The 131,932-nt window shown below is 39.9% G+C and overlaps 2 protein-coding genes across 20 annotated transcripts in view; one reads left to right on the forward strand and one right to left on the reverse strand.

Moving 5' to 3' along the window:
* The first annotated feature begins 8,079 nt into the window (after window positions 1-8,079).
* KCNJ15 (potassium inwardly rectifying channel subfamily J member 15) lies at window positions 8,080-45,229 on the forward strand. Of its 11 annotated transcripts, none has more exons than XM_072026984.1 (2): window positions 8,080-8,226; window positions 43,110-45,229. In XM_072026984.1, the coding sequence occupies exon 2, from the start codon at window positions 43,126-43,128 to the stop codon at window positions 44,251-44,253; it is 1,128 nt and encodes a 375-aa protein (XP_071883085.1). In that variant the 5' UTR covers window positions 8,080-8,226; window positions 43,110-43,125; the 3' UTR covers window positions 44,254-45,229. The 11 variants fall into 11 exon arrangements, with proteins under 11 accessions (XP_071883085.1, XP_021124042.1, XP_071883091.1 ...); XM_021268367.4 differs by lacking the exon at window positions 8,080-8,226 and adding an exon at window positions 8,335-8,357; XM_072026990.1 differs by lacking the exon at window positions 8,080-8,226 and adding an exon at window positions 20,984-21,151.
* Window positions 45,230-82,322: 37,093 nt separating this feature from the next.
* The window catches only part of ERG (ETS transcription factor ERG), a 148,761-nt gene continuing 99,151 nt past the window's right edge, over window positions 82,323-131,932 (reverse strand). For 5 of the 9 annotated variants that reach the window (XM_027449113.3, XM_072027007.1, XM_072027006.1 and 2 more), the window contains 9 exons: window positions 117,498-117,715; window positions 103,422-103,573; window positions 99,723-99,926; window positions 98,640-98,720; window positions 96,509-96,580; window positions 89,471-89,539; window positions 89,049-89,105; window positions 87,130-87,177; window positions 82,323-84,291 (listed from right to left, as the gene is read on the reverse strand). In XM_027449113.3, coding sequence (XP_027304914.3) covers window positions 83,771-84,291; window positions 87,130-87,177; window positions 89,049-89,105; window positions 89,471-89,539; window positions 96,509-96,580; window positions 98,640-98,720; window positions 99,723-99,926; window positions 103,422-103,573; window positions 117,498-117,715 — 1,422 coding nt within the window. In that variant the 3' untranslated portion in view covers window positions 82,323-83,770. Of the gene's footprint in view, window positions 84,292-85,653; window positions 85,676-87,129; window positions 87,178-89,048; window positions 89,106-89,470; window positions 89,540-96,508; window positions 96,581-98,639; window positions 98,721-99,722; window positions 99,927-103,421; window positions 103,574-117,497; window positions 117,716-131,932 lie in introns of all 9 variants that reach the window. The other 4 variants (XM_072027017.1, XM_072027027.1, XM_072027039.1 and 1 more) reach the window with 3 other exon arrangements.

The raw sequence follows: 131,932 nt of genomic DNA on the forward strand, positions 1-131,932 counted from the left end.
GTGGAAGAGAAAAAGGACCAAATCTGTGAAAATGGCCAGTCAAACCACCCAGGTGACTTTACCTGGGACCCCTCTGGTGCTGCCTTAGGCAGGAAAATAGAAAAGCCAGGCAACTTTATGCAGCCATCACTAAAATGTCTTGTTTCATTAGTTACCTTGGACCTTGTCAAAGAGCACAAAGTTCCACAGCCTGGGGAAAGCATCTCCTAAGGAAAGAACATTGGGCTTTTAAGGTTTGCTGGCCTGTGCTTTTACTCTGAGGATCAAACAGCTGCTGATGATCCTGAGTAGCATCCACTTCATGAAATGTAACTGAAATTTTTATTTTATTGGGTCTGCACATGGCACCTGAGATTTCTTCATATTGCCTTGGCATAGAATGTGCATAGAGTATCCATATCTTGAGATATGGCAGGTTGGAAGGAGCCCAACTGCAGCTTCTGTCCAATAGTTCTTCTTTGGAGATAGATGACTATTAGTGTGAGCAGAGGGAAAAAACATCTTTACTACCCAGAGCCCTTCCTCCTCCTTTTCACAGTACACATCTTTTCACTGAGCCAGATTCACTTCTTTCTTATTTAGCTTCAAGATGGGGAACTATGCCTCCCTGTGTTTCCTACAGCCACCTTCCCCTCCCTCTGGTATGCTATGGCTTAACACTCTTAGTTTCTAATGTACATAAAAGATAGGAACAAACAGGTAAAATTTGTCAGGAATCATGAGCTGTATTTATCCTTCTCACATGGTGGCTGATACTGGCATTGAGATTACAGCTCTGCATTGATTGTCCAGATAAAGAAGACCTACCGGCCTTGAATTCCTTACAAATTACCTCCTGGAAAATGTTACACAATTTAAAATAATCCTAAGGGTTTTCTGTATCTCAGGTTCTGAAAGCCCACCACTGATCCAGACAGGAGAATCCCTTAGGCATTGCATATGGGAGGTAAAAAAAGCATAAACATTTTTTAACTAAAGATCTCTAAATCCTTTTTACTTTCCATGTGCTAAAAAGGGTAAAAAGAAAAAAAAGTTTCTTCCTGCCTTGTTTTTTTATGCCCGGGTGTGTGAACACATACATCAGTTACTCCAGGCACAAGTTAAAAGAGGGATTGAAAATACAAAACCTTTAATGGATGTCTAGACTCAGAGTCACTCCCAACACCTTAATATTATTGCCCATGTATGGGAACAAGATTGGTATGCCCACATTCATTCAGCAGCACATTCCTCCACATTTTCTCTTATTTGTTTTACTCCACACAAATGAAGCTCTCTAGCCACTTTACAGACATATAATTAGACAATTCCCTACCCTGTAAGGCATTTTATGTGGAGATGTCTCAAAAGGCATAGGACTGAGGCATGATTTTTATAGAAAGAAAAAAAAAAAAACAACAAAAAAAACCCACACAATTGACCACAAAGAACAAATTAAAGTAATAGTTAAAAAATGAACTGCTAATTCAACCACATTTTCAATGGAAAATTCATATTACAATGAAAACACCAGCATATTTCTTTCTCCATTGTGAGTTTAACTTGGAATGTCACCACGGCTTTAAAACTGGATGAAAAGCAAAGAGTTTTGGAGTGAGAATTTCTAGCATCTGTTTTGTTATGGCAGTGCTACAAGTTAAAAAAACAAAACAAAAAAAAAACCACACACACACACACAAAAAACTTGTGTTAAAAGATATTAAAAGATAGCTGAGGATGTTTGGCTCAGTATTCTGACCTTGATCTTCATGTTGATACTACAGAAATACAGAAATCTGATCACTCTACCCTCTACCCTAATACATTTTTTCTTAGCTCAAGCTGTTCTTTCACACTTTCTAATAATTTCTGATATTACTGAGAGACATATCCATGCACCCAGTATGACAGTCAGGTCTTGCTTTTTTACAAAAGGTTACAGGATGTATGGTTTGAAAGCTTTCATATTAAATGAAAATTATGCTACAGTTTAAACTGACAATTGCAATCCCTAACTTCCTTGCCTAGTGCTAATTCATTCTGAGATAAAGGACTCTTTCAGCACCTTCTGCCACAGTGGTGCTTGCTCACCACTGAATTGAATGACATTCCATTCAGTCCCTATGATAATGGGAAGATCCTGATGGCTTGATTCATGGACGCATCCCAGTGAAAGAGCCATTGGAGAGGATTTGTCCCCACAGATTTATAAGAAGCTAGTCAGATCCTCAGTTAACCTCTGGACCTGAAGAAGGATGTCAGAACTGTGAAGGCAATTACTACCTAAGGGTAGGAATTCAGCCTAGCTTAACGACTCCCTCAATGTGCTTTTTCAGGATTTTGCTCATCAAGAACAGTTAAAAAATAGCCAGAATACAGTTCATATGTAATAGGAAACTAACTGATGCGTTAAACATTGTTCTTGAGTCAAAGAATATGATAACACGGTGGCTTCCACTGCATCATGGACAGATTTTGTATTTGCAGACTGTAGGTTATCTGACAAATAAGGATTGCATCTTTGTCCTTGTGATAAGAGAATCGACTGTTCACATGCTTTCACTCAGGTTTTACTATTGGATTAATGTCTTCCAAAAGACTAACAAGAGTAACTAACAAGTTTTACATAAGAAATGGGTAATTTTTGAAGTGACTGGGGAGCAAACTTATCTGGTGGTCCATAATTTCAACTATTCATATAATACTGATCTGTTTGGATCAACTAATTTGATTGACAGCTCTGCTTGTGCACCTGGCTAGTGTATCCTGTGGTAAACAACCAAACTGTGAGTTCCTGCCTAGACTAATCATGCAATAGATAATTTCTGTATCTATGCCACCTCAAGGTTAATATTCATGTCATTGTGTATTGGAGATACTTATTACACACTGACAAAATAAGACTCCCTCACAAGATGAGCTTGTGATGCCTTAATTTATCGGATGGTAATTTTCTTTTCAACAACCAGCTTGTGAAGGAGGGTGGAAGCCCAGGTTTGGTGCTCCCCCAGGCAGACTGCTTTTGCATGGTCTGGGCTTAACCCCAATGGGAGCCTTCCGTGACTGAGGATATCCATTCAGGTGTCCCACCTCTTGGTGGAGAGAAAGTATCCGCTGATAGTTGGTCAAACTATAGGTACCATCTCCAAACAGTGCAAGGCTGGCCTAGTTCCCACAAAGAAAGCATATCTGTCCTCGGAAGAAGTCTGCAAAAAGGTTCTTTTGAGTGCCTGTGTTCCCAAGGGTTAAATTTTGGATACAGGCTCGCTTTCACAGTTTCTATTAGCTAGATCTAAGTGGAACGTGTTTTGGACACCTAAAGCACACTGTACATGAGGCCATAAATTACACTTTTGGATTCCACTTGAGCCAAACACCTAAAATCTGGCAGTCTGGTGCCGTCTGAGTCCCTTACTGGAGTCACACCTGAATAGAATCATAGAATCATTTAGTTTGGAAGAGACCTTTGAGATCATCTGGTCCAACCGTCACTTTACTACCAATATCACCCACTAAACCATGTCCCTAAGCACCAGGTCCAACATTTCCTTGAACAAACACTCCAGGGACTGTGATGCCACCACCTACCCGGGCAACCCGTTCCAATGCCTAACTACTCTTTCTGAGAAGAAATGTCTCCTAATTTCTAACGTAAACCTTCTCTGGTGCAACATGAGGCCATTCCCTCTAGTTCTATCATTAGTTATCTGTGCAAAGAGGCTCCCCACACCTTCTGTTAAGGTAGTTGTAGAGACACTCATGCAATCCTTGAGAATTGGCAACAGAGTTCTTTATCGCTGGGACATCTTGCAGGTGAACCTGTGGGATGTCCATGGTGTTTGGTGGCTCCGAGCTAATGCTTGGGATGAAGGCTGTGCGATGAGTAGGGAGCTCACGAGGCACTCCTGTGATGTTATTGGTGTGCTTGCATGGCAGAGAGTGAAGACATGCTGCAGTAGTCAGAGGTCTGGTCTGGCTGAGGTGCATCCAATTCCATTGGTTCCTCCATATCTTCTGGTGGATCCGGCTCCATGGACTCCACGGCGTTTGGCAGAAGGATAAGCCAACCCTTGCCTGGAACTGCTCAAATGGGATGCCTTCCATCTGGAATGTTCTCAGGCCAGGGTGCCAAACCAGGGACTCTCCCAGTTCCATGCCTAGGTCCCATGCTACTGTCCAGTTCATTTCCATGCCTGGGTTTGACATTGCCATCTGTTTTACAGCCATGGCTGGGTCCCACACTGTGTTCTAGATGACAGGCACTCCTCTGCTCCACGCGGCTGTCCAGCTGATGCTCCTGCCTTCACCCCTTGCCACCATTGTGCCAATGGGAAGGCCCCAGCCCCCTGTCGCTGTATGGCTGAGGGGGTGGCCTGTTCCCCGTGTCGTTGTGGTGCCACTGGTACTGCCTGTAAGTGTCTGTGGGCTGTGTGCCAGAGGTCCCTTGGGCACTGGTGTCTGTTGTGATGCAGGTGCTACCCCTCTGCCCACGACATTTCTCATTCTTGTTAGGTACACTCCTTCTCGGTGCTTCCTTGGACTGCATTGCTGTCCTCTCACACTGAGGAGGCCTGCCACTCACCTTGCTGCCACACAAGTTGGCTGTCAAAGTGCCTAGAAGCTCAGCAAATGTGGGCCAGCTGCAGGGGTCCTGTTTTATAGGGCAAAGGTGGGGCAGTGGAGGCCACTGTGACCTCAACAACCTGGTGTGGCCCATGCGTGGCCAAAGGCAGCTGTGTTGGGAGCAGCATGGAAGATGCCTTCACGTGGAAGAAGGAGGAGGGTTGCAGGGGCTGAGGGCCCCTTTTCTGGGGCTAGCTCCCCTGGGCCATTTGGCTTGCCAGAGAGAAAGGCTGCCCCTCGGCCACAGGGACTGCTGTCCACCTCCCATCCTGTGCCCTGGGTTTATTTTTAACACTGGTTTTGAGGTAATTTCATTCTATCCTTTATGGAAAAGAACAGAAGCAAGATGTATCTTCAGCTCTAATTCCCATGGGCACTTAGTGCATGTGCTTTCTGGTGTAAGCAGGTTGGTGCACACAGAAGTTACCACATACTAGAATTGCTGTTTTGCAATCAAAATAATAATAATAAAGAATAGGATGGTACCTACCTCACAATGCTACTTGTAATAACAGAAAATTACTAAGATACATAAACTCAGTCCTAATATAAGAAATTAGCCATCTGTAATTGCTTACATACTACTATTTTGAATCATCATATAATCATTAAGGTTGGAAGAGACCTTCAAGATGGCCTAGGAATGACAGGTGCATCCCATCAGGGCCCATAGATTTGTAAGTGTCTAGCTTGCCTAAATAATCTCTAACCCAATCCTCTTCAAATAGGGGAAAGTTTTTCACTCTCCAGATTTTTTCTCTTGTTTCTTGTCTTGGCATTGAGTGAGGACTAGCCTTAGCAGTGAAGACTGAAACAAAGAAGACATCCAGTAACTCTGCCCTCTCCGTATTTGCCCTCACCAAGGCACCCACCTCATTTAGCAACACACACATTTTTGCTAGTCTTCCTTTTGGTGCTGATGAATCTGAAGAAGCCTAAATTTATCTCTTAAATTTATCTCTTGCTAAATTTAATTCTAACCAGGTCTTAGGCTTCCTCATTGCATCGCTGCACTCTCTGACAATATTCCTATATTCCACACAAGCGGTCTGTCCCTTCTATCACATCATGTATGCTTTCTTCTTCTGTTTAAGTTTTCCCAAGAGCTCCTTGCCCATACACACAGGTCTCCAGTCCTCCTTGCTCAGCTTCTTTCTGAGCTTGGAGGAAGTGGTACATGAATATTAGCCAGGTCTCCTGTGCCCCCTTTCCCTCTAGGGCCATGTTCCAGGGGATTCCTCCAATAAAGTCCCTGAATAGTTCAAAGTTAGATCTCTTGAAATCCAGGGGTGCAGTCCTACTTTTTGCCCTGCTTCCTCCTTGCAGGATCTTGAACTCCAACATCTCAGAAATCGCTGCAGCTCATCTGGAGATCAGGGCTTCCTGTTCTTGTCTTGTTGCTTTACCCCTGTTTTACTAGACTGTGCAACAGGGTGCTGATTAGGGCTGTTCTGAAGTCTCTGACATTAGCAACAAACACAATAGTGTTTTGGCTGAAATGGAAAAATAGGTGCCTACCTACAAATTAAAGCTAGTCAAATGACTGACTTTTAGTATGGGGCTTTCTTTTCCGAGGAAAACAGTGCAAAGGCAGATGTTCCCCAAATTTTGTTGTGAGATGCAAGTGTGAGAGACCTCATTTTCCCCATCTCTGCACATTTAGACATTTTTTTCCTCACAGAGGCTGGGCAAAACAATAACTGAGTCATCTAAATCCTGTGTGGAAGATATAACAGAAGGATCACAAAGATAGATTATCCTTAAGCAGTATCTGTGGTTGACTTGTGGTGTGATAACCTCCCACCACTCCTTGCCCTCATACCCAGCATTTACTCTAACCTGGATGCCCAGAAGTGATTGCCAGGATGTCTGTGGCATCTTGCTTGCATCTGCCTGGGGAAGATTATCACAAGTGCCAAAGGAGGCAGGAGAAGGAAACCTATATAAACATGTACTGCATGCAATTCTGCAGTTGTCATGCTTTGACTTTGACCTTAGCTCCTATTCATTTCACTCATATCTCCCTAACCATGTCTGAAAGTGGTTTTGCTGCCAAACCCTCTTTTTAAATTTTTATTATTTTTCCTACTGTTGAGATGAAAATCAGCATACATAAATGCAGACACTAATATGCTTTCATATAGATATTCTGCTTAATGTAACTTGAGGCACAAAATCTTGAAACTTAACCAAATTCCAAATTCTGCTGGCTCTGGCAGACCGCAAGCTCCCTGCCTGTCTTTCCTAAAAGTAGACTCAGTTTCAATAGATCGAAGTTGCAAAGATCATAATTTGGTTAAATTTAACACCCGAAAAACACAGATATTTCACATTTGAGTTTTCAAGTGTTATGCACACCATTGCATTTCCATAGAACTGTAAACACTGATTAGGTGTTTCCAACAAAAATATCCATGCTTATTCATTTTTATGATCAGCTTTGACTATTGCAGTGTATTGAAAGAAAGGTGAGTGTTCATCTCAGTTCAGCTAACTAGGTAGTAGGATACATCTCTGTTGGACAGCCAGCAAGCTCTGAGAGAGTGTACTAGAAGGGCTTGAGTCCAGCATCCTTTTGAGGAACCACGTTCCTGTGTATCTGTGTATATGCAGGTCTGTGCACAGGTGTGGGAGTGGGGAGTTTACTCCAATGGATAAAAGTTATGGACATTGTATGGATTTATTTTTTTTTGTTCTCTTTACTATAATTTCTGTGGTAAATTGTTAGTCCATTTAATTTACAGTTAGTCCATTTAATTTACAGAACTCATAAGTAATGCCAATGATATATTTCACTAATCAGATCAAAAACATTTCACAGATCAAAAACAAAGTGATACAATGTTCTTGGAATTTTAATATCAAGGATAAAAACACTAAAACTTTACAAAGAATCAACATTATACACGACTCATTCTTTATGTATTTAATTTATCTGCTTAGTACAGAGGCAGCATCTGTTTTCAGTGAGCTGCAGCTTTTTTTTTTCTTTTTTTTTTTTCTTTTTTTTTTTTTTCCCCAACTCAGCAGCTGCGATAAATGAAATAGTCAAAGACCAATTTAACAGTTTCAGGGCCACAAGTCTGCTGGAATGAGGGAAACAGAGGACAGTTGAGGAGGACAGTGACAGGAGGAATTGTAACCTCCAGATGTCCCCATAATAACTTCCAGGCATACAGTCTCATAATGTGTTATGCATTATGCTCCACAGTAGACTGCTCTATCTCTGACAAGTTTCTCACTGTGCTGCTAATTCTTCTATTATCCCTTCCCTCCCACATGGCTGCAGAGAGGAGATGAGTGAAGGAGAGGTTCCTCTGAACCCACTGCACTTCACCAATGCTGGCAGCTCACAACCAGACATGGGCCACAATATTACGATAGGAATAAACCTGCCTAGCTCTGCTCTGTAACTGGAGAGCAAAGCATTTTGGCCTCAAGTCACGTTCTTAAGCTTCTCCCTGGATTCCAGCTTCCAAAATACCAAAGTATAAATTCTCTTCTTTCTTCTTTGCTCTCTGGCTCACCACCTCAACCTTCTCCAGCAGCTGAGAGCAAAAAAGCTACAGGAGCAGTAGGGAACGAGTCCGGCTAGAAGAAATGACAGAGCTGGGCAGAACAAAGGTGAGATGAGCTTCTCAGCACTCAGCAGCTGACTGCCGATGCAATCAGGAGATGCCTTCAAGAAGAGGAGACCCTGATTGCTGAGTAAGACAAGGAGGAGGGACCAAGAGTAAATGGACTGGTATGGAAAGGTATTTGTGGGTGCATGGCTGAGTGGAGAGAGAGAGGGGCTGGAATGACTGACAAGGAGTAGTGTAATGAGTTTAAATTTACTTTAATCTAATTAAGAAAATTGTGTTTTTAATCAACTCAATTTAAGTATTCAATCTTTTACCACACTTGTCCTGACTAGAATTGGTGCTATTATGACTGGGATAACCAAGTTTCTCTATGCAAGTACCTTTTGTAGTCTTGCATTCTCTATTAGAGTGTCTGAACCTTTCTTACACTTAGATCTCTTCATACTGGTAGAGAGATGTAAAAAGAGATGAATGGAATGGAGAATAACACCCAAGATATTCTTAATTTCCTGCTTTCAATGGCTGTATGACACTATGGAGCACTTGCTACTGGCTTTCACCTTAGAGGGTGTTATTTGCTTTAGTCATGTCACATTAAAGTGGAGTCAAAGTGTCTGTCTGACTTCCTACAACCCAGTTACTCTACCAATCACATACACACTATGAACCAGACCCTGAAGGGTGCAGCTGGTCCCCAGCAAGAGGATCCCTCCGCAAGAAGCGGGAACACTTTGGATGAGATGCCATGCATAAATGCAAGATGATAGTGCTGATAGCATTCACTACCTTGTAGTTACGCATTGCAGGGGTCGGAGATGACTGAATGATCTCTGAAACAGTATTTGCAGTAACAGCTTTGCACAAAGAAGTCGCTTAGAGATAAAGTGGCAGTTAATTCAAAACAGAATTTCAGACTTAACTTTGCCTTTTTCCCTGTCTTTGAAGGAAATGAGAGGTGACACAATTGGATTAGATACACATTTTAGTCTTTTCAGAAAACAGGATATTATTTACCAAAAAGATTGTAATAGTTCCAAGCTGATAAACGCAGTACATTGTTTTTGGCATGCATATCAATTCTTAAAACAAATATTATTTACAAGAAATTTTGTAGAAGCTCCTTTAGACTTTCCACAGTCTATTAGGTAAATATGGGCTTTGTAGCACTATAGGAAAATGTACGTTTTTACAGAAGCTTTTTAAAGTTTGGCAACACCATCCAGCCCAACCCTCTTTATTTTATAACAAAGCTCTTGAGGTTCATTTTTTATGACTCAGTTGCCAAAGTCCACAAAACTTGTCCTACTCTTAACATGATGGTAAAAAAGTGAGGGAGATAGAGATATACTTTGATTGGCAAATGAGTCAGAAGCAGAGATGTAAAAATGAGAGAGTCTGAAGTGAATTAGCTCCAGAAACCTGGGAGGAGCAAAGGACCCCTTCTTTCTCCAGCACCATGGTATCTGGGGTCACAGGAGTTGAAGATGCATCTGGTCTACCACAGCAAGTGTGAACAGATCACTTGTAGAAAGCACCTCTGCTCCCATGTGCACACATACACACAAAATACATATACTATCTAGCATGAGTGTGTACATACAAATTTATGTTTTACACACAGGTGCATATCTCAATGCAGATATAGATATAGGTATATATGGATAGATATATAGATACAGACTACAGTTACTTTATTTGGCTTTCATTTCAGAAACTGCTGGCAGCAAGTACAGTAGTTCTTCTGAAATGGACCACTTCTCTTGGCCCTCTTTTTCTAGCAGCCAGCTAGTTTCATCTTTGCTGGAGCTCTGTGAAATGCTTTATTTACTGTGGAACTACAAATCAGGAAGGATTCACCTGCTTTGGAGTGTGTGCCCAAAACCAGAACTGGCAGGACATCTTGTAATCTGCTGAGTCCAAATGCTGTCTTGCCAATGCTGGAATTAAATTGTCTCACTCCGTTTTGATAGCTCCAGATTCCTGGAGATTCAACTTATTGGAAATCCAGAGTGATTTCCATGGGTTAGGCCTGATGGCCAAGCTCCATAAAAATCAGAGTGGCTCACAGTGTTCTTCTGGACAGAGTGGGTGTCTTTTTGGCCAGCCTGTTTTGTCCAGAAAGATGGAATGCCACGTCAGGACCCACTGAATGGCTAGGACCAGACATTGACTGTTGAGTATTGTCCTTTTGCTGTCCAAAGTGAGCAGGTCTTCAGAAATCAGATGGGAAATCAGAGCTGTCCTCAGAGGCAAACTCAGGTGTGTGGCTCTCTGAGCTACCTGCTTGCAGTCTGTGTCCCTCATCTACACCTGGCTCAGTAGCAACTTGTTCACATTATTTGGTGGAAACCCTATAGATTCACTCAACATAGAGTGCTTTTCTGCTTCTGTTCTCCTGTGCAAAGCACCTCCAACTTCCTGTGTCCAGCAAGTACAGGACTATACTAAAGGATAGCTCTTGAAAGTAGTCCTCTAGGGCATTTTTAGGTGACATTGTAGGTTACTGATTTGCAATGATGAAGAAATCTCACTACAGATCATCTGAGAAATATTCAAGGAAGCAATACAAAAAAAAATAAAGGAAGTTATTGGACAGTACACATAGTTAAAAGCAGTATAGACAAGCAATGAACCAGGGCAATGTTGGGAAAATGTAAACAATCAAATTCTAAAGGAAAAAAAGAAGTGAAAGTATCTTGCAGAAAATTAACAAATCACTGCAAGGCTGGATAGGCAGAGAAAGATCTAAAGGAGGATCCTGAAAATGAGGCACAAGAGCAGTATGTTAAAGGTGAATTTTGGTGGAAATACAGTTGGGCCAATAATAGCAGCAATTAAAAAAAAAAAAAAAAAAAAAAAGTGAACCATATACCACAGAAGTGTGGAGTGAAATAGTATGGAGGGAATATTTTGAAGCTTGCTGTACCGAGGTTTAGAAGCTTGCAGAAGCTTCTTCTGGAATGCAGAAACAGTAGACGTGCTTGAATGGGCATTAACTCAGTTCCTTCATCAGGAAACTCTGTTCCAAGAAAGAGTTAAAAGCAGATGTCCTGCATGAAGAGATAAATAGCACAACTGGCCTTTTAGAATCTGGAAGAACAAATTCTACCAAGGCAGCAAAAAAATCTACAAAGGTACACTGGAGCAAGTGGAGGTATGAGGTAGCTGAATAAAGAAAATTGCTGTGTGAACCCTGAGGAAAAGAGTTACTTTCATTCCAAGCAATCCAGAGGTATAAGTTCATTGTCCTGATGAAATCAATTGTCAACAGGCTGCAGATAGCTACAGAGTAGGTGGAAGATAGAGCATGACTTCAAATCAGGGTATGTTGCAGTGTTCCAGATATCTACACCAGCAGTACTGGGAAAATTATGGAGAGTCGAGACAAAAGAGTGTCATTGTTTCTTCTGGATTTATTATGGCATTCAACTGAGGTATGTTATGAGAAGTAGAAGAGTCACAGAGTTCTACATAAACGCACTGATAAAAGCTGTTCTTGAAATACTGCACAACAGTGCCAAAAGGATTTATGGGGGTTAAGCAATTACTTCAGATAAAAAATTAGTGAATGACAAAACAAAGTGAATTCAACATCCCTCTTTTTGCTTTTAATCAGGTATTACATACAGTGGATATATTAGAGAACAAAGGCACTGTTTGCCTGGCATTAAGGTCCATATGCAGGTGCAATTGCATATCTGACAGACATTCTCATATACCATACAAAACTAGAGGAATTATTTGTCAGTGATTGTCACATAGATAATTTATTTGCAGCTTGGAAAAGAAGGTTATAGAACAAGCAGATTATTTTGCATACCTTGTAAGCTTTGTTTTTTTGCTAGGCATTTTGTTGTGCTTGGGATTTAAAAGTATTGCATTAAAGAGTAATATTTAGTGTCAAATAGCATGTATCCAGACAGCACATGAACAGTATGACTTTATAGACTAACATAGAATATATAGAATAACATAGTCAACAAAAGTAGATAAACAGACACAAAAGGGCTGAAACTGGAATAAGAGCAGATGTAAAGTGAAATCATTTGAAGACAAATAAAGAAACTGGAAGGAGGGCAGAAGGTGAAATTAAAGCATAGGAACAGCTAAACCTGAAAAGATTATGATGGTGGGAATAGCACAGAAATGAAACAGATAACAGAATGTCAGAGATAGTCATGCAAATGCAGCCAAGGTCAGTTCAACAAGAAGCGGACTGAACTGGTTGGTCAGAATAGGTTCAGTGAAGTGGGCTGGTGCCTTGTGCAGGGAAGTAGTTAAACTGGACTCCGTGGAGGAACTAGCAGCAATGCTGTTCAGTTCCTGGTGTCTGCTGAGATCCTGGAAGATGTAGGAAAAGAAGGCATATAAAGAAATCATGACAGATTCCCTGCAACAATGCTGATGCATAAATTAAACCTTCAGTGTAACTTGTCTTTGATCATGTCTATGTTTTACTGAAGCCATCCTATTTGCTTCTAGAAAACTTATTTCATATTTTCATGCAGTTTGTGCCTTGAAATCTGTTGGTGAAATCCCTGTAAGACCAGTCCATAGGAGATGAACTGGGATATGAATATTAATGAACTACTCAGCAGTGTTAAAAGATCATATTGCGACCAAATTTTCTCTGCCTGCCACTTGGCAAAAAATAAAGCTGCAGGCTGTGGAGTGTGCATTCTCATGGACTAGGACTACTGAAACAGGTATATTTGCACTCCCAGAGACCTTAGGACAGCTCTAGTCTTTATTGTGGCCTATAGGGAGACTGGCTTTTCCTGTTGGTACAGTATCTTTCAGACATATTTTCTATGAATGATAAAATCAGGAGAATGCGTGAGGCTATATAAGGCCACCTGGGTGCTGTCTGAATAGTAGACATGGGCTTTTGTTTCAGAATTGTCTTTGGCTTTCAGTGCTGTTAATCATTTCTGTTCTCATGCACAGTCTGTGGTCTTTAAAACCCTGAGAGAGCATTTTCAAGCACTGATGCCTGCAATTCAGTATAAATATCTACATTTTAACACTCCTACAAATAGGCTGCTTTTGAGAAATGCAGAGAATCTAATGCACTTGGTACCACCTTACCTAACCTTTTAAGAAACCAGCTAACTTATGGCAGTGGGTGGAAATACACATCCTTTTACTTCTTAACAAATAGCTTGAGAAAAGCAAGTATGCCGAGCAGGAGATACTCAAAGTGACAAAATAGATTGTTTCCTGTTATGTTGCCATGTTTTGAAAGCCTTACCTAACAGTAGTCAATAGTTGTCTCTGTAACACAGGAGTTCCTGGACTCTAACTTTCAGATATGAATATGATAGTGTCAACAATTCTCATTAAAAGAAGCTTTTGCTCAGTTTGGTATCTCCCCATTCAATCTCTCTTCTCTTTATCTGTTGCCATTTGCAAGCCTTAACAACCAAAACTTGCAAGCATTAAAATCAGGAGAGCTCTGAATTGTTTTCCATGCTTCTAATTTTCTACTTTACATGATGGATGGTAGGATTTATTTTAGCTCAGAGGAACAAAGCAGTTGTTATATAATCTGCCCCAGGCAAGCTGTCGTGACAGCAGCCAAAAAGTAATAGCTGTGGTCCCTGAAAAGATTTTGCTTAGGCTTTATGAAAGAATTCACCTTTGGGGCAGGTAGCAAGAATGGAAAAATGCAGCCCCAAAGGTCAGCATTTTGCAATGCTTATGGTATATGAAAATAGGAGGTTACAATGGAAACTATGGTGAAATCACAGCGACAATGGGTGTGGACAGTACTCCTGTGCCATCTTCTTGTCTTGAAGCAATTATTTTCTTCCAGTGCAATATCATGGAATTATATGTCTTGCTCTCAAAGCTGAGTTCAGTAGATAAATTATGACTACTCTGCTTTCTACAAAATTTCATCTTAAAATTGAGTCTGTTTAGCACTGTCTGGACAAATGTTTGCACTTTGCTCTTGGAAAACGATTTCCCTAATCTTTTTTTGTAGTATAGATGCCAAGATCTATGTTGGAGAGAATAAGCTTGCGGATAGTCTTTGTACATACAACTCTGCACCTCAAACTCTGTACCCTTCCCTTTATTACCCTCTTTTGTGCACTTCCAGTAGTGTTGTAGGTTCTGTCAACCTCAATAGTTGTCTGTAGGCTCAACTCATAATCCCCTTTGATAAAGTCTGGCAAACCACACGTTTCAGTTCTTTTCAGTTAGCCAAAAGTTATTTTCCAGGAAGACTTATTTAAATGCACAAAAAGACTCTTTTAATTTGGCCTGCCTTTTTCATACTGTTTCCTGAGAGGTCATCTAGTCTGGGCATCTGAAGCTGGTAATAGTACTGCCATATTTTTTGTCCCAGATAGTTCCAAGTTTGTACAGCTCAAAGAATTTCAGTAAGAGGAAGTCCAGAATGGGTATTCTCACAGGGCCCTTCTTGCTGCTCATGAAAATAAAATTCCAAGTAAAAAAATAAACAAATAAATAAATAAATAAATAAATTCTGAAGTTGCTGCAAAGGGGAGTTCCATTAAAACATTTCTGAGTTTCAAAGGTGAGGAAAAAACTAACCCAGCTGCTAGATTCTAACCCAGACTAAGAAATGTGTTTGACCATTAGAGATTGTGTCCCCATGGAGGAGAATTCACAGTGGACTTTCTAGATTCAGTGACCCTAAGTAACTGAAACCTGGCTGGGAGAGATTTCTCTTCCCCTTTCTGTTGTCTGAGATGTGATCTTGAAGATATGTGATGGGACATAGCAATGGTATGTCAAACATGTGAGTTTTTCTTTGGATGAGGAGTGTTCTTCATGCCATAGAAAACACATCAATGGAAGGAAGGGATCCAATGGCTGAAAAGCTGTGGCTCTCCAACATTTCCCAGAAGGATTTCTGGTCATCAGAGTGACTCTAACTGTAACTACTAAAATTCATACATCCCAGAATCATGGCTTGAGGAGAAGCCACAGGGACACCAGGGGGATTGACCATCCTGGATGATGTGGAGGAAAATGTTAGATCAGAGGAAGTATCTTCCTTTTCTAGTGGTCAATGGTTCTTGCCACTGACTGCTTTCAGCTCTGCTTCTCCCAGAATTCCCTGGAGAAACCATTCTGGACCATAACCCTTGGTCATTTCTTATGCCAGAAATCCTGCCTGTAGCTGAGGACAATTTCCAGAATTGAGTGCTGCAGAGCATTCTTCTCCACGACTGTGGACTTGTTCCTATTGCAACAAAACCAGTGTTATATTAGAGTGACCTGTAGAGCTGTCTCCTCTCACTCTTATAAGAAGGAGTATGGAAGTGGTACAGAAAGCATCATTGCCTGCTGGGGTACTACCAGCAATTTGAGCAGACTATTCCCACAGAGAGATTTAAGTGTCCTGCTGGCTCACAATGTAGCAAACCAAACATGCGCCCACCACAGAGTATCAGAAAGCAAAGACATATGGCTGGGTTCCAGGAATCTGAGGTGAATTTTGGCTGATCCTGACATCTTGACCAGACTGAGAATTTAAAATAAATAAATAAATAAATAGATCCTTCTTGGATCTGAAGCCCGTTTTCATTTTCACTCTGGTGTGCGGAAAGTCAGTTTGAATTTGAATTCCTGCTTATGAATCTGTCCCGTCTCTGGGCTAGAACCAAAACCGGAGGAGGCTCATTTCCAGAGTCAGGGAGAATGCAGCCAAAAGTGCATGGGAATGAGTGGCTTTTCTCATGGGGTGCTTTTTTCTCCAGAGCTTTTTACCACCTGGTCATTCTTTTGACATCTTGGGCGGTAAAGTAGTATGTCTGTACTTCTGTCATCAAGAAGCAACACCTCTGGTCAGGAGCTTAAATGTTGAAGATCAGGTTCACCATCAAAATTTTCTCTCTACCCTGACAGCAGCATTGCTGAGGCTTTGAAATCCTGAGCCAGTCAGATGAACACCTTCCCTAATGTGAACAGATAAGCCACATCTCAGCAATTGCTCTGTTTACAAAGCCAAGTTATTTGAGCTGAAGTTGAAGCTTTTGAAAGCACTAACTGCTGCGGCAACACAGTTTCCAAGAAGGTCACTGCTTGCTTCATTGAGAACAGAGCTGGGCTCTTCTCAGCCAGATCCTTCCGTGTGAAACTCGTCAAGTGGAATAAAATCCCATTCCAATTATATGCTTTTCATGTGCGTAAATTTCCCTTAGGAACAACACTGTCAGCCGCAGCCTTTCATAATGCAAAGAACATATGGTGGAGGGCTTGTACACAAACCACTGCTTTAAACTGTGGCAGGCTAGGTAATGTGCTGTGAATTCCTTGGTACAGCCACTGTTGCAATGTCAACAAGGGGGTGACAAAAGAAAGAAGAAAGAAAAATATCAATCAAGGGTCCTACCAATGCACACATGCAGTGAGAACATGGGTAATGATATCTGTGGAGTGGGAAGTTTCACGTGCCTGTTTGCATCGACATGTTTGGAGAACTGCATTTCCTAAAACACCTTCAGGTCCAAAATGTTAACTAATTTTGGAGGAATATGTGTAATGAATTCTATTTTATCAAGAACTCTGTGAATAAGCAGATGAAAGGTTTGATTCACAGTTTAGAGTTAGTTACAAGTAAATACTCTAATGCACACCAGAAAAATACCCAAAAAAGGAGACTATTTTAAAACAATTAAAGTAAACATACAGTAAAGAAAGTGCAAAGTTCTCACATGGAGGGTGTCTCTGTGTTTAAAAAGATCTAGTTTTGGATTAAATTTGATTTCATGTATTCAAGTGTTGTGGTTTGGAAAGTATATATTTCTATTTCCATGCAAGAAAGTCAGTAAAATTTTAGCTGTAGGGGATCTTCTAATAAGGCTATAAGAAAATAAATTTTGTGTTACTTTCTTACTTTTTAAATTAAATTCTTTCGTGTGCACAGCGATGTATATATTTTTACCAGTTTTTAGCAGACAAATTTTAATTCTGGAGGTCTGTCATACTGAATGACTAGGTATAATTCAAACAATGTTTGAGAAAATGGTATTTGGGCTTAGTTCTGCATTGTGTGTTACGTTTTGTTAGCATAATATGAATAGTTTCTGCCGCATAAGTTTTATAGTATTTGCTTTCAAATCAAGACAGATTTTGAAGTAATGAGCCCATAGACAATTTAAGCAGCATTCCAACCAGTTTTTTGTTAACACTTCTATTAAATGAAGGCCTTGGTATTTTTGATGTAATTTTTCAAAAGCCTGTAATAAAAATATAAAAAATAACTTGTGTAGATTAAGGTGGAAAGCCAGCTGGTACGTGCAGAAAATGTTAACTTCCAATAGTTTAGTACTGAAACAGAAAATAAGTGTTTGAAATTGCTGCAGAATGAGGAGCGCCATGAATCATGGCAGAATGCTTCTGGCCTTGAGCCATCATAACTGAACACTTTACCAAATTGTTTTGATTTGGAAGGTGCATTAAAAATAAACGCATTATTACAAGAGGTAAATTTTTGTGCTTTTCCTCCCTATCTTTACTTTAATTGTCATGAAATGCCTATAAGGTTTGCCTGTTCCATTATATCAATATTACAGTGGGAGTCTGAGTCCTGAGGGACCACATATGCCATAATGTTAGGCACCAGTGTGATTTCTCTGGGAGCTGTGCTCCTTGATGCTTACGAAGATCTGGACTAGGGAGACAAGTATTAGCTTTACACAGATATTTAGGTGCATAACAGTACAAAGAGGTGTTTAGTTGTTCTTAGGTGATGTGTCTGCTCAGGACATCTTAAATTTATTTTGTGCAAGGTTCATTTCTAGTCTGGTGTCTGGTTTTATATAACAACACGTTTTTCTGTACAGCAACTTTTGCTCAGACAGATAGTGATAGGACAAGGGGGAATGTTTTTAAAGTAAATGAGGGGAGATTTATACTAGATGTTAGGAAGAAATTCTTTACTGTGGGGATGGTGAGGCACTGGAACAGGTTGCACAGAAAAGCTGTGGATGCCCCATCCCTGGAGATGTTCAAAGCCAGTTTGGATGGGGCTTTGGGCAACCTGGTCTAGTGGGTGGCATCCCTGCCCACAGCAGGGGGTTGGAACTAGTTGATCTGTACGGTCTCTTCCAACACAGTGTATTGATTCTGTGATTCTTTGATTATTTATATGATGCGCGTGATTTTTTTTTTATTTTTTTTTTTAATCTCATGAATTTGGAGTTCACAACAACTGCAATTTTTTTTTATTGTCTTGATGCTGAGAAAAATAGGTAATACTTGAAGTGTCACTGTGATTTTTCCTTATGCCTGGTGGGCACATCATTATGCCTTGAGGGCACTGAACACTTGAGAAGTCCAGAGCACTTTTTCAGTAAAAGAGTTGACTTTTGGATTCAAGATAAATGGGAGTAACAGGTCTGATGTGTAGGACTAACTTTGTCTACCAGGGATTCTAGTTTTATTGTCTCTTTTCCTAACTTCACTCTACACAAAGCCAACATAAGAGCTGAAAATGCCCTGAGCAAACCTCTTATGATCTTGGGACATCCTGCTCGGCCTTATTGATCGAATAAGTTTGGATACGTATTTCAACTTATCTAGTCCAAACTTTTGAACACTTACCTCTTATTACTATAAGGCCCAGGCTTATGGACTTTAGTACTGAGGTAAAGCTGAAGAAACAACATGTGAGTTTACACATTTTGGAGGGTGTGAACTAACAAACTAACTTCTCCAGGGATTTAGCTTGCCTAAGCAACAGTGTGGGAACAACCCAGGAGCCTGTGGTCACCCAAGGAGAAATAAAGCTTGTTTAAAATATTTTGCTTGTAACAAAGGGCATGTAAGAGCTGAGCACAGGCAGCTATTGCCAGGCAGATAGGTTATGGGAACCTGTGTTCTGTTTTTCCTCTCCCATTCTGGATGCTTACTGGTAAGGGACAGCACAGTTAAAGCAGAAGGAAAATGGGGAATGAGAAGTTGTAAGACTACTTCTTATGCCCATGAGAAGTGAGATCAACTCAGTCATTTCCTGAAGCTTCACCATAGCTTCCTGGGAGAGAGGTTTTCTATTTGTCATTTCCTGTTAAGATCCCCAGTCTCTCATGAGCTCTCTGTTAAATGAATGGAAAACTATGTTCAAAGAAAGGTATTGCCATTTTCAAGTCAAATGTGCAAAACTGAGAAATGCATACACGACTTAAATTTCATCCCTTTGTCCCACTGCTCTGTCTTCTGGAATGTGATAGGGATCCATGGAGTATTAGCAAAACAGCACAGTAATTAAAACCTGAATTGTGGTGTGTTTGCACAAAGTGTGAAAAGCTTCATTCTGAGCATATCCCAGTATTGCCCTCTCCTAATGATCCCTTACACTACAGCTGATTTCACACACACCGTGTTGCTGTGGATGCTGATTTGGGAGATGTATGGGACTAGCACGTTAGAGTATCCATAATCAGTTATGATTTGTGCAGATTCCCAATCTTTGCCAGAAGAAAAAGAAAGTTGCACTTGGGGAGTTTTAATAATGCAAATTCAGTTACAGTTAAACAAAATTTAATTGGATGGTGAAAAATAATTTCTAGTATAGGTGCTTCATCCATGACATTTTAGAGGGCTCTGCAAATAGAAGAGCCTATCCGAAAGCAGAAAAAGATATTCACAAGCATTTATTTTATAATGAAAACTGATAGGAGCTGTTGCCATCTCCCTCATAGTAAATATAGAGAAAGAGATACCAGTGCAACAGGTTCATGGATTTGGGGAACAATCCAAGTCGTGTGAAATTCTTTAGTCTCTGGCAAAGAAAAAAAAAATCACATCTAACTGTTGTCTTTTTAAATGCAAAACAGCTGCTGCCTACTGGCACTGCCTGAATGCCTACATACTTTACCACATGAAGGCAGGATTCCAGCCTCCAGTTTCCTATGGTTGCATATCATGACATTATTCATGGCTGTTAATGAAATTTAAATGTCTGTTTACTGATTCTGCTGAGGAAAGGAAAGCTTTTGCTTTTGTTAATATCTTCTCTATGAATCTGAGATGGGAAGGATTTTGTTTGTAAACCACTCACCCTATGCTGATCTCCTTACCCCTGAGCAAAAACAAGTGAGGGAAACCCAGCAACAGCTGGGCCATGGGATGTCTTTGTGGGTGATGCAGAACTACAGGTGTGCTGGACCAGCTTGTTGAGATATGTAATTCCTGGAAGCAGTATCTCTGGGAATATGGGCACAGAATGGTATCCAAGGAGAACCATTGAACACTGGCATGGTACCAAATGTAGTGTACAGGCTTTGTGATCGGAAAACCCTCACATCTCCTCCTCTCTGTGGTAAAGGTTTCCAACTTTCCCCCAATCCTATCAGAACTACCTGTGTTTTCTATATCTAGAATGTAAGAGCTTCCCCCCAAATCAATCTGCTCTGTGTTTTTAGCATATGATTTTATATGAGCAGAAAGACACTGAAGCCAACCCAGAATAAGTCATCAAAGAGGAAAAGTGTAGTGGCTAAACAGACTGGAAACTTTGGTGGTCAGGGATTTCAACTGCATCCGTGGCTGCTACAGCTCAGTGTGTTACAGCCATGGTACAAATGTATTTCAGATGAGTTTCAAACTCCCTTTTGCCAGCAGGAAAAGGGTAATCAATAATGTTGACTTTTAGTTCTTACTCTTTTCTTAACGTTATACAACCACTTGTAACCTTATTTATTTAGGCAATAAGGCCTTTAAGGGACTTTGATCAGCTTGGCTAAAGTTTCTTCAAAGATTAACTGACGTTCTGTAAAAGTACATCAGTTTCCTCTTAAGCAGGTATTTGCTTACCACGTAACTGGGTGTTGAGTGCTATGTAGTTATAAGGTTTGCCGGGCTCAGCTGTAGATTTCCTTAAGACATACTGCTGACATCACTGAGTCTCCTCTCAGACTTTTTTTTTCCTCTCTCTCTTTCCCCCTCCCTCCCTCTCCTCCCTCTCTCTCTCCAGTCTCTTTATTCAGGTAATTCCAACTCAGACTTATTCCAACTTGTTTTTGACTGACAGTGAGGGAAGGGAGACTCTCTGAGGTTTTTTTTTTTTTTTTTTTTTTTTTTTTTTTTTAAACCGTGTACATGTGCTTTATTGAAAAGACATCCAACCTTTTACAAAAAAACAGATTGTTTGACTTGTCATGACGATAACATCTAGTAAGGAATCTGAACATTGCTCTTTTACAGGTAAGAGGTATTTGTCAAAAATGCATACATGCTTTACAGTATTTTGGAAACTGCGGAACTGCAAGCTAATGAGTAGGTTATTTTCCTATTTCTATCTTATTTTAGTAATTTAAGGATTTAGAAACTGTCTGTAAAAGAAAAATCTGTTTATAAGCTTATTCCTTCTTGTGAACTTTGAGATACAGCAGTTTAACGATGATACGGCAAAAGCTGTCATGGTTTGGTCTGTCCACTGGTGCAAACTAATGAATGTAAGGTTTGTAATGTGTGTGGCTGATATTTTTGTGTGCTGGGGAGGAGGACAAATCCTGGTTCTATCTTTGTAAATGTATGATTTTACAAAAAAAAAAAAAAAAAAAAAAAAAGTAGAGACTTTTTCTTAAAGGAACATATAGCACTATGTGGGCTCTTAAAGACATGTCTTTCAGTCACTTGCTCATTTTTAAGTGCAGAAATCAGTTTTGCTTGACATACTGGGGAAACTTGCTTAGAACTTTATCCAGTCCCTGTTACCTATCTGTATAAGAAAAGATTATGTAAGTTTTCTGTGGTAGGTATAAGGAATGTAAACATGTCTGAGTTGGAGAACATTATGCATTTTCTTCCAACTTTTGCATGCGTCTTCACATTACTTGTTTACAACAGGTTTGGCTTATCCTCAGTAATCAGAGTCCGAGCTGTGGTGCAAATTCCCTTCTCCTTCAGTGTAGCTTGTTTTTGCCTCCCTTTTTATTTTCTCATAGAGATCATGCTGTAAAAAGATTTACAGATAAGTTCTTTTTTTTTTTCTTTTTTTTTTTCTTTTTTTTCTTTTTCTCTCCATGATGTGTTGACTGCAAAAAGGAACAAAGCTGGCTTTCCTTTGTAAACCAGCAGTGTCTACATTACTTTTCAACTAACCATGTTTCTTCACTTGCCTTTAGTTGTATTGCTGATAGAAGCATTGCTAAGGTCTTTCTGAACACAGTGCCCGAGTACCTATCTTCCAAGTCCTTTGACTCTATTCTCCAGTGATATTGTTAGCTGTGATTTCTTCTTTCAAAACTGGAAGGGAAAGGGGGCAACATGCTATTAAAGAAACGTCTTCTTTATTTCCTTTGCTGTAAAATGTCACTATGCTCTCTGCACTCTCTAATAATCATTTTATGGAAGGGGGGAAACAAGCCTGAAAAGTAACTTAATGCAGCTGGTTGTACAGTACAAACTGGCATTGCTTTTGTAGAGTGGAGCGTAGACGAGACCAAAAACTTCCCCAAGAATTTCACCCTGGTAAATGAGGCATGGCCTAGAGACAAAAACAGCAGCAGATGACTTGGGCTTCAGTCTTCCAGTGTACATACAATACTTCAGTTCTGTTACTTTTTATAGAGTTTCAAATGAAAACAAACAGTTCTTTTTTATCCTGGCTCCTCATGTAATGAAACAAACAAGTCATCAACCCACAGCCCTGATTGGAGCTGAAATTTCTATTTGTCCAGATTTCATTAAAGCAGTCTGGAATATTATTCTCTCCTCCTCTCCTGTTTCTTTCTCCTAAGACACACAGTTCACATGGACAGGCTGTGTTCTTTGGGAACAGGTAGAGACCAAAGCTGTGAAGTACCAGATGGTAGTCTTGTGAGGGGCCAAGAAAAACAGAAACTTAACTGTTTTGCATGCTCAACCTCAGAAAGTTTTGAAATAAATTTTGATTCTCTTTGCTTCCAGGAAAACCAAAACTGATTATAGGATATATATATATATTTTTTTTCAATTTATGAAGGGAAAAACTCTTTACTTTGTTGGCTCTCCTATGTATATAAACATTAGAAGAAAAAAAAATATTGGCTGGAACATCAAACAGTTAAAATCAAACATTTCAGTCCAAACAAATTCATTAAATGTTAAATGTAAAATGTTTGAAAGCTACCTTCCTGCTAAGCTGTCCCTAACTCCTTGGAAATGACTTACCTGAATGAGTTACTACAGGCTTGAGGCTCTCTTTAGCACTCAATATATTTGTTTCATTAACATGGTAAATAGCTTGGCATTAAGCATGTACATGCTCTTGGAATAAACAGGGCACAGTTCAAACAGGCAGCTCTCTTGTATTGGCTGTAAATTAATTGAACTGCCTGCTCATTCTAAATCTATTTGTCCTGAATGGTGTGAAATGTACATGGATAGCAGCCAAAATCAGTGGGTACATTACTAATTGGACTGGAGGAAGGAAGAAAAATGGCAAGTAGTAACCACAACATCTTGCTCACCTCCTAAGAGTATGAAATCGTCTTTGTATGACTAGCAAAGCAACCCCTGAGGTTCATGGGAAGTTAGGGGTCATGATTAGGCAGAAAGGGAACAAGAAACAACATGAGTGCTTCAAGTATTATCACCCTTTTGGAAAAATATATCTGCAGTCATTTTTACCTGAGGGGAGAAAAGTTTTTGGCAAATCCCATCTTCCAACAGAGTCCCTTGCAGTCCCTGGGCTGTCTATGGTGAAAAGCTGAAACCAGACTTCTGGGACATAGGTTGGACCCATCATGTATCTCAGGGAAGTATCATGGTGATATGCAGAATTTGTCTGTCTGCTGGACACCCTTGGTGATACTGAAGAGCCTTGCAAGTTTTTAGTCACCAAGGCTTGAGAAGTCCCTTGGCCTCCACACTCAGGAGATCTGTCCCACTTTGCAGGTGTCAGTGGCCAGTGACACCATCCTTCCATTTTACAGTGATTCATTTTGATCTATACATTTTGATACTCAAAAATCCCCTGCCCTTCCTGTGTTGTGTCTGCCGAGGTATAGGAGAGGGCTGCCTTTCTGTTGCTTCCCAGGAGGGCTTTCTGTTTAAGAGATGTCTTTATTCCACTAGGTTCAAACTAGCCCCTGAAATTTGACCTTCAGGGCATACTGCATTTTAGCTGGCTCTTAAGGTGGAGAAGTCTAAAGCTTGGGAACTGAAGCTTAGTAGCTTTTAAAACCTCATTTGACTCCTTCCTGGTTTGTTTTTCTCATGGAGATTGTCAGCTAGATTTGTCCATGCTTAGAGATACTAGGTATGCCACCTTTCCTTTGTAAATCAAAAGTGATAAAGTAAAATAAGTTTTAACTGAAACAATAGTATGGCCTGATTAGATTAATTTAATCTCTATTTCTTTAACTGAGGTGATTCACTCTTAGTTAGACCATAGCTTACAGGATACCTCTGTAGTTCTACACTTTGAACTTTTCCTTATCTAAAATTAACACTTTTGGATTGAGGCAATATGATAAATATGTTTGTCTGTTGAAAAAATTACTGTAATCAGTAATGAAGCAATATAGGAAATGGTACACATATTTAGATGACTTAACAGGTACATTATTGGCATAAAATGATGAAGAGGTGAAAATTTAGTATGATGAAAATGTCCCCTTTTTCTTACTTGGGTTGCACAGTCTGACAATAAACAAACAAACAAACAGACAAAATTAAATATTTGTTTGAAAAGTTTTGATCATTAAGTAAACTTTCCAAGGAAAATTTCAACCAAAACACGTTTCTGTATATTTCTGATCATCTGTAACATGCTCCCTAAATGCCCCTTTGTTTTGTGCCTAGTGATTATCCTACTCAAAGCTTCCTGCCCTTGTTCCTGCCCTTACTCTTGCTAACTTTCATGCCAGCTGTCCTCTTCTGAACCCCCCTCTTGCCTCTCACCCAAGCAAACAGGCTTCAGTTTCCTGCTGCCTTATCCAGCAATAATGTTTCCTGAAAGTTTCCTTCCTCAAACGTTTAAACACCAAACCTATCAACAGTCCCCTCTCTCCACAATAAACAGCCAAACTACAGCTAGCACAGCAATGGGTAAAAGGTGTGCTTTCTGCAACTTTCACAGCATTTGAGCAAGGCTGGGCTTATTTCAAACACTGAAGGTAATCAGCACATTTGAGGAGGTGTAGGGGTGATACAGAACACTTGCAAATATGATTCATTTTATTAGGCAAATGACAAAACATTATTGAACATGCAAAAGCCTAAGATGAAAAAAAAAGAGTATTTTAAGACTGCATTTTATTTTATTCCTGCATTGGGCCTCATTAACAGGCACACAGTGGCCTCTGTGGTACATGGTGGTTGGTCTCTTGCCTGTTCCTGGTTTTCTGTTTTTAAATTATAACCCCTCTTTAACTAAGACTAGGTAGAAAGGCATCTGTCATAAGGGACTCCATTTATGAGTTATAAATTAGCATAGTGAACATCAGCTCATGGGTGCTGGCCTTCAATATGTGGACTACACGTTGTGGAATATGCTAAGTAAAAGGTGCGAAAATCTCTTGTCAAGGCATAAAAAAGAGTCAAAGACTGAAATATCCTGCAGTGTAAAATGCTTCCAGAAGACTAGAGGTGAATGAACACAACTTAGGCAGGTGTGGGAAAACTAACAATGCAATTTATATCTATGTATAATGGGCAAACAAAAGGTTTCAGGTCTGGTTCTTGTTTGCACTGTGCCTTTTAATACTGCTATGAGAATTGTAGAGGTTCTTCAGCTGGTGGCATCTCACCATGAGCTCCAAGTTAAGATTTGTTTGGTTTCATTTGTGAGACAGATTTCAACAAGCAAAATTCAGAGAATTATGTTGTACTTCAGTTAGATTTTTACAGGTCTAAGGGTCTGTCATACTGCCAGGAATCCTAATAACGTATCTTATTTTTCCTCCTACCTTTGCTCTTCTTGAGTTAATTCTGTCAACAAGCTTAAGGCTACAAACCTCACTCACTTTCCTCAGTACAAGCCACAACATTATGGGTGCTTCACCCCAGGTTTTAAGGAGTGCCTGGTCCAGTTAATTCCTGGTCTGTTGTTCTATTGTTGCAGCTACATATATATACATACACATACGTACATATATATATATACACATACATACGTATATTTGGAAGAAGAATATCTGAAATTTAGTGTTGATTTCTTTTTCTGTCAGAATGAAATGATCAAATCTGGGCCTTGACCATGACTCAGAATAGTATTTATTGGTAGTAAATCTCCCTCCCCTAGGTAAGGTCTCAGGTGATAAGGAACATATAATATTTCAAGACTATTTTATAATGTTTATGTGCCAAGGTCCAAGAAAACAGTCCAGCAGAATGATCCCAGTGACGCATCCTACTACTGCATCTAGGTGCAGGGTTCTGCCTTTGCAGATGCATTTCTGGTTTGCAAATAGTTAAAACGTAAGGAGTGTGTGTGTGTGTGTGTGTGTGTGTGTGTGTGTGTTGGGGGGGGTGTCTTTAAATGCTACATTACTTGTTTAGATCTTGTAAATAATGATTAGGTAATCAAGGAAAAGCTTTTGCTTCTGATTAATCTAAATGATCTTAAGAAGCTTTTGAACCACCCATGCTGCTGAATAAAGACTGAAAGTGTCACAGAAGTCAATAACCTTTGTGTTCTCACTAGAAACTGATTTAGGCATGTAACTAATAATACTATATGAACTTAAACATTAACACTGGAATCCACAAAATTCTTTGGATGAGGATCAGATTCCCATTCCCCAGCTTCAGAAGAAAACAACGGTCAAAATTTCATAATTTATTGTGTTCCCAAAACTGCATGTGCTATTAACAGAAATAAATTAGCCCTATTCTTCAGCTTTGCTCACCTGAAGACATGACATGTCACTGAATGGCTCTGGCTTAGTCTTCTTTTCTTCTTCAGTTGATTACTAGTTCTGTCTTGCTGAATGGGCTTTTAGGCATGGTGAAAAACATGGGCAGACTTGATCAGCACTGTGAGAAGAGGAACCTTTGAAGGAAGCAGTAGTGAAAAAGATGCAGGACATTAGTGGGTGTGAAAAAGCAGAGCTGAAATAAATGTGGGATATAGATTGTTTGCAAGGAGACCCAGACATCATTTTTGGAGGTGTGTATGTAAAAACATTACATACATCTCCTTTGAAGCACAAGCAGAATGATTCTGTACTTTGGTAAGTATAGTGGTGACAGTGTACATGTTGATGACATGGACAAGCAACTTGACATATGATGAGAATGTCATTGGCAAAAACCTGTAAAACAGAGCTGACATATTCCTATGCCCTGTTTTAGTTTGCTTTTGGATAGTTTGCTTTGTACAGAAGAACCTTGTTCGTCTACTTCAGTAAATATTATACATTCTTTTATGATAACTAAACTATATGTATGATGGAAAAGTACACCAAGTTATTTAATTTTACATTGGGTTCCACACCACACATCTGTCATAGGATTTAACCTGAATTTTTTCATCAGTATGAGTCAAATTGACATATATTTCTTTAATATATTCTGTCTTAAGGTATATACATATGTGATACAATTTACATACATAAGCCTGGTGCTACCAGGAAGTGTGTCACGTACACTGGAACAGTTGATTTCCATACAAGTAATAAAAATGCGACCTCTCAGAAACACTGTACTTGATATGCAAGTGCAAGGATAAGGTAAATCTCAGCTGTCTATAAGTTAAGAGATCTGGTCTCAGATCTTCAGGCACTGCATGGAGATGGGCATGTTCAGGAATAGAGAAAGAAGGATAGACTTGCTGGGTGGAGGTGTCAAGCTCTTTCAGTTGATTCTAGTAATTTAGAGGACTAACTAGACAGAAATCTTTTAGATTTCTAAAGTGAACAGAGAGGAATTCAGAACTATCAAATCAAAACTACTGTCTCACATTGAGGTTTCTAGTTATCTCAAATTCCCGGGCAAATTTTAAGAAAAACAAATATCCAAATTTCTTTCAAACTTACTGGTAGATAAATAAGAAACATCCAAGGCCTCACAAGAGTGGTAGTCAGAGCCTTTCTGAAGAAGGGGTGCCTCTAAGAAAACAATTTATTAATACTGATGCAGAACATATCTTACAATCTGACCATGTTATTTATCATCATGCTGTTGGTCAACAATATACTTTGCAGTGAACAAAGAACAGGAAAACTTTAGATCTGCTTAAAATGTTTCCAAATCTAACAGCAAGTGAGGCATGATGCAACACAGATGTGTTACTTGCTAGGTGAACATAATGACTAGCAGATGTTTGTTAAAGTTGAAATGTGTCTCAAAGCAGGTGTATTTTCTGGACTTGTTTGGAAGGTGGTGGTGGTGGAATTTCATATATGTCAAATGGGAAGCTGGTCTGGCATGTAATAAGAAGTGCCTGAAACATGAAGGGAACAAAAAATCCCAATGAACAAGCATTCATAAGACACAGCAGTGAGTTATCAAGAAAGAACAGAAGAAAACAAAGTTATGAATACTAGGGCAGTAGTTGTGGAAAGGTTAGGGCACAAGCTTTATGGGTATGAAGTAAAGAGATGTTTCTGTGAATGAAGTGGGAAATTACAGTAGAAATATTAGAAAGGAAATACTATTTTTACTCTAGAAGTTTGAGTGACTTGTTCCTGAGACAGATGAGAAGGACTATGAACAAGAGATTCATTGGGAAATGGCTAATTAAAGAACTGAAATTCTGCTTGACTGATATGAAGAAAAGGTAGATTTTGGAGATGCTATGGCATCAAGCTGGCTACGGACAAGGTGTCTGAACTGTACCATGAGTGGACTAGAAGAAGCACTCTCAGGCAGAACATTGGGTTTGGGAAAGAATGGGTGTGACAGGGTTTTACCAGGGCAGTGAAAGGAGTTTTCAGTATTGCTATTAAGCTGTCTGCTGCCTAGTGGAATACCAGTCTGAGACTTTCTAGCAATTCCATATCCTAACTTCATTTTTACACATGCTGCTGCAATTTGATATATTCATAATCTGAATTAGCTACTTTTTGCAATCACTTATCTTCAACGATTACCTGCTAAATGTGAATTCTAGTCAGTAGTACTAAAATGACACACAAGTGTCTGCTGGGTCTGGTTACACAGTGTTTTACAAAGAAAATTGCGTCTTTTTAAAATTAAATATTACAGGAAAAGTACAGGAGGTTAGAGATCAAAAAGTTTGATTCTCCACTGAATGAATGATCTCTTATGGGAAATGTAGTTGATTTCCTCATACCCCGGTTGTTCTTTATGCCTGGACTCTTCAGCCAGGCTATATTTCCATTGATGTATCAAGCCTTGTAACAGGGAGACAGAAAGAAACTGGGGAATGGTGGTGTTTTTGTTCCCATAAATCAGGCTGCTTGGAAAACATCAAAGCAATTTCTGAAATTCATAGCATCTGGAAAACCTACAAAAACACAAGGTAGAAGTTGCTGAATATTGTAGACTTTTAAAAATAAGTTTGCGGTATTCTGAATGTCGTAGGAAACTATTCCCAACAGAACATGAACAATGTCCAATTCAGTGTAATTACTTCAGTGATCAAAGTTAGACTTTCCCAGGTTTCCAATTGTAAAAGATTGTTGAGCTTTTGAGATGATATGGGATCATAAAGGAACCGTCATAAAGATAAGGTATGTGTAAATAAACAAGCAAAATAACCTCTTTTGAGCATAAGGAAATATAGTGACTTTGAAAACCAGCATGAGCTTTTTCTCTTGTTTGTGCACATTATCACTGTGTTGTGGTTTTTTTTCAGCATGTTGTAATTTAGCACCACAAAGGTTTCGTGGAGATTCCCAAGAAGCTACAAGACAAAGGAAAATGACTTGTGAATTACACATTTAAATCCTCAGAGCTCAACAGTGCAGGCTGGCATTGCTTCTGCTGTCTTCGGCTAGGATGGACTGTAGTTCATTGCACAAGTTTCACTTGTCACTGAAGCAGCCCAGAACACAGGCTGGCCTTTCCAGTTACGGAAGAGTGGGATTTTTCAGCCAAAAGTCTTATAGACTGAAAATTCACATTTAGGTCAGATGTAAGATTTAGTGCATTCATGTTAACAAGATAAGGCAGCTTAGACTGACGAAGTCTGAAAACAATTTTCAAAAGTATAAAATTTTATTTTGACTTTGTAGAAGATAGATATTATGGTCTTTCATTTCAATCAAGTCCTTGTTTCTCACCTGAGTTAAATTGGACATACACACATATCTATACAAACATAAAATCAAAATAACAGGTTTTGTTTTGGTTTGAACAAATAGTGTCTTCAGTCCAGAACAGCATTTTTATTATTATTGTTATTATTTATTTTTTTATTTGGCTTTTCTTTTGGTTCAATCTCAGTTAATTTTTTGTTTGTTTTGATTTTTTTGGCTTGGCGGGAAAATTGCAAAACACTGATGTGCACCAGTACTTTCATGCTATTTCCTCTCTTTCAGAAGCCACAGTCTCTGCTGCAGACTGAGGGGTCTGTGTCATGGAAATTGGCCGGGACCGAGTAATTTGGGAAAGCAATAAGGAAAACAAATATTCTTTTCCCTCTGATTACTTTTGAGTTTATCTGCAAGACATACAGTCTAGGACTAAGTAACCTCCTAGTCTACCGGCTTAGGAAACATCATTTTCTTTAAAAAATATATATATATAGTTGTTATTTATTTATTTATTTTCAGTATAACAGTGACAATAAGGTTCTGGACAATTATAACATTTTCTTGGCAGAAAGGCTAAATATTTAACCTAGTTTAATTTCAGTTCAGTTCTGTCCCAACTAAGGGATACAGTCCATGTATTTAAATCCACAGGATAATTTCAGCTTAATTTGGTAGGTGAGCAGATGCTTCAAAAATGATGTTCCAACAGGCTTTATGAAACTAGGTGGATTAGTAAGCCAGGGAGGCTTTATTAATGCCTTTAGTGGGAAGAAATCAAGGGGGACCAACCTTAATTGGACATCAGAGAATATACATGGAGGACAGTGCCATACAAAAGGCTTTGCATATAGTGTTTGCATGTTATTACAGCCCTGGGGCTCACCCTGCAGATGCAACAGAGGGAAGGAACAGGGCTTTTCTGGCCCCTTCCCCATGTCCTGGGAGCTCTCACCACCCCATGAGCTACAACTGTGGCCCTTGTAGGAGGGAAAACAGGCAGAAGTAGAAAGGTGGGGGTCATGCAGTCTTCTCTCTACCAGGATATTACCAGTGAGAAGAGGAGCCCTTTGGTCTCAGCATACCACCTTTCACCAAGATACTCACGGCCTGAAATACCCTACTAAATGGAGTGTAGAATGATACAGCTGAAAACTATAATTTCCATATAAAACTCCCTAATGTTTCTCACTATAAAACTTTGATTTTTTTTCATCCCTCTCATAAAATATCAATACATTGAAGAGCGCTACTGGAGCACTTCATATAAACAAAATAGAGACACACACCAGTCAGCAGTTTATACTACTTTTACCTTATCACTGTTAATACTTAAATCTCCTTAGCACTCCAAATTTACAGAGTCCCAAGGAAGCAGTGGGGATCAGACCCCCACGTACCTCCATCCAAGTGTGGAAACAGTATTTCCAAGGATGCTGGGAATCTCAGGTCTTTACTCTGAAATAACAGGTATAACTAAATTCCTCTAGAGGCCTTTCCTCCATCTCCTTTACCCGCCCTCCCCCTTCTCCCCCCAAAATGTGCAGAAGTGGAAAAAAGGGTATTTTTCCATTCAGTGCATGGAGAGTATGAAAGCTTGGCACACAAGTGAGCTATGTACTGGAATTCGGGTGGGTCTAGGAAAAAGCACAGACTTCAGTGGAAAACATATATGGGTGTGTGTATGTGTGTGTGTGTGTATGAGAAAAAGCCTTTAAACCTTAAATTAACCACATCCGTGGATTGGTTGGGGAAAAAAAAAAATAAGAGAGGGAAAGAATTGCCGTGAAATAAAACTCTTAGACATTACTGAAAATAAGCAGCCCTCCACCAATATGAAAGTGCCACTGGTGTTTTTAATTTGGCCCAGACCACTTTGAAGCAGCAGGTGAAAGCCTCTGGTTTATACACCAATGCAGTGTTCTGAGGATGTTTGGGACCCCTGTGACCATTTCTATCAGTCCTGGGCTCTGAGACCACCCTCAACAAGGCTGGTGAGGAGGCAGCGCTTGCTCAGGGGCAGCTGCAGATTCAGGATGGGAATGTGGCCAGGAATGGGGATGGGGTGTGTGAACCCCAGTGGTGTTCCAGGGATGGTGCTGTGCCCATTTGGGCATTGCGTTGGCAAAGCTCAAGGGAAGCTTGACTGAGCAAAGACTTTACTCCAAGACCGTATCCACAGGTTGTGATTACTGGTCTTTGTGGATGTCACGTTGTGATGTGACAGTCTTCTGTGTCACCATCTAGAGATTTTATTAAAGGAAATAGTAACACTAAGACAAACATATGATAATGAAGAGGCATTCAATACTGGCTCTAAATACATCAAAATCTCTCACATCAATATTTCACATTTGCAACTGCTAGTGATTTACAGAATAACCACCACATTTATGAAAATATACATACCATAAAATATTATTTTAAACAGTAGATATGACGCTGTGATTTCTATGTAAGCGCACATATATTTTTTCCTGTGAAATAGTATAAGTCCTAATTTTATTGGACAGAACTGATTTTTCTTTTCAGCATTTAAAAGTTGTAATGTTTATTTTTTTTGTTAAATATCTGTCAAAAAAAATCATTTGAAATCACGTAAAACTTGTTTTCCTTATATCCAATATAAACAACTAGGGGAAATGGGTACTTCATGGAATATAAAACCTTTGTAGTGCAGAAAGAATGGAGTAGAAATGAACAGCTTTGAAGCTGTTGTATACCTCAAAGAGAAAGCTGGACAGACTTACTATGTAATTCACAACAAAGTAATTCATTATCAAAAAATAATCAAGTAGTCTGTATGTATGTCTTCTGTGCCAGCATCATCATTTGTGCTTTGCCTATGAGAGAAAGACATCCAACTTAAAAATCATTAGGTTAGGTTGAGGGAGGTAGATACTTTGTTTCACAGGCTGTATTTTGCTAGCATGAAAGAAGAGTCACTTTTTTTGAAAACTTTTTCTACTGTATGAACTTGTTCACACAGGTAGGGCAATTCTTAACCAAATAGCTTCTTGAGAAAATCAGCTTGTAACAAGTTTTAAGATGAAACCATGACAAACCCATCCCTCTTTCTTGGAAATGTGCTTTGCACTATTACAAAAATCACAAAGCCAAATTCATTTGTATGTCCTGGTCCTTCAGAGACCAGACATAAATCTGGCTTAATTAACAGGTTACTCTGTATTTATTATTACTCTGCATAGATGAAGTAGGACAAAGCAGCTACACAGTACAGGAAGAGAAATGCAGAAATGGTCACAGATAGCTTTGCTATAACTGGGTCCATCCTCCTGCTGGGTCAAGGTGGGCTATTTCTCCAATTATATTTGATTCTGTCCATATCAGGCACAAGATTAGAGAAATTTCTTCAATATAATGACCTGTAGGTGTAATGCTTTTTTTCCCTTGCTGGTTTCTTTGCCTTTTGCAGGCAGCCCTACCAAGATTATCAACAGCATGGATATTTTTATATATTTAAAAGAAGCAGATTTATTATACTTTTTTTTTTTAAATGGAAAATTCTTTGCATAGACTGATATTTAAGTATTGAAATGTAATGGCTGTATAGAGATGGAAAATTACAAGCGTTCATTTCATGAGTGTCTGCAATTGTGTACATACAGTGAGATGTTTATGAGGTACTAAGGTTGTTCCTCCAACAGCGTAATTTCTCACTGTATGGGCTAAAGGACTGCTGTGGTTTACAAGAAATGCAGCTTTCATATGTAGAGGTCACATGAAAAAAATCTGCCATAGCAGAAGCCTGACATGCTGCAGGGAGCCTCACCTCCCTGCCACACCTACGCTAAGCTATGAGAGCTGTGGTGTGCAATGACTAATTGAAAAACAAAACCCAACTTGACTGGGATACAGTGCAATGAACTGGCATCACAGATGGTAATTAAAAAGAGAGCTGCTGAGCTGCTGGATGAATTCGTACTGTACAGTTGACATGGAGGTAGGAGCCTATTCCCCTGCTCGTCAGAGTGGGACAAGGCTGGTGCTGGGACTTGGTGTCCCAAGTTGCATTTGAGACTCTAAGTATCTGTAGTCCAAGAAAGGAACCAGAGGCACAAACCACTCTGAATGATTTGAAATATCCCCCTGCTGCATGACAAATACCTTTAATGCACCAGCTGTGGTAGATGAAAAACAGATAGAAGTGGCTCTGGTGAAAGACGGACTGAAGACATTTTAGCTAGCTTTTGTGAACAATCAGAAGAATGTTGACTTTCCCCCCTGCTTCTTGCATAACCATGACTAGGCACATTGCTACTTGCTTTCAGCCACCTGCTGACAATTAAATTAAAAATCTACAGTAATAGTGTGCTTATGGCTTTGGTTGCTTGTTTGTTTGTAAATGAGACCAGATTTTTATTAGATTAAGAAATGAGAGAAAAACAAACACACACACACACACAAAAACAAACACAAAAAGAACTAGACAAGCTTTCTGTCCCACAAACCCTTCCTCAGGTCTGAAACAAAACCAGCAAATTTCAAACCACCTGCAGGTTGGCAGGTCAGTTGCTGTGAGTTTAACTTTACAAATATTACTATCAATCAATGGCTGAGTAGGCATTTGTCAACGTGTGAAGCAGTGGGTGAGTACTAGTGAGGTTAAAATCAAGGTGTTGCCCTTTACGTGCTGTGAAAGAGGAGAAAACTAGGACATAACCAGCACAGAGTGGGCAGGGAATAACAGTCCTGGCAAACTTAGGTGGTAGCCCAGTCCTGCACTTATGTTCTCTGCATTGGCCTGAAAGGGGACTCCCTTCTTTGTAAGCTTGGTCAGACTTTTCAATGTGAATAGCAGATGGGTTCAGGCTCGTAGTTTTCTATACAGTTCTAAAAGTCACCAGCATGTGACTAAAATACTACAAGGAAACACAGCCACTCTTGATTGTGTACAGAAACATGAAACAGTCTTGGCACATGAGCTTATGCAGTGAGATTACACCTAGGTGACTGATACCAGGTAGTACATAGATACGCATAAAGAAAGGTAAAATACGCCTCAGGGCAAGCAACTAAACCACCTGAAATCTGAGATAGGAGCAGAGCAGTCTCTCTGGGTGCCTTTTCTCTGCTGATTTCCCTGGCTACCAAGCACATAGGAGCATGCTCTAGCCAGGTGGCCTCTCAGAAGGGAAGGGCAGCAGGAGCTGTCAGAGAGCATATACTCATAGGAGCCAAAGCAGTTGTCTTTGGACAAGCCGGTTCCCAAAAAAGGAATTAAGTACTTAAGTAGGACTTAGGTAGGCCTTAGTTGACTAAGTCAAAAAGTATTTTGCAGAAAATCTTTGCCCAGCTTCTGTCTTGAGCTGGAAGTGCTTGAAGTGTGCAGGTGCCTCTGTTTCTGGCCCTCATTTTGAAGGGCGCCCAACAGTTATGAGTTCAGGCATGTCACAAAGTGCACTGTGGGACACCAAATGTCTCAGTGTTTATCTTGTGTCTAAGCAAGATGAGCCAGAAATGAGGCATTCCTTGGCTTGACTTCAACCTCCTCCCAGCATGTCCCCTCCTCTTCTTCTCCCCACTCCCTCGTGCACAGCAAGGCTACCTGCACTGCATGGCTTCTGCCATTTGTGTTCCAAAATGTGACCATTGAAGGAGGTGGAGGTGAGACTCATCCCCATGCCTGGGGTGAATCATTCCCATATTTTCACCCTTGTAGGGGAGTTTGCTAATAAGGACCTAGGGAGATGGGTAGACTACTCTTCCTAATTAAGCTACACCACTGCATGGATGAGGATTTATAAGGACAGAAAGCAAGAAGGCATCAAGACCACTCTGTGGTCAAGCTGTTAGGGTGCTCAGCTGGCAATGGAGAGTGTGAGCTTCAGTGTCTACACCAAAGAATGCTTATATTGCTTCTGGACTCCTGAAGAAAAAGACACACAAACTGTTTTAACATAGCATAATATGCTATGCTATAATTATGCTATAATATGCATAATAGCATAACCCCAAAGCATATAGTCTTGGCATTGACTTTGGAAATGGCTATTTTGTTTTGATTGATACATGAAGTAAACAAATTAATAAGAATGTGTGTTTGCTTGTGACCAGTCTTGACAAAAGCCTCAGCCCAAACAGCTGAGGCCTTGCAAAGTTGAAGTCCTTGAAAATGGAACCGTGTAATAGAGAGGTCAAGAGTAGTTGCTGAGAACCTGAAGTAAGATATCTGTAGAACATAAACCAGGGTACAGTCTTGTGAGAAACAACTCTGCTGACCATCTACACACATCTCTGGTGTTGTGGTAAGTATAACTAGTTTGAATCTTTTGATTCACAGAGAGCAGGAAAGAGGAGAAGAATGGGCTATTTCTCAAAATGGAGGAAAATAAGATAACGAGACATAACTTCATGGAAAAGAGAAATATTTCAGGGAGAAAGTAGGACAGGACCTTGCTACTAAAAGCCCCTGAAAGCACCCTAGAAAACAGGACCGCTATAGTTATTAGGGTTTCTGAAGTTCTAGTCCTGGTCCTAGTATTGACTGTTACTGCTGAGTGGGATAAGACATCACTCCCATCCTCTCTTTAGTTCATCTTCTCCACTGTGGTGTTGCTGATATGCTTATCTGTGTCAGAGGCCTAATGTGAGGAGTAACTAATGTTTTTACAGTTGATCAAAGAGGTCAATGATGTAGCACGGAATTACAGAGTATGAGTGTGATAAATATAATGCAATAATAATGCTCCTGTCAGCCTTTCAGGTAGTTCTGGCACCCAGCTCCTCAGAAATGGAAAGGACAGGCTCCCAGAGTCTGTTTAGACTTGTCCATGTAGAAAGAGCCAGGTAAGATTTGCACAGCAATAACAGGGAAAGGGTTAGTGGGTGGGAAAAACATCACACTGGAGGCAGGTTTTGAATGCTAAACTGTGCTAATGAAGTGTTTGAAAAAGGAGAGTTTGAAGTGGAAGTATACAGCAAGGGAGACATTCTAAAGTATTGAATATTTCACTACTGAAGAAAAGACATTCTTAAAAATGAAATAACAGAAGAGGTTTCTGGTATCTCTCTTTTCCAACAGCAGTGTATTAACCGTATAACCAAAGGAAAAAAAAAAATAAATAAGAGTTTCAGAAACAGATCAGTTTACTTACTTCTTTCTGAAAGAAGACTTTGGTGCACATGAAGGTTTCCAGACAGAAGGCTGTGCACAGCCAAGTCCCCTGTTTATCTGCAGAACCCATGGCAGAGGCTGGAGAGCAGATTTTAGAAAGGACTGACAGACAGCTCACTAGCAGTATGCTAGCTGTTCAGAAGCTAGCGGTATGTGCTTTTTCTCCACTTAGCGGCCTGATCCAGAGACCTGTGAAATCACTGGGAGTTTCTCTATTAACCTCAATAAGCTTTGAGTCATCTCTTGCCTTCTCACTGCCTACTTGGTTGTTTTCCTATTTGCTTGCATCAGTGTAGTTTCCAAGGCTCATCTGCGTAAATCAATAGTTACTGCAAAGCCTTACATCCTGCCCTTGGAAGGAACAAGATTCCTGTACAAATCTCTCTCAGAAACAATGTGCCATGATTCTTCTCCAGCTTTAGTTCATCTTTCATGGCCAGATGTCAGGCAGGCAGCCTAGGAGAGACAAAGATGGATTTGGGTTTTCACTTTCTTAAATACCGGTCTGTCAATGGCTGCCCTGGCCATGCTGTGAGCGGTGAAAAGCATGCTGCTAACTCCCACACAACACCACTCACCCTGACCTCCAGTACAGTCAGGTCTGCAGCCCTCTGGACCCCAGCCAGACTCTGCTGTGCCACCACTGTCACCTGCTCCTGAGTGTCACCATCCACAGGGCTGCCCTACACTGATGGGTGGCTGTGAGGAGAGGTGGGGAGCTAAATATACAGTCTGAGGAGCTGATTTGGACTTGAGGGTGTATTTGCAATTCTCAGGGGTTGGTCCTCTCTTGAAAGAATATGAAATGGTGTTAATTTGTTTTTAAAGGCAGCATTGTTCACAGTGTGACCAAATCCTGGCCTAACACCACTGACTCTCAACTACACAAATAAATGTTGGTCAGTCTAAGAGCTGAAGGACTCTTTGTTGAAGGATCCAGGCTAGTAGTGTCCAGCTGTATGACTGCATGCAGCAACTGGTAGTGGAGATGAAGATTCCTTTTGCAACCATTGCTTCTGTATTCTGTAATTTTGTATTCCATAAATCAGACACAGAGCAGGATTCTGATGGCTTGTAAGCACACAGCACAGCCTGGTGCCTCCAAGAGCCTGGATAGCCCAAAGGAAGGTGTTCATGCTAGGCAGAGCACTGAGAATTCAGGAAGGACTTTTATGACCTACTGAACCACATCAAACTTAAGAAAGATCTAAAGACTGTAAGACTGTGTAATTCTTTTTAATGTTTTCTTTCCTGACCATTGTTTTTTTTTGTTTGTTTGCTTTTTCATTATATATATATATTTAATTTTATTTTATTCCACACCTGTTAATGGCTTATGCTGGTTGAAAAAACAGTTCAAGTTTTGCCCCTGTGTCAAAGTGGTAGTGAAGTGTATAGGGGTGTGAAGGGGTTGTTCAAGTGGAAAAGCATATCTGATTTGAAAACAAGAAAACATCTGAGGCCATTTGAACAAGTCATGCTCTCGTACACTTTTAATCAATTACGTCTGCCAGAAGAGATCTTGCACAAGCAAATCTGGCTTCATGCAACAGGAACATTTTTGTGTGTATTCAAACTGGCTTCAAATTCTTGATAATGTGGTCTCTGGAAGCAGTGTTAATGTACTTGTAATATCCCTGGCTGCTGGAATTACCTTAAGATCAAGGTATTCAGGGTTGTTGGTTTGGTATGTAGCTCTACATTTTATTGATTTTGTCTGTGCTAAACTCCTTTACCAGCATGTGCTACAATGGGGAGTCTCCTTTGACTGTTCCAAAGGGCTCGTGAAGAAAGGAGGTAATTCATAGGATATTAGAGTGCTAGACAAACCTGAGACTACTTTATTTTCTTCCCTCTTGAAGTATCTGTTTCCTTTGCTGTACTTCAGTTCACTTTTATTTGCAGTTACAGTTTGTGGTTTTTGTTTTTATTTATTTATCTATTTATTTAATTATTTATTTTAAGTAACAAAGAATACTTCAGCAGTAGAAAATCAATTAAATATCAGACAAAAGATGTTCTCTTGATGTAAAAATATGTACTACTATTATTTTCCAGGCTTGTTTGTTTATATTAACTTACCACAGGAGATATGTTTTCTGATTTAGAGGGAAAGATAGGGAGGAAAAAAAAAGAAACTAAAATCTTTCTGCTGGGGATTGTTGGGTGGTGATAGAATATGTGAGGTGCCTATGGAAGGTATGGGGTCGTAAATAGTTATGCAGGTGTTATAATATATGTTTTATACATACAAACACCCATGAAAAGTTTATTCTGGTGTACTGCACTGGTCAATTCACTCAAGAAGCAGTGGGGAAGTGGAGGGCAGGGGATAAATCTCCTTGGAAGCCTGGTTTTATTCCAATGGTGGTTGCATCAGAATTTCTTCCCCCAGGTAACTCCTTCTGGCTGCAGTGGTAAGGGCAGGGAGCAGGGGCAGTGCTGCTGTGAGGCAGTGTGACAGATCTTCTTTTCCCGTATCAGCGTGGCAAAGAAGGGAAGTATTTCTGCAGGGAAAGGAAACCAACATGAATTTCCCAGGGGAGGAAAAGAGCACTAGAAGAATTTAGGATCACACAGGAAAAAGTGATGTAAGAGAAAAAATGGGAAGTAAAAACAACAAAAAATACCCTACAACCAAAAAAAGCACCAGAAATTGGCTGGGATCCATTTCAGGAAATCACTGCAAAGCCAAGTAGCTTTGTCACATACAGAAATACAGATCAGGGGAGGATATAGAAGATGACAGAGAAGCTCTTATACAGCCATACTCTAACAGCTCTCATGATGTCCCTACATGTGGAGACTAATTTTACAAATGGAGACACTAGAGATGCAGCGTGAGAAATGTATTTGGTTATGAGCTGAAACAGTCTGGTACATGCCAGACATTGCCTTGGGCTGCAGCAAAGCCACACTTCTTGGGTTAAGCGTGTCCTGGTAAATTCTGCAGCTGTCCTTTTGTTGAGGTAGACCAGGGAAGATGTTGTGCCTTGCAATTACCTTTCTACCTCCCGTCTTGTGGAAGGAACTGTTTTACTACAGCACTTTGGTACATCTGTGATGTTAGGTACCCTTCACCGGGTCTGGAAATGTGGCAGTGTGCAATGTCAGGTTTTTCTCTAGTCAGGGCTTCCAGACAAGGAGCAACTCATTTCAGGGAAAAGAAGAGGAAGAGGCAAGAAATCTTACCAGGCCATCATATGAATTGAAACTATAGGTCTTACTGATGCTGCAGATAAATGGTACAGTGTATCCACACCAAGTCTGGTACACCAAGGAAGTTTCAGTGCCACAACATATGTGGGGCAGACCTGATCTGCTCAGCATACCCAATGCACCTTTCATATGCAAGCCCAGGTTTCCCTGCACCTTACATATGCACCTTATATATGCAAGCCCAGGATGTGATAGAGCCATGGCAAGTGCCAAGTGCCCACGTGCCCTTTGTCTTTAGCTACCCTTGACCCTAGCCAGGGATCTCTTCTTTCTGCAAAGACTGTGAGCACTATTCCTGAGACATCAGCTCAAGCCCACCAGCTGGAGTACTGAGGAGGGAAGGTGGAGCCTTGGCTGCCTCCATCCTAGTGGCCACCAGAGAAGGAGGAGCTGGCAGCCCTGGGGAGTATGCTCCCAAGAGCAGGTGTTCAGGTAGGCTGAGAACTATATTGGAGAGGCCAGCCATCCCCTGCCCTAGCAATCTGTGACATAGAAATTTAGACCAAGAATGTAATGTTTAGGTCTGGAGCTAATGGCTAAGGCAAAGTGTTCTTGGGAGGAAGAGGCAAACTTATTTTAAGACAGATTTTTACATATGTTTGATATCTACGGCTTACCCAGGGTAAGGTTCAGTGTGGGGAATGGGGCCTTCTTCACAAAACAGCATGTGTTTTCCTAAAAAGCTTCCCATCAGAGGTTACATGTATTTACCGCACACTGACAGTAGTGCCTGATTTTGATTTTGCCTAAAGAGCAGTTGCTTGTATGCTCCTTCCCACCCTTACCCCCCCCCTCCCCTCCCACCCCCCCACCATTTCCTCCCGTTGTTCTTTTTCAGATCACTTGAAGGTTTTTTCCTGTTTATTATCCGGACATGCTGTGCACTGCGTGTTGATTTGACTGTCATATAAGGAATCTCCTACTGGGATCATTGATATCATTGATACATTCCTTTCTTATAGATACAGATATATATATACATGGCAATGGCACTTAGAAGAGAAAAGTTGGTGGTTAAACCAAAATTGGAATGAGCTACAGGTGTTAATGGGGGTTAAGTTTTATTACCCTTTCCCAGAAAACCTGCAACACTGTGATGGGTATAGTCATAAGCAAAAATTCTCTTTAATTAACATAACAGGAAAGGTACTTCGGTGAGCAATCACACTGATGTCCTGGGCTGGCACATGTGTGTACCACGAATATATCTCGTATTTCCTGCAAATTTCTTTTAAGTAGTTTTAAGGAAGATGTTCTTTTTTTATTTTTTTATTTTTTGGTGGTTCACAAAAACGAATCACTTACTTAAGGAGCTTTTTGAGGAAAACAATGGAACAAAACAATGCTTTTTGTATGACCTGCCAAAGCACAAAGGATGCATGGGATGTTTTTTTTCTTTGTTGCTTTTTTTTTTCAGCAGGAAGTTTTGTTGTTGGAAACGAGTATAACATGCACTGTCCTTGCTCTATGTAACCACTGTCTAGTCCTGCAAGCCGGGTCTTGTTACTTGCCTCATCAAGCTGGCACAGGCACCGTACTGCTTCACTCTGTGGGCTTTGTTCCGTCCTGAGTGTCCGCACACTTACTCTCCATCCGGACCGATGAACAGTAAACAAACTTCAGAAGTCGGGTGGTCCAATGATTGCTGGGTTCGCGCAGGTCAGGGCCCACAGCTAAGAATGCTGACTTTGTGAATCGCCTCCTTTTTTTTCCTTAGACTGCTTAAAGTCAGAGTGCTATACAGTACAAACAGCTTCGAAGCGCTTTTAGGTGTAAATATTCCTTTCCGAAAATCAACTTTGATGTGTTCAGGTCTGCTTTGTTTCCCTGTAGATCAGTTGTAGGTTCGCAACAAAGAGCCAGATCCGATTGAGTAAATCACTTGTGGAAGTTAATTGTTCACAGTGAAAGCTGGTCTGGCTCATTTTGCCTCTGTCACAGGAAGAGACAGAAGTGGTGTACTGGATCTGCGTTCTAAACCAAGCACTGACGCGACTTTAATTTTGATCAGATGTCTCTCTTCAGGGCACTAAAGAAAACCTTTGCAGTAGTCAAAAAGAGCCTCTTCTCTAGAGAAACGTAAGAAAAAAAATAATGTATTTTACAGAAATAAAGTACTAATATAAAATTTCAGCTTGGTCAAATTTCTTTTGCAGGCTATCATAAAAGAAACCTACTTCTCCATATTTGGCAGTCACCAGAATCAAAGAATTTTTTTTTAATTTTTTTTCTGGGAAAAAAAATATGTATATATATATATCAAATTATTTGTAATGTCAGATATTGTATGATGGTAGCTTTATATTTCAGCTGTTTTTTTCACTACTGCTGTGTTTATATTATGTTTGTACCTTCTATCCATCAACATTTTTAAATGCTTTTCAGAAACAGTTATGTGTTTTGATTTCTTTAAGTAACAGTCTTCTGTTCTTCTCTCCTTAGGACTGAAGCAGTGAGAATGGAAGCCACACAGATTAATATGTCCCGTGTTCCGCTGGTTAACGGAGGCATCGACACCGCACTCAAAGCACACAAACCCCGTGTGATGTCCAAAAGCGGTCACAGCAATGTGCGGATAGACAAAGTTGATGGCATTTACCTACTCTACCTTCAAGATTTGTGGACTACAGTTATAGACATGAAGTGGAGGTACAAACTCACCTTATTTGCTGCTACTTTTGTTATGACCTGGTTCCTTTTTGGAGTTATCTACTATGCCATTGCATTCCTTCATGGCGATTTAGAAATAAACAAGTTCACCCCAAAGAGGGAGCCATGTGTCAAGAACGTAGACTCTCTTACGGGGGCATTCCTCTTCTCTCTGGAGTCACAGACGACCATTGGCTATGGATTTCGTTTCATTACAGAGGAGTGTCCACATGCCATTTTCTTGCTTGTGGCCCAACTGGTCATCACCACCTTGATTGAAATCTTCATTACAGGTACCTTTCTGGCCAAAATTGCAAGACCTAAAAAAAGGGCAGAGACTATTAAGTTCAGCCACTGTGCAGTCATTACTAAACACAATGGAGAACTTTGCCTGGTGATCAGAGTAGCAAATATGAGGAAGAGCCTTCTGATACAGTGTCAGCTGTCTGGGAAGCTTCTTCAGACATATGAAACCAAAGAAGGGGAGAGAATCCTGCTGAATCAAGCCAGTGTCAAGTTCAACGTTGACTCCTCTTCAGAAAGTCCATTTCTCATTCTGCCTTTAACTTTCTACCATATTTTGGATGAAAGCAGCCCTTTAAGAGATCTCACACCTCAAAATCTCAAGGAGAAGGACTTTGAGCTTGTGGTGCTCCTGAATGCCACAGTGGAGTCCACCAGCGCCGTCTGTCAAAGTAGAACTTCCTACATCCCGGAGGAGATCCACTGGGGTTACGAATTCGTGCCTGTGGTTTCCCTCTCTCCAAATGGAAAGTATGTTGCAGATTTCAGTCAGTTTGAGAAGATTAGGAGAAGCACAGATTCTTCTTTTTATAGTATGGACTCTGAAAAACAAAAATTAGAGGAGAAATACAGGCAGGAGGATCAAAGAGAGAGGGAACTGAGAACAATGTTGTTACAGCAGAGTAATGTTTGATTGAGTGGACAAACTATCCTGATTAATCCTTTCTGCAAACTGAGAAAACATTCTTTCTGTGCTGTATGTCTGTTATAAAGCCAGCAATGAAGTCCTTTTCAGAAAATAGCTTTGGTGTAGAGTAAACCTATCCCTTTGTTTGGATGAGTTGTTAATCAAGTATTTTGTAATTAGGTGGGATTTCTTTGTTCATGATCTTGACTTAGCGAAGTTGGATTTGTATTAAGTCTCTGCTTTATACCACCACTAAAAGCAGACACATCACTTTCTGTTTGGAAAGTGAAACTGGATGCACTGTGCTGATTCCTACAAATATTTATTTGACTTGGTTTTACTGTGAATGCATTCACAGTGACGGCACACCGTACGGCTAAAAGAAAATATGCTCTGTTAAAATATGTATATTTAAAATATGTATATTCTCGTACCAGTTATTACCTTTGTGGAAATTTCTGGCATGGAAAATAAGTTGATTGGAGAGACAAACTGTTAACTGTGGGAAAAGCCTGCAGGGAAGTGATAAACTCCTTCTGAAATCTTAAAGGAAGGTGACATAGTAGTTGTGCTGGGTGGTGGGGAAGGGAGCTCTCCCTCTGTTTCTGCTACACACAACCTGTTTTTTGATCGCTCACTTTTTAAAACCTTGTTAACGGCTGATTTATGTATAATAGCAAAAAAAGGGGAGATGAGGGCAAGCTACACAAAATCATAACAGTAATCAACTAAGGTTAAAGCTGACTTTGAGACACCTGTTTTTTATTCAATGTAAATAGTTTATAACAGCAGCATAACAATACATTTCTACAGATTGCTTGCTTTGCTATAGACCATATTTAATTTGGTTAAAAGAAAGCTGTATAATGTCTGTAGACAATATTTACTTTTTTCTGGCAACCATAAAGGACAAGCATTCCTTTCATCCATTTCATTTTTGGTCTATTAAAACCATTCCATTAATAAAGGAATTTAATTTGAACAGCTCCTGATCTCTTTGTGGCACAGGGAGAGGGTGTGGTACTTTGGAGATGTTGAAAGAGCAGAATGCTTGGCATATGCAGCTACATTCAGCACACAAACAAGGAACTCATCATATCACTACAGTGGTCAGATAAAGGGGAGCAAACCAGGTAGCAGCGGTGTCCATATAACATACCAGTTATGTGTAGGTCAGCTTTTTAATGGGAATTAGTTGTTTTTTTCTGATTTGTACAACTTTGTAAACCTCACGAGTTCTAGAGGATTTACTTCTCTAAAGCTCTGGCAAATAAAAGCTGTATTAAGTATGATTTTGGGGTCTGAGGTCCATGTCTTGGCCTGAGAGCCACCAAGGCCTGCAGTGATGAAAGAACTTGTTATCATCATACTTACTGTTACTGGGCCTAGCTTTGCAGCCCTGTACGGCTTGGTGGAATCTGCAATACAGTATGCTAAACTATAAGTGAATTTAGTTTGATTCCGAAAGAAGCACTCGGCAAGTTGAGTGCAGACCTACCCATGGCACCAAAAGTGAATGCCAAGGAGGGAATGTAGACTGTGGGAATACTGGGGGTGTGGGGAGGTGGTGGGAAGAGGTGAGGCTGAATAAGAGGCTTAAAACTCTCCTGTACCTAAATGGTTAGCTGTCTTTTTGTGAGAAGTCAAAGATCCAGGTACTTGCCTGAAAAGAGAGACTTAACCCATAATGAAAAAGGTTCCCTACCTACCATGATTCAAGCAAGTTTTCTCAAATCATTGTAATTGCAGGGCCCGCCTAGCATTTTTGGAATTTCCAGGTGATACAGTGCAGTGCTGTCATACAAGTTTTCATTTGCAACGATCTATAGAAGATGATAACATTTAAATTATTGATTGTTCATTTTCAATTTTCTTTCATTTTGTCTGATTGCTTGTTTTGTTGGCAGGAACTGTGATTATTCAGTGAAGTTTTGTAGTCACTTTGTAGACCTCAGGTTCATGTCCTACAACTCAAATAACACTGCTCTGGAATGTTCTGAGGTGAAAGTGTGCAGGCATCTTCACTCTTCTTCTGCCAAATCTTAGACTCCATAGTTCAACAATCAAATATATAATTCTTTCTTATCTAGGTAAGATCACAGTTACACAGTCACTCCTAAAGTCATTCTCCAAACAGTGACTTTAGAACAGATTTCACCAACAACAAGTGAGCTGGATCCTCTCCAGGAGTACGTGATGAACTGAACTGAGCCCCTCCCCCCCCATCCTATCCCCACCCATGGAAACAGACCTGGAAATTTGTGTCTTCCAGGAGAGCATTCCATCCATTTCAATAACTTTTTTTTTTTTTTTTTTTTTTAAATTGCACTTTCTTGGTTGTATCTTAAAAACAAAACAAAAAAAAACAAACAAACAAAAAAAACCACTAATGTCTTGAAACCTGCAGTGGACACATTTGTCAAGTCCCAAGGAGCCTGCATATTTCTGGATTATATCTAGGAAGTCCTGTGGCTATCCAGCTGCAGCAATGCAGTTGTGTGGGAACTTCTGGGGCAGCCAATTAGAAGACCAGGCTGCTCCAGGCTTAAACAGATACAAAGCAGTAATTTTTTAGGATTTGAACTTGTTGACCTAAGGAAGCAGGTAGGGACGTATGTCCCTGTGTACACCAATCACAGACTACAGTTGTTGGGATCACTAGTCCGATCCAGTCATTAAGTTATACTGAAGGAAATAGTCATCATGAGCAAAAGTGTTGGAAAGAAGTATTACATCACAGAAGTGATTCTCTCTGAACTTCCAGTCCTACTAAACTGTAATTAAAAATGGAAAGGAGAAAGGAAAGGAAAGGAAAGGAAAGGAAAGGAAAGGAAAGGAAAGGAAAGGAAAGGAAAGGAAAGGAAAGGAAAGGAAAGGAAAGGAAAGGGAAGGGAAGGGAAGGGAAGGGAAGGGAAGGGAAGGGAAGGGAAGGGAAGGGAAGGGAAGGGAAGGGAAGGGAAGGGAAGGGAAGGGAAGGGAAGGGAAGGGAAGGGAAGGGAAGGGAAGGGAAGGGAAGGGAAGGGAAGGGAAGGGAAGGGAAGGGAAGGGAAGGGAAGGGAAGGAAAGGAAAGGAAAGGAAAGGAAAGGAAAGGAAAGGAAAGGAAAGGAAAGGAAGAGAGAAGAGAAGAGAAAAGAGAAGAGAAGAGAAGAGAAGAGAAGAGAAGAGAAGAGAAGAGAAGAGAAGAGAAGAGAAGAGAAGAGAAGAGAAGAGAAGAGAAGAGAAGAGAAGAGAAGAGAAGAGAAGAGAAGAGAAGAGAAGAGAAGAGAAGAGAAGAGAAGAGAAACTTTTGATAACGTGAATCCAACAGGTAGTGAGAGACTGCAATAGTATCACATATATAGTATGTGATATACACTGTCATTCACTGCAGCTTCAGAACACTGTCTTACTCTGCAATGAGCTGCACTTCTCTTTCTTGCTTTCATGTAAGCTTAATTTCCATTGCCCTATCTAAAATTAAGGACAGAGCAGAAACTACCTTGGCACAACATGTTTAGCTGCAGAGTACTGAACTGCCATAGAGAAATGTCGTAACATGGATCTGATATAAATCACCAACAAAACCACCACCTCTCACTGCCTGTGGTCAGTTCTTCCAGTTGTGTAAGGACCACTGTGGTGATTTACCTCAGCTGAGGACTAAAAGGATGGAGAACCAAAAAGCAAAACTACCATGGTCATCATAAAACTGCCTTACACATAAGTAAAGGCTTTTCTGCCCACTTGGTGATTGAGGGCGTGAGAGCCTTCATGTCTTCTGGTTGCTTGTTTCTATGGCTTCGTGGGTAGAGCACCCACAGCTCCAGTAGGGCAGATCCCTACAGAGCCAGCAGCATCTTCTCATTGCTCTCCCTGTCTCACAAACTGTAGATATTGCTTTGGGATCTGCTGAGCTGGATGATTATGCTAGCTTCTCAAATGTACTAACTCTATAAACAAGTCCAAATTAAACCTGAACCTAAACTTTTGGGACCTAAAGAAAGTGACCTGAATCTAAACTTTCAGGACCTAAAGAAAGTGGTAGAGACCCATGCTCTGTGTGCCCTAAGAGCATGGGCACACCCTTCATTCCAGACACTGTATCATTTAGAAGAAAATACTCATGGTAAGTTAAATTTATACATATATTAATTTACTGAGGAATACAATATGTTTATATTTCTTTTGCTCATGTGTTATTAGGGAACAGAACATCATTTTTAGAGTCACTTTAATTATTTGAACTTGTACAGACCACATCTGAATAGGAACATATTTCAGCTCATGGGCTGTTTCTGAATTATTTGCTTTGGCTGTGGCTTCAATACTTCAATGTTTCTTTTTTTTTTTTTTTTTTCTTTCTTTCTTTCTGTGGAAGTAGGTGATTGAAGACACATAATTTCACTTCTGCTGCTTCCTTGCAGTGATTTAGAAAGGGAAAAAAATGAACCCTTAGAGACTGCAGGCTGACTATACCAGAGTCAGATCCACCATTCTTCACAAGCATTTCATTTCATCTTCCAAAATGATGCTAGTGTTTGTGGAAAGCCAAAAATATGACAGGGGGAGAAGATGTGGAATAAAGGTCTCTGGAAAAACGTGGTTCTCCTATTTTCTGAATAGAGGTAGCAGGGCAAATAGCTATTAGGTCTTAAAGACAGAAGTAGGAAAATGCAGAATGGAAAAACAGAAAGAAAAGAAACACCAAACACTTATGCACAGTCACACTCACCAGTACAACCAAATATTTGCCACTTCCATAGGATAGCAGGTGAAAAAACAACAAACCAAACCAAACCAACAAAAAACCCACCTCTCCAGTTTGCTGAGGTGACACAAGGGACTGGGAAAAGTGAATGCGGGTTTTGTGTTTGAACAAAAGTTCCTGATGACTTCTGAAGGTGTTTTGTTTGCTCAGTGTTAGTCTGATCTTGCAAGAGAACAGGTAAGACTCTGTGATGATTCTATCAAATCCATAATGTAGGGAAGCTTGAAAAGGCATAGTGTATGCTGTAGCTCTTGCTTACATACACTGGCTGCAAAACGGTCATGTCCCAGTCACCCCTGTGTTGCTGGGATTACATAAATAATGGAATGTTTTCCTAACTTGGCTGCTCAGCCTCCAGCAGATACTCTCTTCAAATATTAGATTACCAGAGCAGAGCCCTTTCAATGCAATAGGTACTGGTTGAACATCCTGTACCTAAATGGCTTGAAAGGGCTTTTGGAGTCCTTCCAGAATGTCATATATTCTCTCAGCAAAGACTGTTCAGAGCTGTCCTGTCCTGTTAGCACATAGTACACACAGCAAAACAATGTAATTCCACAAGTAGCACAGTGCACATATGTGTTTTGCATCTCCTCATAACAGTAAATTGTACACTGATCGCTGTGCACCTTGCTATACCACATAAGTATCAAATTCATTCCTTCTTTACTATCCCCTTTAAATGTTTATCCAGAAAAAATATGACATGATAACTGACATTAATGGTATTGAGGAGAGGAAAACTCTTTAGGACACAGGATTTATGACTCTGACAGCCACATTGTCTTGAATCTTTTGCATGGAACTAAGACTGCTGCTCTACCTGCCTGCTCTGCTTCTTTGCTTAGGATCAGCATCCTCAGGACCAACAGCAGAATGGAGAAGTGAGTGGCACTACTGTGGCTCCAGCTGAGATTCAAATGTGTGGCAGGCTCTGATGACACCAAAACCAGCACGTGGAGATAAGCTGATGTTAAGATCCTGGACTGTGGGGGTACAAGATGTGTGCTCTGTTTTGATGACTTTCATCACACCAAAACTGTCTGATGGGGTCATCATCTCAGAGCTGTCTTCAGCCACCATCACTGTATACCTGGGCTTTCTTGGGAAAACACCAATCTTGAAGTAAAACACAGTCATCTGATTTATTCTTTGTTAAAAAGGGACGAGGTATTTGAGGAAAAGATTTAATGGGGTCAAATGACTCCAGTACTCATTAATTGTTTTTGCATTACAAATTGTTCACCTTCCATAGATCTATTTCAATGTCTTTTCCCTTCTCCTGCTCATATTAAGCATCTAATTATCTGGTGCTGGTTAGGATTACAATTATTTATTTTTCCTTTACAACAAAGACATGTACTTGAATCATAAGCAGAGTAAGATTTCACTTAACAGCTGTGGTTAAACAACAATTCTCAAGTTAGGGAATTGTTATTCATTCCTTACCCAATGAAATTGGTAAAATGGTCTGTGAAATGTACCCTTCACTCTGCTCCAAAATAAGAAATATCTCAAAATAAATACCAAAGTCCAAAATCTGGAATGAATTAGGTGAATCATGCTAAATGGCCAATCTTGCTAGTTATTGGAAAAAAACAGATTGTTATTTTCAGAAGAAAGTTATTGAAAATGCTACCCTGATGGTAGGCAAATTTTAGTAGCCTGTGAAAGATTCTTGTTGCAAGTCAGAGAAGGTTTTTATGTAAAGCTTTAGATATATAGCTGCTTTCCTGTGCAAAACAAAGGTATAGGCAATGTTCATTTCCAAAGTGTGTCTGACTAATATTCATGTGACAGAATTGCTATCTCACTTTAGCCCTGAAACAGGACTGCTAGGCACCCAGGGGAGGTCAGAATGGTTAAGCATAATTTTAAGTGAGGTCCCCACGTTTCTCTCTACACCCCCTTTCCCCCCCCCCCCCCACATTCTGTGAATTCATTTTGAGAGGATCTATCCTGCAAATCTAGTGCCCAGAAACAGCAGTGAATAATAAACTACATCCCTACCAGCTCTGTATGAACACAAAGCATCTATAAAAGTGGAAGAATTGCGTGCATATTGTGACAGCTTATGGCTGGCAAAAAAAATAGGGAAATGTTTACCAAATGACAGGCAAGAAAGAGAGGAACAGATAAACACCATCTCTGAACATTTAATGCTTCAGAACTGAGACTCACTTTTCTCTTCAAATTAGCTGCATCTAAATGTAAAGCACCCTTTCCTTTCCTTTCCTTTCCTTTCCTTTCCTTTCCTTTCCTTTCCTTTCCTTTCCTTTCCTTTCCTTTCCTTTCCTTTCCTTTCCTTTCCTTTCCTTTCCTTTCCTTTCCTTTCCTTTCCTTTCCTTTCCTTTCCTTTCCTTTCCTTTCCTTTCCTTTCCTTTCCTTTCCTTTCCTTTCCTTTCCTTTCCTTTCCTTTCCTTTCCTTTCCTTTCCTTTCCTTTCCTTTCCTTTCCTTTCCTTTCCTTTCCTTTCCTTTCCTTTCCTTCCTTCCTTCTCTCTTTCCTCCTTCTTTCCTTCTCCTTTTCCTTCCTTCCTTCTTTCCCCTAGAAAATTGCCCTAAACCATATTTTGACCTATACCTGGATAAATAAAACAGCTGATCTTTTCTCCTTCAGTCAAATTCCTTAAAAGGTAGAACAGTGGCTCAAAATTTATTTGGGGTAATAAGACATTTACAAGCAGTGATCCAGGCAAAAATGATTGAATCTTTCAGATGATATTTTGAAAATATTTAGCAGGCTGCAAAGCATTTAGTTATGAAGCACTGATTGCTTGATCCTGGCAATTATATTTATACTAAACTTGCACACCCAGGCAGATCTTTAGTTCTATGAGGAAAACCTAGCTGAATTTATTCCTGGATAGACTACTCCCAGTTCTATAGAAAAAGAGGGCCTGTCTACACATGGAGGAGTTATTCCAGCACAGTCATTTAACAGCTCCAAGTAACTCCGTCCAGAACAATAGTACACGTGGATGCTGGGAGACTGAAATGTGAGTGTCTTTCCCTGCATCAACTTAACTGTCTTTCATGACCACTTCCATCAGAAAGCAAAAAGAAATAATCACATTGCCACATGACTTACTCCATTTTACCACACTCCCATTTTAAATTTACAGCTTCTCTTATTCCAGATGCATTTATTCTCATGTGCAGACAAGTCCCAGACTGTGAGGAATGGCTCCAGTTTCACTCATGGAAGTAGTCCTTCCCAGGAATTCTTTCTGGGTGTTAATGTCACTGAAATCCAGAGGCCAAATTCTTGGCTCCATACTTCACCTTTCTGCAGCATTCTGGCGTTGCAAAGAGGCCATAAAGCTGATCCAAGAAGCCAGCTGAACCTTTTCTCTGGCGCAAAGAGGAGCATCATGAAGACCAGGCTATTTCCACTGGAAAAATGAGTCTCATTTTGTTCAAGAAATGAATGTGCTGTAATGAAATTTTACAACCCCCCATAATAAGCCCATTATCGAGATTGTGACAAAACATGAAAAAGCTTTAAACTTCCAGTAGTTTCATGCTAACCCACAAGAACCGTGGCCAGCTCTAATTTTGTTTTGCAATGATAAGTTAGTGTCAGATTCAGGTTTATTTAAACATTATACTTTATAACCATAAATTTAGATTTTTAACTGGAATTTGAACTTAGATTTCATTGCTAATCCATGATCAGTTATAGAACTGGTGTTTCACAAGTTCATCTATGGATTTTCATATTCTGAAAGGGTCTATTTTAAACCTGCAATCTCAGATCAACATCCCATTACCAAGTGTCCATGTCATACTTGAATACGGTTGCTGAATAGTAGTGACTACCTATTTTGCTTTTGCTCTGTTTTAGAGAAGGAGGTTGTTTAGTTCCTTATTAAAACATCCAGCATGATCTACTGTCATTCTTCTCTGTAGCTGGGAAACTGAGGTACAGAATAGCAAAATTGAAAGGATAACCCAGAATGTCAGTGCCAGGTGTGGAAGATGGAGACTTGAGTTTTAGTTAGTTCAGGCTGAAATTCAGTTTCAATTGCAATTAGGTCACATTAGGTATGTAAATCTTTTTAATACATATGATGCTCCCTGAGACATAGCATATGTCAGATTTTCTATCATATCCTCTTATCACCCAGGAGATAGTTGAAGTTCACACTGATATTCATCCATCAAGATAAACACTGCTGTTTCCAGCAAATTTTTTATTCTTTTCAGTTCTTTTGATCAAACTGTGCGGCCACGCGTGCCTGTTAGCATACCCTCTCTTGTCATTTTTCTCTATGTCTACTCAGTCTCTCTCTCTCCTTGGCTTACTTCTCTCACACATATTTGTTGTGCTGAGACGGACAAATAAAAACTACCTCTCTCAGCCTGCCAATAGGGTAGGTGGACTGCAGGTGCTGAGGCTTGTGGCTTGGTCTCCAGGACTAGAATGAGCCACCCAGTGATGTATCCTGAACTTGTCCAGAGATGTGATCTGAGATGCCCCACCAAGTCATTGGGAAGCACTTTGTGCTTCATTGGACTTCTTGGACCTCTGCATTTCTTCAGTTATGTGATGTTTGGAGTCATTGCATGGCTCGCATGTACCTTCCCCACCCAGGTTTGACAGCATTTGACAAGAGCAAGCTCTGCAACTAAACACTACTAACCCATGGTTAAAATGCATGATCATGCTCTCTGTCATTCTTCTCCTGCCTAACTTCTGCCAGAGAGCTTTCTTAGGAAAATTATCTTCACAGCTAGGGTTAGAGAGCAGACAGCTGGTTATGGATATGTAAGACTATAACCACATCTTTTCCAGTGAAGCTTCATCTAAAACAGCCTCAATTTTCAGGCAGCTACTACAGAGCAATGTGCTGAGGTGATGGGATAAAATGCTGGAAGGAATTAAACTGCAAGCAAACAGAGGGGCTGGGCACTACTTGGAAATATTCTGTGAAGAGACCAGCTCCAAATGCAGCCCTAGGATACAGAAATAGAGTACTCACTGCTAGGGATGCATTGCCAGTCCTACTCCTGGGTCAGTACGTGTCATGACACTGAATGTGTATGTACATGGTGCTCTGCAGTATAACTAATCCAGTTGGAAAAACACATGGTACATCAGGCATGATCCAAAGTCCCTTGAAGTCAAGGGCCCTTTCCATTGACTTGAAAGGACTCTCTCTGGATCTGCACTGCAGGGACGGCAAGCCAAGCTCACTGCTGGAACAAATGATGACAACACCATGGAAGCCAATGTAACTCTGTTTGCTTGTGCCAACAGTGAATCTGGCCTATAAACTTTGTTCTGCAAGGATCGGAGGCTGCATAATTCATTCAGTGGTTCAGAGTGTAAATTAAATTTTCATGGCCATGAGCATATCAGCCATGTTATGCACCCAATTACTTTTTGACTATGTAAGATTGTTCTTTTCCACAATCATTTATTTAAATGTTCTCTCTTTGCCGTTGTTGAAGCAGTCATGGTTTGCTTACACGTTCAGCCTCCTTATCTAAAATGCTGTTTAATCTTTGAAGCCTTCCTTTTCACACAGTAGCAATATAATAAAATTGATTGTATGATTACGAGTCTGGTTCTCATTTACTACAGTGCTGATAGAGGAGAAATGAAATCACATGACTTGTAAAAGAGCAGGGCGGAAACAACTTTGGACATTACTGGTTCTAGTAAATGTAGCAGTGATTTTGAGTTGGCTCAATACTGACCATTTTCAGTTCAGATATTTAAAGTCAGAGGAGACCTACAAAACATTATATTTTGTCTTCTATCTTCTAGAAGGTCTTGGTGATAAATCCCTTGCTCAGTTATTCAAGCAAGCAAGACATGTGGGCTGTAACAACAACATTTATGATTGCAAGATCACACAGACAAAAAAAATATATAGGAGAGCATTATATAGAAGGACTTCTCTGTTTTGTTTTGTTTTGTTTTATTTTGATTTGTATTTGAGTCCCTAGAATGACTGATTTTTTTTATTATTACTTTTATTTTTTTTCTGGGTTTGTTCATACTAGCAACCTGACAAATAGCCATCATGTGTGGATTGTGGCAAATGAAATGCTCCACAGATTTCCATCCCTTTTTGGCCAGAGGAATGAAAAGCCTTAATCCAGATAACAGATGTCAAGTGGGTTAGAGCTTTTTATGAGTGCATAAAACATATATGAAAAAAATATACATTACATGTTGGAAAAGGGAGGTAGTGGGTGGATTCAGGGCCCCAAGAGCACTTACAGGCCTTTTGTTAATATCAGTCTGGGCAGGAGGAATTTTGTGATAGTGGAGAAAAATGGCATTTATGGGGAAGCAAATGAATATTTCACTATTTCATTTTTGTTTGTTAATTATAAACACCACCAGTGATCAACAAAGAGGAAAAACCCTATTAAAAATCCCTATTACACCTGCTCCCCAGTCCACTCTGGATATTTCTTCCCCTTTAGGCAGACAGCAGCCCCATAAATAGTTAATCTGGCATTTGGCAAATCTGAGGGATCTGTGGTGGTGGAAGGAACAAGTTAGTGATGGGTGGAAATCTCTAATAATGTTAATAAAAAGGTATCCCAATTACTTTCTGTAAATGTGATCATTAGTATACTGGTAACAATTTAAGAGCTGTATAAGGAGCTATGCTAGAGTGATTATGTTTAATTAACACAGTCATTTATCAGACAGAAATGATTCAGCCTGGTGATTTCTCATTCATGCCTTCATGAGGAGGAATACTTATGCTCCAGTGTGGTTTTGCATCATTTCCTGTACTTCCTATTGTTTGAACAGGAACAAAGCCTTGATTTTTTTCTGCACCTTGTAGTGCTTGGAACAGAGTTAGCTAAAATGTCAGAACTATAAATGCTTACCTTTCAAAAATAGAAATGCTTTTGGACTACAAGAGTCTTCATGATTACATTTGTCATAATATCAGTCTATCCTGAAAAGGATAGACTTACGGGAGAATTATAAATCATGATAAAATCTGGCTCACCTGTGTGGTGAAGAGTTCTGTTAATATCTCTCTGCCCTGTGAGGTGGTCACTGTAGGTTGTGTGATGGTCACTTGTTCAGAAGTGCAAAGGACAAGAACAAATGGGTGGGGATTGTTCAGATATTGTACCAAATGTTAAATGTAATTTTAAAGTGTGCTCTTCAATGTGAATGTAGTCTCCCCAAATATAAGTTGAGGTTGTACTAGTGATTTAATCCTGTCTGCAGTCTTCTGCTGAGTGATGTTCATGGGTGACATAAGCCCTCCAAGCAATTTTGGTCTGTGTGGCTTACTGGCTCAGTGCACGTGTGGGCTGTTGCTGCTGGCCCCCAGTGATTCCATTAAACAGCCAATTCAAGCCTTTACCTCTTCAGCCACAATCAGCTTTCTCCTAGCCTTGTTATTTTGTTCCAAGGGCAAGCATTACATTATATAGGCTTTGACAACGTCAGCAATTAGTTTTCAGGCTCAATGCAGCCCTCACAAGCCTTGCTAACTGTGATTAAATGAGACTGGTGAAGTCTCATTTGTTTAAGAAAAGCCCGCCAAGCATGGAGTGGCACTGGGAAATATCTTTCGTGCCTGTGACCAGTCAGTTGGAATTTCTGATCTGCAGCTTCCTCACAGCTGCAGACACCCCTCCAAAATGGGTCTGTCTTGAGGTATTTATAACGTGTCTGTCACCAGGGTAGCCAAGCACCACATGGAAACATGGCACCCAGGTTTGCAGCTGATGCAGCTCATCATTGCTCTGTTTCTCTTGCAGGTTCCAAACCCTGGCATGCCTCCCATGGCATCCTCTCCAACAGAGCTTGTTAGAAAAGCTTGTTCCTCCAAAAACTTCTTAACAGGATCCATGCATAAGCCTGGCACCTGCCCTGTACTGCAGTATACCCTCCAGAGAGGAGGCTTGTAGACAGGGCTTTAAGTTTTCTGTTGAAGAGTTTCGGCTACACTGAAGAGCCACTTAGTGGTACTTACCCAGCCATTTAGCTGGATAGTATTTACACTAGCTTTCCTGACTCTTTCTGAATTACCTTTCAGTGTTTAGTGTCCCTAAAAATACTGAGCTTGGCAGGTGAATGCAGCAAGGATTCCAAACCAGTGTAGAGCATTGCACTTGGTCTTAGAGTCATGAACTTTTTCCTTCTCTAATCTCCTTTCCAACCAGTTTTGAAGGTACTTCAACCTGAGCTAACAATCTAATAACCTAATCAACCATTTCCTTTCCTTTTCGGTTTTCTTTTGCTTTTCTTCTTTTTCCTTTTCCTTTTTCTTTTTCAGTTTTCATCCTTTCCTTGTGTTCTGCCCAGTATTTACTTGAAGGGGAGTAATCTTATCTGAAAGATGAAGTTTCTGCTTTTCAAAGTAAATATGCAGCTTGGACTGCTAGTAAATTATCTGTAAAGTAGCTGATAAAGGAAAATCTCTCCCCAGCAGTTCTGGTCTGATCCAGATCTGAAGCCAAGGAAAAGACCCAGGACTCCAGAAAGCAGCCAAGGAATTCTAACATTTGTGCTCTCTAAGTGCAATATATATCTGAAGCAGTTGCTAGGCAAACTTGCCTAGTGCTTCACAAACCAGTTCCACTGCTGGTTTTTTTGCATGTCTGAAGTTTGACAATTTTGCAAAATAGGTTCATGAAAAAAAAAAAAAAGTATAAGTGGCATTTGGAATGCAAACAGATGAGGATTCATGGGGTAACAGGCATTCCTGGGCAAGGAGGCAGCCCTGTGCCCATGTAACCAGTCACACAGCCTACCAAGTAGGGATCAAATATAATTGCTGATTTTAGGGTGTTGGCTAAGCCTTTTGTGTGGGCCCTTTGAATAACCCAGAGCTTTTATCCACTTTGAATAGTTCGTTGCACTTTGGCGGACGCTCACAGGGCAAATTCTTCTAGAGGAGTACAATATGAAGGATGGGAATCTCAAACAGAAATTTCTAGTAGTCCCTTTCTTTTTTCTCCCATAAGCTTTGAGGTCTGGAGAAAACAGGTCTTCAATGGCCTAGCAGCAGCCCACCTAGTGCTCTCTGTTAGCTCTGCGTCTTGCACATTTGCTGAACCCTGTAGTTTCAGGAGGTTAGAGACGCGGAGCCAGATTCTGCCATTGATTTCCCATGTTTTCCCTAGAGAGCAGCCTCATTGGCTTCCAAGGTATTACCCACAAAGAAAATAACTATTTCCACTCATCTGGCCCTCAGTAGCCTTGTTTCGTGCTTGTTTTGCCCACACGCAGCTCCACAGAGACTATCACAAACCATGGAAAATTCCAAAATTTGCCTTTAGAATTCCTGAGTGTTTTGAACGGGTGAGGGGGCTGAGTCTGTGTCCAGATTAAGTTTAGATTTGGTTTGTGGCTCAAAGCTGACCCAGAAACAGAGTTCATGTTCATACATGAGAAGTGGAGATGTCTGACGAGGATTCTTGTGCATACAGCTGCTGTCCTGGGATTTGGGGCATATGTGAAGCAGAACACAGATCCTGCAGGACTCAGAGTATCCCCTTTACATCCACTGATTTCTATGGTATGACCAGAAGACCTTGTAGTCAAGCCCTAAATCTAGACTTTGCAACCCTTATGATTTTCTTATTCTGATGCTGAACAGTATCCACTGTAACAGGTTTGCTTGTGAGGATCAAAGCCCTTGATATTCAAAAGATACCATGATTTCTAGCCTCCATGCAATATCTAGACAATGCCCAGTACTGGGATTGGGCTAAGGGACTTGTGCCAGCTGGCAGATTTGTATCATAAATACTCATTGCTGCTTACTCTTAGAGCTTGATTTTGCACTAGCAGGCTACATAGGTGATGCTTATCACCTCTCAGGGTTTTTTATTCAATCCTGGGAGACCTCCTTCTCTAGCATCCTACAACACTACATCTGACAGCACACTCAAAAAGAAGATGGGGTCTTGAAAACTACCTGAGGTGACAACTCTCATATAGGAGAAATACACTTTTTGGCAGAAACAATAAGACCTGCCCACAGACCAGCAGCATCAGATGAAATATGCGTCAGATCCTTCTTGCTGATGTGCTCCAGTATTGCTAGAAATAATTTTGTTTGCTCTTTTATCTGTGCAGCACACTGCACCAGTTTTCCATTCATTCCATTGCTGATCCAAAAGGGAAAGAAGCCAAACCTTTCATTTCTCCAATATTTGTTAAAGCACAGACATTTTATTTGGAGGCTGAGTATATAATTGTTTAAAGTCTTAAATGAGATTCCTGTGTTGCCAAAGATATCCATTCAGAAACCATGAATCAGGCCACTAGAGATCTTAAGAGTGGCATAAACATCATGAGACATAAAAAAAAAAAAAAAAAAAAAAAAAAAGGAAATTATGTATTTTATTTCTTTTATGCATTTCTATTATGTATTTTATTTCTTTTTTTTTCTTTTTTGCTCTTGTGGTTGCTTGCTCTTGTTCTTACTCTCACTCTCACTCTCACTCCCCCACATCTCTCCATTTCTCTTCAGAATTTTTAAGAAGCTTTTTTAATATTTTAAAGATTTTCTTTGGACCACTGGAAGTAGAAAAACTTGTTTTTCAGTGGAAGCTGAGACTTCACTATAATCACTTGACTGTAGGATGTGAGGTTTTCAGAAGAGCTCAGATACTGGGACATTTTTAGTGTTAAAAGAAGTTACCATGTTGACCTACCATGGGAGCTCAGATTACCAAGCAAACTAGCAGTTTCCACAGACACAGGAGTTCAGCTACATGACATTTACTTCGCATCCTTTTAGTTTGTAACCAGAGACATCAATTTCATTTATTACTATTCATTGTCCATATGAGAGTAATGTCTACAGGCGCTGACTAAACCCTGGGTACTCATTCAGATTATGAGAAACAATCATTATCCTCAGAAGCTACAGTCTTAAAGGACAAGATGAACAAAGGGAGGAAGAAATGAGAGATTATCTTTCCCTCCCCCATGCTCAGCCAGACACTGTGCAGCACAGAGAGATGAAGCGACTTTCCCACGCTATCTCAGGAAGTCTGTGGCAGAGCTCAACACTGAACCAAGACACTGATTTCCAGGCAGCTGCTTTAATCGCAAAACCTTCCTTTCAACCAAGAGAGAAAAAATGAGAGCAGCGGCACTCAGAGAGTCACCCAAAGTGACCTGACACCAGGTGAGCTGCCAGGGGGCTCTGATCTGTCTCTCACCTGGGCATGCTTCAGCAGCACAGACCCCAGCAGGTGAATTGTGACCTGAAGGTGACTTTAGGACTTGTCCTGACACACAACACAGGGACGTGCCACCAGTGCTGATGAGCAGAACAACTGCACGGCTTGGTAGCCCTCTGCCTCCAAAGGTCTCTCTGCAATGCCTGGGACATCAGCCAGTTGTGGCTCTTGAGTGACTTGTTTTGGTTCAAGAGGAACAAAAAATGTGAACAGCTTTGCCTACTGCAGCATGACGGGAACAAAGGAACAAAGTACGCTGTTCTTGAAAGTCAACACATTATGGAGAAATATCTCAGAGCTGGCAGGAATATTACTTTGATTAAAAAAAAAAAATGATTTGCCAGTAAGCTTCCTGTATTTTAAGGAATTCTTAGGACCTTATCAGAATCCAGGCTGGGGGTGCTTAATCACTTTCCACATACTTGGTTAAACTATCTAATGTAAATAAATTTTATGACTCCCAACTATGTATTATTAGCTAATAAACTTAATGACTTTATGAAGGTTGTTAAGAAGGCTACATAAACTGTATCAGGGTTCAGGAACAGATATGATATATTTTAATTTAAAGGGATCTGTGGAAAACAGGGAAGCAACCCACTAGTTTTCTGGATGAGACAATTTCAGGTTGCACAAAAAGATAATCAGGAACTAGGTTCAGAGGTCTTGTCTCCAGTGCATTGAAAATTATATTTCAGCTGATTTTAGGATCTAAAGGAGACTACAGAGCCCCAAAGCCTTTCTGGTGGGACATAAGAGGCTGGGTAAAAACATGTAAGCAGCAGGTTTGTTTTTTTAAAGGAACCACGATGGGACATAGACCCTTCCAGGAACAGGGAATGGTTAAGCATTAAGAAGGGTCTAGATTCAAGTTTTTTGTTTCTTATTTTCTTTGCAGTGGAATTAATTTAAATACAAGTCATTGGCTTTGCATCAGCTGTACCTGTTGTTGAAGAGCACCTCATTGCCCCAGTGGAACTGAAATCAGGGTGGCTGACCAGAGCAACATGGGCTATACAGAAAGTACCTCAAACTGCATCCAACAGGACTAGGGGTTCCCCTTCCCTGGCACAGGGAGAGCTGGGGGGTCAGGGCAGGTAAAAGAGATTTGGCGAGTGTGGGTGAAGATGTTGGCTGCAGCTGGTCCTCAGCAGGAGTACAACTTTCCCCACTGCCCTGTGCTCCTCACCACCCACCCCAGCTATGATTATGAGAGCTGCTGCCATCACCCATCTCATGGCTCTGTGTCTCTAAAGAGAGAAGGTTTGCTGTTTACTTTGGAAGGCATTTACACCCCCTTTTGTTATGGCAGATTGCACACAAAGTACAGTCGCTGTCAACTTTTTCTCTGATCCCTACTCAGGTATTTTTCCAGGGCTGATACCAATCTTGATGGCTGCTAAGCTGCTGGCTGCAGACACAGGTACCCTTTCCTTTCCTGCTCTGCTCTCTCCTTTCCCATTGTTACCAAAGTAAAATAAATTATTTACAAGTGGCTCTGCCTTCGTGGCATTGTTTGATTTTGTAAGATGTCTCCTGTTTAAAGGCCAAGCCAGGCTGCTCTATGGACATATTCCCTGGACTTTGATAGGAGCTATGATAATGTGATCTGGTTTTACTACGTAAATAGGCAGATCCTTTAAAAGCATGTTTTGATTGTCCTAGAAAGGTTCTGTACCACTGGGCATATGCCAGCTGATGGAGGGCGACACATCTTTCATGCATGCATGAAGAATAAGGGCTGTGACCCTGGGCATTGATCCTTGTCCAAAGTGCACACAGCTCACTGGTAAGCCACACGCTTACTGCACTGGGCAGTGGTACAGCTACATACAGGGCTGTAAAAACACAGTCTGCTTTCCTTTGTTTTCCTGTGCTGAAGGTGGCATTGCTCAGCTGGCAGGCCTGGCAGGAATGTCTCCTGGAAGACCTGATGAAGAGCACACACAACACTGGGCTCAGCTCTGCGGGCACCATCTCTGCAGTCTCATGGGTTTTGAAGGCTGAGCTGTTCTGGAAAAAAAAAAAAAAAAAAAGGACAGAAAAATGAGTGCAGCAATTCAGTGACGTGCCCTAGGCCCAGTATGCTTTGTCATTCCAACTCCACATTCAAAGGAGGGCAAACACACCACATATGCTCACCCTTTTCCTTTCTGTCCTCACAAGAGCACTGTTATTTCTCAGAGGAACATTAACCCAACACAAAAGATGCCAGATAGCTCTCTGTCTTTTCTTTAACATTTACATTTGACTTAACAAATCTTTGAGGTGTCCCAAAGATGGATAAGCATTGTTGTTCTTCAGACCAGGCAGGCAGGTATAACCAGGGAAGAGCACAATATCTGGCCCAATGCCAAACTGAAGGGCAAAGTTGGCTGGTGGGCCAAGGGCAGAATGTAGAAGAGTTTGCAACTATTTGCCAGCTGCTCGGGACTAAAGCTGAACTGCAGCAGACTCATTTAACTCATAACTTTAGGAAGCTCCTGGGTCCTCTGTGTGTGTAACACACTGTGAGATGGTTCCAATAAATAGAATTTTTGTTCCACTCCAGTTGTCTAGGAGTTTCCATTCTTTTGTGACTTGGTCATTTGTACTCTGCTTGGCCATGCCAGCTGCCATAGACATGTCACAGGCCTGAGCCCAGCATTTCTGAAAGACTGTCTCTAGCTTTGAGATGGAGGACAGCTTCTCTGCTGCCAGTAATGGCCCCCTAGAAATATAATGTTCTTCTGTATGGAAGAAAAGGTCATTTTGGAAGCTGGTCCTAGACCATGAAATGATCTGCCCAAAGTAACGGTGGACTACCTCAATCACTGAGACCTCTAATATAAGCATGTGGGAATAAGGATACCCAGAAAAAAGTTCTTCCTAAAAATGCTGAAAACACTAAATCAAAGCACAAAATTACAGAAGTATTTTTTTTTCTTCTGGGAAAGAAAGAACAAACCACATGCATCATATAATAATCATATGATTTAAAATACTCCTGGAATCATGTGCAACTTCTGGGAGGACAAAAGCTGTATAAACAAAAATAAAAAAATAAAAAATCTCTGGCTAGTAGAACAGCCTGGACAGCACTGTTTGCTAAATCCACAGAACTATTTCCATTAACCTGAAGAAGAGAATAGGTGAGATTCACACAGAGGCATTTCTGGTGTTTTTATTTTTTCTCTAGAGTGGAATCAAACCTCCAGTCAACAGGAAAAGCTAAATAAGACAGCTGCAGAGGGCATGGATGGAGAAGCAATTCTCACACACACACAATGAGAAACGCATGATCTTTGATGCAGTAATGGTGGCTCAGAAAAAAAATAAAAAAATAAAAAAATCCCACTGGGACTGTGACCCTCTAAGCACAGCATGGGCACTGGCAGAACCGAGGGTCGGACCATGTCTGCGGGCCAAGCATGGGCTGTATGATAACTTCCTGCTCCTTAAGGGCAACAGGATGAGAGTCACCGCAGGCCTATCGGTCCCGTGCTTGTCCTGCACTCAGATAATGACACCGCTGCGGCAGCCGAGCTCCTCCCATTTCCTTCGGCGAATAAACACCTCAGCTTCCTCTTGATTCTCCCAACAGATATTTGGCTACTGAGCTTCTCAATTTCCTCATGAGAGATGAAGAAAAGTCTAGGTTTTTCCCAGTTGCGCATATCCCCCCAATTATAACCTTGGCATGCATCAAGAAATGATTTCCTCTTTCATCAGTTAGACCTTTGCTCAAACATCCCCTGGCTCCTGAGCTGGCAGAAAAAAACTCTCTTGGATTTACCTTGGCTCAAGAGAGGGCACAGACTGCTGGGAAGCTGTGCACCTGTGCACCATTGATGACTATGGGTAAAGTTCTGTTTAAAAGCAGCAGGGAGACATTTCTTGGTGCTTACCCCATTCACACCCTTGGCAGCTCAAAAGCAGTTCCTTGTGGCCCACCTTCACTCACCTCTGCTCCCTTCTCCAGAAGGGTAGGACAGCAGAGACATTACCAACATCAGTAAAGCCAAAGGACAGCCATGACATTTTTTCAAATGGTACGAAATATGTTTGTGGCACAAACAATCTACTAGCAGAAGTCACTGTAACTCTTCAGCACCTCTCTTTCCTTCTGCTTTGGAGATCTATCAGTCCTCCTGCAAGGAAATAGCTTCTCGTGTCATTTCCTCCTCTTCCTAGGCAGGGACTGTCCCGTCAGCTCTCTAACCATTGCTCTGTTTTCGAGCATACCCACCTCTGGGTATGCTTGAACGGACTCAGCCTTTGGGGATGTTAGGCTGCTACAACTATGGTACTACTGGTTAGGCACCAGCATTTTTCTATTTGGCCCCTCACCATGACACAGAGTGGGAGAAGGACTTCACTTTATGAATAGCAAGGACAGGATGCTGTGCAGTTTTTAGCCTTTTGTGTATTGAATCCATGCTCTGCACAATGGCATGTTTCAGCGTTAACAGTCCCTCAGGAGGAAAACACATCGGAGGAAGCATTTCCTGCTGCGGGCAGTTGACAGCTGGTGTTGAAACAGGGCTTCTCGAGTGGTGGAGAGGAGGCTATTTTGGGGAAGGTTTGGTAACATTATTTTACTCTTCTTGTCAACAGCATTGATGGTTACCACAACATAAATACAGAGATAGATCAAAGGAAAAAGATGAAGGAAGTTAAGGGTCTCAGGTCAGAATCTGCACCCTACAGTGTAAGCACAGGTATCTTCTCTCCTGTCATCCCCTTGTCATACCCTTGTCATCCTCAGATACAGCCAGCTGCCCCTCACATTGTAATCATGTTTTCTTAGCAAAGATGGAGAAGGAAAGGATGGCCACAGAGATGCCTCAGAAACTCATGTATATAATATCATGTACAGCCTAAGTATCTGTAGAGCTGTGATAGCTGATTGCTATGGCATAACACAGAAGAAAAAACAGGGGTGAAGAAAAACTATTTTGGCGGTACAGTCAGGCTTTAACAAAGCAGAGATTACATGGGGTCTATTTTCTGAAATGAGATAAAGAGAAAAAAGCAAAGGGGTCATGATTAGGATTATTTTTGTAAAGTTTTGAAAAGAAAGGAGAATTTCAGCAGGTAATGGAGGTCTGAGAGGAAGAAACAACCGAAGGGTATCCAAGAAACTTGTCTGCTGAGCTCTGAGGTCAGCTGAATTGCAATAGCCGGGATCACAGGGGCCAGTCAGCTGAGAAATCTGAGAGATGTAACAAGAAATCCTAATTTCTGATTACTGACAGAAAAGCCTTTTTGTTTTTACACTGAGCAAAACAAAAAGGAATACATCTACTGCAATTACATATTTCTAGCTAGCGACTACCTCCAAAACACTAGTGGTGCAACTAGAACTGGCAGTGATGTCGTTTCTTTTTAGAGAAGAAAATTGAAATAAAGATGACATAAATATTAAAAAAAAAAAAAAAAAAAAAAGTCAGCTTGGATAATTAGACAGTTTCCACAACTGGAACTGGAGGAAACCATTTTGACAGAAGTGTTTAAGCCAGAAAAATATCAATTTAAATAGACCAAATATTTTGGTGAATTCCTATTACATTCATTGAACTTCAACAAAAAAAGGGCTAAGATGACAATGGTTAGCCATCAAAATATTCAGCTTCAGGATTTGCAGACAGAAATATTTAATTTTCCACTTTGAAACATAGTATAGTTTTCCAAAATATATCTCTGGATAAACATATTTTTAAGATTAAGGTGGGTGGGTGGGTAAGTATTTGTCTTTGAAGTCATTTATTTGTACATCTTGGGGCAGCTTTGCAGGAGATGCAAAACTTCTGCTCAAGCCACCTGGCATGTTGTGCGCCTCATATAACAGGACAGCTGCACAGTCTTCTTTTGTCTGACCATTCCCTGGCATCGTGACTGTCATCACTTCTCTTAGCTTCAGCTGACACAATGAATTTTACAACACAGATGAGCTTATCCTTTGTGTTGCTGCCTGGTCTTGTCCATGACTATGCCAGCATGTCCATCATATTAGGCTATAGTTCTCCACAAATATGATTTCTCCATAGTGCTATTGCTAAGACAAGGCTGGTTGCCTTTTCTCTTTTTCTTCATAAAAATTCCTTTATCCTGCAGCCTTGGGGAAAAGATTTTTTTTTTTTTTTTAAAAAAAAAGTAATCTGAATGTTTACTTAATTGTTGGTAAAGAGTTGGCTCCAATGAAAATGTTGGCTGAAGTCAGTGCTGCAAAGCATAATTCCTTCTACAAGAGTGCCAGAAAACCAGGGGGCAGGTGGCAGTTCTTGAACAATAGTCAATTACACTTTTTAGGCAAATATTTGCTCATGTGTCCAGACAATAATGTCTTGTGGAAATGTGTTTGCACAATGTCCTTGACAAAGGCTAGTCTATTAACCTGGACACAATTGGGTACAGCTCTGGAACAGTGTTTAACGCATAAACTTCTTAGTTCAAGCAACAACAAAATAACATCACGCATCCAACTCTGAACAAAACAACCATCCCAAATTACCTTCACCTGAGGAGAAAAAAAAAAAAGTTTCTTAAAGAGGATTTACCTCTAACCTATAAAACATCCAACATGAATGCTTGTTCTGGGATCTGTGATACAGCTCCTGTGATTTCAGAGTGCTTCCCACATGGCTTTTGCCAGGTTGCTCAAGAATGGAGTTTCAAAAGCCTCTGTAAGGTATCTGATTTTTGTCCTACCTCCAAAATTGAGATTTGCTTGTACTCAGCACTGCTGGGTGCCCAGCAGTAGACACAACATGATGCTGCCTCCAAGCTCACATGCTCAGGTCCTGGTGAGTAGCCAGATTTGTTAGCCACCACACTAATGCACACAAGGCATCTCACTGCCCTGTGTCCAGTCAGAGGATGAGTCTGCCTGAGAGCTACTGAGGATCTGCCTTGTTCCTTCTCAGCCTTCTTATGAGTGGGCAGTGAAGCAGGAACCCCCATTACAGCTTGGCAGCATCTTATCCTGGAGAGACAGTGCTACTGACACCAGCCCACTGCTGGGGACAGAAAGGGCAGCAGAGCACTTCAAAATTCACTTCAGGGCACAAAGTGAATTTTGGGCGGTGTGTAGCAGTGTACCGCTGTTACTGGCACTTGTAATGCTACAGCAAGTAAAAGGTCAGCCCATTGGTGCCCAAACTTGGAGCACGTTCTGCTGAGAAGTGGTTGTGGACTAAAGCTAGACAAAGATCAGCTGAATTTTCTGTATTTCTAACTGGTTTGGGGGTCACAAAAAATGAGTGGCCTGTAATGAGGGTGCTGACCACAAGCATTTGGGAATTGCTAGTTTAATCCTTTCATTTGTAAATAATAACCCATGAGCTGCTTCTCTTCCCCTCCCATGATTTCCTTAATGTGTACCAGTATTTTCTGAATGTTTTGTCTGAAAGTGTTCCAGCCCTTGCTTTACACGCCACATGTTCACCTCATCCTAATGGTGATTCAGTATCCACAAGGTGCATGAGTCACCGCAGTGATGCGACTGTTTCCCGCTCCCTGACTGAAAGATGGACACTTATAAAGGGGAAAGGATAATATTTGCTACAGGCAAGAAACAAATCAAGGAACTAAAGAAAAACAAACAACAGTGGCAGACAGTCCATCAGAACCTCACACTTGTACTAAAGTTGATGAAAGTGAGAGTATTCTTCTGGTTTGGTCTGCATATTCATGAAAAATGAAGAACCTGTCCCTCCTGGTGTCAAGTTCTTTATAGAAGTAGCTGGAAAGGGCTTCTGCTAATGCAGGAGGCCAAACAAGACGAGCAACTCATCCCTACTTGTCTCAAAACTGTGAATCCAGGAGTCACAGCAAAACAAACGTGTTTTGTTTGTTCATAAAAATATTTCCGAGTCAATTTTTTAGGTTGTGTACCTCTTTGTGGATGATAAAAAAAAATCTCAAATTCCTTCTGCAGCATTCCTGAAGATGAAATCATGCTCATAACCATTTTACTGAGATAATTATCTTATACCTCTTTCCCTCCCCAAGTCTTTTTTTTTTTTTTCCATACATCATTTCAATACCTATATATTCACAAGTTTTTGAAGCTCTAGCTTTTAAAACCTACTTCTTGTGCTAAAAGAAACTTTACTTTTCTGGGAATCTAAGGTATACACTGCAAGGGACACATTTAAGGAAAAAGAGTTATGGTAGAATTGTGCAGAAGGACTTGTTCAGATATTATAATGCTCCCCATTTTCTTTCTTTTAATTTCTTCATTAGTTATAGGCAACACTTCAGCTGGAGCCCCTGCAGGCACATTTTGCTTTCTCCTCATTTCCCAGTTTTGACCACAAATGCACATAGCTGAAGAAGTGCCTAATAAGCAGGTAAGTATCAAACACCAGGACAGGTTTAAATTGCACTCAAAATATTTATTGGAGTAGTGCGAGAGTGATCAAAACTGCTGAAGTGTCTCAATAGCAGGGAGTTCAGTGCAAGTTGGTAGGACTTGGTGTGCCCAGTCCATGGTGCCATGTAGGAAATCCTCCCAAAACTCTTTGTTCTGACCCCCAAATTGGTGCTGCCACATGTGTTGATGTAAAAAAAAAAAAAAAAAAAAAAAAAAAAAGTAAATAAACTAACTAACTAACTAAATACAACACATCTTTTCAGAAGAGGGAAAAATCATGCCTTGAATAATCACAGTAAATGGCTTCAGAAGAAGTAACTAAAATGTATACTCTGTTAATTACTGCTCTCCAGAAGACACTTTTAATGGCACAATTGCAAAAATAAGGGCATATACGAAGGCAAAAAATATTCATTCCCCTGGGCCAAAAGCTGCTTTCAGTTACACCCAAGAAACCACATTAAAGCCCTTTGCCTGCAAGGTGCCAAGCTGTCCCGCACAGCCCTGAATCCTATTTGCTGCTGTTGACATCAGCAAGCACGGCAGGCACCCACAGTGACATCTCAGTGCTTGCCAGAGGAAGCGTCAGTGCTGCAGTATGGTGATGCATGTGCACATGTACTGACTTCTGCACCCATGACCAGCCCCATTGGTCAGTAAGACCTGGACACATGCATACAGTCAACAGGGAGAAAGTCCCTGCAGCAGTACTCAACTCATGTCAGTGCCTATTTTGGCACTATAGGTTAGCTTCTGCTCTCTTTAGGAAGATTAATTTAAATAATTAGCTTTTTCTTTTCTTTTCTTTTCTTTTCTTTTCTTTTCTTTTCTTTTCTTTTCTTTTCTTTTCTTTTCTTTTCTTTTCTTTTCTTTTCTTTTCTTTTCTTTTCTTTTCTTTTCTTTTCTTTTCTTTTTCTTTCCTTTCCTTTCCTTTCCTTTCCTTTCCTTTCCTTTCCTTTCCTTTCCTTTCCTTTCCTTTCCTTTCCTTTCCTTTCCTTTCCTTTCCTTTCCTTTCCTTTCCTTTCCTTTCCTTTCCTTTCCTTTCCTTTCCTTTCCTTTCCTTTCCTTTCCTTTCCTTTCCTTTCCTTTCCTTTCCTTTCCTTTCCTTTCCTTTCCTTTCCTTTTTCCTCTCCTCTCCTCTCCTCTCCTCTCCTCTCCTCTCCTCTCCTCTCCTCTCCTCTCCTCTCCTCTCCTCTCCTCTCCTCTCCTCTCCTCTCCTCTCCTCTCCTCTCCTCTCCTCTCCTCTCCTCTCCTCTCCTCTCCTCTCCTCTCTTTCCCGTAATCACCAGGCAATGCTGCTGTTAATGAAAGCAAGAGAAGAAGAAGTGAAGCTGCAGTCAGAGTTGCACACAGCTGAGCGTGCCTCTGCACAGCACCTCCATCCTGACCCCAAAACCACACAGCTCCTTCAGACCGTGGTGCCTCTTGAGCGGGGGTTGACAAACACGCTCAGTCCTGCCAAACCCCAGGACAGGCCTGAAACCCGCTCAAAACAGGGTCTCCTGCAGAGAGGAGATTATTCTAAACCACCGCACCACCTAGTGTCAGGACATTTAAAAACACTTAAATCCCCCACACCCACGCATTTTGTTCCAAAACATCCTAAATACTTTCTCTTTACACAGCTCTTTTTCACACTCAGGCTCTACTTGCAATGTTATGTTATGTTATGTTATGTTATGCTATGTTATGTTATGTTATGTTATGTTATGTTATGTTATGTTATGTTATGTTATGTTATGTTATGTTATGTTATGTTATGTTATGTTACGCTGCATTGTGTTATGCTATGTTATATATTATGTTGCTATGTTATATTTTGTCTTGGGGTCTCCAGAGTGTACTAAAGGCAGCAAGCTGCTGTCTTTCAGAAGGACAGTGGGAACAGTGGGAGCCAAACCCAGAGCAGTCCTCTCTGAGACTGTGTTCCCACTTCACTGTTTCATAAGCAGCTGTGCTACAACAGTGCCTGGCAGTTTGTAGACCTGTGAACAGGCCAGTTTCCTATGCAAAGATATGAGTAGCAAAAGAATATTGCTACACATAACAAAAAAAGTAGGTGATACAATAAGCAGGACATACAGATTATAGGCTAATGCTCAGGGTTGGTAGCATGCTCAATGGACACCTCCAAGCTTACATATTTAGAATAATAACTGCATTGCGAGGATCTCACCTTTCCCAGGTTGGTCACATGGGGTGTTCAGCAGTGTAACTGTCTTTCACACTTTGCTTTTTAATCATGCTTTAGTGGCAGTATCATGGAGGAAACAAAGGTAACTTTCTCTCTGCTAGCATTAGGAATAAGTGCATGCTAGCCTCTGGTCCAAAAAAAATGGAGGCACAGGGGAATCAGGTGTCTGGCTTTCATGAGACACCAACATTTACAAAAGAAAGCAAAAACCAGACAACATCCTTGCAGGAAGTGTCACTGCTGAACTTGCTACTGCTGATGAAAAATATTTGTTTAGGAAACTGTGGGACCCAGTAGTTCTTGGAGGCTGCTGAGCTGCCAAAGGAGGTAAGCCTTGGTGACGCACTCTCTTCATATTTAGACATACTGAGACAGCATTTTCAGCCTTGGAGTTCTGCCTTCTTCAGAAACCTGTTATCTGCCCACTTTAACTTGTTTTCATTTATACAGCTATGATCTTATCATTTTCTTTAATGAATAGAAAAATCCCAGCTATTAAGGTGATAGCTCTATTAGAGATGTTAATGAATATAAAAAGTCCATTATCTTGGAATGGAGATTGTTTTTGAGGCAAAAAACTATTGCTTCACTGACAGATAAAAACTTTTTTTTTAATATATGATAAGAATTGCAAGGAAAAATAATCTCTCTTCATTAGTTTTATTATTTTAATCATGAAAATATTTCTTTAATTATCATTATGTACAAACATTTGCATTCCAACAAACAAACAAACAAACAAAAAAACTTAAAACTGTGCCTAAATTACCAGACAGGCTCTCTATTTATGGGCTGTGTTACCAGAATGAAAAAATAATTAACTTCTTGGTAAGAATCCAAAAGATGTTAATTTTACTACAGCAGCTAATGTCACTATACAAGAACATTAATTCCAATATTGTATGTTTCCTCATTGCCTTAGAAATAAACTACAGGGTAGAAGTGATGGCATTTTTTTCCTACCAGAAGACATTCTCTCCTGCAAAATACTCTCAGCAGGTGGCAACTCGTTTTTTACCCTGTTGTTGTTGCCAATAACTGTAGGCCCTTTGGGTGCGCCCAGGGAATGTGGTGGTAGCACACTCTGGAGGTGTCCCTCAGTTACGCAGGAGAGAGATGGGCACCACAGTGGAGGGCCTCAGTGGCATTTTTCAGAGATAAAAGTATTTACGGTGCTGAGTTGCTCACTTTTGATGAATCCTAGTGCCATCTTTTGGGGGAAAGAGGAATATGCCTTGACAGAAAATGCCTTGACACACTTGAGCAGAGTTGTTACTTTGCTAGCAGGGCCTCATCCCCAGAAGAAAAGGTTGTCCCTGGGGCTGATGCACATGTAGAACAGAGACAGAAGCACAGTGTTTCCTGGGTGCCTTGCTATTGCAGCAGCTTGAGGAGACAAACCAGGGCTGGCTTTCATGAGCAGGAAGATGTCCCAGGCCACATGGGACAGTGTGGCCTTCACTACCCACTATGCAGGGCCCTGGGGACAAAATGCTGCAGCAGGAGGTAAATGCTGGGCCAGGAGCCACCTGACCTTTGCAGGGCAAGCGCATGGTCACCTTTGCTCCAAGAACCTGCAAAGGGACAGGAAAGCTGCAGGTTCTTCCCAGTAAGAGCAGCAGGATAGCACCCATATTACAATAGGGCAGCAGTATGAAGTCACGCTTGGGCAATTGGCAAAATGCATGCTATGGTGCCTTCCCAGCCCACACTGCCTTCATCTCCTCTCTCACACAGATCTGTTTGTCCTTTGGCTGCCTGTGGGGACCAGACACAACACTGAAGCCCGCTCCCAACATGGGGTGAGGACCACAGACAGATCTTTACACAGAAACTTTAGGGAGCACCTGAAGTACAGAGGGCTTCTAAAAGAGGTCCTGTCTCTTCAGCTCTCCTCTGCAACCCAGGTGTAGCCCAGGAGGAAGGTGGTGAGGGGAGAGTGCAAAGAGGCTGAATGTGACCTGTACTACAAAAGCCAGCCCTCAAGAAACCGGTTACAAACCACTTGGCAAAACCCTTCAGATCTTTCAGTATTACAGTGCAGTACAGGAGAGCACTACCGTGGGAAATACAAGGTTGTGGTGAGAGCTTTTGAGCAGTTTTACCAGAGGGGCATGGAAACTTCACACACAAAGAAATAGCTTGTTGTGGGAAATGATTCTATGATTCTATGAAACATCTTCTGATGAAGAAGAGAAGGGGATGAGGCCCACCACAGGAGGAGCACAATGTCTGCTGGATGTCACGGACCATGTCAGGGTGCCAGGCCTGTCCCACCCATGACAGCCACTGTGGGGATACCAGGAACAAGGTACTGATGGTGTCTGGTGACTATGAGAATGAAATCACTTAGGTTTTGGTTCACAGGATAGAAAACAGAAGTTTTTGACTTAGTGCCCCACCTACTGTGCCCTGCTAGTCCCAAGCTAACCTTGCCAGGATCAGGGTGAACCAGAGAGTGAGGCATCTTCACCCTCTCTCTGTCTTTGCTTCATTTCTCAGGATGCTTTCTTGACTGCACTACAATCAGACACCAAGAAGGAGCCAAAGTCCAGGAGAATGGCCTTTCCCCAGTGCTGCATGTACAGGCACTGTGTGAGCTGGGAGCCAGGCTGTCAAGGGCTCCTCTTCCCTGCACAGCCACCTGAGCTGGCCTCTGGTCAGCACGAGGAGCAGCTGCTGCTGAAGATCCAAACCTGTTGTGATTTTGGGAACAACCCACAGCCCCATCCTCTCCAGACAAAAGGGGCAAGATAAACAGCAACCAAGCTCAGAAAAGAGAAAGATGTAGAGCAATCCAGGTGTTACTATAGGTTTAGGTGAGAGGCTGAGACAGATGTGACAAGTCGACCACTGGCAGCCTATGAAGCTTTCCTTGCCCTTGAATACTACTAACTGACATAAGATACAGAGAATGACATCAATAATGTCTTAAAAACTTGCCTTTGCTGAAGAGAAAAATGTGTGGTTCTTTGTACTCCCACTTTACCTGTAGGGATTGATCAGTCAGGGTTGTCCAGCTGCCACTGGAGCCATGGTTTCTGGATCTCAAAGCATGAGATAAGGAACAGTAGGAGTTGCAGGAGCTGATTCAATTGCTTTGTATCACGGGAGAGGGTCAAAGTGGAGGCATGTAGTTACAAGCTAAACCCAGCATGCACACCTGTACATATTTCAACACATATTTCAATACAGAGTATCACTCCTAGAAAAAGTTCATGTCACCTCTTTCTCTAGGAGGTACAGGACACTAAGCCTGTGAGTCTTCAGGAGCCTCATTATATGTCTGATTGCACAAACCAAACAAGGCCAGGCAGATGTGTGGGAGTATTGCTCCTTCCCTGGAGGCCTGTCAGTTCTCCGTGTGGACCACCAGAAATCACATCCCTACCCACATCACTTGGCAGTAAGACAATGCAGCAAGCACCCAAGCCTTTCTTAGTCTGTCATTACATTATTGTTCAGGAAACTCATTAGCACCTTCACAGTCTGCAAGAGTGTTGTTGCCTGGAAATAAGGGACTGCTCAGGTGCCTGTTGGCTGCTGCTACCTTGAAGACCGTAGGAGGGCCCAGCAGCCTCACAGAATGCATTAGAAGAAGCACGGCATTTTTTGTTGACATCCAAGAGCCATAAGACCTGTCTGTGTAGGTGGATGTACTGGGGAGAGAAGTTTACATTTGCACATTGACAGACAGGTGTCAGACCAATATGGTAGGCTTCATAATCAAGGGCATTCAAACACAGTCCCAAATCTACATCACTGCCCAGCTTGTTTTATTTTCAGCACCACTCCAAGACCCTACCATGGGAACAAAAAATTATCAACAACAGCTTTGAAAGGTGTTCTGGTGAACAATTTTTTCTTATCAGTGATCATTTTGTATGGTGGAATTTTACCCTCTGGTGGTTGCTTTAGCTGGAGGGTACCTTTGTAACAGAAATTATGGGCACCCCCAGGGCTATACACTCAGATCCAAGTCTGCAAGGATGAACATTGCTATGTTAAACAATGAACCAGTAAAGGACTTCTGCAACACCTGAGAGACTGAGGGGCACAATGACATCATAAATCTATCAGATTTGAGACCCTAAGCTACTTCAGGTATTTTGGAAAACCCCAGCATCAGTCACCTAACTAACTACTTTCTGCCAGGTATTCTGACTAAATAGAGCTGTCCTTCCTCTTATCATTTCTCTACTTTTATGTTGTATTGTGCCAAAACTGAAGACAAAAGGAGTGTGAGAGCCCAATGAGTCTCTATACCTTAATTACTACTACTGTTAGGCCCACCAGATATTTTCCAGAAACAGAGGACTGAACCACAAACCAAACATCTCAGCTTTTAGCCAAGGTAGGGAAAGGAATCATATGGCTATAGAAATACAATGCTAGCCAGGATCACCTACCACAGCTAAACTCTGTATAAAGCTATTCCAACAGTTATAATAGAAGAGCATAATGTTAAAGTATTCACTAGCTACACACTTCATAAGCTACTATGCTAAAAGCTTTCACTGTGATCTGCATCTAGTAGGAAAGGAGAGCATATTGGATCTGGCACACAGTGTGAGACACAACACCGAATGCATAAAACTCTACTTTTTTTGGTATACAATTAAAATAACAAGAGTGAACAAAGCAATTTACAGAGTGCTAAGCTAGCATTTTGTACAGCTTATGACAAAACAACAGAGATGTATTGTCTGATGCTTTTATACGGTCTGGAATGATTTATTATATACCATAAATTTAGCATCGCAATACATTTAATTGTTGAGGTAAGTTATTAAAGAAATGAAAAATGCTGGTTAGCTCATTTTGCATAGCACTCGTCAGTGATTGGAACTGGATATTACATTCCCAGTGTAAATTACCAGCATTGGCAAGGCTATTTTACAGCTGTTCAGTGTGCAGTCCACATTGTAATGAATTTGTGACATGAAATGTTTGTGGAAATTATAATGAAATGTTAGCTGAAAATATACTAAAGTGGTAAGAGTAGAAAGAGAACTGAACATTTACAAATTCCATTGACTCTTCAGCTCAGTTGGCTTCAGCTGTTACTTTACCGCAGATGTGCTTACCTGCCTCCTCCTACCTCATCAGACATTGCAGTGCCTCTCCAGCATCTTCTTTGGGCTCAGCACTTGGAATTAAGCCTGACCTTATCTTCTTTTTAAGAGTTTTTTTTTTGTTCTCTTAAGCCACTAAAATCACCAGGATCTGTGGTCTCCTTTCATTTTGATCTCCCTTTCTGTTAACCTCTTGATATCCAATCTCTGTTTCTTTCTCTATATTCCTCACATCCATCCTTCAATTCCCACTTCTATGCAGGAAAATAATTTGCTTGGTCTTCCCCAGGCATTGAAGCTTCCTCGCTTCCCCTGACCATATACAATTCCATCTTCTCCCAGGTGTACATGGTAGAGCCTCCTGGACAGCCTTCATGCTGTCAGCCCAAATTTTGATCACCTGGTTGGCTACTCATTTACTGACAACTCAGTTCTTACCTTATTCCACCATCATCAAATTGGGTCTAACACTTAGCACCAAATAATCCTTGTGAGAATGTCTAAAAGGTCTACGTATACCCACTTCATAAATTGCTAATAGAGACCATAGTGCCATGGCACTTTGCTTTATCCTTAGAGTACTTTAGAAGAAAAAGCCAATCCCTCCCTTCTTCAAGGAAGAACTGAAATGGAAATTGTTCTGCTAGTCTTAGTAAAAAAATGCAGCCTCTCAACATTTATTAGCTTCGTGTATTTAAAGCAAAGAGCACTTCAAAGCATCATCTATTAGTCACAATATATATTTACCATTTCCAGCACAATAGGAATCGACTCATGGCTGGGTCATCTAAATGCCATTCCTATCTTAGAAAACCACAATATGTTGATGTATCACACTAGTATTTCTGAGAACTATACAGCTGGGGGGGAAGGGGGGTAGAGAGGGAGGAGTCTTCCATAAAATTAATGAATAATTTCACTTTCCCCTATTTTTTCTTCCCCTTGTATTGTGGTTACTGTAATGCATTCAAACATATCTCTCTCCCTCCCACAAGGGGACATTATTTCAAAAAGTGAACATTTCAGCAGCTAGTGCTGTTGCAGATATATTGGAGAGCTTCACAAGTTATTAACAGCTCGTCTCCAGAAAGGTGCAGGTCTCTTTGAAGTCCGACATCATTCCTGGTAGTCCTGTGCTGATGTCTCAGTTGGCCAAGAAGTCTACACAGCCAATTTGCTGGTACAAATTGGTAATTAATTGTACAAAACTATACAGAAGAATTGAGTGAAAGACTTGTCTGAAAGTTTAAACCTATCTTTCATATTCTGCTAGGACTGCTTTGAAGTTTAAAAGGACCTTGGCAATCTTTTAGCCTAAGTGTTTGTGCCTGCTTTAAAAACCCTACATTCATTGTTTACAGAGCAGCTTTGAAGTTTCCAACAGAGTAGAATGACACCTTTATTATGAGGAAAATTGCAAATGTATAGGAACTTGTTTTGGAAACCTTACACATGATCATGTAGTCTTAAACAGCAACACACTGCTGGGTGTTCTGTGGATGTGCATTTTCTGCCTGAAACAGCTTACAGCCTCGCCAGGACACAAAAAGAATAGGGCCAAAATAAACACTGCACAGATGGGCAAAATGAGGTGGTGGAATAACTGCAGTCAGTTCACAATAATAGTTTGGAAAAACTTTCCTAGTGATGTGTTGGTGGTTATCTGAAGAAGAGAAGGTTTTGGTTTATGAGAAAAAAATGGCTCCAAACAGGGAAAAGTATGTAAGTCCATTCAGAACTGAATGGTCTTTTAGCTGTTCAAGGAAGATCTTTCAGCACATTAGCTGCATAACTGGGGCAAAAGTCCAGTAGGAGAGAGGTGGCAGTCAGAGAAATCATAGATGGAAATCACTTAGACAGAACATGTCAGGCTTGCTCATGGATATAGTTAGGGAAAAGAAAAAAAAAAAAAAAAAAAAAGAAAAAAAAAAAGAAAAATGGCCCATTAGCAATTATCAGAGAAGAAGAGGGATAGGTTTGTGAAGTGAAATATGCCTAAGCTTGGCTAGCATCCAGTCAAAGGGAGTGTGATAAAAAACTACAAACATTTGCAAAGCTGTAAACATTGAGGCAGGCTAGGATCTCTGGAGTGTGATGCATGGGGAGCATAACCACAAGAAACTGCAAAAGGGAAAAATAGCAGGAAAACATAAAAACTCTTTGACAATGCCCTTGTGTTAAGGGAATGGGTGGAAATACCCTAGAGCTGAGACCTTTTCAAATGAGCAGAGGGTTAAGGAAACATCAATAAATGTACAATAGAAAATAGTTCTGTAATAGTGAAGGAGACAGATAGGGTTACCTGAGTAAACTTTCTCACTATTTCTTCTAAGATTGTTCATTGAAAACTATTCTGCCCATGATTCTTTTATAAAATATATACAGCCCAAGATTCCGGTGCACAAGCCAAGAAATTTTCTGAGTCTGGTTTTGAGAAATCCTCATGCCAGTGATTTAAGAGTACATCTCATAAAACCAACCTGGATGCTATACTTTGTTTTCCTGAAAATATATGTCCTTTTAAACAATGGAGGGCATAACATTTAGACACAATTTCCACATTACAGTTGGCCTAATATCCTCATCAACTAGCTCTCCATTTGGTGGGCCCACACTCATCCCATGGACACCCCTTTATCTGTGTTCCATTGTCAGCAGAGATGCAGAAGAGTAAAGGTATATAGTTCTCAGACACCAGAAGCCTGAAGAGACACCACCTTGGTGAAGTGGTCCTGTTCTTCAAGCAAGGCTGTCACTGGGTCATGTATCTGATGTAGTCTCAGTTGCTAGTGCCTTGAAGGAACGGGCAATGGGCAACAGTGGAACCAAGCAGCTTTGAAGTTTGTAACTGGAGACTGGAAAAAAGAAAAAGCAGGGAGACAGTATAGTGTTTTGAGCAACCTCACATTTCCTGAAGATGATGTGACTTACTCTGATGTCATTTTCCTTTTTTCTCTTGCTGATACCAAGGTGTGACCTCACTGATATGGTCTGCACAGAAGTCAATACATGACCAGAAGATGAGAAGCATGATGAAGTGTGTAGCTGGGAGCAGCATAACCTGACCAGGTGTGTGTATAGGCAGTGCTCAGCAAGGAGGGAGGGGCATAACGTTGATTAAACAAGAAGAAGGTTTCATGGCCTCCTTAGCCCTTCCTTCTCTCACTGCAATGGCAAGTGCTGAAGGATGGCTACCTCATAGCCTTGTGGGCTGTGAGTTCTCAGCTGAGTTCAAGTGAGAGAGGTTCTCCAAACAACCTGATCTGGTGACAATTCCAGTGAGGTGAAAAAGGAAGAAATACCCTCTATGAAAAAAACAAAGGAGAGAAAGGGCAGCTCTGTTACTTTGTGCCCCCCTTCACACACACACACACACACACACCAAGGTGTTGCTGCCAAATAACTGGTTTACCTGTTGCTCATGAAAGGACTCCTCTCGCTGATGCTAGGCAAGGTCCCAGACAAACCCAAAAATAGTTGCAGTCCACTTTGCGCCTCCATGGTGGTGTTTAGTCTTAACATAAGTCCCGACTATAGGCAGGATCAGCTGTAAAAATATGCTAAGGCTCCCTCCACAGACCAGATAGGGAGCTAAGTGCTTGTGTTGCATCAGGATTGCTTCAAGACACAGTTAAAATTCAGGCATGAATTAACCGAGTCCTTTGGACAGACATGGTGTCATTCCAATTTACCAGTAATCATTTCCCTCATGTGACCAAACTTGAGAAGATGCCATGGAAAAAGATAATGGGATCACTACAGATATAATATAATATATTAAATATAACAAATACAAGCTGTATTGCTTTTTTATTTTTTTTTCATCAATGCACAGACAGTTAAAAAAAAAAAAAGTTCTTAGCTAGTCTAAGAAACAGGAGTTTGCAGAAGAAAGTCTAAATCACTGATGATCTCTGTTTTTCTGTGGGCAGTTTAAAAAGCATGTAGCATTTGAGATACCCAGCATGGACTCTTCTGAATGTGGAAAGTGAGGGGAATTAAGGTGCTCAATATGGCTGGTGCTGTGCTGTTGTAAACTTTGAGAAAATCGGTGTTGATCAGAGTCTCAGTACAAGTGTTATACATGTAAAATACGTCCTTCAAATGTATTTTTGGTGTATTTACTAAATCTAATTTAATATCAGGGAAAACATCTTGGTCAAGAACAGCAATATAAGAACTTTTTGGTTTTGCTTTTAAATCTTGTTTCACTATCACTTTCCATGTAACAGTGCAGCTTCTTGGACAGAAGGATATTTCTTCGTGAAAGAGAAGCACACATTAATCACTAAAGTTCAGGAAAAATAAAGTTGCTGCTTTCAGAGCAGTCCACAGAGTGCAGTAATAAGGAATGAGACTTGACTGATAACTAACTTTTAAAGGAGTCCTAATTTAAACAAAGGCATTAGCATGACCAACTTGTACAAATGGGGACTGATCAGGGTCATTTTGTTCATGCATCCAGGTGCTTAAAGGGCAAAGATAAAGCACTTTCAGCTGAGGTTTCAGAGTCTACCTGTGGCTGTTTTTGGCTGTGCTGTTCTTTTTTTTTTTTTTGGGGGGGGGGAGGCCATGAAAGAGAGTCATCATCTAGCAAGACCAGATCAGGTAGCAGGCAGTGAACAGCAGAGAGCAGAGACACTGCCATGGATCCACTGCCTGTTTTGCCTCAGCCAATACCCTTGGACACTGGGCTGGTGCTTGCCCCACAGCAAGTAGACCCTGTGAGGCAGCTGCTGTAGGATTGTAGGGAGACCCCACCAGCAGATGGGCCACCTACCCTAACCAAGTTCCCTAGCAGCAGTAGGGGCTCTCCATCTTCTCCCTGAGAGCTGTAAAATCCAGGTATTCCAAAGCCCCTAAAAAGCTGCAAGCTGTAAGTACAGCACTAAGATCCACATCCTGGACTAATTTGCCAGTGAGTTACCTGAGGCCTGCTGTAGGATCTTGCTCTTCAGTTGTGAGGGGTCTTCATCACACCCACCTCCTGTGACTCCATCCCTGTCCCAGTGAAGACTTGGACCCTACCTCTCCATGTCAGGATGTTACTGCCATTGTACATGACAGCAGCTGAGCAATACCATCTGGAAATCCTGTGGGCAGCTCTGTGAGCTCTGGGGATACTTTGAAGGCCTCCAGGCATATTCTGTCCAATCTAAACAAAAATGGTTGTTTTATCTGGATTTTTAAGTGTTTAATTTAGAGGTGGTTCAACAATGCACTTACCATTTTTTGAGTTCGAAGTACACACGAAGTAGATAGCAAGCATCTGTAGATGTAATTCCATTGAAAGGCAAACTATTATTCTTATAGCCAGCATAGAGGTGTGCCTGTCATAACCTTCTAAAATAGTGAGTGACTAACCTCTTCCAAGAGTTCAGTTTTTCTAACCTTTTAGTAAGTTTTTATTTTTTAAGAGATACAGACTTACAATGCTTGTTTCCCAAACAACCACAAGGCTTATGATGCCACTGCTCAGGTCTCAAATATTAGTAATATAATCCTGTTCTTTTAAACTGCCACCAAGACACCCATAACACAGGAGTCTGGCAAGTAGGCTCCCACTGCAGAGCACCGATTAATGCTCCGTGAAACGGATATGCAGAAAACTTACTATAAAACCTGAAACCACACCCATTTTGTCTTAAAAAGAGACAAAACAACAGCAAAATAAAGGGATATAGTTGGAGGTTTAAGCTGACTGGGGTGTCTGCAGTAAACACTGCCTGATGTGGAAAACCACTCATAAATGTCAGTGTTAATTTTCCAGACCAGTTCTTCAGCTGGTGTTGGGTAAAAACAAAACAAAACAAAACAAAACAAAAAAAAAAAGGAATCATGCCATTAGGCACCAGATGTAGTTTTGGGGCCCAGGGTATGGTGTGGGAAGCCTCTAAATCTAGAACAGAAAGAAAACATCCTGCCCTTTGTAAACAGCCAAGATGGATTGCAATGACAAATTAACAAGCTACTATACACTCCATTCTAAAGTGAGGAATAATGGAAATTATTCATTATTCACTTTATTTACTAATAATGATACAGTATGTATTAATAGGAAGGGGGCATAGTAATTCAACGTATGTGTCAGTATGAAGGTACATCTCAGGCTGAGATAATGCTGCATAATCTGATGCCAATGAAAGATAATTTCTGGGTAACAGGATTCTTCCTTAAAGGACTCCTTTAGACTTCATTTTCAATCTTGGCCATGAAGTTGTCAAAGAACTGGGCATGCAATCTCTGGGCAAAAGAAGTTTAGGACACAACTGGCAAGATGCTGTTACAAAGGTTTGCAAACATTTTTGCACAATTGTCTGGAAAAGAATATACATAGCACCTGTCCACATTTAGTTTATGCTAAGCATTGCTACTTTTTCCTACATTTTCATGATTGCCAGATTTTACAAAAAAATTTTAAAACAAAATCCCTGACATAATTTAATTTGGTGAGAAGTTCTGATAGGTGTGTCAGGCACTGAAAATGCAAATGCAAATACAAACTACTGTGTCAATCTGAATTGCCATGCTAGGCCAAGCTTATTTTATTACATACATTCTGCATTCTAAGTACTAATATGTTCATAATGTAAACATTAAGCATACAGAGTTAAAATTCAAGGCCACAATATTTTGATTGTCCCTTTTTGTGTCTTTGGTTGGCCGAGATCAACTCGTAGTGTATAAATGCATAAGTTATATAATAATTATATAAAAAGGAAAAAATAACATTGACTTGTATACTTCATTCTGACAAACGCACAGCGTTCGCGACTCAATAAAGAAAAACTGGCGCCCGCCTAACAAAAATACTTAGATGATTTCTGATTTTGGCAGTCAAGGGTTGTCTCTTGCTTTAACCAATAGAAAAGAAACCCCCTTAATAATGATGAGGTTCTAACTGGTAACTTTTAAATATAAAACACAATTCCAGTTTTACTTTTTTTTTAAAAAAGAGATGCATATTCTGATTTCTGAATTCTTCTGCTTTTCCCTTTTTCACTTTTTTATTACTCTAAAAACAAGTCTGCTCCTCCTGTAATACTGGGAATGGTATGATACTGAGCAAAATGTTTTGCAAGTCCAAACAAGTATTTCTTCATAGTCCCAACACTACTAAGTTTTCAGTCTCTTCAGTCTCTACTGGTGAAGAAGTTTCTTTTCCCATTCTCACCGCCTTTGTCCTCCTCTTTCTCCTTTCCTCTTCCTCTGTCAGGTGTAGGCCTCTGATCTACTATCATACACTTGCCCTTCAGCACGTTCTCATTTCCAATGTTTGGCTCAGGGTTCTTGTAATACTGTCAAGGAATCCTAAAGTTTGGGTTGTCTTCACAGTTTGAGTAGCTGATAACACGCTGATGAATGGAACGCATGTGATTTTAACCAAAACAATGCCTTTATATTCCAAATCACCTTCCACACTAAACCAGTCCCTTTTGTTGATATGTTTCTATTTTTTAAATACAGGTAGTTTTCTTTTTTCTTTCTTTTCTTTTTTTCCCCTACCGCCCCCCTCTTTTGTAATGATTCATATATTGTGTTAGGTCACTATAGACTTATCCTTATATTGCTGTAGTATAGTCCCAGTTTTGCATTAGCAAGATATCAAACTTTACACATAAGCTTATCAGCTTTTTAAGACCACTAGATTTTGTAGGTTTTCCTTATCATTTCATGCTTTTACCTACAATAGTCTACTGTTTGGTCCACAGAGTCGATGCCCATATACATTACATTTTAGTATCTTAATACTTCATGAGTATCTCCTTTAAATCCCTACTACAAATAGTCTTTTTTGACATCTATTTTTAAATGCGTTTTTCCCAGCCAAACCATCATTTGTCTCTAGGCACTTTTAATTCATGTACTCCATTAGAGTTCATTGCAGCTCATCAGGGACTGTGTCCCAGTGAGCAGTGTCTTTGTTTCCTTTTTCTGGTGTTTCTTTTTTTTCCCCACTTAGTAGTAGGTGCCAAGATGAGAAGGCATATGAGCTGCTGGCAGCCTGGTGTTGGGGTAGATACCTCCAGTTGGTGAATTCCAGTATGGATTAGGGGCAGCGAAAAAGCTGGATGAGGTTACAGGCAAAGCAGGGGGGTGGGGAGCTACAAAGTTCATCTTCTGGGGGTGCGCATGGTAGGAGCTCATGTAGGGGAGGTCTGACGGGTATTTGTACATGGATGACTCCGGGGGGTGAGGCTGGAGGGCCTGAGCGATTCCATGGAAATCAAATTTGTAGGCATAGCGCTTACCATGAACCTTAGTCATAATATTTTTATCATAGTAGTAGCGGAGTGCACGGCTGAGTTTGTCATAGTTCATGTTAGGCTTGCTTTTCCTCTCCCCCCAGCGCCGAGCCACTTCATCAGGGTCGGTCATCTTGAACTCCCCGTTGGTGCCCTCCCAGGTGATACAGTTGGAGTTGGAGCTATCTGAGAGAAGCTCCAGCAGGAACTGCCATAGCTGTATCTGCCCACTCCCTGTTAGGGAAAAAAAAGAATGGAATTGTCAGGACTAGTGAATAATAAAGTTAAGACACCAGTTCTTTCAGGCTCTCACATAGGACCCTATTAGGAAATGTTGCAATGTCAGTTCCTACTTCTTACCCTAACTAGTCCCCTTTCTCCTAGCCCTGTCTCATGAAATCTTAAAGAGCAGAGATAATAGTAATGTGTCATGTTTTCCCTCATCTGGGTGGCAGAATGCCATTACATGGAGATTTAATAGTTACCTAATGTCATTCAGTGTAGACAATTGATGGGGAAATCATACAGTACTCATTTAGGAAACTAATCTCTAAAGTTCAGGACAAACAGCTTTTACTTGCGTAACATTTTGCTTGTTCTCACAGCATTATGTTGCAACTAAATGTTCTCTGCTATGGAATAAGCCTACACAAAATGGAGAAGTTTAGAGAAAGCTGGACTCATGCCAAACCATATCACCCATTTGCAGCATTTGGGGAAATGCAGAACGGAAACTTATTAGCTTGCTGTTGCACTGCATACAACCATAGGGCAAAACATTTGCAAAAACAGTGAAAAGGTCCATAAAATTCATTCTCATCATTGTTCTGTGTCAAACAAGAGTTTAAACGATTACTGAAGTTAAGACATAAAACTGGCTTTTTTTTTTTTTTTTTCTCCCTTCTCTGCCAATTTCATTTTAAAAGGAAAATAATTAGTCTGCTGTCAACTTTGCAGAAGTGTGTTGCCCAGTTATAGGAATAAAATTTGACCATTTTAGGCAATTGAAAGTAGATCGTGAAGGGCCTTGCCACTGATATTCATGTTAAAAGCTTAGCATTTCTTAATAAAGCAGCACTTAAATGATGCAAAATACAGCTGAAGCAGCTTGCAAGGCAATCTGTTTCACAAGCACAATGTCAGCAGAATTTGCCAACCAGCTTGCATATGCTAACTTCTAAGTACATCTCTGACCAGGATTTGGTTGAGTTTCTTTTTTCTTTTTTTTTCCCAAACCAGATATGTGGGTATAATAAACAAGCTTTTCTTTAGAAAGCTTATAGTGGTAAATTATAATATCAAGCTAGAATAGCATCTGAAATCCATTAGCAGTTTATACTTCAGTGCAACTGAAACCCATATTCATTTAAATGATATTTATCCAAACTGTCCTTAATGAATTTCTTCTGTTCCATTAACATGCATTAAATAAACAAACAAACAAAAGAATCCATGGTATGAGCAAGGCATGCAAGTTTTAATACACGAAACATAACAAGGGGATTAGCCTTTGAAAATCAATAAACAGTTCAGCACTGGACAAAACACAAATTTTTGAATAAGCAATCCAACATATGTTCTAACATAAACACTTGCCTTCCAAATGTAATATATGGTCCTATGAAAATAAATGGTTGCTGTCAATTTCCTTTTAATGAGAGATTAATTCCACCAATTTATAAACACACAAAACATGTTAAAGCACAGGAATGATGGTGTGTAGAAATTCCATACCCACATGTTAAAAAAGTATCCCAATCCAGATTACTTTAGTGTCTTCCACAGTAGTGAAGGCTACCAAATGCACACTTGACAAAATTGTAAAAGCCTGAGACTTACAAACAGATTAAAGGGAGGTAGCCTCCCCCCCCCCCCCCCCCGCCCCCTCCTCCAATCCAATTAAGATCTGTGTTACCTGGAAACCCAGTACTTGAGGCCATTGGGAAAGCACCATTCTTAATACTTATTTAACTACTTTCCTATGCAATGCAAAAACTGTCTAAAAAGTTATCTAATCTAGAAGTGCTTGATGTCACTTGGGATAAAGCAAAATGAAATGGAGCAGTATTTTGGCAAATTTGTGCTTGGAGAGGCTGTAAGATTGTTGTTGTAAGATGAAACATTACTGGGGGTTGAGGAGACCCACAATGTGGAAAAAAGCACACTGCGCCCTTCAGCTGTTAAAGAAAGGGAAGTAGGAAGTGGCACAAATAATGTCAATCTATTGTGGCAGATTATGTTCTTGATTACAGTGGTATATGGCCACAGTGTGTCCTGTGGACTCAGAGAAGCAACAGCGAAATCTGCACAGTTCACAATTCACCGTTAGCTCACTAGGAAGGATCTTCATCTTCAGCTAAAATACCCTACAAGGCCCTGTCTATTATGCACCTAGTTACCTTCCTCTTAGAGTGGGCTAACATTTCTGACGTGTCTAATCCAGTTATTCTTTGTAAATAGATTCTGCTTTCCCATTTTACATATATATATATGTTGGTTTGGGTTATTCATCCAAAAAATATTTTATTTGCAAGGTCAGTATGTCATTGAATTGTGGATTAACAGAATCTATGGCATATATGACACACATCAGTAAGAGACACATGCCCTTCTGGAGGAGTACCTGGAGGCCAAAAGAGATATCTTACAGCACCTAAGAAAACTCCCAATGTCTAGGCAACAGAAGTGAACCCCTATTGATATAGTTACTGGAATCTACTGAGACATTTGACTGAATATAAGCACCTATTCTAGGATGAGATAAACATCTATATTAACTACATCTCCAATGATTATCATGGTAAGTAAGACACCTAACTCATATCTAGACACCTACACTAAGACACCTGAGTTTGTGTCTTAAGGGTGGGACTGACATCTGTGAGCTCAATCCCACTCTTAAGTAATTCAGAAACCCAATCCTGCGACATGTTGGCTATCATCAGCTCCCACTGAGCCATACTGAAGAATGGCAAAGTTTGTCACATCACCTTCTGACTCAGGCCTAAAAATGGGAGTGGGGGCACTATCAGAGAAGAAAAAAGCTCCTAAATCAGCAAAGCCCTTTCTCACCTGGATTTGCAAGACGGCTGCTGGTCGGTCCAAGAATCTGATAAGGATCTAAAAAATTGTGAAAGAAAGATTTTAAATCACATAATAATGTCATGTATTTTAAGTGCTATTTTTAACCCTGTAGAGGATTAGCAAGTGCCACCTGATGACACAGCAGGTCCAACACTGGCAAAAGTTGTTCCTTTCCCTGCATCACAATATTTGCATATTTTCCCTTAAAATTTGGTGTGCAAGTGAACAGTTGCAAGGATACGCATTTGCTTTTTTTTTTTTTTTTCCTGTATTAGTGTGAAAAAACAAATGTTCAGACACACTGTAAATTTGGTCTAGAAGTATTCTGCTTCCCATTTAAACAAAGTATACAAATACAAAGATACCCTTTGGAACTATCTACCCTTGCAATGTGCAAGAGCCCACAGGCCAGAGTCCTGTTGCTAACCATGGCATGGATTTGGTGAGGAAAGGACAATGATCTCTCAACTTGAGGGGCTACATTTGCTTTCCCCTTGTCACTGCTGCTTCTTTCTGTGCCAAAACAGACTCCAAAAGAGGGCAGCGAGGGCATGGCTGAACCCAGGCAATGTGACTGGGTTGTTTCTTTAACATCACAGTCCAGTGAGGGATCTCCTGAATCGACTTTGCAATTGGGGTTTTCCAAATCCCATAACATCTCAATTACTTCCTCATGTGGAAATGAGGATCCCCTGTGGAAATGAAAGCTGATTTTGACCTGAACTGAAATACAACAGGAAAAAGGAAAGACTGTGACAGAAGTAGGAAAGACAAAGCAATGGTCAGCAAGTACAGCGTGTAGGTCCCTGTATAACAATCATGTTGCTGGGCTGTCTCGTCTCTGAACAGCTGCTCTCAAATGGCCATCAGTTTTACAGCCAAGAATATAATCAGGTTACATTTCTTATACATTTAAATAATCTGGGCAGCTCACACACAGCCATTTAATGGTCCCAAGGACTTACATAAATCATCAATATATTTCTGGAAAGATTCTCATGGTTGGGAGGCCAGATTAGATAAAATGCTATCTGGGCAAAAAGCAGTTTAATACTTCCCAGGCAGCATGCATGTAAGTTAATGAGACATAGTCATGTGCACAGTCTTATCCAGCTATAACAAAAACCAGAATAATGATTTGAAATCCATGTGATAAAAACAGGCTCAGAGTCTTCTGAGCTAAGAATATCCTCCAAATCTCCTGTATTTCCTACTTCCACCCTTTTGTTGTTAGCAAAATCCATCACTGACTCAGACTGCACTGCTTTCTAACTACCTGTCTAAGACAGTTCTACAGTTTAGTTTCACAGTAAGGGCTTAAGTCCTACCCCAAGGATTAGCTGCTTTGAAACCACAAAATGCACCCATCTTGCAGAAACACTAGCCTACAATTCAATAAACCCCTATTTTCTCCTCACAGTTTCTCGATAGGTAGGAAATCCTTCTCTTTTTCCTGTTTAATTTCAAGATCTTAGGATGTAAAATTCAAATAGGTTTCTATGTGTTATAATCCACTTTCATCTCTTTGTTTATGCATATTTTCCAACTGCTAGCATTTCAATTACTGTGGAATATATCTTCTTTTGACATCTTTATCTTCCAGCTGTGTGTCTAAACTGAACATAGGTACTTTGTTTAACAGCTTTCTCACTCTGAAAGATTGTCATTGCCACTAAACATTACTAAAAGCAAGTTTTAATAGGCATGGGAGACTCTATCTAAGATCCAGATGTACAGTCAGCTCATACACAGGTCTAGGGAATTACTCGTCACCAGCTGGAAATCTCATTCGTGCACTGAATTAGATCTTACAATTGGCTTCTGGTTGGTAGGAGAGAGATGGCCTTCTGATCATGTTCAACAAACCCTGTCACACCCAAACATAATTCAAACAAAATGACACCCACCTAACTGAGGACGCTGGTCTTCTGTTTTGGGCACTGTTGAGGATGATGGCTGAGTAGCTGAAAATGGAGAAATCCATGTAGTTATTTTTCCAATCTGGGAGTTGTTCTCCAATCCTGTGACAGACCACATGCCCGGGACTCCTGCTGTTCACCACTGAATGATGGTCACAGTAGGATTTAGGTTTGTGAGACTATATGGTTACAGACTTGATGAAGCCTGCATTCAAGGAACATGAGGCTGCCCCAGTAACTCCACCCAGCATTGCCTATACACAGCTAACAGTCTTTCCAAACAAGGCACAGGTATAAGTCCTTCTGAGCTGAGAGCTGAGATAGCTGCTATCAGTTCACCTCAGGGTATACCCGGATTACAACAGATGTGCATTGGGACCAGAAGCTGGACATATGCAGATCTTTTTTACCTTTTGACTGAGGAGTGGGGTGGGTGTGACTCGTCCATGCTGATCTCCTGGCTTGCTCATAAGGCAAATCTGCAAAGGAAAAATACAGTCCTTCATGCAGATATGGTATAAAGTGTTACCTGTCCATAAGAGGCACATTTCTGTGTGATTTGTTGGACTAGAAAAATCACTGAAATAGGAAGAATACTCCTGGTTAAACCCTTTATTGTCTGTATGATTTCTAAAAATAAGAGTATCATATTGTCTTCTGTAGTGCTCTTTGGAGGTGCCTATTGTTAGATGCCTGAAATATCTGGCACAAATGCTCTACAGAGTCCAACATTTCCAAATGCTCAGAGTACTCCCTTTGGTCATCTTGTCTGACTGATATGCTCAACTCCTGCACTTGACATAAGCATCGGTCAGGCTTATGAACCACAGTAGGCCTCAATATGACTGTTCCCTGAACTGGACAGCTCATTAATAATAGAACACCAGGTGGGTGATCATGGCCGTGACCATGACCAAAGAGCCCTTGAACAGGTGACTCACTGAAATTCCTCATGGAGAAATGGCAAATTACATCAAGAGGTTGAAAGCAACATGGTAAGATTCTGACTGCAAGCCAATCACTTTATCTTACACAGATACCAAGCAGTCAGAGAAAGCCTAATCTGAGCACTCCTTGCTGAAACAGCAGGCTGCACAGCAGTGATCTCCCTTTGGACTGGGACATCTCTCAAGGTTACTCCTTGTGGTCAGGAGATCCCTACAAACTACATTTGTTGGTGAGTGAAATATTAGTCTTTAAGGATACCTGATTTATGTTAAGATTTAGCAACTTAAATATGCAGTAGATTAGTCATTGTGACTCTTGTCATCATAATCAATTAACTATATCAATCTACTTAGTATAACAAACTAAACTGCTGCTAAAACTGTGTATTGGATAGCTCCTGCAACACCTTCCTCAGCCAAAGACACCAAGGAATGACACACTGTGCAGTGTGGACAATTTATACTAGAGCCTTGTGGGAAAAGTCTCCCAAGAGGTCAGAGCTCAGATTAAGAATAAACTGTGTGACATTCCCTTCCAGACTGTGTATGTAACAGTATTTTATTTTAAGAAGATAGACTTCAGTTGATTTACTTTGCAATTCTTTACTAGTCTGTTCCTGTTATCCCTTGAGATTAATCAAAGTTTATAGGTTGAATTTGAGAGTTCCTTTTTCTGCAGAGACATGGGAGACAATCAAGTCTTGTTTTTGTCTTTTGGAGATTCTCCTAAACTACTGTTATATCTTCTTTGTGTTCTTAGTGGCTCTCACTGGTGTAATGTACTTTATCATGCTCTCTCCTTGATATTATTCCTCAAGCTTGCAAGTCCTCTTTTCCCCAGATGCACCCTCTGGTCTAATTCTCATCATCTAGCATTTTTGGAGTAACTGATTGTTGCACTTTATTATTTTCACTCATTTGTCTTTTACCAGTCATTTCAAATTTAATAATTAATTTTCTTTCACAGTTCCTCCCACATCACAGTATCCTCACAGATCTCTAAAACCTTAGAATGTGAAAATAGTGAACATGCTTAAATGTTAAGAACAGCTATATACACATATTCCACATATTCTCTATTTCTTTCAAAAAGTGATGCTTTTGTTTGTTTGATTTTTTTTTGTTTGTTTCTTTTTGTTTTGTTTTGTTTTGTTTTTCCTGCTTCATCTATTTAAATATACCTTTCCGCTTCTTGGGACAAGCTGCTTAATTTTATGTGTCTAAACTAAATTCTCATTTACCTTTTTCCTTTTTTTTTTTTTTTTCCACATATGCATTACTTTTATTTCAGTTAAATGGTTTAGTACATAAAATGAAGAAACTAAACCATAAAAGCTTTATTCATAAAGAACTAGAACTTAAAAGCTTTCTTGATAAAGTATATGCAGGAAATTCAGTCGTTCTTTTTACCCTTTGAAATCTTTTGCAGTTGCTTGTGCTTTTCTATGGCTGGCTTAAACACATTAGCTGAAATTGTTGCCAAGATCATAGAGTTATGTAGCCTGCCCATGATTTCAGCAAGGTAACAGTACCCTCCTCATAGAACTAAAGTGGTGCAAATAATGATTATTAACAACGCTTGTGCTTTATTTTAGAAATTATTGGAAATGAAAGCAATTGGGAAGTAAAGAAACAGTCACAGAGTGGCTCTGTGCACACCAGATGTATCTCTCTGTCCATTTCCAAGCACTATAAGCAGGAATATCAAATGCAAATAAAGTGTAATATGAAATTCAGAACCAAATTGCTTGTAATTTATTTAGTCTGTTTGGCCTGAGGAACAGACTGGCACTACCCAGCCCTGGAATCTTACACTTCAAAAACTTTGCTTTTGCTGACATACGCATTTTATCTTTGTATTGCATTTAAATAACTAGTGCCTTTTTATCCCTGGTTTCTTGAGAACTATTCCAGAGTCTCATTTTTCAGATACTCGGAGAAAAAAGATTGTACAAGCATTCATCTCTTAGCAGAAAACAGGTGTGGAACTGAATCACATTGATGTCCTGGACAGGTTGAGATCAACACCTGCTATCAATTGATGCAGTTGGAGAAACCTTATCACCTGAAAACTCACAGAAATTCAGAAGCATTCTAGCCACTTTTCCAGGGTTTTCCAAGTTTTGTACAGAACGGAATAACTCAGCCATGGTGCCAGTTGAAGGACAGTGTTTGGAGGTTCAAACAAGTCCAGGATCTTCTAAACAAGACTAGGTACTTACAGAATAATAGAATCAGGGAATGGTTTGGGTTGGAAGGGACCTTAAAGATCATCTAATTCCATCCTCCCTGCCATGAGCAGGTACACTCCCACCAGACCAGGCTGATCAAAGCCCCATCCTACAAGACCTTGAACACTTCCAAGGATGGGGCATCCTGAACTTCTCCAGGGAAATCTGTTCCAGTGCCTCATCACCCCCACAGTGAAGAATTTCTTCCTTATATCTAATTTAAAGCCATTACTCCTTGTCCTATCACTACACCCCTGACAAAGAGTCCAACCCCAGCTTTCCTGTAGGCCCCTTTTAGATACTGGAAAGCCACTATAAGATCTTCCTGGAGCCTTCCCTTTTCCAGGCTGAACAACCCCAGCTCCCTCAGCCTGGCTTCAGAGGAGAAGAGCTCCAACCCCTTGATCATATTTGTGGCCCTCCTCTGGACTCATTCTAATACTTCCATACTTGTGGGTATTCTCCTCTCCTCTCCTCTCCTCTCCTCTCCTCTCCTCTCCTCTCCTCTCCTCTCCTCTCCTCTCCTCTCCTCTCCTCTCCTCTCCTCTCCTCTCCTCTCCTCTCCTCTCCTCTCCTCTCCTCTCCTCTCCTCTCCTCTCCTCTCCTCTCCTCTCCTCTCCTCTCCTCTCCTCTCCTCTCCTCTCCTCTCCTCTCCTCTCCTCTCCTCTCCTCTCCTCTCCTCTCCCCCTTAAAATATTTATATATCTGTACACTGAGAGGGCTGTGTGATGCTGTCTGCTTGTACTCAGTGACACTTACAGCCCTGAAATACATGTGGTACAAATTTAGTACTGTGAGAAAACTTTTGCCTTTTAATACATCATAAGATGGTTTTCTGACCACACCCTCTCCATTAATAGAAAAAATCCACTTATCAGCCTTGCTTGAAACAGCACAAAATTCCAACTTTATTCTTAGTTCAGAATTGCACCTTGATAAACATGTTGCTATCCTAGATAAGCAGATCTGTTCTTGTTCGTGGAATATTAGTACAACATGTTCTTATCTTGGGCAAATCTTTGATGGGAATGCTTCTGTTTGATGAGATGTAGACAAACCCATATTAGGTCTTCCTGAGCTCCTGATAGCTTCACTGTGTTACTTTCAGCTTGCTGAAACCTCGTGTTCTGTTGTAAAGGTGACTGAAGTAATATGCCTTTGTTATTGTAATTCATTATAAACATTGCTCATTTCCTATTCACTATTGTAGTACCTTAACAATGGTAATGCTTAATTATTTTCTCCAAAATTGCATCCCAGGATTTGGCAAATTCAATTTAACCTTGTTTATTCCTCCACCCACCCTCTTTTTGACCTTTTTCATGTCATCAAATAATTGTCCCGAGAGTCTGCTATTGCTCTTCGATGAAATGTGATTTGTTATGGAAAAGCTTCTTTGCAGTCTAGTTGACATGCAATGTTTAACAGAAAGGAAAGCCAAGGAATAATTCAGTAAAATAGTTTCTTGACAGAAAACTGAATTTCTGAAAAAAAATCTTTCTTTCTAAATGAACATTCTGACCTTGAAGATGTTTGCCAGATCTCTATTGTAAAAGATAAATTAAAATAATTCTTTCAAAAATCACATGATATTTTGTTGCAGGAAATGCTTAGTTAGGATACAGCAGCTCTCACAGAAGAATAGAAGTGTGTTATATCCAAAGTACAATTCTCACAAGGAATTGTATCAATACAGAAAGACGCGTTTAATGTTAACATAAAGTGTTTTGTTTTGTAGATGTCAGGATATTTTATTTTGATAAAAATATTGAAAGGAAGGGTTTCACAATATCAAATTTTAAAAAGATTTGAAAAAAAAATATCTTTTGCTTCAGAGAAAAGTAGTATTTTATTTTTCCATCAGAAATTAGGATAAAAATATATATATATATATTAAAAACATAGAATTTCTCCTGGTATAGAAAAGCCGATTTTTGTTGAACACCACTGGAAATATATCCATAAAATTGTATTCTTTCATGACAGATTCATTCTAGCCTTCACCTGAAATCCTCTCAGTTGTCATGGTTATTTGCTATAGGACACCCAGGTATCTCTGTTCTTATGTCGCATGCTCCTTTTCATTGGAAACTACTGACAGCTTTGGGCATCTAGTATAACATTGCATAGTTAGTATTTGATTCTACATCTATGATGTGTCTTCTCATTCATATTCATGTCCAGATTCCTCTAAGCCATTCAAAGCTCTTGGGTACTACAACAACTGGTGATCACGAGAGACGCAATCTGCTTTAAGGTTTCGTGAAAATATCTTTCCTTTTAACTTCTGAAAATTCTTTTTTTCTAATACTGGGAAACAGACAAAGCAGGCACTCTGTGACATTCTATTTGATAATTATATCATGATTCTTCATTCCCAGACCCTGAGTTGAACAATCTCAAACTTTTATATCTTTCAATAGGTTCAAAAGATTTTCCATATTCCCATGGCTTGCTCTAAACACCAATTCTGCAAATAACCTTTTTGATGATTCATATGGTTTTCTATACAAGGCCAGTGTTGGTTTATTTAATGGTACAATCAGATTTCCCATGCAACCCTCCACTATGCTCAAATATAAACAAATATAAACAAATATATGCTATATTTGTTTACTTTTTTCAGTTCAGCCAACAACCAGAGCAGTGGCTTTCATTGTGCCATAAATAAAGTTGCTTATGTTTAGCTCTTCTTCTATGATTGAAGAAGGTTAATTTCAGATCAGTAAGATATACAAATAACTTGTGCTTTATACTGCATTTATCAACTTGTATTTTCAGCTGTTAGCATATTGCCAATTCATTTATCTCAACTAAGACTTCTGGGCTACTTCACATGGATCCTTTGGAGCAATTTTTGGTTCTGAGTAATGTCAAAATCTCATGCTGTCTCCAAGGTCTATACCAAATTTTATTGTGTCTTTTTTCCCATTACTATTAACTATTTGTAATGCGGGCAATGCTAAAGCACCCATGATTTAAGCTGTTTACTTTTTAGACTTGGTAGCAGGTTAATTGGCCAGTTCTTGATCTGTTAAAATATTTTGTTTCTTAAAATATACTAATGTAAGTTTTATTGTAAATAGTTGTGGGGAGCCTTGGTAAATTCCTTGTGAAATTCAAATGCCAAATATACTAATTGGATCTGTGGTTTCCTTTTTATTCACTACAGCATTGCTACAGGTGAATAATTCTAGCAGAAGAATTTCAGAAGAATCTATAAATTGGGCAGGGTGGATTTATTCATGTGTTGGTCTGGTAAATGTTTCCCTATCTATCTTTTTTTGTTTATGCATTAACAGATCTACAGACAGGCATATATACCTGTATATAAATGTACACAAAATAGTTAGTTGCATATACTCTCCTGGATTATGCCCTACAGCATTGATAAGACATAAATAAAATATTTCTTATTAAAAAGAAAAGCAAAGTTTTTAATGACAGAAAGTATCTTTTCAAAAGAGCTCAGTCAATTCAAGTGTATGTCCCTTCAGACCACTTGGATGTATGCCTCTGGCTCAGTTACGGGTTTCCTTTACATTCAGTATTTTGTTCCAACTCCCCTCAACATATTACTACACTTTATGCTTATTACTGAAAAAGCAAATGTCCAGATAAGGCAGTTTTCCAACATAATTAGTTGTGAAGGGTGATGCAAAGAAAGTTTTTTATTTCACAGCAATGTCCTCATCTTTGTAATTATTCCCTTTAGCCTTTCACAAAACAGCACACCCACAATACTTCCATGGACCTCACACTTCTCAACAACAATAACTTCCTTGTGGTTTGTTTTTGTTTATTCAATCTCTTAAATTCATGATCAGATGTATAAAATAATAAAAAAAAATAGAGAGAAAGAGAAATATTTTAGAGTACTTTTTCCCAACATATTTCAACTTACAAAGAAGGATATTCCTGACTCATTTCACAGACAGGGAGCTAAAGCACATTGAAAAGTGACTGCACTGGAATCACACAACAGAACCAGTGAACACAGCTCTAGTCTTCTGATTCTCTGGTGCCTAGAAAACTAGACTTCATTGCTTTAAAGGCAGAGATAAGTGGATGACACAGATTTTAACTTTTCTATTTAATCATCCTACTCTACACAATGTTATATATGCAGACATATATATAAATGTGCACATAGTATGTGTGTACATACATAACATAACCTATCATTTATCAAGAGAAAATAGAAGGAGTAAAAGACAGAGATGCTTCAAGAGATCAAATGAATAGTACAAAAGGTTGTCATTGTTCATACCTGGCCTGGTTGTAATTCTTTGTGTTGCTTCTGGATAAACTGATGTATTTGGAAAAATAAAAGTGGCACCTCCTAAAGAGAAAGAAGAAGACATAACACCTAAAGATTCATTTTCACAGTCCCTAATTCCATTGATACTATCCCTCTTCTAGTGTGTCTAAATGAAGACTCTGAATATTTTGTACCTTAGGAATGTTATATGAATACTGATAGCCTTTTCACCTGTGTAAATCCTCTCGTGACTGGATACATGTCCATGTAAAATCAATGTTAAGGGGGAAGAGAATCAAGTTCAGGAAATCCTTACTGCCCTCCCAACACATCCCCACCACATGGGCAGGTTGTTTCATATCTTCTGAAATAAGACTTCTTTGCCTTCTCTTCATGCTTGGAAGAACATGCACTTCCCAAACAAGTTCATATTTCCCACAGAGACCGCAGAAAAAGCCTATTCATGTCAGTGGCATCTTCTCACAGACCTTGGTGGGGTCTGGGTCAGACCCTCAGAAACCCCACTAAAAATATTTCTTGATAATAGAAAATGATATCTCACATCTCAGGAACTGAAATTGCTCTACATCAACAGACCTCTAATTGCTATTTCTAGGAATGTGAAAAGGGTCATAAGGAATTATCTGTGTAGTTACTCCTGACTTCATGAGGAACTTGTTCCTAATCCTTTTGAGGCCTTTTGAAAACCCCACTCCAAAGCTCTTATGCCAATGGAATAATTCAATTTTTCCTGTGGCAATGATCAATGGCATAAATGCAGACAATCTCATTTTGGTGAACTGTATTTTAAAACAGTGTTGTCAGTGCACACATAGAAAAAGATAACACATGGAACTGTTGAACGACACTTGGATAACTAACCAGTATGATAACCAGTATGTGGATGCTGCTTGGCAAATTAGGATTTGGGAAGCCAAAGATGGAAAAGACTGTAAAGGCCATCTATTTCTAAAAAGGGCTTAAGGCTTATTCCAAACCCCATCAAAGTCAATGGAAAAAAAAAAAATCTGTTGCTTTTGGTAGGATTTCCTGGATGCCTACAGCTCACAGTAGGACTTTATTTCAAATGGCAAACATCTAATCTCAGTGAGAAATCTTCTGATCTAGTTCATTTCTCTGTGAAACTCACTGCTATTTACCACAGTGAAAAACTAAGTGAAATATGAAATAGTGCCTTTTTTTTTTAATTTTATTTTTCATTTTACTTTACCTTTTTTTTTTTTTTTTTTTTTTTCATTATCCTTTGTATTATCTTTTTCATTTCTCATAAATAATTGTTATTTCTGGTCACTGTAGGCAACTAATACACTCAGGCATGATCATGCAATATTCCAAACAACTTTAATTGATATGCATAGTATATTATATGTACAATTCCATGCCATCCTCTGTTGCACAACTGCTAGAGAAAGATAAAATTTATTCTGAATTACATGTATTTTCATAAATATTTTAAGTCAAAGTTTGAAATACACGCTTTTGAGGTTTTTGTTGTGTTGTTCTCCTACCTACATTCTATACTTCCTGTGCTAACTTAACAGAAGGGTGAGTACTAACAAAAATAATTTTACATTCAGAACAGACAGTGGAGATTCTAACATCGAATTTAGTGGAGATCCCAACACAAGACACATATTATAGCTGATAAATGAGATGGGGTAGCTGCTTAAATAACAATTTTATTAAGTCTGCAATATATGCTGCATGGGAGGGGAAATGGTCCCCGTATATCACAGTATTTAGGCAAGCACTGAAGCACTTTTGAGCTCCAGCAACGTTTTTGGGATTCATGGTATAGATCTGACAGTAAAATAAGACAGAATGAGGAAAAAGCTTTCAGAGACAAAGGCCCCAAGCCTGCAGTTTATCATGTGTTAGGGACCCCATTAGCTTGTAGAACACAAGAAATTATCAGTGGGGAAACCATTTTGCACCATCTGGCCCTAAGTGACCCCACCTTTTTTCTATGTGTATGTGCAAGAAACACACACACAACAAGGAGAGGATACACTCATCTCTCTCCTTGTTTACTATTTCCACTTTGAGCAAGCAACCCATAAACAGGAATCCTGTGCTTTTAGAAAATGACCTATAGCAACGGGAGCAGTGCCAGCATTACCTGTGTTTCTAGCATGCATTAACCGTGGAGAGTTTTGTAAGGCCTTATCAACATCATCTGAAGTCAAATGTGGAAGAGGAGCTACAAAACAAAACAAAAAGCAACACCAAAATGAAAAAAAAAAATGAGAATTATCTTTTAAAACCATATTTTCCCATAGAGGATTGTTTGAATGTGAATCTACCAACAGTGAGTTTCAGTCTGCAGTTTGCAGGGAGGTATGTGTGTTATAGCTTAAACAACAGCATTCACTTGTTTAAAATTATGAATGCAGAATATTTCTGGCTGATTATTGATAGTGTGCGTGTGGAGAAGACTGCACCGCACTGGTGTTGCAATGCTTGTTGTTTTTTTTTCTTTTAAAACCATGTTCATTTTAACTTCTTCAAACTGAGGCACATCTGTAAAATTTCCTCAAGCTTACATAAAAGTGCTCAAGTCAGGAATTCACTAGTCCCTTCTTTTCCTTTGAAATGCTAGCCATACACTAGAAGTAATTTGCATTTGGACTTCAGGGACTTTTTTTTATTTTTATTTTTATCTTTTATTTTTTTTTCCCCACAAATCTACAATACTTTTATTCAGTTCAGTGAAATCTTTCTTATCCTATTCAGAGTAGAGCAAACTGCTACTAGTTCTTAAAATCATGCCTGGAATTTGCTTTATAAATCAATGTTTGCACTATTATTTAGTGTTCTCATTGTTAAAATGGAAATAAACAAGTATGTGACCAGAAAAAACATTAGCACTGAGTCCCACCTGATTTTCTTCCTATAGTGTACTGATAAATATGCTGGGGTTCAATTGAATTTTGTCTGAGATGGATATGCAGAAATATTGCCTAACTCTTATCTTCAACAAACATGAGCAAAAGCCAACAGAAAATAATGGGATTTTTTCTTCAAAATCAAGAGTCTTTGGATCGGGCTTCTTGTTATGTTCCTAGGATTAGCAACATTAGCAACAGAGACATCTGAAAACTCATCAGGATGTATTCATACCATTCAAATCAATAAAAATAAAGTCTGATATCAACTACAGATTGGTCATAAGCACTAGCACAATGACAGAAAACAGGCTTACTCTCTCTGAGGTAGTGTAGATGTGACAGGAGGATATCTGCATTATAGCTTGGGGTGAGTCTCTGGAAGTCGTCTTTGGTCATTTTGCACAACTCCTTCCCATCAATGTTCTGGAACAACAAGATGTCCACATCTGGGAGACCATACTCCTTCACTGCCCACTCCAGCCACTGGCGTACGTGGTCTGTACTCCATAACGTAGGATCTAGTGTTATTACAAAGCATAAAATTAGTTGGGAGGAGAGAGCGTTGATGTGCTAGATCAGTGCAAAAAGAATGTAAACCAAATTGGAGAGACCTTAATCCCCTGCATTCTGACTGGTGGAGATACATGAGGAATTACTTTGTTTTACTTGGTGGAGAGGAGGATAACTGTCCATTGAAAAAAAACTAGTGAAGAGCTGTAAACCCTGATTATTAACAGGAAGCCCTGATTATTAACTGTTGGGCTTCTTCTTCCATTTAATATTTTCATCTTGCCATTTTTCTGAATTTCTATCCACAAATTAACACAGACTTCTTTCCTCATGTAAAGAACACTATTCAGAAAATCATTTAAGACAGTCTATTAACAACGCTACAACCTGCATCTGAAAAAAAAAAAAAAAGCTCTCGGTTGAATCTGTACTCTTATTCAAGAGAAATTTCCACTCAAATCAATATCACTATTTCCTAGAATAGGCTAAGCAAGCACTCAGATTCGGCTATTTATTTCATATGCTAGTGTGTTATTTTATAAACTAGAGTGGGTCATATTAAAATAGTCTGCACTTCCTTTCCTAGACTTCTGTGTTGCTTTGCTATATGTTCCCACATTTGCATGGTTTTTTATTTACTACCTGAAGTACTGGCAAAGCCACTGGGGGAACAAAACAAGAACAAGCCCAAATACCTTGAATCTTCAAGAGCCATATTTGAATCTCCAGTTCTAACTTGAAGGTTTTTTTTTGTTTGTTTGTTTGTTTTTTTTTGTTTGTTTGGTTGGTTGGTTGGTTGGTTTTTTTCCTCTAAACTACTCATTTCTGCCTCTTCTGTTCTACTTTTTGCTATTCCTGTGAGTTAGAGCAAGCGAGCAAGCCCACACCAGCCTGAAGGTCCCTAAAGACCTGCAATGCACATCTTCATAACGGAAGACAGAGCTCCTGGCATGAAGACTTTATACTTTTTGCAGAGAAAAGTAAGAGCCAAGGAGACACATATTCCTTAAGAGTTTCTGCCTTTCAGCACACAGAGGTCAAATGGCTGTAATCCATTGCACAAAAGTCTGCAAAAGAGCTGGGACTTGAAAGACAGCCTAAATATATTTTCTATGTATTGACTTCTGTGCCATATTATCTCTTCTGACCATTATTCAGGTTGATCTGAAGGAGGTGGGGACCTCTTTCCATTGACTAGACACTATTCAGTGTCTGTCATGCTGCTCATTCCCAATTCCTTACTCATCAGTACTTCCCCTTTTCTGATGTTTCTCTTGGAATTTTAAGTCAGAAGTGAAAGTCAGAGTACTTGATCCTCTGGAGCTTCAGGGTGTTTCTCTATTCTCAGAAGCACACCAGAAATCACTTAAAATAACCCCTCCATCTGGTGTGAAATATGTAGCAAACCACAGGGATTAAAGTCTGATCCCCTGGGGTCTGGTTGAGATCACCCACACCTACAGCAGAGAATTCTGGCAACTACATTTAATATGGGTTGAAGTAAACAACCAAACATCAGGATGATTACCAAAATATTTTCATTATGCCTATTTTTAAATGTTTCTTATTTATCATAACTAATGAGTTACCACAGTTGGAAATGTGAATTTTGTTTTTTTATTGCTAAGCATTGTCACATGAGTAGCACACTGCCTACATGGTAGCCAAAAAAAAAAAAAAAAACCACTACTGATTTTTACCTATATCTTTCTCAAAATAACAAGGCTGTGACTTTGACTATCTTGTACCTTGAATGTCGTTGTAATTCACCTCAAAACACAGCTCCAGAAATACACTGAGAAAAAAAGAGATCTTGCTGAGCTAACCATGCTGAGGGTTACTAAAAGACTGAAAGAAGTGACAGCCAGCAAGAAGACTAGTGTTTGTTTTAGAACAAAATTCATATGCCATGAGTTTCAGTGTGGTCTGCTTCCAGCTAGGCAGGACACCTCATTATTCAGTGCATCACTCTGCTGTGCTTCAGAAAAGAACTGTCAACACCATTGCAGAGGATACTGCAACATATTTGTCCACACATATCTTGACAAATAACTGAAATAATCACAGCTTGCAAAATTGGCCACAGTTAGGACTCTTGCATATATTAGCAACTGAAAAACTGTAAGAATATTAAGCAACATAGTAGTAGCAGAAATGTTTCTGAGAGGCACATCTATGTTGGAGAGGAACTAGTAGCAAAACATTCCTTTCTGTTTGCAGGTTACAGGTATTTGTCATTTGTGTATCCAGTGGTTTATGAATACATATATATTTCAAGATGGTCTAATGCTTGGACCTCAGAAATAGTCATGGTATTTTGCAAACCTAGGCAACAAACCTTCCAGCAGAGTTTTGTGTGGAAGATGAGGTACACCAGAGTTCAGCTAACTGCTGAATCCCATAACCAAGCTTCCACCAGAAACAAGAATTTCTCAATTATGCTCTTACATTGCAGTAGAGGTGTCAGTTTGCTCATTAAAATGTATTACACTGTCCAAACTGAGGGAGTAACCTAGATAAATGTTTTTCATGCACTGCCTGATTTCACAGATGCTATTCTGCTTTTAGCATGCTGAGGACCACACTGCATTTGGCATTTTCAGGGAAATTATGTGGTACAGTGATCCATTTTCCTTCACAGAATCATAGAATGATTTGGGTTGGAAGGGACCTTAAAGGTCATCTAATGCTAACCCCCTTCCATGGGCAGGGACACCTCCCACTAGACCAGGTTGCTCAGAGCCCCATCCAACCTGGCATTAGACACCTCCAGGGATATGGCATCCACAAACTCTCCAGGCATCCTATTCCTCCCACCAGACCAGGTTACCCAAAGCCCCATCCAGCCTGGCCTTGAACACTTCCAGGGATGGGGCATGCACATCTTCGCTGGACAACCTCTTCCAGTGCCTCATCACCCTCACAGTGAAGAATTTCTTCCTTATATCTAATTTAAATCTACTCTTTTTTAGTTTAAAGCCATTACCCCTTGTCCTATCACTACACCCCTGACAGAGTCCTGCCCCAGCTTTCCCGTAGGCCCCCTTCAGGTGCTGGAAGGCCACTATAAGGTCTTCCTGGAGCCTTCTCATCTCCAGGATGAACAATCCCAACTCTCTCAATCTGTCTTCACAGGAGAGGTGCTCCAGCCCAACTTCTTCCCACACATTCCACACCAGCCAGTCCATGGGGTTAGGAAATGGAAGTTGCCGTTTATTTTACTCACTTCAGGTGAGGGTGAAATACTGCAAAAAGGAGTGAGGTAAGTCAGATAGGATCTGACTGCCTGTCACTAGCCAGTTCTGCCTCTGAAACAGGAAGAACAGGTTGAGGAGGTGGTTTCATTGTGATATTTTTCATCTCATTCTCTTAATAGCTCTGGGAGATTACTGCTCTTCCTGATCACACTGCCACTTGTCTTCAAATCTACTTAAATGAAGTTCATAGATTTTTTGAGGGAAAATGCATTCGTTTGCATGAAATTTTTGTGTAGAGGGTCTAACCTGCTGGCACAATAACTCTTCGTTCATTGGTAGTCATATTTGGGGGTGGAATGTGCTTCTCTTCCATGTAGCTTCCATAGTTCATCCCAACATTGTCTGAGCCGCTAACCATTTTCCCTCCTTTTGCCACGCTGCAGTCATCAGGTGAATTCCTAGACAAAGAAGAGAGGTGTGCTTTGATTATTATTTCAGTTCCTACTAATATCCTCAGCAAAGAATCATGCTGAACGAGATGGAAAAAAATGAGACTGGAGCATCAGGAGTGGCTGTCTTGGTAAACTCTACCCAATGACTACTACCCAATGACTCTGCCGAATCCTTCAGTTGCTTCAGAAAAAATTACTAGCCTCTATGAACAGCATATTTCTTTTTGGGGGTATTGGTCTCCTTGTCTCCAAATCTGTAAATGCTAATGTCTTATTTCTGGAAACAGGGCTAGAATGGAGGCTTTTTCATGAGCTTGCTGAGCCTGATGGCTGCAAGTAGCTGTGCTTCTCTCTCCAAGCATTTCACAGACAATTCAGCAAAACATAGTGATGCGCTTAAGATATTAGAGGAAAAAAATACAACAGTTCTCATCAGGCATGGACAGCTTTCCACCTCCACTACTGTCATTGTTTCATGTGAGCCACACTCAGTTGCACTTTATGTTATGCAATGTAGACATATTTCTGCATATGGCCTACAGAAAAGTAACATTTGCCAAATCCGTGATTCAAAATACCACACGCATGACTGGAAAAACCTTTCAGCTCCTGACTAGTGCAGTCTCCATGGTACTATAGTCAAGAAATGGAAATCTGCAGAGGATCTGCAACCAGACACCTCTTTAATTTTGGCTTTACTTTCTGAATAGAGTCTTTAGGTTTAACATCCCACAGTGGGTTCCCTAATGGCATTTTAATTGCATCACAGTTTTCTTCCTGGCAGACACAGACATATTTGTCCCTTAATTTAATGTCTACAATGTGTTTCATCAGAGAGAGAAAAATTGGCAAAAAAAAATCAAAAGAAAGAACAGAGCCTTAGGGAATACCTTTAAATGCAAAGAGGCTGTTTGGCAAGGGAAGGAGGGTGTTACTTGGGTTTGGGTTTCTTCAGTGATACTACATTGCTAACGACCTTTATTTCAGTTCTGCCATTTAACTGCTGAAATTGCAGTATGGTCTTACTACACCAGCAATAAGTCAGGTTGTTATGCTTCATTTTGGTTCCTTGCAAACTAACTAATTTGCAGTCCAGAGGATTGAGAGACCCTCTGAGGACCTAGACTCTGGGAAGGGTGTTTCAGGATCTGCCGTCATCCCCTGGTTCCAAAAGGGTTTCACCAAGAGCCTCTTGCTCTCCCCAGTTTGGAAACCCCAGCTCTTGATGCAAACATTGCAAACATTAGGCAGCAGTGTCACTGTAAGGCCACCAATGGTCAGACACTCTCCCAGAAGTGTTAAACTACTGTTTGAAGACAAAAGAGGAAAAATAATATACCATTTGGCCAACTGTTTGCTCAACATATAGCAAAAGGATGTGGCAGATATTTTATCCAATGCCTAAGTGACTCAGTTGTGTTGTCTGCTCAGCACATGTGTCAGGAACTAATGTAGCTATTGTTTCGCATGTGTGTTTTAAAAAACAGTTTTTTGAAGGCTGAAAAGATTTAGTATATATCTTACGTACTATAAATACATTTTAAACATATCAGTTTTCTCTGTGCCTTGATACTGTGTATTTATCGCATTATGCTAACATATATACTAAACAAACAAACAAAAAACTGCCGATGGTGTTCAGTTTAAAAAGAAAATATATCACAGAAATCATTCCAGAGCTACTGTCATCTTCTTTAGCAGAAGGAACAGCATCCTGAATGTTGCCTGGGAAATGTTGGCTGCACATACCTTTTTCAGGTATAAAATATCTTGGGTGCTGCTTAACACAGTACATCTGAAATCTGGCTTGTGTAAGGGTCCTATAAGTACATGTCAGCAACAAAACTGAATAATACCCACAAGGGAAGATACAGCCAGCATGTGGTCTTGCCTGTCATTGAGTGGTGGTGAATTTAGCCTTTCCAACAGAATCAGAATACTTGGGCATTATTCTCTCAGGTTTAATTTTTCTATCCCACTACATACCTATAAATATAATTCTGGGAGGCAGCTTATTTCTGTCTGAATGGAGCTAAGCAAAACAAAATAACTTTTATTTCAGACATAAGCATGTTGAAAGTGAGCTTTTGAGATGATTGCTTGTGAATAAAATGTTGGCTTTTTCTGTTTACCTTTAACAAATAGAAATGGCATCTATGTGTAAGCAAGTCTACATAGTAAACATGTATATTTGGATCCATGGCCCTCATTTGTACCTGTGCAGATGCCCACCCTAACTGCCAAGGTCATGTTATGTTACCAAGACAAAAGAAAAGGTAATTTGACTCATGCACTGACTGTTGTTGTTGTTGTTGTTGTTGTTGTTGTTGTTGTTGTTTTGTTTTGTTTTTGGTACGTTTTGAGGAAACAGAGAGCTAGCAGCATCCTTTGGCCTAACTGCCAGTTACTATTTTTTTTTTTTTTCCTGGGAAAAGTAACTCAGGATACAGCAATATCAAAATCCTAATGCTGACATGAAATACAACATCAATATTAGCCTAAACTACTTCCACAGGCAATCATACATTAAAAAACAAAACAAAACAAAACAAACAAACAAAAAAAACACTAATGTAAACATGGAACAGTAAATGATGTGAAAGATCCACTGGTAGCACACAGCTTTTGGCAACCTGACAAGGCTGCTGGGTTGATTTTCTGATTTGAATATAAACAGAGAGAGGGTGGGGAAGAAGATCATAAATAGGTCATAACTTTTCATTAAAATCCAGAAGGAGACAGTCAAGAGTTTTGTCGTGTTAGTGTGCTGGGTGGACAAACAAATCCTCAGTTCAGCAAATCTTCTAAGATCATGTTTAATTCAAGCATGTAAGAAGCTCCATAGGAGCTAACAGGACTACTTGGGTACTTCAAATTGAGCATGTGCTTATGTGTACCACTGAGCCAAAGCTTAACTCAGATGGCTGGAATTGACTTCTATGACACAGAAAGCAAAGCTGAAAATGCAAGCAAACACCAGAAAATGGTATTTTTAGTGCCCAGAACAACAAGAGAATGATTGTATTCAAAAGTGTTTTTTTTTTGTTTGTTTGTTTGTTTGTTTTTAAGACATTCTGTGAGCCTGCCTTATTTCTGAACCACCAGGGGAGCAGGGGCAGTGGAAAAGCAGCTTTCAGAACATGTGCCCTGTGCAAAGGGTGCAGCTCTGCAGTGATTCATCCTCATCTCCACGTCTGAAATGAAACCTGAGATATTTTTCTTCTCAGCTGCATGTTATTTTTACCCTTTGTAAATATACTGAGTTACACCTGGAAATTACCCAAATAAATAAATAAATAAAAAGTGGAAAGACTACAATCATGCTACCCAAAAGCATTTTGTTCAGTCCTGAGCCGATACAGCTCTGATTGATGATAAAAGTCTGTTGAAGAAAGTATTTCTCCATGGGTCCGTGGACCTGGAAGCCTTGTCTTTATGCAGTGTTACTTAGAATCAAGATGTTTAAATTTAGCACCCACTCCCACTGAAGCTGACTGGAGTTTTGCCAGCCATTGACTCTGATGAAAGCAAATGTGAGTTCATAAATAAGTGTATGAAACACTTTTTTTCCTCTTCACTTTGCTACTATTTTCCCCATGTGATATAGAACACCTGTGTTGTGTTAAAATGCAAGGTGTAAGAAAAACAGAGATTAGGAACCAGCAAAATTTTACATGATCATGGTGACATTCCTATAATATAAATCCCTGTAGTTTAGTATTTCTGAATTTCAGAGGAAAATAAAAGAGAATATTTGTGTTCTCTAAATATCTGTACAGTGTCTTTCTAAGTTAATTTAGTAACCACAGTTTGGATAACTTCCTTACAGAATTACTTACAGAAAAGTGGTCTCAGGACAGTAGAGATGTAACAGAATACCTTCAAAGAGATTTCCATATGTGGTCCTCCTACCAGCCTGTGGCTGGTCAGGACAGGGGAGATGATGCTGAGCTACCACGAACTTTTCTTCTGCGAGGCTCTGGCAGACAAACCCTGACACTGTCCTGCAGGATACAGATTCCTCTTCTTGCCTCTCCTCTCCCATTTTGTAATGTCAACAACCTGAGAAAGAGGGGAACGGCCCCAGCAGGGCTGTGGTGTCCCCACCCCATCCTTACGTACAACAGGGAGAGCTTTACAGAGCCAGCTCCCTCACAGAATTAAGGCCTACATATGTAAATTTACACTCAGCCAAAATGGTATTACGTGAATGTCAGCTCGTATTAAACACATTGCAAAAAAAAAAAACTCAGGCTCACTTCCACTCACTGCAACTGCTCAAGTTGTAGTAAAATTGGTTGGTGTTTTCCCCAAAAGTGGGTTATCGCTGAAAAAATGGCCCACAAAAAGAAAAACAAAACTTCCACGAGACTTTTAATTTTGAAATAAATCATTGTTTCTTAAAGCCCACCTGTCACACTTTAGTCCACACTATCAAATCAAAGGGTTACACATCTGCAACCCTAGACTCTCCTCCTTGCCATTCTATGCACCCACTTCCCCTTTGTGTATCAGGGGAATTCACATCTGCTGAGACCTGCCATCACAGCAACATACAAAGGAGACCCCTCTTTGGATTCCTCTTTGGATCCTCCTTTGGCAGCAATCACTAGGGACAATCCAAGAGTGAGGAGAACCCTGCGCTTCTCAGCTGTTGCAGCAGGAGGGTGGCTGCACCAGCAGCTTTGCAGAGCCTCAGGGGCTGCTTCTTTGGCACCAACCCCATGGATGCAAAGTGAGACTGAAAAGTGCTGTTAGCGGTAATATCAGAGGCCCCAGTGCTTGCTTTTGGCTTCCACCATGCTCAATCAACTGCTGCATCTTGATGCAGCTGCCTGGCCATGAACACACTGCCAAACCCTGCAAGCATAGCAGGCATTCTGCAGGCACCTGCCCTTAAACTTGCTACGTGTGCACCACCACAGCCACCATGCTGAAAGGAAAGCATAGTTTTTTATTTTCTCTGCCAAGTCTTCATGTGAAAGCAGCCCAAAATTCCCTGCAGAGGACTATGGCATAACAGAGACATTAAAATGCCAAAAAATGCACGTAGGCCAAAGCATCCCTGGGGTGCACACACAAGCCCTCATGCAACTGTTTAGCAAACCTGGCTGGGGAGCTGCTTCCCCAGCAAATACATAAATAAGTAAATAAATGGGTGGGTAGGAGGGTGGGTGGATAAGTAACTCAGTGCCTAGCTATGTCCTGAGTCACTCCCCCACCCACCTGGGGTGGCTGTCTGATAGGCGATGCTCACCCACAGGAAAGGCCAGGGTGGAAGGGAAGCAAGCCCCTCAGGATCAGCACTGCTGCCTAAAGTTGGCTAAAGCTGAAGCTGAAGCCACAGTGACAGTCTGCTCAACTCTGCTAGAAGGTGAGCGCCCAAAGCAAGCCTGAGAAGGCAAAAGAAATAAATTAAAACTGAAGTCCTCATGGGGCAACACAAACATAGAGGTGAACTGCTCCGTGTGGGGTTGTGCAGTGTCAGCCAAACTGGTCTTCAACAGCCCCAACAAACCTAGGCTTGGGGCAGTCCCACACAAACGCCCCACTGCAGCATCCAAAGGAGGGCTGATAGTATTGGGGGGGAGGGCAGGGGGACTGCCCAGTCTCTGTAGGTGCTTTGCCTTGCATGGGTCAAGGCCAGAGGTTGCTAAAGGATGTCACAGTGTGACACATAGAGTGGCTCGTTACTTCCTTCAACAAAAGGAGAAAGTAAAACGCCACATGCCAACACATGCATTTCGTTGACTTTCTGTAAGCAAAATAAAAAATGCTTGTTTATTGAGCTGTATATGCAACAGCAGTTCATTTTCAATCAAATAATAACTTTTGGTAATTGAAGCAATCTTTTCTATTTATTTATTTTTTTTTTTTTTGCTTAACTTTCCCGGCTATCTTGCAATCCACAGCTGCTTCAAGCCTTTAGGCCATCATGGCAAATTAAGGCAGTCAGCGTCTGGCTCACTAGAGGCCAGTCAAGCTATAAATATTACCAGCCTGGCTCTTTGTGTTCACAGTGTGGGGAAACAGCTGGTTTAAGTTTGACTGCACATTGTCATTTCTCCATTAGTGCAAACACTTCAATATTTCTTATGTGTGAGGTTGGAGTGAAGAAAGGGAAAGAAGGGAATGGGGTCACTAAAAGCCAAAGCTAAGAAATGATGTTCTGTATATACATAATTTACAATTAGATTGCTGCCTGGGAGAATGCTGAAGTCTGATATGGTGATAGCTCGGCCAAAGCCACAATGACTTCCCAGTTGGCCTATAACTTTCAGGACCTATTTTCTCTTGTTTTTCTTTTATTATTTTTATAGAAATTCTATTATAATGGTAATGGATTACATTTCTCAAATTGTATTTCATTTCAAGAGCTTGTAAGACTGTTGTATTTGTGGTTTCATAAAATATGAAATACTGGGAGACAAGGCCCTTCCCAAACCGCATGTGCCTTCTTTTGTGGGCAGGGATCGTATAGAAAGTTAGCGAAGCAAAGCATGCCAGGCATAAACAGAAGTGACATCTTGCACAGAAACCATAATCCCCCATGTCTGTGGAATGTCTGCTGATTTTCGTGATTAGTATTATTGGGCTGTGAGGCTGATGGGTGCGAAATGTAAAGTCAAAGAAGACAAGCCTCTTTTCTTTTTGTTACTCAGATTCTGTTTTGTTTTTAAAATGCTATTCCCAAGCTTCAAATACTGAGCATCCTCACCAAAACTACCCTGATAAAAATAAAACACCTATTAATTAAGGGGTCAAGGAGGAGACTTATTTCCAAATGCACTGGTTTAGAGACATCCTACATACTGTCAGTGCCTGTGCTATGCCAGCATGGGGGAGTACCACAACCACCATTTCTAAATGCTCTAAACACAGCAAATACTGTACTGGAAATAAAGCAGTAATGATAGGAACAGTCAGAAATAATGATGGTGATTTTTAACTCTTGTGGGGTCTGATGTCAATGTTTGAAGACTAATTTTATATTTCACTACCCATATGAGAGCATTTGGTTGCTTAGCACTTTTGAAATTTTGGCTGTCCTCATCTCTGTCTTAAACTCCTAATTTTGAGCACACAATTTAAGCATCAGTGGTTAATCCAAAATATAACCATGCCAATTAAGAATGAGCACATCACCCCAGGGTGGAAAGCTTCTTAACCAGCACCTGCCAGTCCCCCCAAAAAGCCACTAAAAAATAGCTATAGTAGTGGTAAGCTGGAGAGATGGTTTATTTTTCTCCTTGGCATCATGTTTGCCTCCAGAAACAGAGCCAAACCCTGCACATACAAACACACACACACATTAATGTTTAACTGGTGGATTTTCAGAGTAGAGTGGTACTCCTTAGAAGTAATCACACATAAAGCCCTGCATGAAGAAGATCCTAAATTCGTAGTTTTTCCAGTCTGGTAGGCAGCCACTCCACTGACTACCCAATCAGTGGGAAAAAAAGGTTGTTATCCAAGATTAATGCTACTTTATATAGGCAGCTCCAGTAAGTGCACAAGGAAAATCATCCTCTTAAGACAGATCTCCCAGCTTTGCTGTGGGCTGACATAGGGGCTGACTCAAGCCCTGTTGGAGCCAGAGGAGAGAATCCCATTGACTGCCATGAGCTTGGACCATGCTTGTTTTTTAGTCTGAGCTGAGGTTTACCAAGAATACCAGGGCTGCATGCCGGTGGTATGCCACCAGATGTAAGAGGGATGATACTGAGCCTCAGCTGCAGGGTTGTGCTCCAGTGATGGAAAAAGCCATGCCCTTGAAAAACAAGTGATGTCAGAGTAATTGCTGCAGATCAGCCCTGTTTCTTGATGTGTTGGATGTGCAGAAGGTGTGGAAATGCTCTAACTAGAATCATCAGTATCATCCCACAGACTGGAGCATAATACAGAGGTGACTGACCTAGCTTAAAACACACCAGCCTGCATCCTGGGAGCAGGATGGTCCTGTCGTGGTGGTAGTACAGAGCTCCATGTGAATGAATGCAACCTCTTTCATGGCTGCACAAATTAGTTGGCACATGGTAGACTACACAAGGTACCTCAAGTGTGAACCATTCTAATTTGCTTATTTTTAAAGCATGAAATAGCTACATTGAGTAGAGCTTACATCAAGGGGGGCAGGAAGGGAATGAGAAAACAAGAGGCCACTCTGGACTCTGAAAGTCCTCCTGCATATCATGTGCATTCAATCCAGCCAGCACAGAGGCTCTTTGATGAAAATACAGAACAGAAACATTCAAATAAAAAATGGTATTTCCCAAAAAAGCCAGCATAAAAGATATAAGTGATAATTTCATTTTCAAATGGTTTTTAAGGTAGAGTTGGTAGCACTTAAAACAGCATTTTGCACATGATTAAATCTTAATGACAACTGATTATTTCTGGCATTTCTTTAAAATTTCTATATTGGCCAAGTTGATGTTAGAGAACTTTTTCTGCGCTTTCACTGCAGCTAACATTCATAATGCATTTTCAGTGAAATCATCACACTGCTCCTGGCAAGTAAAATTTATCTGAGGCCTGAATAATACCCTATGTTCCACCTCAGCCTCCCTTAAAAAGAAGGGTTACCTACCAGTAAATGCAGACCTTCCAAGCTACCTTTGTATATTCTCACCTATGTCTATGTTCATGAGTAAGAATATATGGGTAAGGGTGATCAGAGCACACTGAATAATTCACAGACTTAAATGCCGTACCCTAGGCTTAATGAGAGCATTTCCACAGAGGTGAATTTCATGCTAAATGCATTATATATGTTGCATTCAGTCATAGTAATAGAATTGCTTATATTTAATTTGATAAAATATATAAAGAAAAATAAATAGAAAAGTAAGTAACAGCATGATATAGGCAATTTCCAGATTTATATTATAGTGCCTTACTATATCAGGGTGAATCTTTTGGTCTGACTAAAGAACACTAAATAGCAGGAAACAATAATATTACATTCAGGTGAAAGATTGACTATATGGTGGCACAAAATTTTATGTGCCAAAATATTTTTTTGGCACAAAGATTTATGTACCTGGAAGAAATATAATGGCTGAGCCCACATAACAGATTCAAAGGAACTGAATTTAATACTATGTGTGACAATCTACATTGTATATGCAAGGTAATGACAGCTTTAATTTCAACTTTTCTTGCTTTATTTAATTTAAGGTAGGCCCTTAGGCTATATTTTCTGGTGTTGTGCAGCAGTGTTTAGTTTGAAAAATACTGTTACTGTTAAAGAAAACTGTGTAGTTAAACCCTCTGCAGCACACTAAAATAACCCTTTAATTTCTTTCTGAAGATATTTCTTCAGAATTCATAGGGACACCAGTTTTTAGACAATTATGATTTGAGATTTAAGGTAGGGCAATTGCAGACAACGTATATCTGGGGAGAGTCCTATCAGAGTGAGTACATTTCTCATTTTAGTATGAAATTGTTAAGTGTAAATTGTTGGTGTGTAAGAGATCCAACACACTCCTAAAATTTTATACCCTGTTCCAGATGACAGAATATATGGCCAGGAAACAGCCTAACACAGAGAGGAGTAAGAGGTGGGTAGCAAAAAAAATATTAATGAAGCTAACTGTTCTCTTGTTGCCACTTTGTGGGGTCTGATACCCTGGTTTGCACCTTCTGTGCATGGTATTGTTCAGACAAGCTCCTAAATAGGAAGAGAATTAGGGAGGATATTCTGCAGATCCTAGAGGTAGCACCTCTGGGGCTCTGCAATATGGCCATATTTTAAACACTTTTGAACAACTCAGATTTTAAAAATGAGTGTAAAGTGAGCAGCTACATTTTTATCAAAAGTGAGAACATAACTCAAGATCTCTGGCCACTACCTGTGTTCATTTTTAAAATTTTTTAAAACATTTTTTAAGAACTTAGAATTTCATTTAGGGAAACATTAAAGGGACTGAAAATGGGCAGGGTGGGGAAGGCTTATTCAGAAAAGTAAATGCAAGTGGCAGGGCACTGCTAATCTGCACATATAAACCGTGCCCAATATAACGTATGTGATGAATAGCAGATAATCTGCCAGGAAAACAATGAAAGACCAACATACACATGGCAAAGGCCCAGAGGGACTTGAGGAAGGAACAAATGGTTTTCAGATTTGTAATATTTATATATTTTGTAATATTTATATATTTGTAATATTTGTAATATTTATGTATTTGTAATATTTGTAATATTTATATATTGCATTGAACATTGAGCATTTTCAACATCGGTAGTCCTAAGCAATATAATAAGCAAAAGGACCTGCGGGAATGGTGCTAAGCTGAGGCAGGGGAAGTTTAGGCTGGACATCAGGAAGAGGTTCTTCACCAAGAGGGTGGTTGCACACTGGAACAGGCTCCCCAGGGACATAGTCAATGCACCAAGCCTGTCTGAATTTAAAAAGTGATTGGACTGTGCACTTAGTCACATGGTCTAAACTTTTGGGAAGAAGTGTGCAGTGCCAGGAGTTAGACTTGATGATCCTTATGGGTCCCTTCCAACTCAGTGTATTCTATGATTCTATGATTCTATGATATTATATCATATATTTGATATAATTATTTAGGAATAATATATTGCTGGTAAGTGTTTTCATCGTATGCAAGGCTTGAGTGATACACTTTTTTTTTTTTTCCTACAACTGGCAGGAATATCACATACCAAGAAACATTATGATTCCCAAAACATAATAGCATTATGCACGGTATATACGTATGTATACACATATGTATATGAATTTTTAAAATGCCAAAATATATTTATAACTTTTATTTGGTGAAATTATTTCTCCATTAAAAATATAATATTAACTTTTTTCATGCACGTATTAGGCCTTATGAAATAATATATTTCTGATGAAATGGAGTAATTTAATCTTTATTTGTGTGTTAATCATGTAATATGCACATGATTATTTTTTCTTCTGTTAATCTATTCTTATATTTGGTAGTCTATAAATGCCTTTTTTTAGCATAATGTCTTGTGAAACATGAGTTTTCCTGGATTTCTCCAGGTACCATCTCTCCATTGCTCTGTCAAAAGTAAGGCTGTCAAATCCAAGATTAATGAATGAAAATATGCTTCAGATGCTGCAGGTTATTTTTAATTCAATACAGAAATTATTAAATTTCTTGCCATTATATGTTCAAGCGGAATGTGCCCTTTAGAAAACCAGAGTTCTGATCAAGAACATTCTGCAGTTCAGAGCAGTAGCTTGCATGGACTCTTATGGCAATAAAAGCATTATGCCAGCTCACACGCTGGTTCATGTTGGGAAACAATTGTCACCACTGAGTAGTTCACTTTCTAATGATGGCCACAATTAGTAGCTCTGAGTGATGCTGTCTGGACAAAAACGAGGAACTTGGTCTTCATGCATTGATCAGCTTATTTGCACTAAGCTACAAGTCCTAATGATGAAGTAGGTAGCCCTGATACATTTTAGTTTTGAGAGAGAGAGAGAGAGTACAAAAAATCGCTTCTTTTCATTTATCACAGGCTGCAAAGGCTGCTGGTATTGTGAAAAAGTGTTTCACTGGGTTTCAGATGCCATGACAATTTCTGGGTGCCACCATAACTATCACAAATAGCAATTTTGCTGGAAAAGTATGAATCAAAATCATGCTTCATGATTATTCCAGAACATATGGGTCCTGGTAGCAGGTATAAAAAGAATGATTTAAAGACAATTCCCTCAACATTCAGCCTTGCAAAGGTAGACATTGCTTTTGCTAGTAATGGTGCAGGGCACGTGCACAAATATTTCATGCAACTACTGTTTCCCCTGCTAAAGCCATGCCATCAGGCAGGCAGCAGCACGTGAGCTGAATGTTCAGGTGAGGGATGAGGAGCCTGGCTCCAGCCCTGCAGCTGGGGTGCTCTGCTCTGGTGGCTGCACTGTGGTTCCCCCCTGCCTTGGTTACTTCTATTTTTACCCAAAGATGGCATGGCCCCTGGGAGGGAGGCAGAGGCTCTGAACAGAAAAGCTCTTCCATCTGCATGCTCAACCACACATCCATACACAACGACACTTTTGATCATCTCTGGATCACTATACAGGGCTCAGGTACCTCCCCAGGCTGATAAAAGACAGCACTGTTGCCTACAATTTTCTACTTAAACTACCACAACAGCAACTCACTTGTGATTCAGGCTAGTTCCTCCAATATTCAGGCTAGTTACATATTTCAGGATTCCAGCACAATAAATGCAGAATTTGTTGCTGATTATTTTTTAAATGTGATTGACCAAAAATTTCAAGGGAATCTGTATGATCTAGACCCTTCCTTAAGGTATATGAGTTTGAGTCTAACTGGCTTTAGTTCTGTATAATATTACAAATTATTACCACTAATGATTAATGCTAATTATCTACCCTAATGCACTTTGTGGAATTTACACTAAGAAAAATTGTGACCATTAGTACTGCAGAAATGCCAGAACAAATATTTAGAGGTAGTTTGAGAAACAGTTGAAAATAGTTTTGGATCAATACAACATTTATGATTATATCAGTGTAATTGATTATCACAAAGAGGAATAAACAAACAAAATAACGAAATGTGGTTCTGGATAAGTAGGCTTACAAGACTTTCCATAGTTCTTTGTAACTTCAGCTCATCATTTATTTCTATATACCTCAAATCTTTACCTATTCACTGGGAAGTCTGATTTGACTTCAGAACAATTCCAATCCTTATTAAAACTCATTTTCCATCCTTACGAAAATCCGATTTTCATTCTTATGAAAAATGTAGGTGTGATAAGCTGTCAAACCACTTTGTCCTGCTTGTGGTGCTCATCACATTAGCACAGAAAGTGTGAACAGTAACCACAGTGCCCATGGCTGAGGTTTCTCTAAACATCTGATGCTGGGTGATGAGACAAGTAGGCAGGTGTTTGGGACAGGGCGATCTGAAGCATGGTCTTCACTGGTACATTGCCAACTATTGTGAATAACTGACTCCTTCTGAACCTTGTGCCCTTCAGCAACACCAAAGGAAAACTGTTCTGACAGTCAGGCATTTTAAACAGGAAAGCACTTGCTTGGATAGTTTCCTTGAATTAAAAAAAAAAAAAAAAAAAAAAAAGGCATCATTGTGCTATTTCAGATGGGAAAAATCATACAGAGGGCTCCTATGCTTTGTAGAGCTACCAGTCAATATCCACAAAAACCATCAAAAACATTACTCTTTCAGCCTAATCTATGCAATTGTCCTTCACAAGGACATCCACAAAAAAAGTCCTGAGAAAACCCTGACATGCTGTGGCTATGGTTATTTCTTGTTGAGCTGAGTAATTTATTTCCTTGTTCCTTTCTGCTCTCCTGCTTGCCTCCATACAAGTGGTGTTTCTTCATCGTAAGCTCTTCTACAATCCAACTCCATTGTTATATTCTTCAGCAGAATGCTTATAGCAAATTTAAAAGTAAAAATCAATAGTTTGCTCCCTCTGACATTACAAGAATTTACTTCCTATGTTTCTCTATTTGGTTATATTTAAAGCAAAAGCATCAGACCTGATTACTGTATTTGAGAGCTTCAGTAAAGTATTAATCACATACTCCACAGCACTAGATGGATCAGTATAACTGCTCAAAATCACACCACAGACATATTTTCCTAACTTTAATATATGCTCTTTCACCCAGGTTGCAATGCAAGTTTATACTGCAAATTATCCACAGTCAGAGGAAACAAAGAAAGGTATTGCACAAGGTCTCAAGAAGGCTGTGCCTGTAGTACCACCATCTTAAGTTGTGAATCGCAATGCACAGGAGACCTGTAGGGTTCTGGGACAGCAGCTGGTGGCTTGGTGTCTTGGGGCACTTAAAATGGTGCTCACTTTGTAAGTATAGTCAAGTGAACTGTGCCCATCATAAGAAAAGCTGTGGTAACGCTGGCCTTATTACCTTGACCCATTAACCTGGTTTGGATTACACTCCATCTTGATGGTGACTCTGGCTGGGGGCTGTGATAACCAGTCTTGCTGGGGAACACGTGGACTCATCTTTGATGTCTGCCCATATTCACTGGAGGAGGAGGCCGTCATCTCTGTCTTTCCAAGGTGGGGTGATCCGTAGGCACACTCGAACAAGGACTGGTCTTCACTCACCACTGATAACGCTTCCTGCAAACCAGAGAAGAGAAGTCAATGTGACAGCGTTTTAGAGCAGACATTGTAATATTCCCCAAGAAAAAAATGTGATCATCCATCTTATGAAAAGAAAAAATAGCTGGTTGCTTGCGTAAATGTCTACTGCTTTTTGGGCATGCCTCTGCTGCTGGCAGAGGTGAGGACTCACAGTGCCAGTTGCACATCAGGGAGGGACAATACAAACCATGCCTGGTGAGACATCTCCTGCTAACAGTGGAACAGAGGTGCACACATGCTTGGCCAAACACTGAGGAAGCATACTGGGGTAGCAGGAGAGAGGAGAAGGCAGGGAGGGAAGGGATCTCAGGCCCCTCGTGTCCCAGGTGTGGACATGAGGGACAGCTCTGTCACAGGTGCCAGCTGCCAGGAGATGACCGGGACCTAGACCTTGCTGACTCACAGGGAACTTCTCTTCCTTCCTCTGGGAGCAGGGCCAATTTGCTCCTGGACAGGGTGCCAAGACACAGCCGGTTGTCATCCCTGAACCAGGGGTCCTGCTCTTTCCTTCAGCAGCAGCAAAAGGCAGATCGTCCCAGGCTTTGCCACTAACAAACAGGCCCCAAGCTCCTGTAGGATGCCATGCCCACTGACAGCCTCTCCACCTCTCACAGGAACACTTCCTTGTAGCTTTCAGAACTTGAAGACCCCAGCATATGGCCTCCAGCCCCCAGTCATGGTAGAAGGGACCAGCTGGCCATGGCTGAGGGTGAAGAGGCTGGGGGCATGCAGGAACCAGGTGCATGGCCATACCCTCACCAGGGCACTGCACCTGCAAGCCCACACTTCAGCTGGGATGAGAGCAATAAAACAGCACAGATCCATCAGCAGAGGAGGACAATGAGGAGAGGATAGAGAGAAGAGGCAGAGCAATGGGGGTCCTTCTGCTGACATGCTCAGGTGTCCCCAGATGCTGCAAGAGGACTTTGCATGAGTGGCAGAAGCCACGTGGTGTCCTAAAAATCAGCAGTAACATTTCTTTGTTTTAAGAGGGAGCGTACATTTATTATTCCTTTTATTTGCCTGCTTTGTGAGTCCTCAGAACGCACTCCATCAATATTCAGTTTTATCTGCAGTTGCAAGGGCTGGAACATCACTTTCTTTTTATTATTTCTCGTGGAGACTGAGATTATCCTCTGATCTCTTGATTTTAGGAGCAGGATCTCAAGCATCCCTTCAAGTGCCACAAGACTGGTGATTCAATCACTAGCACTAAACAGCTCCGTCTTCCTCCCACAGGCCAACAGGCAGAGATAAGAGAGAGATCTGCACCATATCATTGCTATTATTCAGATGTAGTTTGAGCACAGAGGTCACCACCAACCTGTCACCTTTAGTTTTAACTCCCTGATTATTACACCTGCCCCGCACATTCCTTCCATAGCCTGTGCCCAGTTCCCAGACTGTTGTCTCTGGTGGTAGTGTGAAAGGGCATCTGTAAGGCAGAATAGGTGCCACAATAACATCTCATCTTTTTGTCCTGCATCCCTGATGGGGATGCCTTTTACTTGCACAGTAATGCTAAAAACCGCTACTGTTGGTGGTCTGAAGATTTCTAATGAGACATTCCTGGGAAAGCCTGCAGAAAGCTCCTGCATTTCAAAGAGGTGGGAGGTGAGATGGCTGCTGGTCCCTTGCACCTCAAAGTTTGCTCACCTGGCTACACTGTGATGAACAATAGCAGTAGGACTTAATGCACTTGAATGTTAAAGTATCAGGGATTGCATCACACAAGCTAGAGAAAATGTTATGTTGAAGGGAAAAAAATCTTTCTCAACAGTCTGTGTGAGTTTTTTCACAAAGATATACATATATATTTACTCTTCTATCATATTGTATATACACACACATATAGTCTGGCCAAGTGATCACAACATTACCTCCACCTAAGACTAATTACTGCATAGTTCCCTCTTTTCTGTCCCAATGAAAAGCTAATAAATGAACCAAAAAATATGTAATGAATTGATAATTTTGGAAAAGTTAGCCACAGTAAGTACATGTAAGTGTGAAATATACGGAGGAAAGCAGGAATAAGATTGCAAATACAACAGGAAGAATATTATTTCACTCTGCAAAAATCTTTCACTCTGTAAAAATGTTTTCAAAACAGGCATTAAATGCTACATAATGAATGTATTTCTTATCCTCCCACACACAAGAGAAGCAAAACAATTTTATTCTTGTTTCTATTAAACTTGACTCAACCTAATATAAAGTAATATAAGAATATTTAATATGATCATGAATGCAAACCAAAAAATATGGTGTTTCTCTTTGTTGGTATCACTAATGACAAGAAATATTTTCTGTACTATGGATGCACATTATGTTGCACAAAGAGGGAAAGTAGACGTTTTAACTTCCTGAGGCTGGACAGTGAACACCAGAAATATGAACCCAATTAATAAGGGTTATGCAAATATCTAAAAGGCTACAGCAAAAACAAGGCAGACATAAATGAAGCCAGGAGAAGGATTTAGACCTTGTATTTCAGGAAAAAAAAATGTCTTATTATTCTCAGACAATAAAATTGCAATTTGCTAGCTAGTTTTGTTCTGATTTAATAATCTGAAATCCATCCTGTTAGCCATCAGTTAGTGCATGCTGACAGCTCTGTAAAGTCTCTGTAGGAATAACTGGGTTTCTGCCAACTTTTGGTACCATTGGGCTTGTCCTTGTCTAGAAGTCTTATTATTGTGTACTTTATGATAGTGAGGGTCTCTGATGTTTTACTCCAAGTCCTCATTGATCTTTGCTGGCCTGTCTTGAAGGACACTCGGACATGTGTCATCCCTCCCTTGTGTACATTACACAAGCTGAACTGATCAGCTAAGTAAGCTTTTGCATAATTTTGAGGAGTCAGCATAACTAGAGAGCATAGTCTAAACTAGAATTAGCCTTACTTCCTCCTTAACTATCTTTTCTCTCATCTCATACATTAAGTGAGGTTGAGGTTGCATGTGGGAAACGTGGAAACTATGTTTAGCATCTGTTTTACTGCTCCTCCTGTCAGCTGGGGTACAGAAAGTCATACCTAATGTCTTCTCTTGCAAATGCAGCCAGGCCCATTGAATTCAATTTACCAGGAAGCACTACAAGGTGATGATATATGTGGTCCTAGCATATCATTACGCACAAGGAGAAGTTGTCTGCAACACATGGGATGGAGCTGTGTGTTGAGAAATGATAACTGCTGAATTTTTGTCTTAGTGATCTTAAAAATTGAGGATTTCTGTCCTGGGTATTTCTGAATCCACCGATCTTGCAAGACACAGTGATGCTGAACAATGAGAGGCTAGTGCAACCTGATATAACCTCTTGTGAAACATGTACTGTGGGAAAGCATAGAAATAGCATCAAGAAATTTGAAACATTTCTCAGCTACACAAGAATGCCTGATAACTGACATAATTTTGTATTCCAAAAAAACAGCACATGTCCTCCAGCTGCTTCTTGTATGCATCGTTTCATCTTGTCCATCCTTGATTTCTCATTACTGATTAAAGCCTTCAAGTCTTAACCCTACATAAGCTGTAGAAGGAAAGCTCTAACAGCTGTACCAAATAGCTGACAGAAGGCAGAATGGGTCTTTCTTTCTTAAATAGAGGAACTTAAAAATGTACTTTCTGCTGTAATTCTAAATGCTATCTCTTGGACCAAATCAATTTGTGCATTAACCATCATGAAAAATAGCTGCATGGTCTGGCCACTTATAAACATAGACAAAGACATTAATACTGACAATATTTGGCAAGGGATTTTTACATATGGATGCCAGTTCTATTTCTAGTAAATGCTCTTCATTACTCATTTACATGTTAATCTTTTTTTCTCATCCATATTAATGCTATTACTGAAGCAGTTTGGCAACATCAAGCAGTAAGTGGGATAAAGCAAAGTAAACATTAATAAATATTACAAAATAGTTGCATAACAAGGCTCTTTTCCATCTTGCAAAGTTCTACACCTTTGGGGGAATAATGTTAGTATTGAATGGGTCATCATTCTGGATTTCTCATGACAATAGCATATTCTCATGACACCTCAGAAATAAGCCTTTAATTTCTAGTAATCAGCATCTGGGGTAATGTGATATGAAGAAACCTACACGGAATGCTTGCAGTGACAGGTGGGAAGGGTTTTCATGCACATCTGTGAAGTAGAACCACTAATATTATATGAGGTCAATACTGGACGCGGATTTTCTTTCTTTCTCCACAAACTTGTTTTCATAGTGTCACAAGCAAAACATGAAAATAAGTTCCTTCATTAAGATTTTTCTATTTTTTATCCCCTGTATTATGAAAAACCTTCTCAGCTGAACTTTCTGTACAAATGATAAAAGAACAAAATGTCTTTCTCTATTTAGTTTTGACTTATACTTCACTGATAAGTTTAAAAAAAATAGACTAACAGACTGACAAATTTGTAGAACAATAGGTAGAGCAACGCCTTTAAAGTAGGCATGAAGTCATTAGGACAAAGGTGTTTACTTAATCAAATACAAGATTACTTGGCCCAGAAACATGAAGTTACAGGAAATGTGATTGAAGTAGTTCCCATCATGAGAAGTATATGCAAGCTTGATTGTCCTTTATATGCAATGTCAGGAACTAAGGACAAAGACTTTTTTTTTCTTGAGTTTGATCAACATTAAGGAATGATTAAAGGAGATAATGAGGTGTGCAGTTGTCTAACATAATTTGTTTGTTATGAGGGTTTGTTGTGGAAAAAATACTTCAGTAGGATTTTAAAAAGAATGTTTGGGCCTAACCTGGTGATGCTTTTTCTTAAGTTAATTCTAATTAGGAAACGTGCTTGCTTGTGCATGAAATACATTTGTGTACTCTCCCTGCATGCCATCAAGCCAACCTCTACTTTAGATATTAGCATTTTCATTTATTTCTATGGCAATAAATTTCAATCACAAGTTCAGGTAGTACACTCACTGTATGTGTGTGTATAGTGTGTGTATATCTATACACACTTGTGTATGTATGTATATCTAAGAATATTCAACTCTTTTTTTTTTTTTTTAATATCTTTGAATGTTTCCATTGCTTATTGCTTATTCCCTGTAACAGAAAAGGTTTAGTAGATTTTCATTACCCTTATTCTCTATTGAAAAATGTATGAAGTGTCTTGGTGGTCAAAAAATGCCTCAAGAATGCGGAAAATCAAGAATTTACTACTCAGCAATGTTAAAATTATAGCAGACAATAGCACACCAGTATGATCAAGAACATTGGCTACAAAACAGTGGGACCATGGGCCAGAAGTACATGTGAAGAGAAGGATGCATAAGGAGTCACAAATATAGCAACAACCCATTTTGTACATTGAGAGATGCTTCAGACAGCAAAAAGCATTTCTTGCTTGTACAGTCATCACTCCCATGCTTCAAAATAAAACTGTTACCCCTAACTGTGAGACACATGCAGAGACACTGCAATAAAAAACTTTTAATTAGCTTTGCCATATGGCTATGCATGTATATAATCTCTCTTTTTTTTTTTTTATACCGATTTTATGATATTTCTCCTAATTAATGTAAACAACTTTCATTTCTTTTTTAATCTGATTTCATAATAATGCATGTGTAAACACAGCTACAATTCATTCAGACACAGGCTGTTTCCTAGTGCTTGTTGGATATCTACAGTTGGCCAGAAAAGTCAATTCTTATTTTCATTTTAAATTAGATAAAAAAGCTAATATATGAAAACTTTCACTAAACATTTATTAGAAGGGTGGATTCTAAAGTGGGGATGTGTGTTTTGCAGGTGTTAAAACATTCTATTCTAAAACACTTTTGATGGATTATATTCATATAATAATTGTACACTTGAATGAACTTATTGGAATGTAAGTTTATAAAATTATTTATCAGAAAAGAATTTATCAATGTTATTGAAATTATTAGTTTCACCACTTTCCCAGAAATTTTCCATCAAGTTCCTGATAAACATTGCATTTGGAGAGGAACTGTCTTTTCTGAGGTAAGACTGTTCTGATTGAGGCCATGCAGTTAGCTCTATTTAGTGTTTCCATGCTTGGTTGTACACTGTATCCCTTGCAACTTGATAGCATTTGTTATTGAAATTACATACAATTTAACTGTAAAAAATTGCAACTGAAAGAAGGAACAGATGAAAGTGTCCAAGAAAGTACACAGTATACACCTTGGTATATCCACTCCAGACTCACTCTCGTTTGCTACTTTTCTATTCTTCCCCAAACTACACTTTCTGATGCTCTTTTGATGCAGTTTATCTGGAGTGAAAGGCTAATTTCAAACAGGCCAGGAATGTCATTTCCATGCTGGAAAAGACAGCACATGAGAGGCCGGACACCAGAACCTCACAGAGCAATGGGCAGTCTTCCAGCCTGAAACTCCACTCTGCTCACGACTGAAGCAGGCATTGCTGTACAATAAAGCAAGCTGTGGCTGAACCACTAAAGGGCTCCTAGCCTAAATTTGCAGCTCTGCTTTAAGGCCAAGTCTTTGAGCCTTGGATTCACTGCACCAAGCAATAATCAGTGAAACAAAAGACAAGTGGTTGTGGTTGATGCTTTAGCCTTGCTATAGCTTATTAATCATGATGCTCTTACATCTCTATTCTGAATATTTGCAAAAGAAGAGGTTTTCAGAGACATTCAATATGGTGTGTGGAACATACTGGAAAAGGTTACTACTTAAAATGCAGTCACCTGAGTCAGGAATTGCAGCACACATCTGGAAAATGTTTTCCTTCTAAATCTCTAAGTCTTGGATTCATTAGATCACACAAAAATCCACATATTATATTCATGAGAGAGTTCAGGAACAACAAAAAGCCTTGGCAAGTACAAGATAGGAAAGACAGATGTTGTCCTCACCTCCACCCATGAGAATCTTATTGCTAGCTCAGCTAACATCCTCCACCTATTTGCAATGAACACTTGGATAGTCTGGGGTAATCCAAACACAGACAGGGTGCTACCACTAATTTGGTATCTTCACCTCTTGCTGAGACAAATACAAAGGATGTTTGGAAGCAAAGGAAAACCACTGCTGTGGTCCCATTTGAAAAAAAGAATAATCAAGCATCTATCAAAATGATGTTATGAAACTACAGGCTAGATTTATTTCTGGGAAACAATCACAGATGTGTAAAGAGCAATCCTGCAGCCCTCTTTGTGTAAATCATTCTCCTGACTTCACTAGAACTAATAATGTGAATGGAGCCCTCATGGCTAAGCCCAAAGATTTACCTTTCTGTCTTGTAATGAACAAATTCTGAGACATTATAAATTCAAATGCAGAGTGCAGTGCTTTATCACTGTATTTAATATATACCCTGTCATTTCTGAAAGGTCAGTCAACCCTATTTTTACCCAAGCTATTTTTGTCACTTCCTTTCATCATAGGGCAATATTTGTAGCACCAAGCATTCACCTCCAGGTCCTCAAGTTCTTCATAAAATAAGGAAAAATTACTGCTCCACTGTTGCAGATGGGGAAATTTTGGTAAAAATGACAAAAATGGGTCTTTCGTTAGAAAACATATCTCCTTCGTGCCAAGTTCAGTGCCATATTTGGGACTACCCTGCACCCCACACAGAAGGATTATCACACCAAGTAAAGTAGATGAACCATTAACCTTCAGTGATCAGAAAGTATATGTCAGATTGAAAGGATTGCCATTTCACAATCAATTATTCCACCTGCCATCTTTATCTCATAGTAAAGAGCAAATGCATAGTTTAACCTCTCTAAAATAGTAAATAAATGGAAATAGGGAACTATTTCATATACGTCACATGCCCTAGATATCATCAAAACAGTGCAGTTGGCTTATTCAAATGCTATGATGAAAGCCTTCATCCTGCAACTGGTTCAGTGCACATGCAATGCCCGAGTGACTTCAAAACAATGCCTCTGAAGGGTAAGTCTTGAAGTGGCATGTCTTGAAGCCCATGCAACAGCAGTGCTAACAACAAAGAACCGCACCAGGCACTTTCATTTAGAATGAAAGCTGACCTCAAAATTCAAAAAACTGTATCAAAAAGCCTAGGTAATAAAGCAATCTGATGCCATACAGCTATGAGCCCCATTCCTTTTTTCCTTCTGCCTGAATAGGATCCGTTAAACTACTTAAACTACTTACTACTTATTTACTACACTGGTAGCTTTGCTATTCAGGCACCTGGGGCTGCAGCCTGCATGTGCTTGGGCTCATGTTAACATTGTGAGATCTCTTAGGTAGTTGGACATTCATGGCTCTGATGTAATGAGGACAAACACATTGTCCATGCAAGTGCTGAATAGTGGTCAGAGTCCAAATATAACTTTCAGCCCAAATGGATTGACACTTCAGATTTGACATATTTCAGAGAAAAAGACAAGTGTTCTTTCACCAGTGGCCTGTACACTGTCTAGGCACCATCATGGTTACTTGGAGAGGCCGGGTCTACTGAAGAACCTGCTCCAGCACAGCCCACAGACCTTAAAGCACAGCAGCACTCAAGCAGCACAATGATCAGCTGGGCTCAGAATATGTATTCCTCAATGATTATGTCAACCTTAATTCATCAGTGCTAAAAACAATACAATTGTATCCTGCAGATTGTATATTGTATACACATTTTTAAAGAAACTGTAGCTTTGTATGCTTATTTTAGCACTTCCAGCCAGGCACAGAGCTGTTACACTGAAGTTTCAATGACTATTTTTTCAGTCAATACAATAGACTTTTCTTTCTTTTCATCTTGATAGTATTGTCAATTATGAATTCTGAAAACCTGAGGTTTTTTCCTCCTTTAATCTTGTTTGTTAACTTCTAGGGTTCCAAAATGGCAATAAATTTTGGAAAACTTGGATATAAAATTCCATTTCTGCCTTCGTACAGGGCTAGCCTGTTGCCTCTACCCTGCTTTTCTGGTTTGAGACCTTCTCAATCTGAATGAGCAGGCAACCTTCTACTTTGTTATAAAAAAAAATAAAAAATAAAAAATCATACACATCTGTTTTGGTTTTCTTTCAGCAATTATTTGTTTGGCAAAACAGGTGGCAGATTTGTAAAATGGCCCACAGCCCAATTGGAAGTGAACTGAGGTTTCATGCCACACCTGCTATGAACTTTTGCTAATTGACTGGAATGATATAGAGGAAGAGTCCTGGGGCCAAAACAGCTGCCCAAAATAAGATCCCATTCCAGACATGCTGTCCTGTCCTATCCTTTCTGTGTTTCCCATTAGCATCTTTGGCGTCACAGATAGCCCCTGCATTTGAATGCAGAGTCTTTAAGAACTACTGTGTTTATCAGATTCAGTCATCTGTATAGAACTAAAGGTTTTGCTTGAATACATAACTGGCCCAGTACTTTGTTTTTGACAACTTTACTGAAAAAAATCTTAGCATAATAATGCCACACAATCTTTTCTGCATTATTCAAAAGATTTCTACAAGATGGTAACATTTTCAGCTATTTTTCCTATTGCTTACCCTAAATTACAAGATTATATATTGCCTTTATACTAAGTTTCATATTTGTTAACTGTGGTGGGTTGATGCACCATATATATATTTGTGTATATAATTATATATGTCCATTATATATGTACACACAAGTATATGTAAGGAAATTTTTTAACAATCCCATCATTAATCTCAGAACAAAAATTTTAAAGTAAAAATAATTCAGTCTTTAAAATAGTTTTCTCCAATGTGTACTATAAGTCTTAGACTAACTCAACAGCAAATTGATGAGAAATATATATGAAGGAATGAAGAAACCTTTACAACCAAGGTATTGATGAAAGAATTAAACAGTAAGGTTAAAAAAAAAAAAAAAAAAAAAAAAAAAAAGCAGAGAAATAAAGAGGGAATAGCCTGGAGAGGGGAAAGAGGAACCATTCATCAGTATCTGTAGGGCCGCCTTCCTGCAGCTCAGCTTCCCCCTCAGGGAACCTGCTACATCAGGATGCAAAGGTTTTTGATACTCACATGTGTTCCCCTTCATATATATTTTAAATTCCCACATTCTTATTTAAACAACATTTATCACATTCTACATTTATTAATCTCCCTGCTTTATAACTTTTTCAAGCAAACACTGTTTAAGCAATCTTTATTTATAAGAATGTTTTTATTTACTTCCAAATGTATTTATCTTCATATTTTTGACTGAATTTTCTCCATTAGATAATTGGAATTAAAATGCAAATTGCTATTGCTTTAAAAAAATAACATAAAATAAATAAAAATCACTACATCAAGAGCTCTCTCAATTTTTGCACAACATTGTAACAGAGAAGTCCTTTGTTTACATTAGTTTCCCTTCCTTTTCCACAGCCACCTTTTATTCTGGATTCATGCATGCAATGAATATATACATGTATACATGGTATTCCCCATTTTACAAGCATATGGAATATTGCTTAGATGAGTAATCTTTCTGAATTCAGAATTAACTTTCCAAGTATACTATGTATATAAAATATGACTTCCTGTCACGATAACCTTTATAGTGTATAGCCTAACATACTTTCCTATAATTGTTTATCATGAATATCTTGATTCATAATTCAGCACATGCTATTTTAGTCATTTGCTACATAACATGACTAATGAAATTAATATAGGTTTGGACGTCATAGCATTAAGACATTTCCACATTTGTAAAGATTAAGACAGAAAAGTACTTAGTTAAATAATAACAAACTTAAGCATGTGCTTAGCTTTAAGCCTGTTCAACCTGCTCTCTTGGACCAGTGTAAAGTAAGGAAATCATCATTTTAGCTTGAGAATTAACTATGAGATCAATCAAATAGACTGGCATGTTTTTTGATATACTCTAGTTGGAATGGATCAGAAGAAAAATGTTGTTTGACATTGATGACAAAGTTGAGATGAATAGTCTTTGCTTGTTGCCAGACTAAACAAACAAACAGACAATCAAACAAGCAAAAATAAGAAATCCTCCCATACACACCAAGAAAAAAAAAATGCTGTGTCACTAAATAAAGAAATTAATTAATTAAAATTAATCCCAATGGCACCTTTGGTTTTACTTTTTAATTGAACTCATTACAGATGTTAAGCAATGTCATTCTAAAAAATAACACCAATTCAAAATTATAAATTTTAAACATTTTTTTTTTGTTCATTTACATTTTTTAGGAGATTTACCGCATACAGTCAACCTCTACCTTCACTGCATCAGTCATGGCTCTGTGACCATGTTTTTTGCTGAATCCAGTTATGTTTAATTGTACGTGTGAAGATGAAAAGGAAACTGTGTGTAGCAATATTTTTGAGTTGGCAACAAAAAAAATTCCTTGTAGCAGTATCTCTTCTAAGCTAGTGATTACCATCATTATCATTCTTGCTAAAGACATTCCCTGTGATTCTAATATTGACTCACATCTCAGTTTTCTGTGACACCAACATCAGCTCCAGGAGAACCAAAAAATCTTCCTGCTGCCAGTGATAAGAACAGAACTAAGGAAGTCAACTGAAGTGAAGACAATCTCAAGACCAGAACACTGAAATTTGCATTTACTACACCAGAAAAAAAAAAAAAAAAAATCAAGACGCTTTTCCCCATATCTTGCTAATAAGATCAGGTGATTGACAGTTTATACTATAAGAAATTAAGTTGATTGGATGAAGGCTTAAGATATGTTAAAATAAAAGATTTGGATTTACTTTTCTTTGGACTGTACTGAAAAATGGCCCCCAGAATATCTTTATATACTGTATGCTATGCCTTCAAATGTACATACAGGAGAGGTATGCAGGCTGTTTCTCTTTTATTGTTTCCCCAAACAAACCCATTTCCTACAAGCTGCTTCCATATTTTTTGTGCCATGTCCAGCTTCCCAGAAAAACATCAGGAAAACAAAGTGTGAACTCAAAACAACCCATTTCCACAGAACAATGTGCCATACCAAGGAGAGTGAGAGCTGAAGGGGGAAGGGCTGGAGAGGGGGGGGGATAGAGAGAGAGAGAAGCTGTTTTGATGCTGCCAAGGGACTTAAAGAAAAAAGGAAGGAGGAACTTTTAAAAGTCTCAGAGAGGAAGAGTTGTGTAACTGTAAATATGCAACAGGCAGGTTGCCAACTATTTCAAAGGATTTGAGGTTTCAAAATCATCCAGAAGGCTAACTGATTTGCACTCTGAGTTTTGAGCTTCCAGGAACACCTTTATATGTCTGACAGCCAGAAACTACCATATCTTTTTATAGACTACTCAAGCCATACTTGGTCATAATTTCAAGCTGAATCAGTAAGGAATGTAAACAGACACCATTTATGTTTCGCTGCAATCTAATAAAAAAGAAAGTATGGACTAAATAAAGCAAAATGATACATGTTGTTCTATAAGAAGGGAAAACCAGAGGATCTTGTTGATTTATTTCCTGGCTGACCTGAGCAATCTTCAAAGTTCCTGGTATTCAGTAAACCAAGAAAAACCATACACTAAACTCCCACAGGTACAATACATATCACTTGTTGAGACACATATGATAAAAGTCAGTGATAAATGTCACTGTACCATTTTTAAATCTTGTTTCCGTATTTGGGTTGTCAAGGATATAAAAGCAGAAAGAAAGAATAAAAATAAGTAAGGAACAAACTGTTTTAGTCTTGCTGTCCATGATGATTATGCAAGAAAGAAACATTTGTAGAAACAACAGCACAACTGGATCACATTTTCCCAAATCATGAATCTGACTGGCTTTCAAATCTTTGGGTAGGGATACACTGCTTTTGCAGGGAAAAAACGTGGTTTCCTTGTTCCTTCTGTTGATAAAAGATGCAAAAACATAGAGCTTCCAATCACCTACAGTCCAAAACTCTACCTCATATCACCAAGACCTGTCATTACCATGGAAGAAGTACTCCACAAAGGAAATACAGGCCAAAATATATGCCATGATGTGCTGATTTCCTACTGTGGACTCCATGGCACTGCAGCAAAAAGGGTATTTCAACTGCCTCAATAGTATTTACTAACTGTGAATGTTATGCAGTGCTAGATGCAACCCCAGACTCTGCTATCTTGGGTACTGCACTAGGGCAAAGCAGACCTCATCATAAAATGCTTGCAACTAACACAGGAATGACACAAGCCGAGGGAAATGGATACAAAGCACAAGTTAATTGCATAGTGTGACCAATGTGATTGTCATGGCTGTGCCAAGGATTATTCTTCAATTTGAATGAACTATGCAGAAGATAAAAAAAAAATAAATAAATACTATGCAAGACTAGCAAAAAATGAAGTGGCAGTGAGGAGAAAAGACTGAGAAAGTGGGAAGGCAGAGCAAAGAGCACTTCAGCACAAACTGGAGCAAACCCAGCTGAAACCATAAATGTGACTCATCTCTGCCCTGTCTCCTTCTGCAGTTGCTTTCACTCACTCTGCTTGTCTCCCTCTCTTTGTCAACTTCAAGGTGGCAAGGGGGAAACAGGACTGATCCCTACACATTTTGATGCCCTTGAGCTGCCTAGGACAATCCCTGAACCTCATGATGGGGAGAACATGACAGACTGAATGTAATGTGCAGTACCAACAGCAATCCCCTGTATTCCCCTTTCAGCCCAAACCCTTCCAGCTATAGATGTCCATGCAATGTCCCTCCATGATCCTGCTGGGAAAATTCCCTAATGCAACATATTCCACTGATGGGAGGAGAGCTCTCACTCATCATATACAGAACCTTCCTGCTCTTCTGCAATGTTGGGGCTTGGCTTTTGATAATATTAGCAGATGCCAACAGCTGAGGTAAGCTGAAACAGCAGTAAATTGATAAGAACACTTGGCATGAGAGCAGGAAGGTGGGCTTTTTATGCTTTGTTTTCCTTATGAGATCCTGACAGACTGAAGACTGGATTTTGACCAAAGAAAATTCTTTTTAATATATCATTCAATTCACTTGAACATATCCAGCTAATGAGGCTTTTGTAGTTGTAGGTGTTTGGTACATTTGCAAGTGAACTTATTAATTATGATGCTCACATACATGTAGGTACCTAGCCTTAGTTATCCAGGCTTGAACTACACATCTGTCCAAAGCATGAATTTCTCCAGACCATAATTCTGCAGCTAGCTGAATATAAACTGATTGCTGAGGATTTCCAACATTACCTATATCAAATAAAAATTTATTTAAAATCACTCAATGGAAACTAATTCTGCTTC

The sequence above is a fragment of the Anas platyrhynchos genome, chromosome 1 (assembly GCF_047663525.1).
Source record: "Anas platyrhynchos isolate ZD024472 breed Pekin duck chromosome 1, IASCAAS_PekinDuck_T2T, whole genome shotgun sequence".
NCBI lineage: Eukaryota > Metazoa > Chordata > Aves > Anseriformes > Anatidae > Anas > Anas platyrhynchos.

Coding starts and splice junctions, on each gene's coding strand:
- KCNJ15 (XM_072026955.1), top strand. CDS start 38,993: ATGCAACAGGAACATTTTTGTGTGTATTCAAACTGGCTTCAAATTCTT. Junction 39,136..43,109: donor TATTCAGGGTTGTTGGTTTG/GTATGTAGCTCT, acceptor TTCTCTCCTTAG/GACTGAAGCAGTGAGAATGG.